The sequence below is a fragment of the Candoia aspera genome, chromosome 2 (assembly GCF_035149785.1).
Source record: "Candoia aspera isolate rCanAsp1 chromosome 2, rCanAsp1.hap2, whole genome shotgun sequence".
Lineage (NCBI taxonomy): Eukaryota > Metazoa > Chordata > Lepidosauria > Squamata > Boidae > Candoia > Candoia aspera.
In genome coordinates, this window is record NC_086154.1 from 244,930,133 (window position 1) to 245,074,311 (window position 144,179).

Consider the following 144,179-nt stretch of genomic DNA (forward strand, 5'->3'; position numbering starts at 1 on the left):
TAAGATACTTTTCTTTTTCTGTGCCAGCTTCTCAGCTGTGTTATAAGCTCTGCTCCATTTCAGTGGCTCTAGCAGGGCACTAAACTGGCTTCACTTCCAAGGCCACGTCACATTCTTTCACATCACTGCAAGTATGCAGAGTCTGACTGAAAATATCTCTTTATGCTCAACCTGCCTCATTTTTGAAATGGAGGAAACTAGGGCAGAATCTCTGATCGTGAGGAGGTATTTGAAAGAGGACAGGGGTCTCAGGCCAAGCCACATGGGGTGGGGGAAAGCAATCAGCAGGCACATTTTGAAGTTCAGAGGACGTGGGCACTATTTGTGGGCATAGCCAATCACAAAATGTCCATCTACCAGGTTATAAACTGATCCATTGCTCCCTACAGCTCCCTTTAGCACCAGCCCCCAAGACTAAGTTTGTTTATTTTGTTGTTTATTTGTTCAGTCGCTTCCGACTCTTCATGACTTCATGGACCAGCCCACGCCAGAGCTTCCTGTCGGTTGTCAACACCCCCAGCTCCCACATTGTTATCCTTCCTATACAGGTCTTCCGTATATTCTTGCCACCTTTCCTTGATCTCTTCTTCTGTTAGGTCCTTGCCATCTTTGTTTTTGATCATACCCATTTTGGCCTGGAATTTACCTCCAATGTTTCTAATTTTCTGGAAGAGGTCTCTTGTCCTTCCTATTCTATTGTCTTCTTCCACTTCCACGTATTGCTTGTTTAAAAATAATTCCTTGTCTCTTCTGGCTAACCTCTGGAATTTTGCATTTAATTGGGCATATCTCCCCCTATCACTGTTGCCTTTTGCTTTCCTTCTTTCTTGGGCTACTTCTAGTGTCTCAGCAGACAGCCATTTTGCCTTCTTGGTTTTCACTTTCTTTGGGATGTATTTTGTTGCCATCTCCTGAACAATGTTGCGAACTTCTGTCCAGAGTTCTTCTGGGACCCTATCTACTAAGTCCAGTCCCTTAAATCTATTCTTCACCTCCACTGCATATTCCTTAGGAATATTAGTGAGCTGATATCTAGCTGATCTGTGGGTCTTCCCTAATCTCTTTAGTCTGATCCTAAATTGTGCAAGAAGAAGTTCGTGATCGGAACTACAGTCAGCTCCAGGTCTTGTTTTTACCGACTGTATAGATGTCCGCCACCTTTGGCTGCAAAGGATGTAGTCAGTCTGATTTCGGTGTTGTCCATCTGGTGAAGTCCATGTATAAAGCTCTCTCTTAGGTTGTTGGAAGAGAGTGTTTGTTATGCAGAGTGAGTTGTCTTGGCAAAATTCTATCAGCCTATGTCCTGCTTCGTATTGTTCTCCCAGGCCATGCTTACCTGTAATTCCAGGTGTCATTTGACTGCCCACCTTAGCATTCCAGTCTCCTGTGATGAAAATAATGTCTCTTTTAGGCGTGTTGTCCAGCAGGTGCTGCAGATCCTCATAGAACTGCTCTACTTCAACTTCTTCAGCATCTGTGGTTGGGGTGTATATTTGGATCACTGTGATGTTAGATTTTGTTTATACCTATACCTATACCTATTTGTTATAAGAAGAAAAAAAAAGTGATGCTGTAGGGTCTGGTCCTTTTGCTTTACAGCATGCTAGCTTCCATTCTACTCCCTTTTTTAATTTAAAAGAACACAGATCAAAGTGGGGCAGGAATGCTAACCAGAATAAGTTTTTTAGGCACATACATAGCTTTCTCTTAACATGGGCATTAAAAGCTAGTATTGAATTTTGTTCCACAGTACAACGCTTTCCAGAAAGGCAAGATGTGATCCATTCAACAGGCCTGAATTCAGAAGCCTAATAGCCAGCTTTCATGCAGAGGGAGCTCTACAGCATTTATTCTAAGCTTATTAAAAATCCAACTGCACAAGAAGGGGATGCAGTCCACCCAGCCCCAGTCCTGAGCAACTTTCAAATGTTTTCTATCTGAAAAAAAAAAACATTTCAGAGAGAAGTTAGAATGAGAAAGAGAAAATTCCTTGATTTCCTAAGATTATTGTCCATTCCTAAATTATATTTGAGCGCTGAGACCCCTTTCCCCTACCAATTGAACTTAAGGGGTGACTGTACTCTGCAGAATTTATGTTTTATAATATGATGGTTGTTGGGCAAGAGATGCTGAAGGCTAGGTAGGGATAATAGGTTCTAAGATATCACAGAAAAGGGGTTCATAACAAAATAGACTCAGCTGCTGTTTTACCTTTAATGAATGTTAGAAGTGGAACAGTACAACAAAAGGATCAGGTCTGCGTAGAAGACAGAGAGATCTAATTTTCATCTTTACATGCTAAAACATTTTAAAACAAGCCTATCAAGAAATGGTGAATGAACTTTTAGAAGCCACATGTTGTACCATAAATAAGAGGAGAAAACTGTTAAGAGGTATGGGAATGCATACAATCAAACAGGTACTGTCTTAGGAGCCAATGATACTGCAGTGAATATTGACTGGAATGAAACAAGTAACACTTGTTTTATTGGCAATGCTCTCTAGAAATGCATCACTATATTCACATCAGATGCATTGTTGAACCTTCACTGGGTCCTGAACTCCTTGGACAAATCCATTCTATAAAACTTAGCATTCCTTTGAAGTTAAGCCTTCTATCAGATGGATTTCCACTAGTAATTTATAGTCCCTTCTAGAATCATCCAACCACTGTTATGCCAATAACAGGATTAATAGGACTGCCTTTATGTCATCTCTATAATGGCCAGGTGATGCTAGAAGATGCTTAAGTGACCACTAGTGGGGATTCTGTTTAGACTTAGGCTCTTTTTAAAACAAGTTGCCTTCTCAAGAGCTTATGCTGAAGAGCTTGTCCAGAAATCCAATTAGGTGACTTTAACATTTTCAAGAATTCTACATTTCTTAAGAATGGTGAAGGAGGGACAATTCTTACTAGTGGTAGGAATTGCAAGGCTGTAAAGGTTTATGGGAATTGTACTATGGCACAATAGAAGTTTGTACACTGTATTTTTGCACTGTACCCACTATTATAGTTGTGAGCAGAATAGGAAGAAGATCAGAAACCAACACAAAGAGTTGGAATTGGCCTGTCTGATATCTTCAGTTCCCTGCTGGAAGGTCTGAAGGGCCAAGAAGAAAGAAGTAAATTCAGGCCCTGTCCTGCTGCTGTGAATAACTGTTACACAGGGCTACCAAATCTAGGCATAATATTTACAGCCCAGATATTGTGAGGTCTCAAACAGGGGGCCTGACCTCAGAGAGATCCATAACAATGGCCAGAGGACAACCCTTTCTCCCACAGGGAAGCAATGATTTCTCGATCCATTTGGACACACAGATGGGAAAAAGATATAAGATTTGAACCTGGGAATGCTATCCATGTGGCTTAAATCTTATAGTTTGCAATTGCTGGTATTTTGCTCTAACTACAGCTTTACTGGTATCTATAATAAAGTAGCTTATCAAGAACTATGCCCTAGAATCTTTGTCTACAAGCTCTTTTACTCAAATATTGGCCTGGGTGAAGACTGACCATACAGTATATCCTATTATAACTGCAGCTTTCTCTAAGCCACTGGGCATACTGCCTGGAGCTGGGAAAGCAGGAACCTGTGATTTTCAGGCCAGACAGAAATGTTATGTGAACATTCAATAGGCATCTTCAGCTCTCAAAGCAGAAAAACAATGGCCAAAAGTCAGTTGACTTGAAGATGTGGGAGGAAAAGTCTTGAATTTAAACCCTGGATCATACATAGAGAGAGCGCTTTATTTCTCTATCTGCAAAAAGGACATCTTTCCTGTCAATAGTAAAGCAGCTTATTTAGCCACATCATACCTGCAAAATTCTGTTTTAAGCAAGTTCCTGAATATGGCTTTGAAAGTCTGAGGACAAGATTTACTTCTGTGCCTGGTGAGAAGTCTGTCAGCTGGTCTTTGGAAAATTTTTGCTGGCCAGCACCAAAGAAGCTCAAGGTCTGTACTGGGTGCATAAATATACATATATTTGTATATATTATTATTTCACTTGTAGCAAATGAAAATGAGGTCAAAAACTGATGGCACAAAACCAATCATTCAGCAAAACCAGGCATAAAAAGATGCAAGGAACACCACCCCTATCTAACTCACAGATGTTGGCACTCTCTGTTATGAAGTAATTGACTCTTGCGGAGTTCTTGAATTAGAGCTTTGACACTGACATTGACCTGTGGCTGATTATGATGCCTTTCCAGCCTTCAGGAAACCTGGAAGCCCTTCACAAGGTACTCAGGACAGACACTACTCTAGCAGAACTGTCACTAGGATATGAGGAGATACTTCAACTTTACAACGTCAGTAATGTTTACAGGATAACATTATCCTATAGAAGAGAATATCTGTAGCTCAGGGTTCAACTGTGGAGTCCTTAGTGCTCTCTGTGCTTGGTTGTAGGTTGATGATGTTATCTAGGTTGATGAGGTTACCTAGGCAGGTAATGAAACATCTGCAACCAGACAAGCTCAGAGAGCACCAAGGACTCCACAGATAACATTATCCTATTTGGTCCATTTTCTTGTCCTATCCAATGAATATAGAAATAGGACAACAATCATACTGTTTATTCTAAGTCTCATAATGCTGGTATTGAATTTCTTATAAGCACCATGCTGAAATCCATAATCAGAAACAGAATCTCAGTTGAACCACAGCATTCAGACCTGTATGTTGATCACAACCTGCCACCACTCACTAAATGGGATCCTAGGGCATCAGTGTGCTTGTGGATGACTGGGACCACAGAACCAAAGCAGTACCAAAGTAAAAGCAACAGAACAGATGTGGTTTAAAGCATTCTGCTCAGAGGACTGAAAGCATCAGGGCTTCTCCCACCCAGTTCCAGATGCTGTTGATCCAACCAACCATCCTGAAACAAAGGAAAACATTGATCTGTTCAATATAATATGAAAAAAGCCAAAGCACTATAATGAAAATTATTTTTTTACTTTTTTATGATGGATATGTATCTACATATAATGTTTATATACAGTTCAAACAGTTAATAAATGGTTTTGACAAGTCAAGTAGTTGGACCTAATACTATGCTATTAATATAAAGTTATAAAGATCAAAAATAAATAATCTCAATGTTCTATTTCATTTTTTTTCATACGATTCTACAATTCTTATTCAACCTCCATATACTCAGCTACGCTATTATCTAGTTCCCAATGCGTTTTTCTCCAACAAAACAAATGTGTCCAGCTGCTTGTTAGAATGGCCCCCAAGCTCTACAACGAAAGTACTGCATTCATCCAGATAACTGAATGGGTATTTGTGGCCTGGCTTGGTCTACCCACAAGAGTTTGTAGCTACTGCAGCAATCTCTACCTTAGGTGTAAATTGAGCTTTGGAACAGAGCCACTATTGTAAGAGGCCAAAGTAGACATGACTTGAAGTTTGAAATCCCTACCTAATAGGGCACTTGCTTTGAATGTAGAAAAGTCAGCTTCAGTCCCTAGCATCTCCAGGGTAAAGGAATAGGAAGCAGTTGATGGTATAAGCAGAAGACTGCTGGTAGGTCAGGAAAAGATGCTGCTAGATGGACAATGATGTATCATGGAAGACAATAACTATTTATTTCCTACTGGAAACTCTAAAAATCCCTAATGAGCTCCAGCCAGCTCTAGCCTTGCTAGGGGTGGGGCAGCAAACTTCCTTTATAGCACTGAAGGAGGTGGTAATAGTCTTGGCAATTCACTCACTATCACTTTCAACACCTCCAGTATATGGGAAGCATGAATTTTTACCTTGTCCTCATCACATTTGGGATTGTCCTAGTTCATCATATGTCTGATGGTAAGTCATTTTTAACCATAATGCAGATGTTTACATTTGTTTAATTCTTTTCAATGCTGTTTGCTCTGTTCAGAAAAATAGTTAATTCATGAAGTACAGTATGTCAACTTGGAACAAAGGATTTCATTTTTAGTTTTACTGGTAAGATCTTCTTGGATGTCCCTGTTCTATTCATAAAACCATAAACAGGACAACTACACTGAGAAACCGTTGAATCCTGACTTGGGAGAGGAGAGGTAGCAGTTTAAATAAGGAAGCAATAGCCGACAGTCATCAATCTGAGTAGTTTGTATCAATAAAAATGTGCTAAAAATAAAATAATAGTAGATATGCCTTCCTCAATGGCTCTTTCACATGCAAGATTTTGGTGAGTGGAGAAGGAAGCAGAGATCAAAGTAACTCCTCTATGTAGTAGTTTCCTTTTTAAAAAATCCCTCTAATTGTAGTAGTTTATTTTTAAAAAGACATGCTATGAGTCAATTAGATGTCTTTTTTAAAAAACAGAAGCAGTGAGAGCTGGCAAATGTTAGCAGAGAAGAGCTGGGGATGGCTATTTAATCCCTTCTTTTGGACACACTTTGTAGTCCAATCCTCCTATATTAAAATCTCAAAAGAAGTTATTTTAAACACAGTGCTTAAGAGAATATATTAGGCAAAGTGAATGGACAAAGAGTTGTCTTTGAGTTCATTCCTTCCTCCCTTCCCCTGGGAAAGGGAACATAGTCCTGGCTCGGCTGCGTTGCCACGTCAGGCAAACTCAGGTTAACTAGCACCATGGTTTGTGTACACAACACCAGGTGTGTTCCAAGAGTTTGAAACAAAGCATTTCCTCCTACTGTTTGTTGTCCATCTGTGTACGTTACGTGCCCAAATGATTAACCTGAACTAACACTGAAACAAGACCTGTGCTACCGAGCCATGTAGTTTTGGGGTGCAGCAAGTAGTTTTTGGGGTGAAGCTTTCTGGTGAGCCCATATTTCCAATTAAGCTCCTTCTTAAATGTGCAGACCAATCAATTCCATGTATTGCCTAGCCATTAATACTGTGCACGACCTTCAGTCACTTTTAGTCAAACTTCCTTTCAAATAAGGGTCATAAAATTCATTATCCTTAATTAAAGAAATGTACTATTATAGATAGATAGTGTATATAGCTTGGAGATAAACATGGCTATCTGTCATTATTGCCTTTTCCTTCAGATTTCCATAATATGCAAATCTTGTGGTTTCTTTTGCTGGCAAACCTCAATTTATCTAAGCTGGCTTAATGAAGTATGCAAGAGCCCTCTGTTGGCTGAAAGCAAATAAAGTACAGGCATACACACCTCATTTTATTGTGCTTCGCAGATATTGCGTTTTTTTACAAGAACCTCCACCAGCAAAAAGATTACGACTTGCTGAATGCTCAGATGATGATTAGCAATTTTTAGCAATAAAGTATTTTTAATTAAGGTATGTACCTCGGTTTTTTTCGACATAATGCTATTGCACACTTAATAGACTACAGTATTGTGTAAACATAACTTTTATACACACTGGGAAACCAAAAAATTCATGTGACTCGCTTCATTGCAATATTCACTTTATTGCAGTGGTCTGGAACCGAGCCTGCAATATCACTGAGGCATGCCTGTAAATCCTAAAATACTACAGTCTTCACAATCTGGTGGCTTTACTGACTTGAGATTCTGGGAGATTTGCTCCTACATCCTACATCCTACATCCATTAAGTGGGAGATAGCAAAACCAGGGAGCAATCCTTTTTGAACAGAAGCAGTACTTCTATGAAGTAAAAATGCATAGAACCAGGCTATGTGCATTTATCTTCACCCACAATACATCTGAAATATCTTTTATGATGATGGTTTTCCCACCTGATACTCACTGGTCAAGTTTCTTAATGCATTTTTTAAATGAAAAGCACAATGGGAAGACAGTTGTGTTGTTGTTTGCTAAGATTCTTCTTTTACACGTGTATCTCATAGTGGGTCTTTGACACCCCTACTCAAAATGTTTGCCTGTTTGCCTGGCATATCTATTTTCCAGAGTCCTTCCTGATGTCAACTTAATAGCAGGGCTTGTCACACCTTGACTTCATGGTATCTGAGATCACCATTCTCAACTGATAGAAAATGCATGTTTTGGAATTTCACACATTGTCTTGGAGACAACAGTGAAAAAGCTGATTTGGAAATATCAGCAATAGAATAAGAATGAAAATTTCGAGCTCATGAGAGAAGAAGCTCTAATGGGTTTAACATGATTTTACTTTTAGGGAGCTAATTTAGGGTTGCATAAACCCAACATCTCTACACCCTCCCTAACCATTTATTTACTGGCCTAGGAAGTCTGAAAAGTTAGCACAACACATAATCTAGTTTCTAACATTGTGTCTTCTGGATGTTAGCCAGCAAAACCTTTGCCAGGAGTTCAATTAAGTTTTGATTAATTATCCTGCAAATGCTCCAGCCTGAATGCATAACTAAAAACTGGGAGGCCAGTCTTTGGCTCTTATGTTCCCCTTATTCTGAACCTAAGTAACTATAACTGCTTTAACAAAATTTCTGTATATTTCTACTCTTATCTTTCTGAATGTTTGCACAAACTATCAAACAAATGTACTAATCTCACCTGCTGGTAAGACATGATCAAGATTTTGCCATGCCAACTCCAACAATACATGGAAAGAGAACTGCTGGATGTACAAGGTGGATTCAAAAGGGGTAGGAACATCTTTGATCACATTGCTAACACCCAGTGGATAATGGAAAAGACAAGGGAGTTCCAAAAAGATGCCCATTTTTGCTTTACTGGCTATACTAAGGTTTTTGACTGTGTAGACCACAATACGTTGTGGTTAGTCCTAAAAAACATGGCTGTTTTTCTAGGTCACTGCATGACCAAGAAACAACAGAAAAAAATGTGGAGCGTAGTTTGAAAAATTGTTGGGAAAGGAGTGCCTCAGGTTTATAAACTGTCACTTTAAATTATTTGCAGAATATATCATGAAATATGATGGACTAGAAGAAATTGTAGTAATTAAAATTGCTAGGAGAAACATCAACAACTTTAGATATACTGTTAATACCACTTTGATGGCTGGAAGTGAAGATTTAAGGAACAGGATGTGAAAATCAATCTGCTGTGTGTACGGTATATATACACACACACACCCCACTAAAATTATGTCAACAGCAATGCCAATCCAGTGCAAACAGGCAAAGAAGTTGAAGGGGAAACAGACTTGACATTCCTAGGCTTTTAAAAGCTCAAAGGTGTGGTGACTGTAGCCATATTTCTACCATAGCTGGGAGAAAGATTATGACAGGTTGGGACGTGGTGGCACTGCGGGTTAAACCGCTGAGCTGCCGATCGGAAGGTCGGCGGTTCGAAACCACGCGGCGGGGTGAGCTCCCGTTGCTAGTCCCAGCTCCTGCTCACCTAGCAGTTTGAAAACATGCAAATGTGAGTAGATCAATAGGTACCGCTTCGGCGGGAAGGTAACGGCGTTCCATGTCGTCATGCTGGCCACATGACCCGGAAATGTCTACGGACAACGCCGGCTCTAAGGCTTAGAAACGGAGATGAGCACCGCCCCCTAGAGTCGGACACGACTGGACTTTACGTCAAGGGAAACCTTTACCTTTACCTTTAGACAAAAGATTAAAGGACACAAACAATGAAGGTATGCCTTATCATGGCCATAGTTTTCCTATCGCCTAGAGAGCAAGAAAACAAATCCTTCAAAGTTAGATGAAGCAAATCCAAACTTCTCAGAAGACCCTGATGTTTGGAAAATCAAAGGCAGTTGAAAGAGTCCTTCAGAAAAGAAGGTGGCTAGATACCATAGGAGAGAGCCAGTTTGGTGTCATGGTTAAGGCACCAGGCTAGAAACCAGAAGACTTGTGAATTCTAGGCACAAAGCCAGCTGGCTGACCTTGGGCCAGTCTCTCTCTCTCTCTCAGCCCTAGGAAGGAAGCAATGGCAAACCACTTCCAAGCAATCTTGTCATGAAAACTGCAGAGACTAGACTAGACAATTGCCAGGAGTCAACACTGACTCAAAGCAACAACAACAACAACAAACCAGATACCATAACGCCAATTAGGGATTGGGGTTGTCATGTTCACTGTTTCAATGTAGTTTATACATCGTAATGTTTCACATGCCATGGCACATTTCTGTTTGGGAGGGAGTTGCTGTGAAACCTTGTACCAAGCTCTGTATCTGAATTCATTACAATGGAATGTGTTTGGGTTATGTTACCTGTTCAAGGCCTTTTCCCGCAGACCATCAGAAACCGTTAGGAGCACTTGGGATTGTGAACTTGAGAAGATTCTATGGGGGGAGGGATTTCATTTGCACCGAGGGTTTTTAGTTTGAATTTGGCATGCTTTTATCATTCTCAGCTTTCTCTGTGATCCTGCATACTATTCTTTAATAAATCAGGTATCTTTGAATTCCTGTTCATGATCTGACAGTGTTTTAGGATAGGCAACCATTACATAAAGCTGAGAATCCCCAAAGTTGGACCGTTAGCTCCTACCAAGATCAGTTTCTTGCGAGGGAAAATAGTTAACAATGGCTGAGTCCAAGCTCATGACCAGGAGACTTGAGGAGACGGCTAGCTTGATGCCTGAGTCGATGGTCAAGAGTGGAGAACTGAACCTCACCCCAGAACCTTCAGACTCCTGGGATGGATCGAGTTCCAATTCTGAGGTGGAGGAATCTAACGATGGGGAAGAGCCAGAGCAACCGGCCCCCAGCGAATTGCTTGCAGAGTTGATCACCTTGGATGAAGTAGGGAAACCCCAGCCAGGGATGTCGGGGGCGTCCTGGAAGTATTGGTTCCCACTAACCCCAGACAAAGAATCTATACGGTGTCAACAGAGAGAAAGGCGAACACGTGAGGGAGGGAGGACTCTCAAAGCCCTGAAAGACTAAGAGTGATGGAGGCCAAAATAGAATCGATAGAGTACATGCTAAGAAACCTGTCTCTGTCACTGGAGGGGCAGGGGAGGTGCAGAGGAGATCCCAGCTTCCCACAACCATCCCCCATCCTTCCACCCGGACCGCCAGCGGAGCAGGGCCGGAGACGGCTCCGGGATGAATCTCCACCCCTCAGGGCTTGATCACCAGTGTCCCCACCCTGAAGGGGGAGAATTACTGTAACCTGGGGCCCAACCACTCAAGTGGCTGCCAATTCCACTCCAACCGGAGTGGGGCTGAGAGATTTTTCTGTCAAGTTTGATGGGGATCCAACAAAGTTATCTTTCTTTTTAACTAATGTTAAAAGTTATATGAGGCAGTTTGGAGCATACTTCCCTTCCGAAGAGGCTAAAATAACTGCCATTGCTACCAAGTTGAAGGGTCGAGCGGCTGACTGGTATGTTCAGTTAAGTGATGCTGACTCCCCTGCACTTGATTATTTTGATGATTTCATGTGGGCATTAAAGCTGCATTTTGAGGATCCTCTGGCCAAGGCAAGAGCTAAGAAGTTGCTGAAGGATCTTACCCAGGGCCAAATGTCTGTAGCTGATTATGCCCTAGAGTTTAAGGCTCTAGCTGGGAAAATCCCTGACTGGTCTCAGTCAACCCTAATAGAACGGTTTAAAGAGGGACTCAACCAGGACATCTTATGGTGGGCATTGTGTAGAGACGACCCAGAGTCATTGTACGACTGGATCTATCTGGCAGGCAAGGCTGAGCAAGCTCAGCATACCTTCATGCAAACTAGAAAATCTGAAAAACCACCCGCCACCATGAGGGGACCCTGAAGTGCTACGACTGCTGCCCAGCAAGCTATAGAGCTTGGGATGAGGAGAGAGATCGGCGCTACGCGAGGGGTCAGTGCCTCCGATGCGGAAAGGAAGGGCACCAAGCAGCTGATTGCCCAAAAGCCAAAGCTGGAGATCGAGCGGGGAAGCTGCCAGCCAAATCGCCCCCCCCCTCGCAGCTGATGACAGCAGCCAAGGGGACAGCCGATGCTGAGGAAGTAATCTACTTCTCAGGAGAGGCTGAAGATGACTCTAAGGAGCTGGCAGGAAATGCCAGCCACCTGCCATGAAGAGCGTCTGCGGGCAGGTAGAGGAGGATGGGCTCGAAGATGCTATGGTGAGTGCTGACTGTCCCACTTTAGCAGTAAAAGTGAAATTGGGTTCCCGCACAAAAGCTACAGAGGTATGGGCTTTAGTTGACTCTGGGTGTTCCAGGTGTTTAATTCACCCTGATCTGGTTGCTGCTTTGGACCTGCTGAGCTTCCCCCTCCAGCAGTCTTTGATCTTCACACAGTTGGATGGTTCAACGGCGGCGGGGGGGGGTGGCAACTCATTTCACTGGAACTGTCGCACTGCAAATGGGCAGCCACCGTGAGACTTTGAAATTCGTTGTAGCACCTGTTGGCAATCCCTTGGTAAACCTGGGGATCCCCTGGTTGACCTATCAAAGCCCCTATATAAACTGGGAGCACAGAACTGTGACTTTTAAAGATGGATTTTACCAAGCTCCTACAGCGGAGAGTTGCACGTGCGGGGGTTGGAAGGGCAGCGATCGCCACGCCACGCCCTAACTTGCCACATTTAGAAGGCTTGCCTGATCAATACCAAGACTTTGCAGATGTATTTGGGGAGATGGAAGCAGATCAGCTACCCCCCCTCCCACCGGAAAACTGACTGTGCAATAGAGTTGGTCCCCGATGCTCAATTGCCCAAGCCTAAAATTTATCCGATGACTCAGAAGGAGCTTGAGGCATTACGGGACTTCATTGACAAAAATCTGTCAAGGGGATTTATTGAACCTGCTACTTCCCCAGTTGGGGCCCCTGTGTTATTCTGGGAAAAGAAAGATGGCACGCTTCGACTCTGTACAGACTATCGAGGGTTAAATTCCATCTCTATTGTCAACAAGTACCCTCTGCCCTTCATGAAGGACATGTTAGCTCATTTGTCAAAGGGCAAGATTTTCTCCAAGCTCGATCTTCATGAAGCCTATTTCCGCATTCGCATAAGAGCTGGGGATGAGTGGAAAACTGCTTTTAATTGCTCACTAGGATTGTTTCAGTACAAAGTCCTCCCTTTTGGGTTAGCGGAGGCGCCAGGAGTCTTCATAAAGTTGATTAATGAAGTTTTACATGATCATTTGTTTAAAGGGGTCCTGGTTTACTTAGATGATGTTCTCATTTACACTGAAACCAAGGAGGAACACGAACGCCTCCTCAAACACATGTTACACAAACTTAGAGATGCCAAACTCTATGCCAAACTTTCCAAATGTGAATTTCACAAAACCCAACTTGACTATCTGGGCTATCGGGTGTCTGACAAGGGTATTGAGATGGACCCTGCAAAAATTCAGGCACTTCTAAGTTGGGAATGTCCCCGCACCCGGAGGCAATTGCAAAGTTTCCTCAGGTTCAGTAATTATTATCGCCAGTTTATCCAGGGGTTCGCTGAGATTGCCTTGCCCCTCACTGATTTACTCTGTACCAAGGGCTTGGGGGAGACACGCAAAGTAAAACACCCTGGGGCCATGTTGAATTGGACGCCTGAATGCCAGGCAGCATTTGAAAAGTTGAAAACCCTTTTCACTGCTGAGCCTATTCTACAGCACCCAGATCCTGAATGCCCCTTTGTGGTCCAAGTTGATGCTTCTGACTCCTCAGTTGGGGCTATTTTGTTACAGAGGGATTCTGAAAATCACTTAAAACCCTGCGCTTATCTGTCCAGAAAATTTTCTGAAACCGAACGCCATTGACACGTTTGGGAAAAGGAGGTGTTTGCTGTAAAAGCCGCTTTGGAAACCTGGCGTCACCTCCTTGAAAGCGCTAAATGCCCTTTCGAGGTTTGGACCGGTCACAGGAATTTGCAAGCCCTCTGCACCCCCCAGTGTTTCAGCCCTAAACAAATTCGCTGGGCTCAGTTTTTCAGTCGCTTTAACTTCCAGTTAAAATTTATCCCTGGAAAGAAAAACTTTCTGGCTGATGCTTTGTCACGTTTACCTCAAGACCTTGACCAGGTGGCAGATGTGGTTGGGACTGTTCTCACTGAACCACAACTGGGCTTAGTTGCTGTCACTCGGAGCCAGACCCATGCACAGGCAACCCCACCCCCAGCCCAGTCTGGGAAGCGGAAAGTACAAGTTCCTTGTCAGTTACAGAAGGACTTTCTCCAGGCACTGAAATCTGACACTTGGTTGCTAGCTAATAGAGACAATGTTTCTTCTGAAAACGGTCTGGCGTGGGTGGAACACCACCTTTATGTGCCTGAAACTTTAAGAGCTGATGTTTTGCAGTGTTCCCATGATGATAAACTTGCTGGACACTTTGGTTTTGTCAAAACCTTGCATTTTGTTCGCCGTCAATTTTGGTGGCCAACCTTGAGACGTGATGTAAAAGACTATGTTGCTTCCTGTCCTGTTTGTGCCATGTCAAAACGAAAGGGGGGAAACCACAGGGGCTTCTACAGCCAGTGGCCAGCCCATCCCGTCCCTGGGATGAGATTTCTATGGATTTTATTGTGGATCTTCCTCCCAGTCAGAAGAAAACTGTCATTTGGGTTGTAAAAGATTTTTTCTCCAAGCAAGAGCACTTCATTCCATGTGCATCCATCCCATCAGCCCCACAATTGGCGCGCCTATTTCTCCTCCATATCTACTGTCTCCACGGTAGCCCCTCCCTTTGGTCAGTGACCACGGGACACAGTTTACTTCCCAGTTTTGGAAATCATTTTTAAAATTGATTGGCACCAAACAAGCACTATCCACATCTTCCCATCCTCAGACTGACGGTTCTACTGAGATTTTGAACTTCACTCTTGAACAGTTTCTTAGAGCATACATTAACTACCATCAGGATGATTGGGTGGACTTATTGCCTTTTGGTGAAGTTGCTTATAACAATGCTGTGCATCAAAGTACCGGACAAACCCCTTTTCGCATGGTTTCTGGTCACGACTTTGTTCCCATCCCTGAACTGCCACAGCCCCCTTCCCAAACATGTTCTACATCTGACTGGGCTGTTAAACTGTCTGATTCCTGGCCAGTAATTCAACAAGCTTTGGCTGACACCCAGGCTGCTTACAAGTCTCAAGCTGATAAGCATCGCTCTTTACAACACGACTTCAAAGTTGGGGATCAGGTGTATCTATCAACTAAATTTATCAAATCACCTCAACACTCTAAAAAACTTGCTCCCAAATTCATTGGTCCTTTTCCTATTGTTGGTCTTATCAATCCAGTTACTGTTAAATTGGAACTGCCTCACAATTTGAAACGCTTGCACCCTGTTTTCCATTGCAGCTTGCTTAAGCCTGTGCACCACTCACCACATTGGCACCCTCAACCTCCTCCTCCCGCTCCAATTATGATTGATGGCCAACAACACTTTGAAGTCAAGGGCATTGCTGATTCTCGCAAGCTTCGAGGCACCCTTCAGTATCTGGTTCGATGGAAACACTTTCCTCATCCTGAATGGGTGTCTACCCACCATGTTAATGCTCCTGATTTAGTTCGCTGTTTCCACCTTGCTTACCCTTTGAAGCCTGCTGCTTAATGTATTCTTTATTTTGGGGGGGCAGTATGTCATTTTCACTGTTTCAATGTAGTTTATACATCGTAACATTTCACATGCCATGGTGCTGACGCGCATTTCTGTTTGAGAGGGAGCTGCTGTGAAACCTTGTACCAAGCTCTGTATCTGTGTTCATTACAATGGAATGTGTTTGGGTTATTTTCTCTGTTCAAGGACTTTTCCCGCAGACCATCAGAAACTGTTAGGAGCACCTGGGATTGTGAACTTGAGAAGATTCTATGGGGGGAGGGATTTCATTTGCACCGAGGGTTTTTAGTTTGAATTTGGCATGCTTTCATCATTCTCAGCTTTCTCTGTGATCCTGCATAAATAAATCAGATATCTTTGAATTCCTGTTCATGAGTCTGACAGTGTTTTAGAATAGGCAACCATTACAGGGGTAGAAAAGGTAAATTATTGTATGATAGCTACATAGAGCAGTCTAAGAGTAATTATATCTTCTTGGAAGACAGTAGTATCTTACCTCAGATGTCAAAAATATAGAATTAGACTCTATCCAAAAAATTAACCCACATTATTAGAAAACAGAGACACATGAAGCAAATTAGGGGAAGTATGGTCTCCTTGTTCATCTTTTTTGTACAACCTGCTCAGGAGGACCCCCACCCAATCATCTGTCATTCTGAAAACTAGTTTTCTGAAGTACCATTATTTCATGAAATTTTCATTGTTATTCTCTTTTCACTGACTGTTATGTGATGGCTTGAATCCAACTTTTATTTGAAGAAAACTTAATAGTTAAAAAAAAGTCTTGTATGTGTTTTAGTAAGCTCATAAATCAGGTTAAGTTTCGTGTGGAGAATTGAAACAAAGACAGGCTATTTTCACCCATGCTGCTAAGCCAGTTATTAGGGTTTTTAAACAATGGCTGTTGAATAAGCCTGTGCACCTGGTTCACTGTCAGCCTCGTGAGGTAAACCAGATATGAATCACAACCAGATGAGCTAATTCTACTTCATTGTAAAGCTACATTGACAGAATTTTGCAAGTATGAAAGCATAATTCTCCCCCCTCCCCCGTCTCCTTTACAGACCAAGAAAATAGGGAGGGTCTCTTCTGAACCTCTTGTCCTGCCCATTATCTAGCTGCGGGCTATGCTGTCTCTTATCTGACTGTTCCCTTGGCAGTCTCTCTTTGCCTAGTCTCCCAAGGTCTTTCTCACATACTATTACAAACAGCATACATTTACAAACAACTAGAACCTTAGTAAATGAGCATACCAATCAGATTATGGCTTAATGCTATAAGTGGTTTTTAATATATATCTTTCTTATTAGTACCATTTCTTATTAGGTGCTCCAGCATATTTCACAAGTGTTTCTAGCCAATGTTCAAGCAAAACAAAGGGCCTTGCATGGTGTCACTCTCATTGCTGCAAATTGGGATTTGAACCATTTCTTTGGTGGTGACAGGAGGGTGGGGGAAAAGAACTCTAACACAATTTGTAATCTTTCATATACTACCAATCCATAATGTAGTGATTTTCCCTTTCAGTTCTCCTCCAACTCACTTTTTCGGATCTCAGCAATCACTCTTCTAGAAAGATTCACAAGTTTGTGTTTCTCCTCAATCTCCCAAATGATTTGCTGGGGACACCATCTATTTCAGTGTTTTTCAACCTTGGCACCTTTAAGATGCATGGACTTCAACTCCCAGAATTCCTCATCCAGGCTGTACAATTCTGGGAGTTGAAGTCCACACATCTTAAAGTTGGTCAGTTTGAATAAGGTGATAGAAACTTATGGGCAATTTATTTTCCTCTCCCCTTTCCACTTTGTTTTCATTTCCACATTTATTTATTTATTTATTTATTTAATTTTTATTAAAGATTTTTAAAAAGGAAGATAAAAACTAATACAACTAATATAAGTAAGAAAAAGAAATAATTCAAAGAGAAAGCTAAAAGTGCAAGAAAAGAAAAAAAAATTAAAGAAAAATTGAAAAGAAAGAAAAAAGATACAAAGAAGTAGCTTCTGATTTTTTTTACAGCAGTTATAACTACAGTTATAAAATTATCTCTTACTCTATGGTTACAACATAACTCTCTTTTTTCTATAATGTATCCTGTCTAATCACCAAAACCATAAATCATAAGTTCATTTTTTTTCTTGTTTCACAAAAAGTCCGTAAGGGGTTTCCAGTCAGCAATAAATGTAGGTATTGCCTTTTCTCTGATCAAAGAAGTCCATTTGGCCATCTCCGCAAGTTCCATCATCTTCACCAAACACTCCTCCATTGTGGGGAATGTCAAATCTTTCCATCTTTGTGCATACAATAATCTTGCTGTGATTATCATATACAAAAAATAGTTCCATAACTTTTTTCCAACTGTTTATCCATCAGTCCCAAGAAGAAGAGTTCTAGTCTCAATTGTATATTTGTCATGTTCTCATTCTAATGTCTGGTTAACATTGTAACGTTTCACATGTCATTCTCTGTTCCGTATCCCTTCACCCGGGGTTTTTCCATTCTGTTGCACTCCCTTGTTTTGAGGGCTTGGAATGCATGTTTGGGTTTGCGCTCCTGTTCAAGGTTACGTTCCCAGGCGCGTCTAACGGCATTCAGCACCTGGGAGGGGGAGCGTCCTGACGGGCGACGGGGCGGGACCTGCCCACAAGCAAGGCTTTTAAGTTTGTATTTGGCGCGCTTTTGCTCATTCTCAGCTTTCTCTGTATTTGCATACTATTCCTTTAATAAATCAGTTATCTTTAAGCCCGAGCTTGTGAGACTGAGTATTTGGGTTTAGGCAATCATTACATAAAGCTGAGAATCATTTCTTCCATTTTCCGCTGGCCCCATCCAATCCTGGGATAAGAGGGAACGCCAGCGATGACCGAACCTCAACTTCGCGTAAGTGAGGGAGGCGAAGAGGAGCGGGAGGTGGCCAAAAGCCGGCCAGCGCTAACCTCGAGAGCGCAAAGAGCAGCACGTCGGGAGTTGCGAGATACCCAATTGGACGAGCTGCTGACATCCATACAGGAGAGTCTCAGGAGTGAACAGAGATCTGTTATGGAAAGAACCACGGGGAGGGGGTCTCCCCAATTGTCCTGGGAGCACGAAGTCCCCTTGTCACCGAAGGTGGTGATAACCAACCAACCCCCGGAGGAGCCGGTCACTCCGGCCCGTATGAGGGCATTGGAAGATAAAATGGATTTAATAGTGACGATCCTCAAGGATCTACCCAGAGAGGATCAGCCCAGAGAGGCAGAGCCCACCCCGGAGGATTGGGAGGAAGAGCCGTCACAGTACCCCAGGCACAGCACCCTGTCGACCCGGGGGAGAAGTAAGACTCGATCAGCCCATCAAAGGGGAGAGCGAGAGGCAAGACCTCCTAGGGATCGACCACCTGTGGGGGCTCGGCGTACGCTGTCATTCGCGGCACCGCCACAGCCAGCTGAGCCGGTAAGAACCTTCCCACCATTTGGAGTGAAGTTTGATGGGGATCCCGCAACGCTCTCCTTCTTTATTACGAATGCCAAGCATTATATAGAAGATTGGGGTCGGAACTTTCAGTCTGAACATGGCAAGGTCAATTTCATTGCCAACAAGCTGAGAGGAAGGGCAGCGGATTGGTATGTGCAACTATGCCAAGCTGAGGCAACTGAGTTAGAGGACTTCGATGAATTTTTGTGGGCACTCAAGGAGCATTTCGAAGACCCCCTAGCTCAAGAAACGGCCAAAAATGACCTGCGCAAACTCTACCAAGGGTCCCTCTCAGTTGCTAAATATGCGTTGGAGTTTAAAGCTTTAGCAGGAAAAGTGGAAGACTGGTCTGAGCCAACAATCATCGAATTGTTCAAGCAGGGGCTAGAACCCGAAATCCTTCGATGGGCGCTAGGCAGAGACGATCCCAAAACGCTATATGGGTGGATTCAGTTGGCGGGAAGCGCAGAAAATGCCCTACGAACCTACGCCCATACCAAAGAGCTTAGACAAACACGTCTTGCTAGAGGAGCGCGCACATCTGGACTTGCCAGCCGCCCCAAACCGAAAACCTGGGAAGAGGAGAGGGAGCAACGGTTCTCCAAGGGTCAGTGCCTCAGATGTGGGAAAGACGGGCATCGAGCCACGTCGTGCCCGAGACGCCGTCCTGAGGACCGACAGACGAAACCCACGGTAAAGACGCCTGCTCCTGCTCCACCGCGAAAACTGAAGGCGGCCCTCGCAGAACTGGACCCCCCCGACCTACCCTTCGGAGAAGAGGAGGAAGAGTTGCAATTCGAGCAGCCGGCGGGAAAAGCCTACCACCTGCCCTGAAGGGCGCCCTAGGGCAGGTGGAAGAAACCGGGCGTAACCATGATTCGGTGAGTGGAAACTTCCCCACACTGACTGTTAAAGTTAAACTGAGCTCAAAAACCAAAACTGTGGAAGTGTGGGCCATGCTAGACTCGGGTTGCTCCCGTTCCCTAATGCACCCTGACGTGGTAGCAGCTCTCGAACTGCCCACGTTCCCTTTGGCAAGACCCATGATTTTCACCCAATTGGATGGAACTATGGCGGGAGGGAAAGCAGTCAATCTTTCCACGGAACTGGTCGCTTTGCAGATGGGCTCCCATCAAGAAAAGCTGCCATTTGTGGTAGCTCCAGTGGGGGGCCCTCTGGTAATCCTGGGAATGCCTTGGTTTGTGCAACAAAACCCTTTTATCAACTGGCTCCATAGAACTGTAACGTTTGCAGATGGATTTTACAAAGTACCCGAAAAGGACTTACTGGAGGACATGGAGGGTGGAGGGGTAGCGTATACTACTGTGCAAACGCTTCACCCTCTTGAAGGACTACCCAATCAGTATCAGGATTTTGCTGAAGTATTTGGGGAAAAAGAAGCGGATCGCTTGCCACCCCACCGAAAAACGGACTGTGCCATTGAGTTTTTACCAAATGTAAAATTGCCTCACCCAAAAATATACCCCATGTCTCCCAAAGAGCTTACCACGCTAAGGGAGTTCATTGACAAAAACCTGGCTAGGGGTTTCATTGAGCCGGCAAATTCCCCGGTAGGAGCTCCTGTCCTATTTCGCCCAAAAAAGGATGGGTCATTAAGACTCTGTACCGATTTCCGCGGGCTCAATGCGGTCTCAATATTAAATAAATATCCTTTGCCCCTGATCAAAGATATGTTATCACATCTGGCCAGAGGCAAAATCTTCTCAAAACTGGATTTGAGAGAAGCTTATTTTCGCATTCGCATAAGGAAAGGGGATGAGTGGAAAACAGCATTTAACTGTCCTCTTGGGGCTTTCCAATATAAAGTCTTACCTTTTGGTTTATCTGGGGCACCCGGGGTTTTTATGCAGTTAATCAATGAGGTCTTGCATGACCACCTATTTAAAGGGGTACTGGTATATTTGGATGATGTATTGATTTATACTGAAACCATGTCAGAACATATCCACTTGGTGCGTCAAGTATTGGCTAAATTGAAAAAAGCACAGTTGTACGCAAAACTGTCAAAATGTGCGTTTCATCAGTCGCAAATTGATTACCTAGGTTACCGAATTTCAGCTCAGGGCATTGAAATGGACCCTGCAAAAGTAGAAGCTATTGTGGCATGGGAGCCTCCTCGTACCAGGAGACAATTACAAAGTTTCCTTGGATTCTCTAATTTCTATCGGGCATTCGCCCAAAATTTTGCAGAAATCGCCCTGCCCCTTACGGAACTGTTAAAAACCAAAGGACAGGGGGATACGCGACGTTCGAAGAACCCAGGCGCGCTCCTTAAATGGACTCCAGCCTGTCAGCAAGCGTTTGAAACGCTCAAACAACTTTTTACCACAGAACCAATTTTACAGCATCCAAACCCCTCTAAACCCTTCGTGGTACAAGTCGATGCTTCTGATTTTTCCATAGGCGCAATCTTGTTACAATCTGACCAATCTGGCGATTTAAAACCCTGTGCCTACCTCTCTCGCAAATTCACTGAAACAGAGAGACGATGGCACGTTTGGGAAAAGGAGGCTTTTGCTGTAAAAACGGCTTTAGAGACATGGCGACACCTATTGGAAGGTACTTCCAACCCTTTTGAGGTCTGGACTGACCATAAAAACCTGGAAGCTCTAAGCACCAGCCGAAAACTCAGTCCGAAACAGCTGCGCTGGGCTGAGTTCTTCAGCCGCTTTGACTTCACTCTTAAATTTATACCAGGCAAGAAAAACTTTTGGAAAAACCCCGGGTGAAGGGATACGGAACAGAGAATGACATGTGAAACGTTACAATGTTAACCAGACATTAGAATGAGAACATGACATATTGCCCCCCCAAAAGAAATCAGGGAGCCGGTTTGTCAGGATAGGCAAAGTGAAATTGGGCTACGAGACGAGGAGAATGCACGTCTGGAGCAGCAACCCATTCAGGATGAGGGAAATGTTTCCAGCGGACGAGGTATTGTAGAGTAGAGCGCTGGCGTCTGGAATCGAGAATAGATGCCACCTCGAAGTGCTGCTGGTTGTCTATCATGAGGGGAGGTGGAGGAGTGGGTTGCGGATGCCAACGGTCCGATGACAGGCAGGGTTTGAGTAAGCTACAATGGAAAACAGGATGTAAACGTTTAAGGTTGTGAGGTAAATCAAGTTTAAACGTAACAGGGTTGAGCTGAGCAACAATTGGAAAAGGACCGACAAATTTAGGACCAAGTTTTTTAGAGGGTTGTGGGGACTTGATAAATTTAGTTGATAAGTAGACTTTATCCCCGACTGCAAAGGATGGTTCTGGGGAACGCTTGGCATCAGCATGGCGTTTATAGGTAGCTTGGGCATGGTGGAGAGCGAGTAGAATATTAGACCATGAGTCTTTGAGAGAGTCTGCCCAGCCAGCGAGGGTGGCTGGGAGTGGTTGAGGATGAGGAAGTTCAGGAATAGGAACAAATTCACGTCCAAAAACTGTTTTAAAGGGAACTTGACCAGTGGTTTGATGAATGGAATTGTTGTAAGCGACCTCAGCAAATGGGAGTAGATCGACCCAGTTGTCTTGTTGGTAGTTAACAAAAGCTCTGAGGTATTGTTCTAATGTAGAATTAACCGCCTCTGTAGATCCGTCCGTTTCCGGATGCCAAGCAGTAGAAAGTGATTGTTTCGTACCCAAAAGTTTTAAAAATGCCCGCCAAAATTGTGACGTAAATTGTGTGCCTCTGTCACTCACCAAACGGGCGGGGATACCGTGGAGGCGGTACACGTGGATGAGGAAGAGGCGTGCCAGCTGTTGTGCGGTGGGGATAGAAGCGCATGGGATAAAGTGGGCTTGTTTGGAGAAAAAGTCTTTGACGACCCAAATGACAGTTTTTCGTTGACTAGGGGGTAGATCAACGATAAAATCCATGGAGATATCTTGCCAAGGGACAGACGGAGTGGCCACGGGTTGAAGGAGACCCTGGGGCTTGCCCGGTTTGCGCTTTATCGCCGCACATACAGGGCACGCAGTGACATATTCCTTTAAGTCTTTGAGTAAAGTGGGCCACCAGAATTGGCGGCGAACGAGGTGCAAAGTTTTCACGTAGCCGAAATGCCCCGCTAGTTTGTCATCGTGGCAGCGCTGGAGTATGGTTTTTCGCATTGCTTCGGGTACATAGAGACGATCGTTGCGCCAGGCAAGATCATCAGTGAAAGTTAACATGTGTCTGTTGGTTTGTAACCAAGTATCTGTTTTAAGGTGGGAGAGCAACTGTTGTTGCAAATCGGAGGGAATTGACAAGGGAGGCGAGCCGCTGGAAGGCTGAGCGGCTGGAGGCGGACTCGATTGTGCTCGGGTCTGGCTGCGAGTCACCGCTGCCAGACTTAATTGTTTGTCGGTCCAGACGGTGCCTTGGACCGTTGGTCCAATTACCAAATCTTTTGGTAATTTGCCTTGAGTGATTTTAATATTTTTCTCAGAAGTGCTATCAGTTGTGGGGTGATTTATTTATTTATTTATTTAATTTAGTAAATTCCTCTGCCACCCATCTTGTGTACCATGACTCTGGGCAGCTGATCACCCCATTCCAATCCCCCATCAAATACCAATTTTCATAAGAGAAACTATTAATCCTTTTCACATTTATTTTTTGAGAATTCACTTTTGCTAGAGTAACAGTTTTCAAAGGTTGGTTGGTTGGTTGGTTGGTTGGTTGGTTGGTTGGTTGGTTGGTTGGTTGGTTCCTTCCTTCCTTCCTTCCTTCCTTCCTTCCTTCCTTCCTCTCCCAGTATAAGCAGTCAGAAATCAGATCTCTCCCTTGTATTCAGAGGGACTTACTCCCAAGTATGTGCTCCCAGGATTGAACCACAAAATGAACTTGACCACTGACTGCTGGGGTATCAAACAGTTCTTGCAAGTGGGTGTTCCACTGGAGCCTCCCATTGCATTGACCATGGTTGTCTGTTTCGGGGTGAAGAAAGTCCTTGGGTAGCTGTGCATTCCTGCAGGCATGAAGAGGCTTGTGGGGGAGAAAAGAGGTAGCCTTCAAGCTGGAATCACCAGGAGCTTTTGAGAACTTGTGTGCATGTCTTCTTTTCTGCATGATTACTTTAAAACTGCCCTACCTGCTATTTCATGACATCACTCATTTATAGATGTTAATTATTTTAATTAATTTAGGTAATGGGCAAAGATGTTTTTCTTCCCTTAGAGTTCATCAAGCAACCTCCACCCACACTGTAGATCAACTGTCTTGGTAGCAGACCTGGAGAAATAAGGTGCTGTCAGTAAACTACCCAGCTCACCGTCTCCTCAGCCTGTCCCGTCTCCTTCCTTATTCCCCCTGTTAAACATAGGTTTAGTGTTAATCCAGAATAGTGCTACTCCAGAACATTGCTCAACTCCTGCCAGCTAATAGTTGGGCTCCCTTTGAACTCAATCACATGAAACATGTGTGCAAAAGTAGAGCAAGTCTTGTCTAACCATATCTTCTTCCCAACCCCAGCACCATCCCACATGAAGAATTGCTGGATATTTCCCCACTCAGTGATATTAGCAAGGAATAGAAATGAAGCCAGGGGAATCCACTTAATTTGCCCCACTTTAAATATGTATGGACAGCACCCTTTGCTGTGATGATTGTCCAATGTCATGAAATTGGGTGCTTGTCCAATTTCATGCTGGCATAGTGTCCTGATGATTCCAAGATGGGACAACAGCACTTTTAACCTCTTAGAATCCTTTCCTTGTGATGATTCTTAGTGGGAACCAATCTTTGCTGGGCTGATAGAAAGATCTGGCTGGCAGCTGTTTTGTGGAATGGAGAAAAGCAAATTTAAGGCTGTAGTGGTTGAGGCCTGAGATGAGACCAAGTCAGACTCATCTGGACAAGGGGAAAAATCAGATTTATCTGGCCATTCCAGGATACCATAAATACCTGATAAGGAAGGGCAAAGATAACTGATGAGGATTAGAAAAAGGGTCAATGTTCACAGATAAGATGGAGACTTTTATTTCCTGTTTCTCTCCCTTTTTCCCTTGTGGAGTTTTCAGCCCTGGTATTAAGGTATGCAGGAAGGGCATTTTACTTCATCTTTACCATCTAACATCCCCTCTGGCTCTGTTTACTGCATACCTTGGGCCTATCCATCTTTTACTCTAACTTACTCTAACTCTAGCTGAAATACTTAAATTTTCTGTTTAGGACATCTGCCACCCTTTCATCAATGGGGCAGTACTTCAGTTTTTATTATTTCTTTTGCTTCTGAGTCAGTGTTGACTCCTGGTGACTGCTTGGACTAGTCACTGCAGTTCTCTTGACAAGGTTTTTCAGAAGTGGTTTGCCATTGCCTGCTTCCTAGGGCTAAGAGAGTGTGACTGGCCCAAGGTCACCCAGCTGACTTTGTGTCTAAGGCAGGACTAGAATTCAGAGTCTCCCAGTCTCTAGCCTAATGCCTTAACCACCACACCAAACTGGCTCTCATAAGGCACATCTACTCCCTTGATATTTGCATTCTGGATAGGCCATTTCAGTTTAATTGCCACATCAGTACCACCCCTACTTAAAGGCCATTGTGTTCCAAGCTCCAAACCAAAAACTTCTGATTGAATTCCCATTTGGGAGCACTGAGATTAGAAATTAGATGGCATGGGTCCAGGGTACCTGAGGGACTGTCTCATCCCCATGACATCGACCCGTCCCACCTGATCATGCAGAGAGGGCATGCTACGGACCCCGTTGGTAAGAGAATTCCATTTGGTGGGGCCCAGAAAGTGGGCCTTCTCTACAGTGGCTCCCGCCCTCTGGAACATTCTGCCCACAGAGGGGAGGCAGGCCCCTTCGCTCCTGGCCTTCCGGAGGAATCTGAAGACCTGGCTCTGCCACCTCACCTGGGGTGGGAGGGGAGTGGTTCTTCCTGGGGGTGGCTGGCGCTGTAGAGCCCACCTCACTGAATTAGAGCTTATTGCCACTTGGATTTTATACTTATTTTGATCTTCTATTTATACTTGGTAATTTCTATTTATATTTTTGTATGCTTACAGTTTTAATGTTAGTTTTATTGTAAACCGCTCAGAGTCCCTCTTCTCAGGGGAAATGGGCGGTTGTAAAAATTTGAAAAATAAAATAAAAGAAACAAAGAAACAATTTATACAGATTCTGGTGGAACCAGATTTCAGACTTCTGTAAGATGTTTCACTTAGGCAAAAGTCTATATCCTACGTCAATGACTTTCTTTGGCCTTCAAGTCCGTGTTGACTCCTGGCGCTTGCCTGGACTAGTCCCTGCAGTTTTCTTGGCAGGATTTCAGAACTGGTTTGCCATTGCCTGCTTCCTGGTGCTGAGAGAAAGGGACTGTCCCAAGGTCCCCCAGCTGGCTTTGTGCCTAAGGTGGGACTAGAACTCCCGGTCTTCCCATTTCTAGCCTGGTGCCTTAACCACAACTCCAAACTGGCTCTCGCTTCAGTTTTACCTGCCCCGTTTTTTGCCTGTCTTTCACATAGTGCAGTTTAACATCTACATGTCTCCTATTGGGTCTGGACTGCTTGGTATCTGCATTTCTGATATATCCCATCTTATACCAGGTCAGTTCTTCAATTCGAAGTCTAGCAATGGTTTGTGTAGCCACAGAAAGTCCCTGCATGTTTGTTCCACAGCTCAGGGTTCAGCCTCTCTAGATGGCAGGGTTAGTGTGCTTCATCTTTTGCTGCCACAGGTGATGGATGCACCTCCACAGAAGAAAATGTGTCCTATAATTGATGTCCTAACAGGTTGATCCCCAGCCCAATCTGAATCTGGGTATACATTTGGAATATCAGTTTTAAATTAAAGTCCATAGTTCCTTTTAAATCTCTGCCTAGTCTTTGTACTGCTGCCTCATCTTCTTGTGCTGGTTCCCTGACCTTCCTACTCAGCAGTGCAACTGCATTGGCCACATCATGTCTGCCCACAGTTGTAATGCACAGTCGCTTTCCCACAGTGGTCTTATACTGCTCTTCCTTTACTCTTCCTTTACTTAAGTATACAACTTCCATGGATACACTTGATTCCTTTGCCTCACTGAGACTTAGAAACTTTATTAAGTCTATTACTTTTGGTTTTGATTGAGCAAGCACCCTCCACTTTTTGTAATTTCAAAGATAGTGGCTAATATTCCCAAGATATTTCACTTCTTTATAGAAGTTGTTCAGTGTCTCCAAATTGTCTCTTTTTGTCCTCTGCACTTAGATTAGATGATCAGAGTTACAGAACGTGTACTGTATATGTGTCTTCCATGTCTGTAACATTTTATTTAGTTTATCAGACCATGCACTAGCTGCTTGTTTTAGCCTATAGATTGATTTTTGCAATTAACATATACCAACTTTTCTTTCTCTGGTTTTTTTTCCTTGGTGCATGTACGTTTCCTCTTTCAGATCACCATGCAGAAAGACTCTTGATAGCTCAGGGCTCCACATGCAATTTTCTAAATGCTGCTACACTTAGAAGTATTCCGATGCTTGCATGTTTAATTACAGGCACAAAACGTCATCATAATCCTGGCCGAATGTTTGTGTGTCACTTTTTGCTACTAATCTAGCTTTTATGGCATTACACTTTTTCATGAGCATCATCTGCTGTTTTGAAAACCCATTTATAAAAACACACCTTTTTGGCCCTTTGATAGCTCTGTTAGAATCCATGTTTTGTTTTAGTGCAAGGATTCAGTTTCTTCCCATCCATCCTCCCTTTGTTTTTGTGTACTTCTTTCTATGAGTTGTGATCAGGTACATCCCTTGTCCAACTGTGCAGCACATTCTCTTGGGTGTTTAGGATTCCTTTGTAAGATTTCTGAGCTCTTCATAATTCTAATTCTAGGTGTCAGCAGCCCCTTCTGAAAAATGTTACTACAGGTAGTCCTTGCCTAGTGACCACAACTGGGATCAGCAATGCTGTCACTAAGCACAGCAGCTGTTAAGCAAAATATCATATGACCACGACGGACTTACAACTATGGTCGTTAAGTGAATCACCCATGGTTGTTAAGTGAGACATAACGTGAGCTCAACTTGCGATTTTACTTCTGTATTCTCCATTACCTCTGCTTGTTGCAAGCCAATTGGGAAGCATGCAAACGGTGATCACATGATTGTGGGATGCTGTGACAGTCATAAATGCCTGCCGGTTGTGAAGTGCCCAAATGTTGATCACATGACCACGGGGATGTTGCCTGGGTCGTAAATGAAAGGATTAGTCACAAAGTTACTTTTTCAGCGCCATCGTAACTTTGAATGGTTGCTAAATGAGTCAGTTGGTAAGCAAGGTCTACATGTATTTCAAATTCCTCAAACTCATTCTCAGTAACCCCTTCTGATTCTGTATTATTATTATTATTATTATTCCCTTTGTACTTCCTGGGTAGATGCAGGGTCCTATGCATAAAACTAGGCTGGCTTGCATTAATACTTAAATATTGTAGCTCATCTGGGGTTATTCTTTCTTCTTCATTAAAATGAGCAACATTGGATGTGTTCACTTTTCCAATTTTTAAGTTCAAAACCTGTAAACCTTTGTTCCTATATGATAGCCCAGTATGATTTCTAATTGGCTTCTGTAATTTAATTTATTCCTTTTTTCTTTAGGGATATATGCATACACTTTGCAACTAAATATGATTATTAATATAATTTTTTTTCAAGCAGTAACTATGTTGACTGGAGTTCTTAAAATTGTACTCCAAAGCAATCAGAGAACTTCATGACAATTCTAGTACCACCTGACTCATGGCTGTTCAGAATATAGTCTCAGTTCAGCAGCCTTTCCTCCTAGGTACATTAGTTACTGAATTATAATCAAAAATAATATTTCCTATTTCTTCTAGCTATGTTTCCCATCTTCTATGACTGTTGCACAGAAGTAGCCCATCACATCCCCAGACGTTGGTTAAGAAGAGTGGTGAAATTTGAGATCCAAAAGAGTGGCGATTTATGCCAAATACCAGCTGTGATGTAAGTGGTGCACAACATACACACATGAACACTCAGCAACAGGATGTTGCAGAGGTGCCTCCAAATATGATTTTATTGTGCGATCACCCTGCCTCTTTCACAGAATTTTTATAAGGATCCAAGCACTGTCCTCCACCTCTGGCCTCATGTTTGTCCACTACTTCTTTCATAGATGTCCACAGGAAAAGGGAGTGGGGGAAGTGATGCAGTACGTGTTGCGACATTGCAGTGCAAACTCCGTGTATTTGACTGAAACATCATGATGCAAGTTCAAAAGGGTGAAGCTTGCGATTTTAGGTTATTGTGATTAAGAATGGACGCCTAGAGCTTCTTGTGATATTTTTTATCTCAAGAAATCTGTTATGGAGGGATTCATCTGGAAGGATCCTTCTTTATGGAGCATAATTGCCTACAATGTCCAGGCCTTTTCTCACTGGCTTTTAACTATGGGCCTGGCAACATCCTTTTTCTGTCACATCCTCATAATGTTAATTTCATCTCTTCCCCAGCTCCAGAGAGAGACTGCCTTAAGTCATCCTTAGCTGTATGAGTATTAAAGTAACATTTTCCATCTTACCCCAACCCTGCCCTAGGGCAGCCTCAAGGTGTATAATACCTGTTGGGCTTTGTTTCCCATTTCCTGGAGGGAAGTCAGGTGTCTGCAGAGACTTGAAACAGCCAACAGAGGCAGGCCAGGGAATGGGAATGGGGACAGCACATTTTATGCTGATACAGTATTCTGCCAGCACAAAGATGGGTGAAAGAAAAGGCACCCAGTTTTGTCCTACTTTATCTTATTGCTTCTCCTTTTCCTCAGCTTTCTCACACCTCTTAATACTAGCACTGATTCTTCTTTCATCCTTGTAATGTCCCCTTTCAAAGTTTCCTCACCTCATTGTGATTCCCAACCTTGTTTTGACTTCATATTTATTACTTTATGTCTAGTTGGCTATTTATTTTCCTCATGCTTTGGTATCCAAGTAGATGCTCTTGCCCTGAAAAAACACTTACTTAATGCTTCCATTGATATCAGTGACATTTTAAAAATGCTTAAATACAGCTAGATTACATTTTTTTATTTAGACATGCTGATAGCTTCAACAATAGATAATTTGATTTTAAATTAGGATTAGTTTTGCTTTAATTTTGTTCAATGTTGTGAGCCACCCAGAGCCAGTGAGAGTTAGGCAGCATACAAGTTTAATGAATTATTATTATTATGGTTGACTGCACAGTCAGCCAGATGTTTAGACTGGATTTAGCATGTTTGTCCACCTATCAAGTGCTTCCCAAGGACCTGGAATAGGCAGATGTTGTTGTTTGATGGTGTTAAAGGTATCGCTGCAGGATGTAGGCTGTTCAACGTAAAGCTGCCTTTTGCAACTGACTGATGGTGATTTTGTCAATGCCAATGGTGTTCAAGTGGTGCTCCAGATGTTTTGGGATGGCACCCAAGGCGCCTATTACTATTGGTACTATCTTTGCTTTCTTTTGCCACAGTCGTTCTACTTCTATTTGCAGGTCTTTGTATTTTGTGATTTTCTCCTGTTCTTTCTCTTCTATTCTATCCCCAGGTATTGCAATGTCCACTATCCAGACTTTTTTGTCTTTCTTATCAACAGTTTGTGTACTGGCCATGTAATACTTTGCCTTGCCACATCTCTTTTCTATTCTTCATTTGGTGTTTCTTGTAGATTGTTATGGTTGGTCGCACAGTCAGCCAGATATTTAGACTGGATTTGGATTATTATTATTTCCTTTTAAAATCTGCTTTTTTGTCTTCTTATACCCATAGCCTTCACACCAGGCGCAAAAAGCTGTGTGCAAGTTCACAGAATAAAAATGTGAAGAAGTGGATGGAGCAGATGACCAGGTGTTGCCAGAGCACCAGTCCAGAGATCCGAAGGAGAAAGGAACTCAAAAGAGGGAGGAAAACTATGAGGAAACATGACATATTTGCCAAGTGCCAGTGCTAGACCAAGAAAGATGCTACAATATGTACTATGTAATAAACATAACAAAAGTCTCAAAATAATGGGTCAATGTCCCCCAAACATTTTGACTTGTCCTCTTTCAAAATCTCCTCCTTGAAAAGTCCACCCAGTTGACTAACTGTTTGCAGGTAATGGCCAGATTCACATCATACCATTGGTTTCAATCTGCACATTCTTTGTCATAACCTGTGATTCACAAAGCAGAGTGTCCAGGTCCACATAAGCTACTAACCATCAGGCGATCATTAGCTTTGGCTTAGAGTGGGATTTATGAAGCTAGCTATTGCCTATATCTTTGCTGATAATCCTTTGGTTCATCATGACCTTTATGTTCTTTAATAAGGGGAAATGAATGGAGAAATCTCCAGAGGAATATAGCATATCCAAACCTGGTGTTGGAACTACAAATGTATTTTCCTACACAAGGCACCAGGTTGGAAATCCATCCTTGATAAGCACAAAACAAAAAACATTGTGGAATATCTGCTGTGGTCACAATTCTAAGATGGGGAAGAACTTTGTCTTCTATCTCTTCTTTGCTTCCCCCACGTTCCCCACCTGGGTTCACTCTGTAAGCCCTATGGTTGTGGGGATACCTCACTGCCAGTAGCAGGGACAGCAGGTGAGCAAAGTGGAGAAATTTGTTGCCAGCATCCCATGTTCACTTTATGTGCAAAGCAACCGGTCTTCCCCCACTCCTTCTGAGAAGCTATACTGGTCCCCATCCTCAGTGCGCCATGCCTGCTTTGCTCCTGGCAACTTGCAACTGGCATTCACTTACCTGCTGCTTCTCTCTGGATGCACCATCCCCATCCACCCAATTGTTCCCCTTAGCATAAAGAATAGAAGAGGGGTCACCTAGTGTCTGAATTTCCATCACTATTCTGCTGCTGTTATGTCCATAAAAGGGTTAAAGCTGGAGTAACCCAAGGCAACTCCCTTTGGGACCCTCTGTGCTTATTGTTTCCAGTGGCTTCGGAAAGTTCTGTCTCCTTTTGATATCTATATAATACTAAAACTGCCACGTCTGTTTGTAACCTTCAATTGGGTGAAACGGTACACCATAGGGCAACACTTTTTGAACCAAGGTACCTCAAATGGGCTAACTTACAGATTGCATCTAAAATCTGGGACCCATTACTCCCATGGGACTGAAATTGGCAAAGTTGTGGACACTTCAGTGCCACTGTGCTGTCTGACTACACTTCCCAGAAACCCACAGGTTGCATGGTGCAAGGGAAGATGGGAGGGGTGCATCCCCACTGTCTTTCCAGCCTCCCTCTGGCCCCTGTGTCCAATTGACTGGCGGCAAGACCTGACAGGTGAGTGGAAATCGGCTGCTTTGGAACTGAGGCCAAAGTCTGAAATCTCTTAACAGCGGTCAGTGGTGAGGGAAGGATGAGGGAGTGACTTGGATGCCTGCTGGAAAGATAGGGTTGGCGGGAGGGCGCCAGCAGTTAACAGGTGAGCCCTCTTCCTCCCTGGAGGGAGGGCACCCTTGGGGACACACTGGGATGGGGGTGGGGGTGCAATTTTCCTTGCAGTCCGCAACTCCCTTTGTTCCCCATCCCCCCAGCAAAGTGGCAGGCAGTTCCATGGGTCAGCCAAGGAGGAGGAGAAGTAATTTCCGATGTTCCCTGCCAGCTTCCTACAAGCAAAGTCAGTGGGGAAGCCAGCAGGAAGTTGCTCCTGCTCCACTGCTTTTTTGCCCACCCGTGGTCATTCTGTTTCTCTGTTTAGGTAAGGAAATATCTCTGAAAGGATGACCCAACAGATCACACAGGTTGTCTAATAGATAATATAAATTATTGCCTATTCATGTGTCTCTATCTCCCTGCTTTTGCCTGCCTTTTAAAACATTTTACCAGTTAACTGATATTTTAGGTTTGCAAACAAGTAAACATAAAGCTATTATTTTTCACTAGCTATATTGAATGGTGTGTGTGCTTGCTGTGATCTGTATACAGACTGGGAGCATGTTGGGTGTAAACTATACAGGAAATTACACACAATAACTCAGAGCAATCATACAATAAAGTTAGTCTGCACTCCTGCATAAATAAAGTTATCCAGGCTGTGCTGAGTCTCTCAGTAGCAAATGGCAAAGGCTTTTAGCCCCAGAGCAAAAAGAGTACTCCGTTAACAATGAACCTCAATCTGAGCATGTACACCATGCACTGCAGCCCAAGATGGAGCCTTCTACCTAGTCCATTCTAATGCAATTTATTAGTAGAAGTCTTGGAAAATACCCTGTGCCACCTCTTCCATGTTACCTTTACTCATTTAACAAAAGCAGAACTGCAGCACACAAGCTAAACCAGTTGCATTTTACAATGGCATTATAATACCATGACTGTCATAATCTTCCTTTTTGATCATATATCTCATTCCCAGCACAGGCTGAACAGCCTTCTGGAATTTCATATGCCACAATAAAGGTATTATTTTCTTCCCAAATCCAACATTTTCTCACCACCACTTCAAATCTATAATGCTTTGCCACTATTTTTGAGGTGTGGTCAGATGATTTGTTTTGGGTGTGATCCAAGATGGGTTTGGGCATTTGGGGAGATTGAGACATGCTCCCTCCCCTCTGGTCATTAGCCAGTTCCACTACAGCCATTTCCCTCCCAGCATTGGCCCCTCCATTAATGCTTTGTTTCCTGAATTCCTCTCATACCAGTCATCTCCTCCCCTGGCTATTTCTTGAAATCAATTTCTTCAAGCCAGGTAAGACAGACTTCCACTGTTTTATTTGGTGGAGAATAGGGGTGTATTTTCTTAAGTCTGTATTTGCAAAACTGTAAAATGGTGACAGTGGAAAGTTTTGACCTTTTGCTGCAGTAGCAACACAGCTTTTCCTTACTGCAGTGGCCTGAAAGTAATGACAGATGTCAAACTGGGGGGCTGTTGATTATTTGTCAGTTTATACCCACTTCCCTGCCCAGGTTTAGTCCCTGAAGTTGCCCAGTGGCTAGAATTTTGGCTGTGCCACTATACAGACCTAGCTGATACACAACCATGACAAGGTCTGTCTCCCTTCTCCCTGGAGCTGATTCTGCCCCGATGTCTCTCTCCGTCTCTCTCTACCAGTGTTTTCCAACCATGCTGGCTGGGGAATTCTGGGAGTTGAAGTCCACACATCTTAAAGTTGCCAAGGTTGGGAAACACTGCTCTAGACTGTCCGCATTAAAATCGTTTAAACATCATTTAATTAATTCTGAAAAGTTTCGTAGGGACAGATTTATGATTGGAAACCATCTTCCCATATGTTTATTTTCCATTATTTTGAACTTGTGAGATGACCAGATGGGATGAGAGAAGTGGGGCAAGGGGGAAAAAAAGATTTGAGAAGTCCAGGAAGAGTTCCCAAACTGTGCAAGTCTACAATAATGCCAGACCCATCCCATTCATGCTGCAGGGCTCCTCCTTCCTAATGGGTCTCCACTGACTTGGGACATGCTAAAGAGGGACAGTAGCAAAGCCCAAATAGAGAACTAATAACCTTGCTTATAACAAAGGGCATACCCACCAATCAGGACAGCACAATCTGGTAGGGAACTTCATCAGAGGCTAAGTAATAACTGGAGATGCAGACAGCCAGTTTTATTAATGGTGTTGTTTGGGGCAGAAAGAGAAGGATAGGACTTGAACTCAGTAAGAGGGAAACTTTCACATTCTTTGACAAGTTCTCAGTTTGCATTAAAAACATTCTTAACTCTCTTCTGTATAAAATTCTGGGTAGAAGCAAAAGAATTCTATACTAACTGCAATATTAACTAGGGTTGTTGTTGTTGTTGTTGTTATTGCCTTCCAGTCAGTTTTTGACTCCTGGTGAATGCCTGGACAAGTCTCTGCAGTTTTCTTTCAAGATTTCAGAAGTGGTTTGCCATTGTCTGCTTCCTAGGGCTGAGAGAGAATGACTGGCCCAAGGTCACTCAGCTGGCTTCGTACCCAAAGCAGGACTAGAACTCATAGTCTCCTGGTTTCTAGCCTGGTACCTTAACCACTGCACCAAACTGGCTATTTCATTATTCCAATGTGTTGCAGTCAGGCCAAACAAAGAGGCAGAAATAAAATAAAAACTGAAATTGTAATCTGGGGATTTGTAAAATTTAAATTATGTCTTGATAACTACACATCTTGTCAATGAACCTGTGTAATGCTTGCAATCTGTTTAGATGTTAGGTTGGCTAGCTCTGTAGCAGCTTTTCTGCTATAATAAGAGATTTAGTGAGAAAAATGGAGGTGGATGGCACTGTAGTTCTATGGAAGAATTAGTTAAGATGATATGGTGAGCAATTAAGATAATTTTTTTATCAAGGTTGGAATTAGCTACAAAAATATAATGCAAATGTCCAGTACACCTCAAATCTAAGACAAGATGCAAACACTGAATTAAGGTAACAGATATAAAACTAAAATCTAAATCTATACAACTAATTGTTGTACACTGTTCTAGGAACTGCATGAAATTTGGCCACTGTCAGCACCTGCTCATTCAAGCATTCACACACACACAGTCAAGAAACTGGATTTCTTTGAACTGTTTTAATGAAGTGTAATGAATGGTACAGAAGGCAAGCTGTGAATAAAGAATTCCCACCAAAACCTAATTTAAACTACATTCCCTTAGCTAGTCCCCTTTCCCACGAAGCATGTCACTCCCCCTCCCATCCAGATGGTATTCCTGTCATATCTCAACCTCATGTCCTTGATGTGCTCCATAGCCAAAACAACCCCTTTACACTCCAACTTCACACACCCCTCCCATCCAGCAACCTTAGAGAATGACATGATGGGAGATGCCCTGATAAGGGTTTCTGTGAAACCTTTGATCAGGGAATCTTACAGCCACTTTCTTAAAATTGCAATGGGACAGAAGAAAAGCTAAATAAAATCCAACTATTCTACCAAGCATTTCAGATATGCTATGCATTATATATGTGGTGGAGGAAATCTTTTCCATAAGGACAATACAAATACACATGCCATACCCCCCAACTCTATTTCACCCATTTCACTTGGACAAACATGCTCACAGAGGGTGATGTTATAGAATCTTCCTTCCAACAAAGGCAAAAGTAATTGAAACTGTTCTTTGTTTATTCATTGACATAAACTCATAGAGATAAGAGGCATTCTTATCTCAAGCATCTGCCCCATCCTAAGGCATGGGTGTCAACTAGTTGTTTCAGTCTAGTTTATAGGAACTGGTTGTTAAACTGACTATCTGAAGTGAAGCTGGCTGACCGCTCTGGAGAAATGGGCACTTGCCTGCCTCCCCTGACAAAGTACACAGGGTGAACCCTGGTGCCAGTTTACCGCAGGTGGCATCAGCATTTGTACCATGCTTGCTCCTCTGGGCCTTCCAGCACTGGCCTCTCTGGAGCAGCCATGCTCTGGGGGAGGAAGAGCCCAGCCTATTGTTCGGTTGGCTTTGTGCCTTGAACAAGCTGCAGGCAGAGCAGCAGTGGCTGGAAGTGGGAGCTGAGCGTGCAGTGGCCCTGTGCGGCCTGCAGGGGCGCAGTAAGCCAGTCTGGGCCCTATGTCTTCTCCCAGAGATACCAAGAAGAGGTTGCAAAACCAGAATGCTTCAGTTTTTGGTCAGCACACTTTTCCAAGGCAGAATAAAAGCTATCCTATACAACAAAAGGCTCAAACTATAACAGATGGATTCAGGCTTATTTTGTTAGATACTATCTTTTAAAACGTATACCTGGGTTTTATGTACACTGGGAGACTGATAAGACGGCTTGTAAGAACTTCAGCTGAACCATCTTGGGCAGTCCACAATCTTTCTAAGTGCATGCCTGAGTCGTGCATAATAATTGAACCACAATTTGGTTTCATATACTTTAACTGAAGATTGGATATGACTGTAGGAATATCTGATAAAGAATTACAAAACAGCTCTGGATTTCTCAGGATTTTCAGGAAGGTGGAATCTGTGATGGATCAGAACATTCACATTCCAAACCTCTTTTTATTAAGATGAGCCATTCAGGCTGAGGAGAGAAGCATAAATGTTTCAAATAAACAAATATACGCATAGTAGATATAACAACAGTATCGTGTGCATCTACATGACACACAAACAAGCATACAATAATGAGAGGACTCTATACAGTCTATCAATCCCACCAACGTACCAGCAATGTGGGGTGAGGCAAAGCAGCAGGAGCATTCCTGCATCTCACCTGTGTTGTCAGCAACCCACATTTATCTCATGCAAAAGACATGCAGCTCCAAGAATAAAAAAAGATCTTCACAGGCAATTGTACTGTGTATAACACAAAAGAATGGGAAACAATCAGACTAGACCACCATTATTTAAGTACAGGAGCCCTATCAAGTTTTGCCAGTCTACTCCCATTGCACATACAGTCCTGTTTTGAGGCACACGGTGCACCAGGCAGGTTGTGTGGGTCTGTGGATTTCCCAATGTGTGATTAATCCTCAGTTGACTAATTAACATAACAAGATGTTGTTTGTTGTTTATTCGTTTAGTCGCTTCCAACTCTTCGTGACTTCATGGACCAGCCCATGCCAGAGCTTCCTGTCGGTCGTCAACACCCCCAGCTCCCCCAGGGACGAGTCCGTCACCTCTAGAATATCATCCATCCATCTTGCCCTTGGTCGGCCCCTCTTCCTTTTGCCTTCCACTCTCCCTAGCATCAGCATCTTCTCCAGGGTGTCCTGTCTTCTCATTATGTGGCCAAAGTATTTCAGTTTTGCCTTTAATATCGTTCCCTCAAGTGAGCAGTCTGGCTTTATTTCCTGGAGGATGGACTGGTTTGATCTTCTTGCAGTCCAAGGCACTCTCAGAATTTTCCTCCAACACCACAGTTCAAAGGCATCGATCTTCCAAGATAGTCTCTTTAAATTGCAGTAAAGGCACACAAAACATCTATAGCAAAAATAGAGGAGCTCTTTCTGAAACAAATAATCCACTTAACTGAGAGCAAGTGTAAACCGCCCAGAGTCCCTCTGATGGGAGGAGATGGGTGGTGACAAATTTGATAAACAAACAAACAAACAAATAAATAAAAGTGCTACCTCAGTGAACTTTCAACTAGAGTGAGGTGGGGAGACAATTTAAGGATGTCTCACTGAAAAGAGTACACTGCAACTAGAATAGAAAACCATGAAAATTTACAGTGCCATTTTATACATCTGCCTTTCTCAACTTTCCCAATTTTGATCTGGAATTAGTTGAATTGCAATTGAATCCATTTGGAGGCTGCCACATTGGGGAAGGCAGCTATTCATTTTTTTTTAAAGAAGGGTAAAAGTAAAGTCTTCTTCAGATCAAAACTGACTCTTGGTCACTTTATGGAGTTGTCCAGGTGGTTTTCATGGCAAGAAGGTGGAAATAGTTTGTCCTTGCCTTCTTGGATGTTTCTTCAACTTCCCAGGCTAGTCCATAGCCCTGGAATTTCCTCTAGTCTGTTACCCGAGTACTAATCAAGTCCAACCCTGCTACGTTTTTGGCAATCAGCCAACTGTATTTACTGAGGAATACCTAGTACAGTATTCAGAATACTCACACCCAAATGAGTGTGGGGTTGCAATCTTATCATCTATCCCTATGCCACGCTGTTGTTATACCTGCATTGTTTCATCTCTCCTACTTTAGTCATCTGGTACACAGAAAACAAATCCTGTAAAAATATTTTACTTAAAATAAAATAAGATAGAAAATTCTAGTTATTCTGCCAGCCAGGATGTCTATACATTCACTCCAGCTACTGGAACACATGATAAGATACTGTTGTGCTCCTGTCTTGCTTAGGCGTATCCAACACCCATCTAGGTTGCTACTGTGAGAAAAGAATGATTTGGCTGTTGGCCTAAGCCAGCATTGACATCAACACCTTTCCTGGGAATAATCCAAGTATACTACGTATACATTCAGGAGAGAACTGGGTTGCTTTCTAAATTTGGAGCCCTAAATCTAAGAGAGCTGTTTTGTTAACAGTGTATGAATAGGTTTGAACAAATATTTATTGGAATGCAGATAGTAAAGTAGAATTGATTTAAGGGTACCTGATGGCAAATCTAGCTTTGCTTACATTATAGATTAACCTTCTCCAAACTGGTACCCTCTGGGTATATTGGGTAGGAATAAGAAAAGCTTATTTAACTGGGGAGAAGCCACCCAACTAAATTTAAGCAATAGCCACCAATCCCTTTGTAGGAAAAACAGGCCAGAAGTCCACCAATGTAATAACTACTGCCTGGCTTACTGTGGCCCTCAGCTATATACATATATACATGCATACATACATACATTAAAAGTGTGACTGATGGCTGCCAAAATGTGGCCCACCTGTCCTAATACATTCTATAGAACATTAGCTCAGCAGAACGCAGATAAACCTAATCAGAGGGCATTTGGTTACTGATTGAACTCAGTGAAGTTTATCCTGGAATCAGTGTATTTAGGATAAAAGCCAAACATATTCAAATTATAGCTGCAATCTCCCTGGCTTCACTGTCTAAGAACTCTTTCCCTGTGGAATTTTAGTTCACATAGAATTGGATTTCATCATAACATTTTCAAATAAATTGCATGCACCTTTTGACGCAAGTACTCTCCTAGAAAAAAAACAACTCTTCTGTAATGAATTGAGTCAGCCTTGAGCAAGTCAGGTTAGGTAAACATTTATCAGTTTTTTTTAAAGTAAATGCCCATATTTTTTTCCCTTTCTTGAGCATGCCAAATATATTCAGAGCTAATCTTAAGAAGCTTATCAATTTTTTGCCTTGAAGACCTTTTGGACTACAACATAAACTAAAGGAATAAATCAACATTTGCCTGTCTGCCTACATAGCAATATCCTGCTAATGAGATTACACCAGGTGTTTTGTTGTTTATTCATTCAGTCGCTTGTGACTCTTTGTGACTTCATAGACCAGCCCACGCCAGAGCTTCCTGTCAGTTGTTGCCACCACCAGCTCCCCCAAGATCGAGTCCATCACCTCTAGAATATCATCCATCCATCTTGCCCTTGGTCGGCCCCTCTTCCTTTTGCCTTCCACTTTCCCCAGCATCAGCATCTTCTCCAGGGTGTCCTGTCTTCTCATTATGTGGCCAGAGTACTTCAGTTTTGCCTTTAATATCATTTCCTCAAGTGAGCAGTCTGGCTTTATTTCCTGGAGTATGGACTGGTTTGATCTTCTGGCAGTCCAAGGCACTCTCAGAATTTACACCAAGGTACTAAATATTTATTATTAGGAACTCCTTGACTAAGCTCCATGTCATCCCATAGAATTATAGTTCCCAAGGACCCTGGAAGAAGGAATAACTGCTTGCTTTATTGATTAGATTTACAGTATAGTCTGCCTTTTCTCCAAGAGCTTAAGGTGGCTTATCCAGAAAACTCCCTTCATTGTATCCACCCAGTAATCCTGTGATGTAAGTTGAACTAAGAAAAAACAACTGACTCAAAGTCACCCAGTGACTTTCCATGGCTGAACAGAGACTTGAATCTGGGTCTCCCAGTTCTAATCCAACCCCTTGACTGCTACATCTCACTGACTCTTAAAATCCTTTAAGTCTATAGCATGTCTATGCTAGCTGTAGATTCTGGTGCTATGTCTCCCCTGGGAAAAGAAAAAGGTAATTTCTGTTAGGGAGAGATGTTGAGGATGCTTTAATCAAATATTTAATGTGCCCTACATGCAACTGAGTTCTTCAGCCCTCATCTCCAGAATGCCTCTTATAAAGCTTTTATTGTGCACTTGCCCTGCTCATTTGCAGAATTTTACAGGAGATCCAGATATTATTTCATTTCTTATCCTTTCATTGTTTACCACAGCATCTTCCTTGTAGTTTTGAATTTTTCAAGAATTCTGTCAGAAAGAAGAGTGCAAGGATTGGTAGCTGAAGGACTCACCAACCCAACTGCAGGGATCTATCTGACATCGATCTATATCTATCTATCTCAGTTGGCTCCAGCTTTCCATACAGAGATCAGCACAAGGTAATATTGCCCCAACTCTTCCCTTCACTAATAGCAGGAGTGTGCACAGGTTATGGTCAAAAAAATCAAGATAGCAGCTATGACAGTGCAACTGAAGCACATAAAAACAAGTGGAGCTTCAATCACACTGTTGCAGCCGCCATCTGGTCTTTTGGACCATATCCTGTGGACACCCTTGACACGTAACTTAGTAGTAAGTTTGGAATGTGACTAACTTTGTCTTGGCTCCAAAACCATGTATTTTGGCCAGAAGAAGCAGCATTCCAGAAGAAGGCAATGAGAAGCCACTTCAGTTCTGCTGCTAGGAAAATTACATACTTGCATCTATGTAATCCATTAGGAGGTGATTTGAAAACATTTTTATGTTTTTTTCCCAAGTGCCTAGAAATCTAATATCTGAAAAGTGGGTGAATTATCATATATTCTGTCACACAGAGACCGAAATGCCAGTACAGTATGTGCAATACTTTCCGCTATCCTTCCCCCACAACTGTGGACAGCAAAACTTGCGTCGCAACAGTTCTTTAATAACTTTATATTGATTGTAGCACCATCCTTCTCTCACAGCTGTAGACAGCAAATGTTGCAAAGTGTGTTAGAGTAACAGTTATTTGATACCAATTACTGTACAGTGATAAAAGTAGTGATGAAGGATTCAGTCTAAGGCCTTTCTAAAACAACACTGTTGTGCCCAGGCACTTACTAACATATCCAGCTAGACTGGGGAGAAAGCTTAACCAAAGTGAAGAAGGACTTGCTTAGCTGAAGGGCAAGGTTACTGAAAAAGATAAAATTTGCTTTTACTTGAGCTTGATTTCTGCCAGCCATCTGGACACATCCATATAGTTTTCTCAGCAATAATACAGAAACAATTTGCCATTCCTTTGCAGCAGAAAAATGATGACAGAAAAAGGAGATAATAGTGTGAGTGAGAATATTTATAAATGTAGCTTTTCCTGTTTTCATTGTAATATTTAAAGGGCTCCTTGCAAATTAAATTAGTTTTCCTGTATTTTTTCTATAATTGAGAAAGCCAAAAAATACCAAAAAAGTCACTAGGTGCTTCACTGATTATAGAAAGGCCTTTATCGTGTTGAACATGTCAAGCTGTGGAATCAGGTCAAGCTGTGCTCAGAAAAATGGGAATCCCAAACATATCATTGTTTTCAGGAGAAACTTACAGACAGGCTGGGAAGCCACAGTACGGAGAGAACATGGTGAAACAGACCGGCTCCAGGTTGGCAAAGGAGTGCAACAAGGCTGTATACTCTGCCCTTATTTATTCAACCTACGGTATTTGCTGAATACGTATTAAGGGAAGCTGGATTGGAAGAAGATGAGCGTGGTTTTAAAACTGGAGGAAGAAATATCAATAACCTGTGCTATGCTGATGACACTACTCTGACAGCTGAAAATGCAAAGGATCTGCAAGTCCTAGTACTAAAAGTCAAAATGAAAAATGGGGCTAACATTAAATATAAAAAAGACCAATCTAATGACAACAGGGAGAACAACCAGCCTTAGCATTGGCAATGAAGATATCAAAGTGGTGGATAGTTTCTGCCTTTTAGGATCAACCATCAACTGTAAAGGAATGAGCAGTCAAGAAATACATGACAGACTAGCACTTGGTAGAGCGGCCATGAAGGCCTTGAAAAAGTTATTCAAATGCCATGATGTGTCTACACCGACAAAATTCAGAATCATGCAAGCCATGGTATGCTCTGTGACACTCTATGGAAGCAAAAGTTGGACTTTGAAGAAATAGGATAGGAAGAGTACTGAAGCCTTTGAACTTTGGTCTTGGAGAAGACTCCTGAGAATACTATGGGCAGCCAAGGAAATAAACCAAAGGATCATTGAACAAATCAACCCAGAGTTTTCTCTTGAGGCACAAATGATCAGGTTCAAATTATCCTACTTCAGACATATCATGCAAAGACCTATCTCTCTGGAAAAGGCTTTAATGCTGGGAAAGGTGGAAGAAAAGAGAAGAGGACAACCAGCTGCAAGGTAGATGGACTCAGTTACAGTGGTGATAGGTGCACCACTGGAAGACCTGAAATACCAAGTTAGGAATAGATTGTTGTGGAGAAAATCTATCTGTATTATAGCACAATTCTAACCTGTTGTAGGTGGCTGTCAGAGATATGGAGGAAGAAGAACACCATTGGAAGAGGATAATTCCATGGCAGAGAAGATTTGGGCAGGGGGGTTGTAGTAGAAAAATCCATGGCCCATAGCAGCCACACAATGGGAAGGAGAATTCCAGGCCTTCCTTCCAGACTCCTGAAAGCCAGTAAGCCCTTTCTTATATGAGCCTGATACAACCATTTTTCCTCCTACTGAAACCAATGGATTGCTAAGAGAGCAATTATGCAATAAAAAACTACTAGATTAAAAAAAAATAGGGAGGATAAGCAGGTCTTTGGAAACTATAGACAATTTGCCACTTCCCTCCTCCATTTCTGAATTTCTGCTTGGTCTAATAAAACACATCCCACTGTTCTGTGGAGTTGAAGTGGTGCTGGCAGAACTCTTGAGAGAATAATGCTAGATGGCAGATACTATTTTGCAAGGGTTTTTGAATAAGCCCCAGAAAAAGATATTGAAAAAGAAATTTTCATTTTCTGAAAAAGAGTTCTATATGTCCTAAAGTTCAGAATGCCACTAGGAAGGGACTGGCAATGGCAAACAATTTCTTGTATTGTTGCCAAGAAAACAACACATGTTACCTCAGCTTGACTTCAGAGAGAGACTTAACAGTTTTTGTATCTATATTGTTTTAATTGAGGAGCAAACAACCAGCAGAGATCTATAGCATTACCTCTAAAATAAACCATATCCCACCCGCACCTTCCTCTGAACCAGTTCTTCATGGTTTGCAGCAGGTTAAAAGAACAAAATAGGCCCTTGACACAATTGTTTGGCCCAAACCGACCTAAATCCTAAAAACATTCAAGAAAGGTCCAGAAGGGTTTACCCCTGCCAATATAAGTGATGTCACAATATCACTGGTCTCATGCCTGACAGCCAGGGATAGGGAAGAAAGACACTGTGCAGCTCATGTGTTGCAGCTGCAACTACAAGAATTTCCAGCTTACAGCCTGAAATGTTGAAGGGTCTCTGGCTGAAAAGGGGTGTTTTACATTAGCCATGTAAGAAGCTTACAAAAGTCTGACTACAGATGTTGTAAGTAAACATACCATCACCCTCTGTTTTTGCCCAAGCAGGAACCATTGCACAATTCTTAGTGAAATGATCAGGCTAATAATATAGAACAAACCCTATTATTAGATTTCAACCTTTCATTACTGAGTTACTTTAAACCTTTCATTAATGAGGCCCAGAGTTACCTTGCCTTATCTATACTGAGTCTTGTCTTTTATACTCCTGTTTGAGGGAAGCAATTCAATTTACATGTTTATAATGTTCTTTATACTTTTTCTGGCAGGAAAAAAAGGTGAGGATCCTCACCTTTTTTAGATGTGATAGCCTATATCTTTATTGTTCACCAAAGATTACATAGAAATAAAAGGTTGCTCTACAGCCAACCAGGATTCCATGCTTTTGCCCCTGATTTCTCCAAACTGACCAGCTAATTTCATAGGGAGCAAGTGAACAACTGTTTTATTTTACATTGAGAATCTCGCTTTCAAGGACAGTCTAAAGAACAGGAAACTAATAGGAACAGATCAAGTAAAGTGGCTGGGTGGTTGTCTGTTTTGGAGAAAGAACTATCTTGGGACCCATGCTATTAGATTTCTTCATAAATTATCTTGATTTAGAATAAGTAGTGAAGGGGCTAACTTTACAGATAGCATGAAACTATTCAGGATGATGGCGATGGCATCCACAGCAAGCCACAATAATGTAATCACAAAAATGCCATTACATACTTGCTTTCCAATATCTGACACAAGTACATTAGTTGTAGCATTTGCATGATGACATAAACATAAATGTCATTTGGCATCCCTCCTTGGACACCCACTGATGTGGAATACTCAAGTGGTCTATGGAGAATTGCCCCAAATCTTTCTCAACTGGGTGAATAGGCTAAAAAAAAAGCGGGGGGTGGGGGAGAGATGTTGTAGCCCCAAGCATCTGGAAAATGGCAGGTTCAGAGAGGCTAAGATACAACACCTGGTGTTTGGGAGTAAATTACAGCTGTGTTTACTTGCCTCCCTGGAAATTTAAGTAAACCTGAAACAATGCCATTGTACCAAACCAATTTAGTTTAAATAAAGTAGAAGCAAACTGTATCTAATTTCTGCACATTCTTTTTTCTACATATACTTGTAATTTGTTTATATCGTTATTGTAACTGTATGATAAAGCCAGTTTTGAGATTTAAATTTAAAAACTGAGCAGAAAAGAACTTACTTCAGGATAAATTTAGCTTTATAAATAGGTTTACAATTTGTGCTACCCCAGTTGATTGGCACACAAAATAAGTATTCTCCACTTACAAATACATTTTTGTGTCATTTCTTAGATGCAGTTCTTGCTCATCCCAGGCAGGCACACAAATAATTATTACTGAATATAAAGTTAGTAATATTATTCTACTTTATGGATTATTGTAATAATTTCCAAGAATATACAGTACATTACTTTGAATACTTATATAAGCTGAAAGACAGGATATAAAGGTAAAAATAAAGTTTTGTCTAGTGGTTAAGGCAACAGGGCTAGAAACCCGGGGACTGTGAGTTCTAGTCCCGCCTTAGGCCTGAAAGCCAGCTGGGTGACCTTGGGCCAGTCACTCTCTCTTAGCCCAACTCACCCCACAGAATTGTTGTTGTGGGGAAAAGAGGAGGAGGAAGGAGTATTAGGTATGTTCCCCGCCTTGAGTTATTTATAAAAATAATAAAGGCGGGATAGAAAACAAACAAACACACAAACAATATATATATATATATGAATATATATGAATAAGCTAAAACAATTGAATAAATAATGGAAATTATCATTACTTTCCACCAGTCTAAGATGCTGGACCTTATATTCAAAACATGTTCAATCATTTCATGATATATTCTTCTCAACAAACTGCTTCCAACAGCAGACAACCTGCTGCAGGTAAGTCTACAAAGAGGACTGCAAGTCAATAGACTCTTTTTATTAATATTCAACAGCAATTGGGAGTAATTAAGATGCATCTTGTCATTAAATCTGGAGTTTCCATATAGTCACAATAATCTAATTCTGTGTAACACCAATTGTCCAGTGCATCCAGAACCTTTTGAATCCCACGAGTTATTTTTATCAGAACTCTCCCCAATATGGCATCCTCCAGAGACACTAATAGCAACAGCATCATTCCCAGGCAGTATGTTTGCTCTTTCTTTTTGTCAGGTTTAACAGCTGCTGCTAATGTCCAAATAAAGGAAGCTAACTTTTTAAATAATAATCATCAGAACTTTTACTTTTTCTCATACTGATTCTCCCTCCCAGTGAAAGCTTCATCGCCTCGGATGAGTAACATGCTTCTCGGCTCAGATGAGATGAGCGCCTACCTCCCGTTGCTAAGCAACCGTCTCCTCTTTCTCACCAGAGGACCTACAGCCACACTACCCTCACCCTGCAGTCAGCAGTGGCCTCCTATTGGGCACCGGGTTCTGACGTCACGGATTCCTTTACCGGCCTGGGCCTCAGCGAAGCGCTCATTGGCCGTCCTTCCTCTGGCCACGAAACGTCATTTTCTCACACCACCCCCTCCTTCTTTTCTTTTCGCTTCGCTCATTGGCGGGAAAAGGAAAGAAGGAGAGGCTTCGGAGCACCGGCCTCTGATTGGGCAAAGGGAGCTGCCACTCGCCGGTTTCGAGTGGCAGCCGAAGCGGCGGGGCTGGTTTAAAGGCGCATCTGCCGAATTGTTGCCTTTCAGAGCGAGCGGTTCGGCGACTGAGGTTGAAAACGAGCTATCGCTGCACACAGGTGGGTTGGACCTGGAGGGAGCGGTGGCATTGTTATTATCCTTGTGGTTGTGGATTGCGCTACTCGTAGAAGTGGGATGCCCTTTCCAAGACTTATGGTCCAACAAAACAAAGCAATCCTCCCTACCTCTCTTTATAAATTCCCAATGGGATTCGCTTTCAGAAAACCTTGCATAGAAAAATGAAAAGCAGAAAATGAGTTGAATATCTAGGTGTGAGATTGTGCTTTAAGAGAGGATTCGTCTGAGATCATTGTGGGGGGAGGTTGTAGAATTAGATGGTCTGCTCATCTAAACCTTTGATTGTTTGCTAAGATTGGTTTTTTTTGTTGCTGGTTTCTTTCTTTCTGTTAAAAGAAAATGTAAAAATGGTTGAGTGCATGAATTTATTTTAAAAGACTGTCGAAGACCCCAGGTATGATCAGGCCCAGTGCCAGAAAAGGGGTTTGCTATTCGCAAGGCTAGTTTGAGGCTAAGGGGAGCCTTTTGCAATAGTTCTCCGGGGAGTACTCACCCCCCTGGGAATCCTATCCCCCTGATCGTGAGCATGGCCACGGGGGATAGAGCAAGTGCTGGGTGTGAAAGATCAGCTATAATGGACTCTAATAGTGTATAACTGAGGTTTTAATTATACATATACAAAGGCATTGGGTTGGGGATGGTGGGGCAGAGCGTGTTCCCAGAAAGTGAGATTACTTCCTCAGTCACTTGCATTGTACCCCAGTAGTGGTAGATTTTGCTGCAGAGCTCAATCATTCACTCCATTCAGGGAAGAGGTGTGGGTTGTCTGAGAGAGTTGCCTGCAACACTTGCATAAATTCTCCTCCTAGGCAGTGTAGCAACAAATATTGGTTTGTCTTAAGTGGGCAGAGGCTGACTCTTGCATTAGGTCTATTTCTTCCTACAGAGACTGAGGAAAGACAAATAGGTCATGCGAGTGGGCATTGTTCTGTCACTGGCTTGCCTACATTCTCTCTAGGTGCCCTGCCCAAAGAAAATCCAGAGACAGCACCTCCTTGACAATACTAGGCACTTGCCCATTTGTGCAAACAAATAAATTGTGCTTTCCCTCTCCCATCCTCTCAGATAACAGATGAAGAAGATCATGGTTACTACAGTGTTTTTCAACCTTGGCAACTTTAAGAGGTGTAGACTGACTCCCAGAATTCCCCAGCCAGCATTTGGATTGTACTCTTTCAAATTCAAAATCCATGGATTTTTTTTTCCTTTGACAATGAAGGTTTTAGTTAGTTTTTTTTTGGGGGGGGGGTTGTTTAATGTGCTGATGGAGATTTCTGAGGAAAGAATGTGAGGAACTTGCCAATTATCAGATCTGGCTGATGCTATTAGCCATTTTCCCCTGGATTATCCTAATTGATTCAGAGTGATTCAAAGACAATGAGGAAAGAACTAAAGCAGACTTGAGCCAACCCCGCCCCCCCATCATGACACTGTAGTTTAATAGTGAAAAAAGAAACAGAAAGGAAAAAGAATACATTAAAGATGTTCAAGATATAACAGTTAACATTAAAAAAAATACAAAATATTAACAGAAAAAAATCCTTACAAGTCATATTGGATTGGAACAAATACAAGGATAATCATATGACAGTTTGGCAGTTTAAATAATAATATCAGATCAGATCAGAGGTTGGCTAAAACAGCCAAAGTAATAAGATTTGACAGCTAAATAATAAGAGATAAGACTTTCTAACTAATTTGAAACAATCCATCCTTTTGCCTGTGCATTCGTAGTATGAAGAAGCTTAGATATGGCATCCTAGCTTGACCCACTTTTCTATTGTTTTCTCCTCTTTAGTCTGGGAGCCTGCAATATGTTATCCACTCACAGATAGGTTCTACTTTGGCAGCCCAACTTTCATTGACTGGGTTCACATAACACATTAAACCTTGTATGCTTGTATGGGGCTTAATATATTATGTGAACCCAGCCAAACCTGCTTAAATGGGTTGGCATTTGGAACAACTGTCTTAGTTGAAGGGTAAAATTATGGACAGATGGTTAGACCAAGAGTGTGAAGGTTAGCCTCCCCACTATACCTGTGCAACTAGTGAATGTTCTATATTTTTCATCAAACTTATAATGCGACAATAGTCAAACCACCAAACTTTAGGTTGGCACTAATTGAAACATTCCCCACCAGTTCTACTCAGGGCACATAGCCTTTCACCATGTGCTGAAAATTACACTGGGAACTCAGATTTCTAATAAGATGCCTGGTGAATACAACTTGCCGTTTTCTTGACAGCTTTATATAAATGGTTGAGGGTTGCCTTCTACTAGGATATTTGTTTGTTTTTTCTTCACACTGTGTGATGGGGATACAATTCAATGCATTTTTATTAGATGGATTAAGTGGTTCAGAAGGCTACTGGGCATATGTGGTTTCTTTTGTGTACAGTAACAGGAAGCTGTTTGGACAAGGGCATTATGATCCTGGAGTGAATGTACAACTTCTGCCTGATTTCAAGGAAGCTGCATAGAACATTATGTTTGGGATTGCTTTGGTTGGGTAACTAGGCCACCAAATCAACCACACTCCCTTATTGCATAAGGAAACACATCGTACCAAAAACAACACTAAATCCCTGCAGGATGAATATGCAAGCTGGGCAGTTTTATTATGATTATTTTGGTAGAAGTGCCTGCTTGTTCTCCTTTTGAAAAAAAGCATATTCATCCCCACATACAGGTCTGAAATCAGTTTGGCCATAATTCTGCTGCTTCATCCGTTTGCAAGGAATAGGCTAGCAAAAGTGAGCTGCCTATATGATCAAGCAGTGCTGAGATCAATGAGGCAAATTAACTATACATCCAGTACTTTCTAAGAAATTCAATATTATTATTAGCTGTTGGGATTTCCTTGTAAATAAATACACTACAGTTGAACTGTTGCAATTCTTGCAATCTATCTCCTTGATCTTGGCAGAGTTTGGTAACACAAACACTGTCTCCAAAAATGTCCCAGTATATCACTGTATGGTCCACTGTTAAATTTCTAAGATTATTAAATGGTTGAATTTTAAGAAGTATCCCTTTTTGGCTAACGTTTTTGGAAAATTTCAAAGTTAACCAGGCAGAATTACATCATAAGTTGTCTAGTCTCTATTACAAATAAATGGGTACTTTCCAGTTACACCTAAGTTCTTCTAAATTGCATTGATGGCAGTGGGAGAGTTTTGCATATGTTTAAATCTCTCCTACTGAAAACAGACTTAGAAGAAGCTACTGTAGCTTCACTGTGCATTTCTGTCTTCTTTCTTCTAGTATACTGATCCTTCCTTGCTTGGTAGCCAAATGGTTAAATGAACAACATAAATGATGTCATTCCCATTCCTATGATGGATTCACTTAGTGAATTTTCTATTCCCTTCCATCTTCTATTCCCTTCCAGTGCTCTTTTTGTTCCCTACAATGTGTAGTGTATTCTTACAAAAACAACAAAGGGAGTCATTTTAAATATAGGAAAAACTCTACAATCTACATCAAGGCAATAATTTGATTCAAGGTCACAAAAAAGTGTGCAGCCTCTTAAGAAGCAGCCTTTATTAGCCAAAATAGTAAAGATGCTCATTATAAAAGGTATTGGGTGGGAGAATGAGAAAAAATGCATTCGTGTTTCTATATTTTAAAAATAATTTGGTTTGGAAGAGAGACATCCATTTGTAACTTGTTTGGGGACAGCAGAACTTTTCCAGAGGAGATAATTATAAGAATGCATGATAAGAAGAAAAACTAGAATTTTGTGGGTTCCTAACAATTAATAAATTATTGTGACATATGCTTTTGCTACCCCAGAGAATATTAGATCAGGCCCCTGCAAAATTGTACTTTTGAGAATGACATCTCGGGTTTCTTACATAATGACTGCTTTCAGCCAGATGTCATGCTTGCATACCTGATAGTTTGAGGGAAAAGCACTTTTTTTCTTGTCTCAAAACTGGTTAATCTTTTAATCTCACTGACTTGATTCACGCTTCACACTATTATGCAACTTCTTTAGTTCAGGGACGCGGTGGCGCTGTGGGTTAAACCGCTGAGCTGTCGATCGGAAGGTCGGCGGTTCGAAACCGCGCGGCGGGGTGAGCTCCCGTTGTTAATCCCAGCTCCTGCTCACCTAGCAGTTCGAAAACATGCAAATGTGAGTAGATCAATAGGTACCGCTTCGGCGGGAAGGTAACGGCGTTCCGAGTCGTCATGCTGGCCACATGACCCGGAAGTGTCTATGACAACGCCGGCTCCAAGGCTTAGAAACGGAGATGAGCACCGCCCCCTAGAGTCGGATTCGACTGGACTTTACGTCAAGGGAAACCTTTACCTTTACCTTAGTTCAGGTATGGCATGTTTTATGAAAGAGTTGCACAGCTCGGCTTCCAAAAACCATGGTTAAACAAGCACAGTCAAAAAGCAGAAGTCTAATTCTACTTTCCTTTTCCTGAAAAGGAAAGGAGATGCTACATAGCATTGACTTATCCAGTAGCTTAAGAGAGAAATGTTGGTTTTACATGGGGATGCAAAAAATAGGTCCTCTTGGCAGATATGAGACAGCGACACCTTGTGGTTTCCTCTAGTAATAAATTTAAGATTTCTTAATACAAATATTTTCCCTCCTTTTTGAATGTCAGTTACTTAAGTGGTAAAGAATAGAACTAAGTTAATTCATGGTGATTAATTGTAATTCAGAATGAGAGTACTTTACTTCTTTTTTGTCAAACGTGAGTGAGTGAAAGAATATGTATATCTGGAGATCCCCCAGCCTGGCTTCTCAGCAATCCACTGCCCAGGTTTTTCTCTGCAACATCAGTTGTCATGTGAATATGTTGTGTGTATCAGTTCCAAACTGGTGAGTACCCAGTTTTGTACCTTGCAGCCATGCACAAAATTAGATTTGGGTTCATAACCACAATCATCTACATTTTTCACCACATCCTTTATTTTTTATTGGCAACTGACCTGACACCCACTGCACTACTGCATTTGTGGGGCATGCAAAAAAAAAAAGGACAAATCCTGAGCAAGACAATGGAGGGTTATGACAGTCTGGGAGCAAATTTGTGTTCGTTTTCCCATATGCCTACCCATACACAAACTGGAAGACTTGGCTCTTTGCCCAGGCTTTTGGCGAGCATGATTGAAGTCCTCTTTTCTTCTTTTTGTCCCATCTGGGTTTGTTATCTCTGCTATCTTTTTTCTTTTTGTTTTGTGTTGTTTTCTTGTTTTAATATTTTTAACAATTGTAAACCTCTCAGAGTCGCAGGGAGCCAGGCAGCGTATAAATGTAATAAATTATAATAAAAGAATGCCGTAATAAGTATAGCTATTAGGATAATGGCTGTGTAAAATAGGGGAAGAAGTAATTTTAGAGTGGAAGATTAATACTTTTAAAGCCAACAAGCAAAATGGGCTCCCAAAGCAGACTGGAAGTTTCTCATCCTACCTTATTAAAGGTAGGGCCACGTTCCATTGGAAGTTAGATCTAAAAGACCATCTTTCTGCTACTATCCCCAGATGCTCCACTCCATTCTGTGCCTCTGTCAGTTTTACAAGTTGTGCTGAGTTAGGGTTTGCTGACTTGTGGCAAAGAATGCCATAATTATAGCTGTTAGGATAATGGCTGTGTAAAACTACAGTGACTAGTCACCAGAACTACCCAGTTTTCATGATGGGAGGGAAGCAGGAGCCAGAGAACAGTGTTTTTCCATCATGGCTCCAATACTCTGGAACAGCCTTCCTCCAGAAGCTAGGCTGGGCCCTTTGGTGATGGCTTTCTGGAAGGCAGTGAAGACCATATCCTTCTAGAGGGCTTTGGGGATTGATTGAGCACCAGAAGTATTGTGCTTCACTTATGGCAGTTTATTTTGATTGGCTGATACTGTGGTGGTTTTATTTGTTGTATGCTGTTGTCATAAGCTGCTGTGAGTCTATTACAATTCAGCAGCATGTAAGTTCAATAAACAAATAAAGCAATGACAAGATTCATACAGCACACTAAGCCACAATATGATTTGTATGGTTTGGGCTTAGTTCAGAAGTTCACAGCGCCCTTAGCAGCTCCCATACTGTGTGCCGCGGTGCCCCAGGGACAGTTAGGACACTTCTATTTATTAAATAGTAAAATATCCTGTGGGGCCCCAGGGCACGGGTTTCCACACACGGTTTGGAAACCACTTAGCTTGTTCAGTCAACTCAGCCTGTGTACAGATGCTACATGCACACCTTTATTTTTTTTTACCATGATGGAGTTCTAAGTAGCTAGAGGTTGCATTTAGATTGCCATGGGGAGCAATTAAAAATCTTGTAAAGTCAAGCTCAACTCTTAATGACTTTATGAACACATCCTTTTAGGAGTTTTGCAACAGTACTGAAGTGGTTTGCAATATTTTCTTCCAGGATGGTTTTCTTTCTTTTTTAATAACTTCCCTGTCTGGTCTACAGCCTTGGGCCTGCCGGCCTGCTGGTCTCCTGTCCAGAATCTAACAAGGCCCATCATGCTTCACTTTTTGACATCAAGCAAGTTCAGCTTAGGAGAGGAATTCAACCTCCAGTGCCTCTGCTCTGGTTAAAATTCAGGTCCTCCCAAACAACCAAATGGAGCTCTAACTATATTTTCTATGTTGCATAAAACATTTAACAATGAGGCCTTGTCTTGAAAAGGAGCAAGTTTTAGTGCTGCAGAATAAAAAGTTTGCAAATTCCAGTGACAAGGTTAGTAGTCCTATGTTTCCCCAGCAACAAAACCAGAGAATTTACATAAATCTATAAAAAACTCAGACAGCAAATGTGTGTGAATCATGTTTTCCCACCCTCTGCTTTTACACAATACTGTGCTTTGAAAATATAACTAGTGCATATATTGCCGTTATGGTTTAGCATTGTATGTAAATCTAGTTTTAAGTTAAGTTTACATATCACAGTGCAGGTAAGCCATGATGTGATTGGCTTTTGCTTATCATGGTGAAGAAGGGGAATATTTGGGGAAGAAGGGGTGCTTTGATTCAGTGGTACAAAATTGGGGTTGTAGGTTGACCACTACTGGTTCATGGTTTACTATTAGGAGGTGGCAGCACCTGGATGACTGTTTGAGCTTAGAAATTCAACAAGATCACACCTTGTTAGTACAGTTCTTGGATAGGAGATTACCAAGTAATCCCAGAGCTAGGCTATACTGGCACATCAGAGAAGTACCACATATTTCAAGAAATACCAAGAAAACTGTACAGATCTGTCCAAAAAGCCACCAAGAGTCAAGTTCGATCCAAAGGGATTGTATTTGCTGTGAAACAAACTGGATTTAGAAATGGCTGGTCAACACTTGATGAGTGCATATTTTTACAGCTTCTGGCTGTTGAGAAATGCTCTGATCATGCATGAAGTGTTCTTGATGTTGTCTTCACTGATTTGAAGGTAGCATTTGATTCAGTATTGAGGAAACTATGGGCTAAGTAAGAATCTTCTACACTAGACCATAAATTATTATGCCGTATTATTGTGCTACATGAAACTACCGTCTGACTCTCTACCTGCCCAACAAGAGTCAAACATGAACATATACTTGCTCACCTGTTATTTCTATATTAATTCTTTCACATACGTTTCCTTTTCTATGCTGATAATGCTATTATTTCATCCCTTATCCCAGGCCTAAGGCAGAGTCTGCAAGCATTAGAAACATATGCAGCCATGAAGCAGACATTAATTATGCAAAACATAAATTGTAGTTTTTACCAACACGTGTGCTTAACTGACAGATAAATAGCATAACCATTGTGCAATTGGAAGAACCAAATAAAAGACATTAGCATGTGTGCACAAAACACCTCCAAAACAATAGTTTGATTTGCCAGCTGCAAAGGTAATAATTTTGTCCCCATAGCATGCAGAGAGAGCTTTACACTGTAGTGTTATCTGTGTAAAGACTGTATTAGAAGAAATCCAGATTAAATTTGTCAGAGTGTAATGCCTTATATCCCTTGTGTTTTTCTCTCGTATTTAGAAACATGTCCCCCTTCTATAGAGGTATACTGTATGTGATACCATGCTGGCCCAAAGTAAATTGTATGGAAGATTCTTTACATACCTAATTCTTATAGACAAGTTCACTTCCTCTTGGGGGGAAAAAACATAGATACAAATTTAAATTATTGTGAGTTTTCAGATCATTGAAGTTTGCTTCATTGAGGATACACAAAGGGTCACTGGAGATAAAACAGCATGCATTTGATTCCAATAATATGTATATCAAGCATGGTCTCTGCGAAAGGCCATTTATTTATTAGCCATTTGCTTTGCTAATATTTTGTCTGCTCCAATCTGAATAGCCTTTTCACAGGCCAGAGTTAATGCTATGTCATCTGAATCTGGAAGACAAATAAAATAACATTCTTCTGCAAGATAATTTCTGCCCTATAGAGGCAGTTTCCCATGTCTTGTTGCATGGTCCTACAGATTGGTCTTGATGTCCTACACTAAAACAGCCTGTTAGCTGGCCGGAGAAGAATGTTAGCAAATATTTAAGAAGGTTCTTAAATTTTGCTCAGTGGCAATTGCTGCAAGGATGACTTAGGTCTAATACTGGAACTGTTAACCCAATTTTACTGTACTTTATAGAGGTATTTTATTAACTGGTTTATTTTTATCTAACAGATTGTTATTCTCTGTTTATTTGTATCGTATAATGGTTTTGATCTTTGGCCATAAATAAATCAACTAATTATTTGCTTCCCAATTCCACTCCAAGAAATAAAGCTGTGAGCTAACTCAGTCATGTGGTGAATGAACAAGCAGCTTTCCTCCCTGATAGATATTTAAAAATGAATCTATTAACATTCGAATCCTGTACCTTTGGCCTCAAATTCCTAGGGCAGCAAAAGATAGTAAAATCCACAAATTGATGATGATGATGCTATCCGTTCAATCGAGTCCGATTCTTGACGATTCTATGGGCCAGCTTTCTTCATTTTCCAATCTTGTATGGCTTCTTTTAGTTGTTTTATGCTCTGGCTGGTGTCAGCTTTGATAGTATCTAGTCACCCTGTTTTTTGACAGCCTCGTTTCCTTTTACTTCTGACCATTCCAAGCATTACTACCTCTTCCAGTGAGTTTGATCACATGACATGAGCAAAAGAAGCGAGGCAGAGTTAAAAAATCTTTAGCAGGAGTTATAAATAATAACCGAGAGCAAAGCACAATGTATATGACAGGCTTTCTGTGCAGCTGTCTGGTTCTTCTTGGACTATAAATTGTGCTAAAGGTTCTCAGTCACTGGAGGTTGACCCAGTAGAAAAAGGTTAATTCCATTTCTTCTAGCCAGAAGGTAGGGCTTTGCATATAGGCAAGCTGATCAGAGCACTAGTAAAAAGCAGCAGCCAGAGGCCCTTGTGGTGCCCTCCTGATTACTTTTTCCCTTTTGAATCTGGATTGTTGCACAGCCATACAATTTACTACAATTTTTAAAGCTCTGATCTCTTCCTAGAGCAAATTATTCAGAGTGCATATTTTTTCCTGGCTGGCAAATATATATGTTGGCTTCAACAGCATCTTCTCCAGTTAGCGTGACTGCTGACTGGTGGAGCTATAGGAAACAGCTTTTGAGGCACCACCAACGTATGACACATTCAGACCTCTTCCATCCCCCAATGGCCACTTTCCTATCTTCATTTCACTTCCTATGTTTCTTTCTAAATGGTGAAATTCTACCACAGCGGTGTTTCTCAAGCGTGGCAACGTGAAGATGTGCGGACTTCAACTCTCAGAATTCCCCAGCCAGGCAGCTGGGGAATCTGGAAGTTGAAGTCCATACATCTTCACGTTGCCACGCTTGAGCAACACTGTACAGTACTACACTCTTCTGATACTCAGCAACAAAAGCTTAAGAGCTTTCTAATGTTGTGGGAAGGGAGCATTGGGAGGAGCACTCTTCTGAGCTCAGGACAAAATACTGTTTTTCTGACATCCACTTTGTGGCAAACTAGGTCTGCTGTGTACCTGTCTTAATCTGCTTTCAAGGCCACCCTGTGCACTAGGCTGTGTTTTTACTTGAAATTCCAAATACAAAGCATGCCCTAGAACATTTAGTACATTCACCAAATTGCATGTAGCCAGACTATGACACCCCCCTCCCCCCATTTAATGATTTCCAGGAAACAGCATACAGTACAACTGCTTGGACATCTGTTTTGATTCTCAGGCAAGTGATGCAAGACTTTGCTGTTCCACAGTAAGGATTATTTTTACAAAATCCTCCAGTCTTACTGTAACATCAGCACATTTTGCAGTACCAAAGGTTAAGTTGAGTAAAGGTGAACAGGCACCAAATGTGACTGTACAAATTCTACAGTCTAATTTACAACAATGTTGATGAAGCATTGTTGTAAATTAGAAAGAAAATATCATTTTCTTAATGTGACTATCAAGAGCTATGCATTCAATCCCATCTTTAATAATTTAAATAATTATGTACTGGTCTAGGAGAGTTGAAAAAGCTTGCACTTGATTTTGTAAATATCCCAGTGGCCTAATAAAAAGGGGGGGGGGGTTTCCTTTTGTGGTACAAAGAAACATAGCTTAATAAAGATAGGCCTTTCTTTAGAAAGTTCAAAGATAAAATAACAAGCCCCACACAGGTTGGAGGGCTCTGAACAGGGCAAATGCAGTTTCACTGAGGAGTTTGAGTGTACAGTAATTTAAGAGTTTTGTGTAAAGTACTGACAGCTTGGAGTAATCCAGCATTAAGCAGAGAAACCACTCTTCACAAATTATATTTGCAGATGCATGTCGGGGCCATCCTTCCCAGCCTAGGTGGGTTGAATTACGACTCCCAACATTTTAGACCGGTGATTCTCAACCTTGGCAACTTTAAGATGTCTGGAATTCTGGGAGTTGAAGTCCAGACAACTAGAGGTTGAGAAAGGCTGCCTGAAACAGTATAATGGAGCTTGTATAACTGGAGGGCAACCGGCTGGGAAAAAGCTAATATAACTCAAGTACGCACACCACCACAAAAAGTCGACGTACATTATCAGAATAAGTGGGCAGCAGCCACGTGCTGGGGACGCGCTGTCCCTTTCCAAGGCAGACAGTGGAAAATGGGAGAATCTGAAACTCTCCCCGACTTCTCGGCCTTGGAGTTTGCTCATTCCCACTGAAAGCAAAGTGAATCCGTAGTTCCCGGCTTGAGACTGGCTCGCGTTCCGTTTTCCCTCTCCGCAGCAGCCCAGCCGCCGGGATCCCACGGGGCTGGCGGAGACGCGTGCCTGCGCACGCGCGGGACGGCTCGCCTCAGCGCAAAGGGAAGGGCGACTGCGCGAGCGGTGGGGCACCATCAGTTTCGCAGGTAGCAGCCGAGGACGCCTGATTTCTGTGGGAGGGACGTGTCGCTCAGAAGCTGAGCGGGCGCGTCAGAATGAAGCAGGGGGCGTGGCTTCGCGGAGGGGAAAAGGGGAGGCGCGCTCGCTCGCTCGCAAGGTGACAGCGCCGGTCTGCATGGGGGGGGGGGGAAGGCATGACATGCACGCATGCGCGCTCAGGGGCTCCTGGTGTCTGCCGGAGCCGGTGATGGGATTCCACTGCGGGTGAGTGGCCGGGCGGGAGGCCTTCTCGGGCGGGATTCGAGGGCCGTGGCGGGGCCACGGGAGAGGTGGAAGGCTGGAAGCCCCGCCTTGGCGGCTTTCCTGCTCCGGAGGGGAGAAAAGGAAGCAGGACGGGCATCGCCTTTCTCCCCTCCGGACCCCTGAGTGCCCCCACGGGGGCGGCTGAGGCCAAGGGCATCACGCGGTTAGTGGCGGAGAGCGCGCTCGCTCGCTCGCTCTTCCCTTTCCACGCCGACTGCCTTTGCGGGAACGCACGAGTATGCCCAGGCCGACTCGTAAGACGTCAGCCTCCCCCCCCCCCCGCGCTCAGATGTGCCGGACTCCGACTCCCATGGGTCCCTGTGGTGGGCTTGGAGTTGTGGGAGTCGAAGTCCGGCACATCTGGCCTGCCTTGGGCTCTTGGGGGAAGCGGGCAACCGCTGGCCAGTGTGTTCGGGCAGATTTCGACCCCTCAGTTCATGGAGAAGGGTCAGCGTCTGCCTTTGTGGTAGAAACAAACCTGTCTCTGGATGTTGGACTCCGCTATCACGTCTAAATTCCGTTTTTATGATGTCTGTGTTTGTGTGTGTAGCAGATGCCTGGTAATGTAAACAGTTTGTAATTTATGCAGTCTTTCATTTAGGGTTGGCTTACATGTGTATTAGGTGGAATAGTTATGCTAAAGTATTAGTGAGTGAAAAAGCTGTAAGAAAATAAGTAGGGTGATTTTAATTTTTTTGTTATATCTATCTGAAGATACCTTCTCCTTGCAAAACATATGCCTTGCTAAGAGAGCTGCAGCCACCCACCCCACCCCTGCCCAAGAGGTCCTCAGTCCTAGGCATATTTTCTTAGAAGCTGCTCCTGGGTTAAACTGGGACTAATTTCTGGACCTGTGTGCCTGGTGGTCACAGAGTCTGTCATGATTCTGCCTTTTTGTGAATCAGTGTTTGGTTTTTGAAAATTTCACCAAATGATTTTTCAGTCTTTCTGCTTAAGAAGACAGGTGTCCTTCAAGTAACACCCTTTGTTGCTTTATTTTTATAACAACTTGCCAATTTTATTTTTGTATTTTTAAAAATTATGCTTTATATTATGAGTCAAAGAATCAGCTTATCATGTAAACATATCATGTAAGCATTTCAGTCTGGTTCAGTTTCTCTGGAGGGGGAAAAAACAAATGCTGCAAAATTCTTGTGTACAGTATGTGTGTGTGTGGAGAAGTATGTATGTGTAAGAATAAATGACTATATGGGGATATGATTCCTTGACATAGAAATATTTTATTATATAATTGTTTATTGATTATTTTGCTGTTTTAATCTTATTTACATATAGTGGGAATATAAGCTACTCAGAGTCAATTGATGATTGGAGTGGTGCATAAGCCTGGTAAAATAACTAAAAATAAATCAATCACTGTCTTTGGAAGGAAAAATGATACCTACTTTTCCTGGGGAAACCACTAAGATAAAACCTGTGAGTTAAGTACAACTCAGACATTTATGTTATCTTCTGACCATGAGCATACTATGTTAACTTCTGCACTGTAACTTTTGGTAGCTGTCCATTGTTGCCTCTTATCTTAGTAACTTTTAAGCTGTGTTGTTGTGTGTCATCCCTTAATTAGCAGTTCATTGAAATGTGAACATTTTTTCAAGAATAAGCAGGGCAAAGGGCAATGGTTTGTCTGACTCAGTGGTTTGAAAGCAAAGTAGTGCAAAAAGGAAGAGGAGTGGTGGAAAGAGTGCAAGCTGATACGGGACGAAGAAAAGTAAGCAAAAAGTATAAGAGGTTAGTCTGCTGAATTTTGACCCAGTTGAGGCAATTTGAGGAATTTGAAAAAGTTGATAACCTTCTTGGAATTGCTTCTTCAATGAGACTGTTGTTCAGTGGTGTGATGTAGCAAAGAGCTGTTCAGGAGCACTGTGAGTAAGGAGAGAGTCACTGAACAGAGAGTTGAAACTTGTGTATGTGTTCGTTTTATTTATTTATTTCAGGGCATTACTAAATTATTAAGCTTAAAGTGTAGCAATTACAAAATGCATGAGTCACTACAGGAGTATGTCCTTAACTATTTTGAAAAGTTTCATCCCAGCTATGTGGAAATAGAAAGTAGAAGTTTTTCTTTTGTTAACAGGCATACGATTTCCATGTCAAGATACTATACTGTATATTTCTGAAGTTCTTTAATATTCTTGACATTTCTTCCCTGCATGTTTCTTTCTCCCCATTCTATTTCATAATTGTTTTTTTTAAAACGATCCTACTGCAGATAAAGTGATACGTTCAAATGCTGTTCAACCGTATTTATATGTCACCTGGTATCTTTATGAGCAGGAACAGCATCAGTTTCATATTGTTACTGTGGTTTATGTTTTTTCTCTTTACTGTTTAGGGGATGAGTGCAAAACTGTATTTTCAATTTCATTCTGACAGAATATTGCTGCTCTTTTTTTCCCATATTGGACACAATTATTAATAGATGGGGAAGCAAACACAAGTTAGACCAAAGGTAGAGTTTCATCTGTAGAGAAGGGAGAACGCATCCTTCTTCAGTGCAAAAAATCTGGTGGTATACCATTTTAAAAGATAAAACAAAATATGCTTTTTTTTAAACTAGTCTCTTACTAAAAGAGTGGAATTCCACACAGTTGTGTTTACTTCTTGGATGAGTACCTCATAGACTAAAATTAGGATGTGGCTAACAGCATCAGTTGAAGCAGAAGAGTATGCTTCTATATGAAGAATTCTTTCAGCACAAATGTAGGCAGACTTGTAATAGGAGTTAAAATACTCTATAGCAGTGTTTCTCGACCTTAGTCACTGTAAGATAGGTGGACTTCAACTCCCAGAATTCCCCAGCCAGCCATTGAGAAACACTGCTCTAAAGTGTACTGGTTAGGCATTGGACCAATTAGAAAAATTCTAATTGCAATTAGAGAAAACTGTAAGTCCAGTTCAAACATGGGCATGTGTTGTAGATGGTCCATCATGGTTTATATCTCACCTTTCTGCTCACAGTTCTGTTTTCAAGGCAGTCAGTACAAATGGTGCTTCTTCAACAACTGTAGCCTTGGATGTTTTAAAAATACGGAGCCCTATAATATTAATCAGAGTAGACAAAATTGCAGCCATTTAATCTGTTGCAATTGCCAGTGTCTTTTCTGCATCTTCTTTTCCCAGCTCTTTACTCACACTTGTTTCTGGAACAGCCTAAAATTGTTTAACAGCTAATGTTCATTCTTGACAATTTTGTTGTTTATTCGTTCAGTCGCTTCTGACTCTTCATGACTTCATGGACCAGCCCACACCAGAGCTTCCTGTCGGTCAACACCCCCAGCTCTCCCAACAATGAGTCCGTCACCTCTAGAATATCATCCATCCATCTTGCCCTTGGTTGGCCCCTCTTCCTTTTGCCTTCCACTCTCCCTAGCATCAGCATCTTCTCCAGGGTGTCCTGTCTTCTCATGATGTGACCAAAGTACTTCAGTTTTGCCTTTAATATCATTCCCTCAAGTGAGCAGTCTGGCTTTATTTCCTGGAGTATGGACTGGTTTGATCTTCTTGCAGTCCAAGGCACTCTCAGAATTTTCCTCCAGCACCACAGTTCAAAAGCATCTATCTTCCTTCGCTCAGCCTTCCTTATGGTCCAGCTCTCGCAGCCATATGTTACTACAGGGAATACTATTGCTTTCTTTATTAAACTATCTTTAATCTTGACATCGATCCATTTAGTTTTCATGGCAAGAATACTGGGGTGGGTTGCCATTACCTTCCCCAGGGATTGTTTTTAGTCTGACCTCTCTGTCTTGGGTGGCCCTTCACGGTTTAGCTCATGGCATCATTGAGGTGCTCAAGCTCCAGCACCACAACAAGGTAACGATCCTTTGCTGAAGTCTTGACAATTACTGTGTCAAATATTGGATTATTAATGAGTAGATATTTTTAAAAATTAAATTTCAGTATTATACATTGGTGTAAAACCATGCACTTTTGTTTTTTTTAGGTACACCAATATGCCTGGATCTCTTCCTGTGAATGCTGAAGCCTGTTGGCCAAAAGATGTGGGGATTGTTGCTTTGGAGATCTATTTTCCTTCCCAGTATGTTGACCAGGCAGAGTTAGAGAAATTTGATGGAGTGGATGCTGGAAAATATACAATTGGCTTGGGACAATCCAAGATGGGCTTCTGCTCTGATAGAGAGGATATCAATTCACTCTGCCTCACCGCAGTCCAGAAGCTTATGGAACGGAACAGTCTGTCGTACAATTGCATTGGAAGACTTGAAGTTGGAACGGAGACGATCATCGACAAATCCAAATCTGTAAAGACAGTCCTGATGCAGCTGTTTGAAGAATCTGGTAACACAGATGTGGAAGGCATTGACACAACAAACGCATGCTATGGAGGCACAGCCGCCCTCTTCAATGCAATTAACTGGGTGGAATCTAGTTCCTGGGATGGTAAGTTTGATCATCTCGGGCAACCAGAGTCCTTGAAAAATTTGAAAAAGAAGTCAGCAAGGATGCAGTTTCCAAGGCCTCCATAAAAGCACCTTGGTATTATCACCTATTCAAATCAAGACACTGACAGAGTTTTCCTGATATGTTCTCAGCTATTGCATCTTATGCATAACTTGTTGGGAAAGGAATGCTATAAGAATGTTATGAAGCCTTACCAAGTCCTCTGATGTTGTTTACACTGCAGAGGACTGTTAAAAGAAATGGTTGCCTAGGCTTGAATTATTGTCAGTATGAATCTGTGGGAGGAGCTAGTGGTGATGGCCCTTCAGCTTCTAGTCAGGTTTAAGTTGTGTATTTAAAATAGTTGCTGATTACAGCACTATACTAAGTAGGATGAGAAAATGTTGATACTCTGAGATATCAGAAATGATCTTGGTGAGGACAGAGATTTGTATCCTGATGTGCGGTATGAAAAATGTTATAATCAGGTAAAAGATAATAATTTTGTTAGTCATGGTTCCATTTGTAAAATAAGATAAATTCTGATTGTCAAATCACATTGACTTCAGCAGGTTTTACAGCAGCCAATTCTTGTTGCACTTTGTTCAATATGCATGGTAGATTTTTCAAGAGAAAACCCTTAGTAAGTGTCACTGAGTGTACCTTAGCAGCTACTTAACAGGTCTATAATGGCATAGGCCAGCTTTCTTAAGATGTAAGGTAAGATTTTTCAGGAATACCACTCTCTATGAAACTGATGTCCAAACTAAACTTCCTAGTTATATATTAGTGCTAAATTTACATATAGCTCTCATTAACTGTAGTGACTAAGAAAATAAAAATAGATGTGCCTTCTAAGAATTCATCTGAATTTTGGTTGTAGAGCTGGGTTTAAACCTTTGTGAGTTCATCAGGTTCCCATAAGAAATCCAGCATCTCCTTAAGCTATTTCCCTATGAACATTTTCCGTTCATCCTGCAAGGTCTGTGGCAACTGATCTAGTCATACCTTCCTCTGTGCTACTTCCTCACTATTCACACAAATGCCACTTAGAAATGCTTTTACTTGTGGTCCCCATTGACGGAATGCCAGTTTATATGACAAGATATGTGTCAACACAAACAACATAATCTGAAGTTCTTAATAGGATTTTAAATGTTAAATGTACTGGTGACAGCCAATTAAAATGATGAATAAGCAGATAGTTGAAGCTTGAAAGTAACTCTGATGGGGTTGTTTCTGTTTGTATAAGGGTTGCCACAGCTGACATTTCTTGTAGTCTTGATGCAGTCCATTCACCGCCTGTATTTGTATTGTTTCAGGGCGCTACGCACTTGTTGTTGCTGGAGACATAGCTGTGTATGCCACTGGAAATGCCAGACCAACTGGAGGAGCTGGTGCTGTTGCTATGCTTGTGGGTCCAAATGCACCCCTCATTTTTGAACGAGGTTAGTGTTCTGTTACCATTTACTGTAAAAGAAGTACTGTTTATAGAGCTAGTTTTCACATTAATGGCCAAGTTCACACAACACACTTAGCCAAGTCAGTTACAGCGCTAGTGCCTGCACTCATGCATGTGGTTAGTCTAACTTTCAACAGGCAAGAATATCTGTAGCTCAAGGTTGAGCTGTGGAGTCCTTGGTGCTCTCTGAGCTTGGTTGTTTGCTTGCAGAGATTTCATTACCCAACTAGGTAACATCATCAGTGCCAGAAATCTCTGCAAGCAAACAACCAAGCTCAGAGAGCACCAAGGACTCCATAGTTTAACTTTGATCGGGTTTTATTGGATAGTTTGGCCTGATGTGCAAATCCAGGGCATTTGTTTGGGGCTCTCTCTCATGGCTGAGTTAAAGCGTCTAAAGTGTTTTAGGCAGTATAGCTTATGCCAGCATTTGTTGACCCATGGTAACCCTTACTTTGACACATGCACAACATCAGCAAATGGTACTTTGTAGCAGTTCGAAAACATGCAAATGTGAGTAGATCAATAGGTACCGCTTCGGTGGGAAGGTAACGGCGTTCCGAGTTGTCATGCTGGCCACATGACCCGGAAGTGTCTATGACAACGCCGGCTCCAAGGCTTAGAAACGGAGATGAGCACCGCCCCCTAGAGTCGGATTCGACTGGACTTTACGTCAAGGGAAACCTTTACCTTTACTAGGGCATTCTAAGGACAGGGATTGGTGGATTCATCAAGATTTATTCTCCTCCCCTCCCACCAAATATCTGATGATAGGAAAATATCCACTGGCCATTCTGTTTCTCTGGAGTACTGCTGCAATTAAAGAATCGGGCAGTTTTGAGAAATGGCTAGACCAGCAGGTTTAGCCATCTATCAAAACTTGCTCAGACTTAGTAAAAAATATTTTGCCCAGGTATGTTCAAAGGAAACTTGACCATCAGCTAATTGCTAGTCACTCTTTGGAGTGGGCTTATGGCTACTCTGGAATTTCCAATAAAAGCCTAAGAGCACTTCTCAAAACACTTCTGCTAAACCAGAACTGATCATCAGGTTATTCCAGAAGAGCAGTAAATGCATCTTTAAAACAGCTCTTAACACTGCCATCACCGTTCAGCCATTATTCAGGCTGATCCAAGCCTTCAAGGCAGGATTTAACTTGGAAACTTAGCATGCATGGGGGAAAGACAAGTTTGGAAGCTCTGGTCTTCCCCAGTGCAGAATGGCTTTAGAAAACAGTGTCCAGGGGCCAGAAGGGAGTTGACATGTGTGCTCCAGCCTAAACTACCTGAGGGATGCTGGGCTGATCCCACCTCTAAGGGTCGCATGATTAGCCAACTGACTGAATGGTTGCTGAAGAATATCAGAGTGTACCCACAGGAGAACTACCATAGTTTGTTTTCTGCTAAAGGGAGAAACATTGTTTTAAACACTGGAACAACTAAGGCCAACTTTAAACAGTCTCAGGAATAGATTAGGATGGAATAAAGCCAGTGCTCTCAGAACATAAGTTAAATTAGTTACCACATCAAGTGAATTATGTAAACAGTGTCCATTGAGAGTTTACCTACTCTGTTTACTTTGGCTTTTTGCACTTTTAAAACATCAAACTAACAAATCTGGCGTAATTGCATTTTTTCTACCTGTTAGGAGTACAGTCATAAGCAGTTTTCTTGTTCTGAGAATGGTAGCCAGGATTTTAAACATATTCATTATTCCACTGATCATGCAAATGGATAGTTTGTGTGAGCATCTATACAAGTGAACTGGCTCAAAGATCAACAGAACTGAATATAATAATTCTATAAAACCTCTCTCTTTCGGTGTTAAATACTGCAGTTTTTATTTTCTCAGAGAAATGAAAAATTGAAAGGACTTTCTCACTTCTTCAACACTTCCCATGTTCTATGGATTAATTCTAGTCCTGCATAGTGTATCTCAATATTGGAAAAGCAGCTTATTAATAGATACCAATTCAAGAATTCTTTCAAATGTGATTTCTTTCCATAGGATTGCGTGGGACCCACATGCAGCATGCATATGACTTTTATAAACCTGATATGGTATCTGAGTATCCTGTGGTAGATGGCAAACTGTCCATACAATGCTACCTCAGTGCATTGGATCACTGTTACACTGTCTATCGCAAGAAAATCCGTGCTCAGTGGCAGAAAGGTATGTCTTGCTGGAAAATGTAGTTTCAGAATCAGACTTCCTTATTTTTCTTTGGGATACTGTTCTTTTCTACAACATTTTGAAAGCTACTACAGACCTAAAATATTTCCCATCCACACCTGAAGATGGCACAAAAATCTTTTACTGGTTTAGGAACACAAAAGATCTTGAAACTAAATGTTTACTGCAAGGACACTGTAGCAATTTATTAATACTATTTTGACTCGGGGGGGCTTTGTTTTAAGTAACAGATTTTCAGGGATGTGTTTTAATAATGCACAAGACTTGTGAGTTTTTAAGAGGAAGCCCAACTGATAATTTTCAGAAAGTGGGGAAAGACTGGATGGGGAAAAGGAGATATTTGATAAAGGGGAATGCTATTCCAGTCATGAAATAGTAAGTATGTAAGAAGCAGGTAAAGTACATTGTAAATAAGTGACCTGTGCTAAATTGAAAGAATGGTAAGGAAGGTATGGGTATGCAAGAGTAAGGTGTAGTTAGAGCACAGCATTAAATATATGTTTATCCTGACACGTTGATTCTAAATATTGACTGTAATATAAAATGACCTATGCAGAATTTAAATATACAGGAATGTTAGTGTTGTGCTTTTTTTTCATTGTGGAATCTTCCAAATTTAGAGATGCAGTTGAGCAAAGCATCATGAATATAAATATTACTAGTAAATATTCTTGACAGGATGATGTATGCATGACAATTATATGACTCAAAAAAAATGTCTTAAGTATTTACCAGTCATTAAATGTAGCAGCTATTCTGCTTCTGGAGAAAACCTAATCCTGTTAGAATAACATTCTTTATGCTCACTGTAATGATTGCCAGTAAGAGTATGGGCCCAATTCAGAGTGCTAATTATAATCCATTCAAGCCACATATAATGCAGCGTTGGGTATATAAGGGATCGATTGATCCAATATCATTCTGCCTACCGCCCTGACATTAGGGAGGGCCTGCTGAAATTCCATTCCCATAAGAGATAAGAGGTATGTGGACCATGACACAGGCATTCTTTCTAGTAGCCTACTTTGGGCAGCCATCGTGCTTTATTAAATTACTCATCAAGTCAGTTTTAATTAATGTGTATTGAGGCTTTAATTAAACCAAGATGGTCTGTGTTTGTTGCCACCCTGAATCTTGTGAAAGAGATTTATTTATTATTTAACAAATTTGTTAAATAATAAATAAATGAAAGATTTATAAATTGAAAACTTAAACATTGTTTTCAAGAGTCTTAATTTTAGAATAACTGACATATTTACATTCCAGTCCTATGTATACTTAATTGGAAATAAGCTTCGTTTTTTCAATGGCATATGTGGGATTTGCAGTTTTAGGCAGAAAATTTCCAATGTGACATTGTTTTGTTTTGTTTTTTAATTATTTCAGAGGGAATTGACAAAGACTTCACCCTGAATGATTTTGGCTTCATAATCTTCCATTCCCCATATTGCAAACTTGTTCAGAAATCTGTAGCTCGTCTGCTTCTGAATGACTTTCTTAATGACCCAACGCCCACAAAAGAAAATGACATTTACAATGGCCTGGAAGCATTTAGGTAAAATATCTCAATACAAGAGACACCTCAAAAGCAAACACTATTAATGCTGTACTTAATGGCAGTATATAATTGAGTCCTGCTGAGTTATGTATCCTGATTTTTTTTTATAGTTCTTCATTGGTTAAAGACAAATTGTACTAAGCCTCCTGACAGATAGCTGAAACAATGGGTTGTGTCCAACAGTGTTTATCTACTAGAGGAAGAGCATGTGCTGAACAGTTGATGTTTTATGGATTGGCTTATAGATAAGGGATGGGATGTGGGATGAAGAGATACCTGTTTAACCTTATGGGGGGGAAGAGTTATTAAATTAGTTTATACTTGTTGTGAAGGTTGGAAGTCACTTCTTTATATATTTCTTTTTCTTTATTATATTTCTTTTTTCCTGCACTTTTTCTTCTTTTTTTCCATTCTCTTATCTTTCTCTAAGTTTAGTTCGTATTAGTTTTTACTGTTGTAATTAAAATTCTTAATACAATTATATTTAAAAATATAAAGGAAGAGCATATGCCAGGGGAAAGGATTCTCTTTCCTTTATAAGCCATCCCAGCACATGCCCTCGATCTGCTGTGGAGTATCCAGGGATCCTTGGTAACAGACTAGGGACATATAAAGAGAACGCAGAAAAGAATGTGGGAGAAAGCTTCTTTGCACAATTCACGATGGATAACTGAATTGTAACATAATCCTAAATGTAGTTTCTCAGAAGTACGTTCCAAAGAATTCAGTGGAATTTATATTCTAGTAAACAAGTTTAGGATGCGAAGCTTTAGGATTGTTCCTCATATATCAGCATAATCCAAGCATGTAAATCTTTTGCCTCTAGATAAGACGTCTCCCAAGCCATCACTAATCCCAAATCACCCAGTCATACATCAAATTGGAGAAGGCCTCTGTATGTAATTTCTTCTACATATTTATCTTGTTTTCAGAGATATAAAACTGGAAGACACCTACTTTGACCGAGATGTGGAAAAAGCTTTTATGAAGGCTAGTGCTGAAGTCTTCAGCCAAAAAACAAAGGCCTCTTTGCTCGTTTCCAATCAGAACGGAAATATGTACACACCCTCCGTCTATGGCTGCCTTGCTTCTCTCTTAGCCCAGTACGTATGGTGGGAATATGGGAATATGTTGGAGATGTATTGAAATGATTTGACTGATTCAGGGAGCATATTCTTAAAGCCCAGTTTTAATCTGACAAGAAACAGAGACAAATCCTCAAGTTGATAATGGTGTTTTTATTGTAAACTCCCCAAATATTTCTTTTTCCAGAGACAATATAGGTGTTTCTGAAGCTGTAAATGTTGGTCATTTACACAGCATTAATGTACTGTTTCAAAAATCCAACCATTCCTGAGAAATAATTGTTTTCTGATACAATTATTTGTATCTGATACATTTTGTGGAGTTTTGTAAAGGATAAACATGGGCAGGAAAATCACTGTGAGCTCCTTGAGGAGAATCAGGACAAAAGAAAAATGTGAAGAAAAATGCATGTGCCTTTAAACAGCAAGGCTGCCTGTTTTCTTTTTACCTGGATGTAACCATTTGCCTTGACAGTGACAGCCAGTAACTCTGTCCCTATAAATGTGTGTAAGAGAGGAGGAGGAAAGTGACAGGGATCAGTGTGAGAGAAGATACTAATAATTACAGCTCAAGAAGGAACAAATATATTTCTGTTTTAAAAAGTGCATTCTGGACATGAAATAGAATAAAAGACAAAGAATATGGGATGGACTTAGCTTTTTTCCCAAGAGCAATTGGGAAAATGAGGAAAAACGGAAAATACTAAGTTTCCTAAATTTCATTTATTTAATAGAAAATATTGCCTGGAACAAGCCAATTACATTTTCTCAATAAATAACCAGGAAATAAGATATTTTGCTTCATCTTCTTTAGGCTTTTTTGTAACTACTTGACTTCCTATAACATGCAGGTACTCTCCACAGCAACTGGCAGGACAAAGGATTGGGGTTTTCTCATATGGTTCTGGTTTTGCTGCTACCCTCTACTCCATCAAGGTTAGCCAAGATGCAACCCCAGGTGAGGAAAGCAATCAAGTGTGTGTGTATACACACACACAAAATAGGATATGGCCAATTTTGAATTCCTATTGGGTGTAAATACTAGTAGTTGTTTGTAATATTTTGACTCTGTGCAAGCACACAATTCACATTGAGAATCTTGGATTTAAAAATTTAAAAAGTGTATAGCTCATGTGGTTATTGAGATATGAATGTATATGTATGCTGATGCTTCCTGAGGGACTTTGGAAGTCAAAAGTTGCTGATCATAAATAGAGAGGTGACCCAAGTTAGGGAAATGCCAATCTTTGGCAGCTATTAATTACTGGATACATTTTGGATCCAAGTGTTGTCGTTAGGTCACATTCTTGACTCTGAATCCACTACTTATCCCCAAGTCTTCTCTACAACAATCTTTTCCTCCACTTTGTGTTCTTCAGGTATTTTCAACTCACATCATTCTCAATATGGTCGGCATTCAACAATCCGGAGGGCAATAGATTAGGAAGATACTCCCATGTATAATGAAAACCTCTTTTTGTACAATATATTAAAACTAAAGGAAATCACTTCTGTGGTCTACTATAACTCTCTCTGAAGCAAGTTGCATAGTAGGGCTGTGTGGTGTTTCAGGTTAGATTCCAAAGGGATGCTTTGGCTCACATAAGGGTGCAAGTGCAGCATAACTTGTGGCTCCTTAAAACAACTATATTGATGCAGTCGCTTTAAAGAGTTGCTGACAGATCTTGCATTCCTGGCCCCACATGCTCTGAAACACATTTTGTATTCACATCTGTATCATTGTCCAGCCCTATTGCATAGATTTAAAATTTATGTATCAGAATTTATGGTGAATCCTGTTGTAAAGTGAGGTATAATTGTTTATGCTGGCAAGAATGTCAGGAAACCTTAAGATGTGAGCCATTCTGCTTTACTAGTCTCTTTGAGTTAATGCCATTATAAAGGGTCACAAGAATTTCTATTCTGGGATATTTATAGGAAATATAAATATAAAAAGTGTTGTTTTTCCTAGCTTTATTCTTGCACGTCCAAGTATATAACTGTTTGTGTATAATAATCATGTTTTCAAGAAAGCTTAACTTCTTTATACCGCAGGCTCTTCTCTGGATAAAATAATAGCAAGCCTGACTGATTTGAAAGCAAGACTTGATTCAAGGAAATGTATCTCACCAGAAGTATTTGCAAAAAACATGATGCTAAGGGAAGAGACTCACCACTTAGGTGAGTGGTAGAGGATCTATAATGTATTTGTCATAGTTGCAGTATACCCATGGAAATCAATAGGACCTATATTTGTAATAAGTTCTGTCCATTTTAGCGAGTTCATTGTTTTGTAACTAATCCATTGTCTTTTCTGGGATGACATTAAGGACGCTGTACATTACAACTGCAGAGATAGCAATAATAAAACAATTTTAAAAAATAAAATGAATTTATAACTTTTCCAATTATCAGGGAACTTGCCATCCAACTTAAATTAGAGGTATGTGGATAACCTGGGCAATATCCAGGAAATAACAACTTCCCATTTGTGATCAATAAGGATTTACACTTTAAGCCCTGGTTCCATCTCCTTTTAATTTCTGAGCTGAATAATCTGAGTATCATATTTTGTTCTATAAGCCTTGAAGCATGAGATATATAACAGCTCCTACTGAAAGAGGAATCATTGAGTTGATAATTGGGGAGGTTACTGATAGATTAGGTTCATGAGCCTTAAAAAAATTGTATCAGTTGTGCTAACATAGCATGTAGCACTACTGCATTTCTAGGCATCGTAACACTTGTACCAAGGCTTGATAGTACCATGTCATCTCCAAAAATATACACATTTGAAGAAAACAAAAATGGCTGATAACTTGTGGGATTTCTTTGTTCAGGTATAAGATTGTGTTAGATTTTAGATATTTTTATTTTGTTAAGGAACATAATTTTAAGAAAAGAATACACTTGTCAAACTTTAATTCACTTTTTACTTTTATTTTTGGCACTCTTAATATTATTCAGAGCTATGAGCATCTGAAAAAGTGATGACCACTACAATATGCTAATACCTGGAATAAACTGCCTATTCAGAAATTCTGCCTCTCCCCCCTCCCCCTCTTTTTTACAGCAAACTATATTCCCCAGTGTTCAGTGGATGATCTTTTTGAGGGAACATGGTACTTAGTACGAGTCGATGAAAAGCACAGAAGGATGTATGCTCATCGGCCCATGCTGGGTGACAGACCTCTGGAAGCAGGAGTGGAAGTTCATCTGGGCCTCGCTGGCGAGGTATCTATACAGTCATGCAATCCCCCTTCCTAGTACTCAAGGGCAGGTGCACTTATTGAGTGGGTTGAACTCTTAACTATGGTTAAGACTGCATAATTGCAGATTCACTCTCCCCTTCTTTTTAAACTATGACTTTGCTGAAGTTGGAGGCTTAGCCAACTAGAAATCCTGGTTAAGTGGAAACTTGTGAGCCATAAATACTAACTAACATTAACTATGGTTTAAGACTGCATACTTGCAGATTCACTCTCCTCTTCTCTTTTAATTATGACTTTGCTGAAGTTGGAGGCTTAGCCAACTAGAAATCCTGGTTAAGTGGAAACTTGTGAGCCATAAATACTAACTAACATTAACTATGGTTTAAGACTGCATACTTGCAGATTCACTCTCCTCTTCTCTTTTAATTATGACTTTGCTGAAGTTGGAGGCTTAGCCAGCTAGAAATCCTGGTTAAGTGGAAACTTGTGAGCCATAAATACTATCAACGTTAGCGCTGATCAGTTCGTGTGAGTCAAGAGGAGGTATTCTTTCGGAGGAAGTGCAGAAATTTGCTTGCTTTCTCCCAACCATAGTTCCCTGCTACCTTATATGTTGACCAGCCCACAAGAAGGTTGAATGTTAACTTTCCCTTTTGCATTTCTCTTTCCAGCAAAATACTGTAAATAGCAGAGCATTAAATGCATGTAAGCAAAGTACATCTGTATTTGCTATTCCGGCAAATCACAGTCTTATATCCTATTAAATCATGTATATCCTCACTTTCTTGAGCTAATGTAAAAGAACCTTCTCTCACATATCCATAGTTCTCTGTGCCTGGCATGCAGATTTTTTTTTTAATTCACAAAATGATTGCAAAAAGTTTCTCCCTTAAAATAACATCTTTGTATCAGTCCCTGCAAGAAAAGTTTGAAATAGTCCCATCCCAATATTTAGAAGGCATCCCAAGATGCAAAAATTAGCCCAGGGCAAGCCACACTTAATCAGAAGCATTTCTCCTATGCACTGCATTTAGTTGTTGTGGCTCTATGTATCATCCATAATTATAAATTGGGCTTCCGTTAAATTTGGAATATACGATAGCAAAAATTATTTGTCTCCATTCTCCAAATTTTAAAGTATGCCCAGTTACTTCATGCTGTTGCTATTCAAACTTATTTAATTATTATTTATTGTCACCAATGGGCTTTAAATCTGGGGCATGATTTTCTTTGGGATTTCTTCTCTCAGTAATTTCTTATTTCAGATACTTGTCCATGCTGTTACCATCACAAATCCAGTACAAAATGGCTTATTTGGAAATCATGAAGGACATGATGTCAGGAAGCTGACATACTTTGTTCAGTTACTCAGATGAGAACATATCCCCACCCCCAATATATGGCTGGCCCTGACCTGTTCTCTCCCCAGGCACTTCAGTCAGGAGAAGTGAAGTTCCCAATTGGTGATATATAGTATACTTTAGTCTTGATCACCATTTAATGGTTTTAGTTTAGTGGTATAAACTATTTTTCTTTTGCATTTTTGTTTAATGATTCTGTATACTGCCCAGAATCACACTGTTTGAGTTGGGCAGCCATACAAATGTTTTATATAAATAAAATAAACATGGTAATTCTCAACCAAATAATCTGTTACACCCAAGTGTGAACATTTCCTAGAGATGTTCACAGTTGAATCCTTTATTATGCACTATAGAGAATTGTCTAGACCAGAACTGTTCAACTTTGGCAACTTAAAGATGCGTGGACTTCAACTCCCAGAATTCCCTAGACAGCATGACCAAGTATTTAGTACTATGTAGACCAAGTATTTACTTAATACTTAGACCAAGTATTTAGTATTTGTTACTGTTTCCTTGTGTGTAATTAGGTTTTCTCAATTCATTTTGAAACACAACTTTAAAATAACTGTCAGTTTTGCTTTTTGATGGGGTCTAATCTGTGGCTTCTTTCCCTTTTCCTAGCACATTCCCAGCCCTGCCAAGAAAGTACCACGAATTCCTGCAAAAATGGACACTGAAGCAGTTGCTGTTACCCTTTCTAATGGGGAGCATTAAGACACCTCTGTGAGGTGGAAGCTGAATGGATGTGGGGAACATGAAGGATATACGTGGGATTAACCTGTTATAACCACATTCTGCTGTACAGTACTGCTTAACTGGGGCATGAAAAATGTTAAGCTTAAGGCTCTGTGGTCTGATGCAGTTTGTTGATGTATGTAGTTTGATAACACTAAAGTTCTTGTGCTTCTTGGAACTGAAATTACCAAGGGCTCTTTGTGAAAACATAATTAGTTTTTGTTAAAAATAGTCATGGTTCAGGACTAGGTTATGTAACTTAGGCTCAGGAAAACTTCAGTTGTCCTTGTCCTCCCACCATTTTTTGACTAAGATCTGTAACATTTTGTAAAACTAGTTTCCAGAGAGGAAGCCAGGTTTCTTATAAAAGCCATTATTGAGATCAGTTAATGTGACTTAAAGCCTTTCATATCTCTATTTGATCTTTAGTGTTAGGGTCCTATGTGCCTTAACAATAAAAATGCCCTAAATCTTAAACATAACTCTGATTCCGCTTTTCAGAATTCCCCACATATTTCAGATGGGTGCAACTTACTTGTTTTTCAAGGTGCTAATAATTGGATTCAGTTTTTTTTTCACTTCTTGTTATTTCAACCCTATCCAGAAAGCTGCAGGCTTGTGACTATTGATAATCTGGTTTCCATTTGTGTATGTTTACACTTTTGTAAACTTCTTTCCTTCCCTTCTCCCAAATATAACTTTTCTGTTCTAGTAAAACTAAAACATGCTGGGAGACAGCAGACTTTCTTCATTAAAGGTACTGGCCAAATAGTGGCCATTTAGTTCAGAAATGGTTGGAAAATGAATTTCTTAGAATCTCTCTCTTGTAATCATTTATAAAGGTTACTTGAGAGTAGGGTTTCTATAATTGGCTTCCAAACAATAAAGACCTTATCTGATGTTCAACCCAAGAATAATGCTCTTGAACATCTTGCCCTGTTTTAGGTAGGTGTTGAGAGTTGTTCTGCAAGGATATCTGTGGCTTTGCACTCATGTATGTTCTTTCATATTTCAAGTTTACTAACATTCAGTTTTCACCTCTGAAGGCACACTCAAGGACTGTGTTCTCTAAGCACTTAAAGTAGAGCAGATATTGCACAGTTTGAAGACAACTCGCCAGATCTGCATGGCAGCTTGTTAGATTTGGCTCCTATATTGATTGCCAGTCTGAGACAGCAGAAAACCAGGGGCTGTAGTCGAGGGCAATACCTTACTTGTAGGCTGCCTTTGGCCTGTGGGTTCAGCTTAAGCAGCGTCCCTTGATTTTTGTAGACCTACATCAGACTAAGTGTTTGAACCTTTGCAAATATAGGCTCTGCTGAGGGAATCCATTTGCCTTTTGGGTAGACTGGGGTGAACTGGAACTTAAGAGAAAAATGCTTCCTGTCTTGTAAAATACAATGCATTTACATTGAAGTTTCTGTCTGTTCTGGTTTCCTTTTCCTTTAAAATAGCTCAAAAAGCTTCGTCTAATAAAACCTGCAGAACTAGTGGAGATTGTGCAACTGTCACAAGGTGCATGGTTTGGGTGATACATAGCTTTCCTCTTTTTTAAAGTCACAAAGGTTTGGCAATCTCTACATCTGCACATCCTTTGACTTAACATGAACAGATTAAACCGGTGGCCTAAGTGCTGTGGGATTCATTTATATGTCAGAAATGTATCCAGTCCATTGCAGGCGATGGATGGGCTGAGAACTGTAGCACAAATTTAACCTTTATAAACCTCACAAACCAATGAGGCAAATACCTTGTAAAAATAAATGTTAAACTCTTTGAACCTTTTGTGTCAGTGAAGTTATGCTTTGTATCATATGAGCCTGACAAGGCACTTCAAAAGGCAGATCTAATTAAGCAGTTGAATCACCATCATCCATGTTTGCACTGAATGCTACGATACTTTAAAGACTAGCACAGTTCTATGTATATGCTTTCTTGGATCATAGTCCATGTATCAGATGCATGGAATACATGAATCATGAAAATAAAATTATCTTTGAGGTGCTGCAAGTTCTGGGTTCTGCTGCAAAAGACTAACATGGCTACTCTCTTCGGGCTGCTGCTGTACATTCAGATTATATATGCTTTAGAACCAGAGCAAGTCTTGACATGTCCTCTTCTGCATCATCATTTTAGAGAGATCTAATTCAACAAATGGATTTGGAAATTGAGTTGAGAGGCTAAATCAGATCTCTGAAGCTTTGCTCACCTCTATGATGGCATATCAAGATAACCTGAAGTTGGCCTTTGATCTTCATCTAAGGATAAGAAAGGATGCACAGATATGAATGGGCATTCTCATAACAGGCAGCAACAACTTTCTGTCCCTCAACTAAAGATGTGAAGGCCTAGAAAAAAATGGGGAAATTAGAACTCTCTCTCTCCTATTTTTCTCCCTTGGGGGAAAAATACATGTTGCTTCTGATTTTTTCAAAGTTTTTCCCCTGAATTATTTTTCCTTTCCTTCCTTCCTGTTTCTACTGTTTGTTCATTCCACTTGGACAGAAAAGGTGTGCTGTAATATAGTTCCACGCCTGCAGACTGACAAGAGAAAATTGGTAACATCAGGAAGTTGCCTTTTGAAGAACATGCTCCTCTTGATCAGAAACATTCTGAATATTTATAGCCTTTTCTCATACCTAATGTGAAGAGAGTCAGCGCAATAGTGTGGTGAGAATGAATGGATCAGAGACACAGAACTGGAAAAGACCGCAAGGATCATCTAGTTCTACCCTCTGCAATGTGCAAGAAGCCAGTTGAACTAACCATGAGAAGTGGCTGTCCAGTCTCTTCTTAAAATCTCCAGAGAGAAAAGCCTACAACCGCCATCAGATCATGTATCGTGCTAGGCCATAATGTAGTTAGTGTGCTTTTTTGTGGCTTTGCATTGGTATGAACTCAGTATTGTGGTATGCAATTTGTTTATGGTTTAATGTGTTGTGTGAATTCAGCTAACTCTGGCTTATTCAACAAACTATGGCTTAGTGTGATTTGTGAACCCCATCAATCGGCATGTGAGAAATCAGAGGAATTTCTTATGGGAAAGGCAAAATTAATTCATGTATGATCTAGATTTAACAGTAAAGTTGGGTGTTGATGTAACTACTTTGTGGATTCCACTGCAACTGGAGTTGGGAGCTCATACCTGTAAGCACCAAGTATTCACAGCAATCCAAATGGCATCTGCAGAACCCCCAAATTACATATTTTAAAATTTTGGCTAATATTCTATGACAGCATCACATCCTGGCATTAATGAACACTTGTTAATTCTGGGTGAAGAACTGGTCCATCTCTCTGGGCGTGTTGGATGACACAATGAGGTGGAGTTGCCCCTGATTTAAAAGCCCTACTCTTGGCATCATTTAGTTTTCCTGCTGGGCTATTCCAAGTAGCCAGGAAGCCCCCTCTCAAACTGGCTTTGGCTAAGCCATACCTTTCTCCACTGGAGAAAGCATCAAGCAGTTAGAGTGTCTGCAACTCTGGCTATCTCTTGAAGGGAGCTTGCCAGATGTTCTCCACCTCTAGAGAACTAGCCACCTAAGTCAATGGGCTTTAAAGAAGGTGTTCTACCATTGCTATTTGATGATTGAATCAGATTAAACAATCTTATATGCAAAATAAATGCTTTGTTTTCACAGGAATTATGGTGCAAAGGTTTATTTTAAGAACCAAATGGTGTGGCGTTTGTTTCAGAGTTTGTGCTAAAGGGCAGATACATTAAACATAGTTTTTTGATGTAGGGTTTCCCATCCAGAAAAACGAAATTAATTACTTTAAAAAAAAAAAAGGTGGGGGATGTCTAAGAAAACATCAGACTGTGACCTGGCTCAAGACTACAGCAAGTAGCAAAATATTTTACTCCTACTTAGCTTCATTCATGTCAGGCTCCCTAGGTAGACTGACTAGAAAATGTTATGTCCGGATTTGTAACTTCACAAATACCTGCAGCCAACTTTTTGATGGTGGATGCCAGCATGCTCATCTTCCCTATATTCCCTATCAGGTTAAGAGAAAGATACTCCTCCCAAGTGACATTGTATGCTCTTTCTCAACTGCCTCCCCCTACACGTAGTGGACCTTTATCCTTTAATGTGCTACTGCTCCCTCTCCTGGATATGTGCATGCTGTAGAATAGGGTTGTTATGCTGCTAGCACCCCAGCTTGCTCCGTTGCACCCTCTCGTGGCCTAGGACAGTGTTTCTCAACCTTAGCAGCTTTAAGATGTGTGGACTTCAACTCCCAGAATTCCCCAGCCAGCCAGAAGTCCACACATCTTAAAGTTGCTAAGCTTGAGAAACACTGGTCTAGCAGGCCACTCTTTTCAACCCACTGTCCACTTGTCCTTATTTGTAGTCTCTAGGCCTATAAACATGCCAAACTGTCTCCTGAATGATGGCAACCAAGTGGCTATTTCACAAGTGCACATCCCGTTAGAAACAGCAATGTTTCTAATTTCTCTCTTTGTTGGAAGTGTTAAAGATATGAACCAGGCCACGCGGGTTGGACACTGCATGCCACTGTGCCTACTTCAACAACAACAGCAGTGTCTAGTTGCCCTTTGTGCCTGTTTCTGGAGCTTTGCGGTGTGTGGCACTTAAAAATTTTTTTGCTCTTCATTAAAATACAAGTCTTCCGTCTAATTGCAGCCATTTCTCCATTTTCCTATATAGGATACAGTCATAATGATTAGTTCTTGTCCTCCAAGCAGTTTTATCAATTGCAATTTTACAGGAAAAAAAATTGCATGGCAGAGAACTGATAAGACACTCTGTTTTACCCACAAAACACACACACACAGAAACACACATTATTTCTCAAATGAATGCATAGATAATGATGTATTTAAAAATATTGCAACTCCCTAAAATGGTCCTAAAGCAGCATTTCTCAACCAGTAGTACAGTGACTCTCTGAAATCCAGAAAGCGCTCAGGAGAAAGGCAAGCCAAAAGCAAAGCCATCAGTCTCCCACCGTGTCAAGGCAAAGGAACTGAGCATCATGGTGGAACCTTTGCTGCAGTTAGGGCCCAAAGCAATCTTCAACAGATTTCAGCTTAGAAGACCCTCCCTGCAAAGACTTTGAGCTACTCAGCTTTGTCTCACTATTTGGGTGTAACGTTTTTGTTAGGGCTTATGGAAAATACCGCTTCAACTTTTGTTCTCATTCATTACCTGGGCATGGGCAAACAGTGGCCTCTCCCACAGTGGCAAACAGGGTTTCAGCCCCAATTAGCTCTCATTCATTTTACAGTTATAGCAGTTGGTCAACATTTTTTGTTTTTGTTTGTTTCCTAGCATTTTCCTTACAGGTGCAGGGTCCACTTTTTTTTTGGATCAACTGAATGTTGATTTGTTGGTTGCGATAGGAATTGTTGCCCAAGCGTGACATCATGGGCTGAGAGTGACTAGCCCAAAGTCATCCAGCTGGATTTCATGCCTAGGCAAGACTAGAACTCACAGTCTCCTGTTTTCTAGCCTGGAGCCTTCACTGCTAGACCAAACCAGCTCTCAGCAGTTGGTCAACAATGATACTAATAAAGGAATGCTTGTAAACATGGGCATGTCCTCAGAAAAAGTGACTTTTTAAAATTTCTGGTTTGTTTCTTTGGCAGAGTGATAAGGCATGAAAAGTTGAGAACCACTGACTTAAATTAATAAATGTGGGAGGAGAGCAAATGTTGTGTTTATTTGTGACATTACCCAATTGATGCCTGCATCTATCACAACAGAGTAAACACACTTCTATGCAGTATTGTTTCTCCAAAAACCAAGTTTCATCTTCTCCCCAGGTACATTTTGAAGTCTGAAAAAAACCCCTACAAAAGCAATTAAATCATAGAACACGTAGGATTTGGCCTTAAGTTTTGTGAGTAGGAACCATGCACCAGAAGCTTTAAGGCATCCTTTTTATTTTTTCAAAATTACAAAAATGCCAGTGGCGAGGGCTACCTGGTACCAGACAAAAGGGCTCCAAAATGTTGCAGCAGACTAAGCCAGGGAGGTGCTTCACAAAATCAAGCAGAGCTTTGATGAATATTTGTGGCCCCGATAGGGACACGGATTTTTCTTTGACCTTTGTTTCTTGGGTTCAGGTTGGCTGATGATAGGAACAATCTCCATGGCCCGTTTCTTCTGCACTCTGTGAAGAACAATTCTGTAAGTCCCAGTTATTGAGCTGTGGGAATCTCTCCCGTGGTTATTCTGAATGTGCTCTTTTGTGATTCCCAAATGGTTCAAAATGGTTTTCACCTCAGCCTCTTCCTTTCGGAGGGTTCTGCCCTCTGACAAAAATTTGGGATCCAGTTTAAAGGGTTCAAAGGGCTTTGGGTATTGTACACCAGTCATCCATTCACTGTTCATAATGTAATCAACGGAGCAGCGTTCTGATGGAACTGGCTGCAGGACCGCCCAGATCAGTTTCTGGCAAGATCCAGACAGGAATGGCGGCAAGCTATATATTCCACCAAGAACGCATTTTTTCAGCTTGGCCACCGTGTCTGCCTGAAACGGCATAAGCCCCGTAGTCATGAAATACAGAAGGATTCCTAGGGCCCAGATATCCACATAAATCCCAATGTAGCTTTCATCTCTGAAAAGTTCTGGAGCAGCATAAGGAGGAGAACCACAGAACGTGTTCAAGGCTTCCTCTTTCTGACTTACTGTGCTGAATCCAAAATCTCCCACCTTCACACATGTGTTACTGGAGTAGAAGATGTTTTCAGCTTTCAGGTCCCGGTGAATTATGTTGTTGTCATGCTGCAGAATAGAATTTAAAAGTATATAGATACAAGCAAAAAGCCAAGGCAGACAGTCTAATATAGGAAACCAGCTGATTATTTGTTTTAGGTTTTCCAACTCTTATCTGGGCTACAAATGCACATTGAGACATTTTAATAAAAGCATTAAAACAGAGCAGTGAGGAATAGTAAAGTATGTTAACGATTCTTCTGTGCAAAAATTATCAACAGGGGTTCCATGTGACAGGAAAAGCCAAGACTCCGTAAGGATACTGCAGTCTCTTCCTTGCATTTTCACCTTCTCCCACTCCCACCCTCAAATCCTCGCACTTTTCTAGTCCTTTGACTTGTAGGAATATAAAGAAAAGCTTGTGGGCTACCTTACATTCAGCTGCACTATAAGATATCCTATGGTTGGGGTTCTATTTTATACACCTTCCCCTTCCAGACAAAAACCCACTAAGTGTCTTTGGACTACAATACCCAGAATTCCCAGCTGGCATGATGAACTGCCTTCTCCAGTTGCTACTGCTGATTCTCACAGAGCAGGGGGAGTGTTTTCCCTCCAGGGAGAGGCTATCCAAACCAAGAGCCCTGTGAGGAAGACCAGCTGGCCTGCCCCCTCTAGGGAGAGGTCATCTGGGTCCCCAGAGCAGCCCATTTCCATCACAGCTGGCCATTGTGAGAGCCATGAAGAACTAAGCAACAACAAGAAATCATGGCTGAGGTCTCTTCATGTCCTTTCCCCTCCCCATCCCCAGTCTCAGCCTTGTTATCCACAAACCCCAAAATTTGGTTCCACCCGAAACATTCTCTACCATCATGTTCCACACACCCTGGGTGTTGAACCACCCCCACAAACAGACATTTAAAATTGGGGTTTATAATGATGTAAAACTAAAGGGCTTTACTCCATTTTGTTCTGCCCTTGGTCTGGGACCCTGTGTCGAACGGGATGATCTTCCTCATCTTCAGTCGCAAACCATGGGATGGTCTCATTGCCACTTGGTATAAAGATGCCAACCTTGGTGGTCACATTCTTGGCAGGAATAGGCAAAATATTCCAAGAACAAGTTAGCCATATTCTCCTTGTCCTTGGCAAAATCACATGAGATGAGGCCTCTGAAAACAGGAATTATTAATTGCACTTTGGAAACTATATAAGATAGTCAGAAGCCCCCATAAGCTGGAACTTCGATGCAGACTTAAGCAGGGGGGTGCTGCATATTTGGTGGCTGTGAAGAGGTCTGCTTGCTGTTATTTCTTTGCAGACCCTGGACTGGCAGAAGAAGTGTAAAATCCATCTTTCTTTTTCTTACTGTCTTCTTATATTCTTATATACATATTTTATTGCTGTCTTGTGTTATGTTATTATGTAATCATTGCCTTGGAATAAAGCCTTAAGTACTCATACTGGTGTGGTCACTGTTTCCAAATCCAGAACAACTTGTGACCCAACCCTGCTGGCCTGGGGACAGAGCAATATGGGGTTCCCAAGGAATATCTGAAAAACCAGTGTTGATACATTCACTCCAAAGCTATGACAGTATTTTGTACAACCTCCATATTGTTTTGCCCATCAAGTCTGAGTTTGATGCTACCCCAGTAGCAATATAGTTGTGCCTCTTTTAAACTGAGGCTAAAGTTTCGTACCAGTTTTGTATCAGAAGTGGCTAGAACTGCACACACGAGGCAGCAATTTCTCTTGATTGCATTATTCTATTATACCTTTTTATCACACCTTAAGCCAGGGATCAGCCACTTCAATTAGTCCAAAGGCTGCATTAGCCTTGGTGCAGTATGTCAAAAGGAGCTAAGGCCACTTTTTAATGATTTAATCATTTCAGTTATTTATTTATTTATACTTTTATCCCGTCATTATTTTTTTTATAAATAACTCAAGGCAGCGAACATACCTAATACTCCTTCCTCCTCCTATTTTCCCCACAACAACAACCCTGTGAGGTGAGTTGGGCTGAGAGAGAGGGACTGGCCCAAGGTCCCCCAGCCGGCTTTGTGCCTAAGGCGGGACTAGAACTCACAGACTCCTGGTTTCTAGCCCAGCACCTTAACCACTAGACCAAACTGGCTCTAATACTTTATTAATTATTTATACTGTTATATTATACAACTTTCAAAATGAATGTAATATCTTGTTAATTTTTAACAAATGAAATTCAAGAAAAGGCTGCAGCTTTTCTCTGTTCCACAGATGATGATGTTCCACTCCACTGATCTCTGTTCTCTGCTGATGAAAAGAAAAACCACAGCTTTGGGGGTGGGGAGACTAGACGAGGGGCGGGGGGGACTCTAGGTGTGTCAAGTGGCTGAACTGAATAGGCAACCAGACTGGGAAAGAGCACTGGGAAAAAATATTGGGCGCCGCCTAAGACACCCCATTGCCTTCAGGCGTTCCCAGCCATCTCTGACTACCTGTACCAATTCCCTGCGTTGCCTGACACTGCTTCCCCTTCCTGATGTTTCCCAACCACCTGCTGCTCCACCTGAACAACTGGAAATCATTTAGAGAAGAGCGACAAGGATGGTGAGGGGCTGGGAGGCTAAATCCTGTGAAGAAGAACTGTGTAGGTTCAGCCGAACAAGGGGAAGGCCAAGGGAAGACACAATAGCAGCCTTCTAGAATTTGAAGGGCTGTCCCAGGCAAGAGGTTGTGGATTTATTCTCCATAACACCCGAGGATAGGGCAAGAGCCAATGGAGGAAGCTTAACAGAGGGAGATCCAAATTCAAAATAAGGAGGAATTTGCTGACCTTGAGAGCTATTAAGTAGTGGGACATCCTACCGCCTGGCTTGAGTTTTTCAAGATTGAACAGCCATTTTTCTGGAATGGTCTGAGAATTTCAGCTTTGGGTGGGGGTTCAACTAGAAGATCTCCAAAGTCCCTTCCAACCTTATGAGTTTATGGTTCTATAAGCAATATAGGAAGACTGGGGGACAGGCTGGAAAGCACTGAGGAATGCAGTCAGTGTCGACTGGAAGCAGGCAGGTTGCGATTACTTCAGACCATGTGAAGAGGCTGAGGAAGCAACAGATGAAGAAAGCAGGTGGAACTGGCAGGCAGAGCAACAGGAGCTGTGAAGAACTAAGGAGGCAAAATGATGTTGGGTACTGCAGGATTGGATGCAAGCAAGTGGAGATGTTCAAAGGGATGTGAAAAGGGACAGATGAGGAATCAGCTGGGAAACAGTATGGAGGGAAGCAACATCAGGCAGGTGGGCAGAGACGGTGTGGAGGATGTGAGGAAAGTAACTGGGTGCCTTAGACCACACCCAACAGGCTCCTGGCTGGCTGCCTTAATCATAACATGGCTTGGCAGTGAATGCATGCTGCTGTGACATGTACCACTCACGCCCCTGCCTTCTTCCTTGGATTTGGAAACCATGCCCTGTTTTGAAGCTCCTTCTTTAATTAGGAGACACTTGCAAGAGAAGCCAGTGGAGTGGAGCAGAATGTAAGGAAAATGTGTTTGCCCCGTCTCATGGCAGTAGGTTGTATATGTGGGTCTGTCTCTTGCTCTGAGAACTTTCAATCTGAAGAACAGGCTGTAAAGGCTTGAAGTTAATAAACAGAGGGAAGATGATAGTGGGCATTCCAAGAAAGACTTACAACATGTTTATTTATTTATTTATATTTCAAATTTCCATCACCGCCCATCTCCCCTGAAAAGGGGACTTTGTTGCTGAAGCTATATGAAACAAAAGATTCCATCTAACTATAATGATAGAATAAGCTGTAGGTATTTATCTTGTGATATGTACAGCAGAGAGCCCCCAAGGAAAGAAATACAGTTCTGAAACACGATGGGACGAAGAGACATGAAATAAATTGTGGTACGTTGTGTACCTCCCTCCCACGCACAGCTTTGATATACAGAGGAGATTTACCAGGGACTCTCTTCTCCTCAAATACCCGATTGAAAGGCAGAGAAATACAGTGTCTTGCCTTCAGTTGCAAAGTTAACACAGTCTTGATCATGGAAAGAATTGTTAATCAACACATCACTGCTGTAGGGAAAGCTTGTCTTGCATTCTCTGCTTTCAATGAAAAACACACCCCAAGAACTGTGAAGGCACTGGTAAAACCAAATGCCCCTGGAAGTCCTCCAGAGGTACTGAGCTACCACAGTCAACAACCCCAGCCAGCATGGGCATCTGGAAAGGACTCACCATATGTTTAATGGCAGACACAATCTGGGAAAAAGTGTGCTTGCTCTCTTCTTCCGATAACTTCCCTTCTGTCGTGATTTTAGCAAAAAGCTCCCCTCCACTAGCATACTCCATGACCAGGTATAGTTTGGAGAAGGTCTCCATGACTTCATAAAGCCTGATAATGTTTGGGTGGTGCAGCTTCTCCATGCTAGAAATTTCACAAGAGAGGAGTCTCTGGGTCTTGTGGTCTAATTTACTTTTATCCAGGATCTTGATGGCTACTTTTTCTGAAAAATACCATTTTTATGTTCACATTGTTAGGAAACATGACTAATCTCTTGCTTAGGAAAGAAAGAAAAACAATACAAAACATTATTCAAGAAAAATATTTTGAGAAGAATTCTTCTGCTGAGACTATCAAGGGTCAGTTCAAAGCTTCTTACCACAATTTCACTTAAATCAGCCCCACATGCATCTGAACACACCATGGAAAGTAGGTCTTGCCACTTAAAAAGGAAAAATTTAGAAAAATTGAATTGGATGCAGGCAGGTTGAAATGAGGTAACCTGAGTAGTTCCTTAGATCATGGCCAATCTCTGCACAGTCCTCAAACCACTGATGTTTACAACTAAGGTTGACATGTGACTGGTATCTCCCATGATCAGTTAGGTATACTTAGCTATCTTGGGCTTATAATATGATTATCATATCTAAAGATTAGTAGTGGAGATTACAAAGACTTTTGAACCTAATTTAGTCCTCCAGCATGGACATCCAGCCTGCTTATGTAACAGGAAAATCCATCACAGGCAGCCTGTATGCTTCAATTTTCCTGCATCAGACATGGGACAAAAGAAAAAAGACCCCAACAATTTGAGCTGCACTTACAAGTTATTCCCATGTTTCAGTTTAGTTCAGTTGGAGTTATTGATTCTCCTGTAATGCTCAACAGCCAGCAAAAGCCTAGATCTGAATAGAGGCAAGTTGATTTATGTGAAAATTGCTGTTTAAGCTGCTGGTTGATAAAGACTTTGCTGACCTATGAATTAAAAGAACGTTCACAGTCTCTTTGCCTTACATGAAACTCCATGATCCAGCACAAGAGCTTCATGGAGATGATCCCAGGTTATTTTACACAAAATAATGTTCATAGTCTAAATCAGTGTTTCTCAACCTTGGCAACTTTAAGATGGGTGGACTGGGGAATTCTGGGAGTTGAAGTCCACCCATCTTAAAATTGCCAAGGTTGAAAAACACTGCTCTAATGACTACCCACTTTTTTGGCTCTCTTAATTAACTGCGCTGATCAGACAAATAACATGCAACTGGAAAACTAAGAGAGAATAAACTATCTTAGCAGAGGTCTATTTCAGGAGGGTATATAAAGTATGTTAAAAGAACAGTCAATGCATATTTTAATCTTTCAGATTTGGCATTAACTGGGATGATTCAGTCTCAGTTATTGCTTCCAGGACATACCTTTTCAATACACATATGGGAGACACAGAAGACACAGAACTTCTACACCCAACCTAACATTTGTCTGTGCCTTCTCTTTGGCCTACATAAACCCTCCATAAACTCAAGATCCACCCAATGCATTGTTCTTACCTTTGGTCAGAGAGTGTACTCCAAGTTTCACTTGGGAGAAGTTCCCACTTCCAATTTTACCTCTGATGCTGTAAAACCCAACCCTCTTCCCCAGAGTTAATTCTTTTACCACTTTTTCATCCTGGGACATATCCAGAATGAGTTTCTCAAAAGGCCTTAGGTGGTGTTGGTAGCCTGGCTCATCTTCTGTGTACACATCTTTCTTAGTATGGTTCTCTCCGCTATCTTCCTGACTCCATCTCGCATACTGGTGGCTCCCTGGTCCTCCATTGCAATAAACTGTGGTCATAGTCCAGGGAAAGTCACATATTCATGAGATATAATAAACTGATCCCAGGGAAATCTTAAGAAAGAATCTGCAACAGCAGGAGCAAGCATGAGTTCAAGATCAGTTCAGCACTGAGTTTATGTGAAAAATTATTTTTTGTGCTAGCAACATATTGCAAGTTTCTTCCGATTAAAGTTGATGGATGAGATAGACCCATTTGCATCCAATGTTAACTAGCCAATTTTAACTGCTGAGGAAGGTATTGGTGGTTGTGACATGCAGGCTTAATGAGAGATTTGCAATCGAATCTACAAAGTCATCATCACCAAAGCAGGGAATGGTGGTGCACCCAATTTCATACTTCTGCAACACACAGGTTTCAAGACACAAATCATCCATAAAAATTAAGTGCTGCTGATTCTGAATACATTCTGATCCCTTAGAACAGCTGATCACATCAAAGAGGGGTGATGGGTAGAAGTTCTTCTTCTCTTGATTCAGATCTCAGCCCAAGAACTGAAAGCTGGAATATTCATTCTTAGACCCTTTGGTCAGCAATGTTTATGCTCTTATTTGGAAATGCTTGGGCACTCTTACAAAACTCTGCTGTCAAAATCTCACCTGTGTTCCTTTTCGTTGCCACTGCGAGGGGGGAAAAGGCTGACACTAGAGGATGCTAGGAAGAATGTAAGTTGCTCACTGGCCCAAAAGGCTGATGGAAAGAAAATAATGTCCTGTACTACTGAAGTCACATGGAAGGACAGTGAATGATCAAATAAGGGCTGTCATTGCAACCCTCCTCAGTTTAGAAGATGGCTTGCTTTCATATTTCCAGTCTTCTCCAAATGTTGCCAGTTGCATGTCTTCCTAAAAGGAAAAAGATGCAGAGACAGGTGGTCAAGCTTTGCATATCTCTGTCAATGGGTGCTTTACACATTAGTGACCTTCAAGGCACCCATGTCTTCTTGATAATATCTATAGAATAAACCACAATGAATTGTACTTGAATAACCCACAAAAACATGGTTTACTAACTACAGAGGCTCATTCCAGATGATATGTTAAATGAAATAAATCATATTCTGGCTGAGCAAAATGCAGGACTCAACCTGAGAATGGAACATTTGAGAATTTTAAAATTTCATTCAGTCGCAAAACATATCACCTCTTCCAAATCATCAGTCTGACGGCATCACACGAGACTATTTGATATAGACATTCAATTTGAAGAATCAGTTAAATCTGGCACTGTGATATGTAAGCACTATTTATAGCTTAGCATGTTGTGGGAATCCAGGCAATTGTAGCTTATCAACAAACAATGACTTAATGCAATGTACAGACCCGATCAGTGTTGGAATTTTAGCCAAAGGAATCGTGAATTTAAATTTTTACTCAACTATTAGATCTTTGGATGATCTCGGCCTGCTCATTCTCTACCAAATAAATTGTATAACAAATTGCTGTAGGGAAAAACAACAACAACAACAACAACAACAACGGTGAACATGGAAGTTTATTACATGCAGTCATACTGAGGTTCTTGAAGGAAAGGGTAAACGAAAAATGAAATCAATCTATGGTATGACCTACAGGTTAAAAGAATAATGAGTAATGCAATGATATGTAAAGACATGTACCTTAAGGATCCACCATAATTGGGATTGGTGATATAGCACTCATTAACTATTTACAACATACCATAATGGCATCTGAAGAACTCCCCAGTAAAATAAATAAATACATTGTTGCTTTTTAAATTATATATCTGAAATCTCATAAAATCAACACAACTTGTGGGATTTTAACATTCTCCTGAAATTAAGGAGATTAAGATTACAGGATTTGTCCATCTATTTTCTATATTTTTTTCTCCCTACCGTTATATGAGACTGTGCGATAATGCTTGGGACCTGAATAGACTGCTGCGTTCTGTAGTACGAAGGCAATCCTAGCATTTCTTGCCCAGTTATTGTTGCAGGCCATTGGGTGTGTGTGTGTGTGTGTGTGTGTGTGTGTGTGTGTGAGTGCATGCCTTCAAGTCAGTCTTGACTCCTGGCAACTGCCTGGACAAATCCCTGCAGTTTTCTTGGCAAGATTTCAGAAGTGGTTTGCCATTGCCTCCTTCCTAGGGCTGAGAGAGAGGGACTAGCCCAAGGTCACCCAGCTGGCTTCATGCCTAAGGAGGAACTAGAACTCCCGGTCTCCCGGTTTATAGGCTGGTGCCTGAAACACTACACCCAGTGGGCTCTCTTGCAGGCCTGTCGGACTCCTATTCCCACTCTTCTAGTTATGCCCAAGTGTTGCCTTTAAAGCTTCCTACAAAAGAGCTTAAACAGTGCCAATAGAAAAACCAACTCTAGTGGTGACTTGTGCAGAGAGACATGCGGCCAAGATGAGATTGTACTATTAGGCTCATTGCTCCTTATTGACCCAACCTTCAGCCATACACCCCATCTGATTTAGATGGCAGGCAATGATCGCTGTTTTGTTTTTCATGAAAAAAAAAAGCTGCTTCACTGCAAAGGTCTTAAGTCTCAGGACTCTTGGATTTCTGACAAAGCAAAACTAGAAACTTAGCATTGTCTTTCTATGCACAGTTTGCAGATAAAGAGAATAGAAATAGCATCGCAATCTAAGAGCAGGGCTGCTTAGAACAGCAGCTGCAGACAGTTACAGCAGCTATTTTTACAGTTCTATTTCACTGCTCTTAATCTTAGCACACATGCCAAATTCAATTTTAATAAATGTGCCTCATGGGTATCAGAACACACATACTATTACATAATCAGGACACAAGCTTAGGCTTTGAACAAAAGATTGTGGGTCAATTTATGACTACAGCACTACAAAGCACCAGAACATTTATCTGACCTTTTAGATGAAGCTCCCTACTTACTATTCTGCTTCATGTATTCTTTATTTGTGCCATGTTTGCTCCGGTGAATTAGGAGAGTTGAGAACAATTGGAGAACAAATGGAGTTGGACTCCAACTGAGCAGGTCCAGTTGAGATGCCTGGGGCCTGGTTTTCTTGTGTTACCTGGGATGGGTGTAAGTCAGTGACTCTCAATGAAGTGGACAGGATCCTCCAAACTGTGAGTTTGGTCACCTGTTTATTGGGCCCAAGTCCCTCCTGAATTGTCAAAGCCACCCAGAAGATGACCTACTGTTGGGTCCATCTGTGTGTGTGTGCGCACGCGTGCACCTTCATGTCCCTCTTGACTCCTGGTGACTGCCTGGACAAGGCTCTGCAGATTTATTGGCAAGATTTCAGAAGTGGTTTGCCATTGCCTGCTTCCTAGGGCTGAGAGAGAGAGACTGGCCCAAGGACACCCAGCTGTCTTTGTGCCTAAGGTGGGAGTAGAACTCGCATTCTCCAGGTTTCTAGCCTGATGCTTTAACCACTAAATAGCAGTAGTATTAGTAATAATATAAACTGACAAGTTGACTAGTTAAATCTTTTATTGTTTTGGACATTTTATTTATTTTCTTTCCTGCTCCCTTCTAACGCCTACGTTTCACGCAAGGAGGTTTGCAATTTTTAAAATCAATATAATGTTTAAAATCAGATCGTGGGAAACAGGGTAACATCGAACTCCAGGTGTAGAGTTCAGTCAATAGCTGATTTTAAGTTAGGTTTCAAAACAGCTATCACTTTGTTTTCAGGACATACAAAAACATGAAAGAGCACAGCCTCTTTTTATTTAAATACGACTTATTAAGTATTGTGCTCCCTTCTTAAAAGCTGCAGCTACTTTATAGTACATGAAAAGGCATCCAGCTGCAGCCTCCTTCTCATCTGATCCTCTCCTGTTTGTATTTTTTTTCCTTTGATCACACTCACCAACCTTTCTCCCACTTCTTTGAAATACAAAGTACACAGCTACAAATATGTGGGGGTATAATATATAGACAATATTTTAAATTAACTCCTTCTTTGGCCCACCCTTCCCCCCGTTCTTTGAAGAATCTTTGTCACTACACTACCAAAGGTGAAATGGAAGAGAGGGGATCTCTTATAACAGCCATTTTCACTTCTTTCAATATTCTCTTCCTACTCCTTTCTCATAATAAACTACCTTTCTACCAGCGTTTGCATATCTTAAAATTTCCCCCTTTTTAATAAACTTTCTACCAAGCTACAGAATTTACCCACTTGCCTTAGGGTTTTTTTTTTGCCATTTATAACTAACTTGCAATTGTTCACTCCATTTCCTTTTCAAACACAAGTACCTTGGTCTTTAACACATTAGTTTTCAGATCCATACAGCAGGCTTCATCATACAATCTGTGAAACATTTGCTGCAAATTATGTGGGTTCTCAACCACCAGTACAGCAACATCTGCATACCAAAGTACACAAACATTCATATCCTCAACTAACAGAGCTCTAATGTCACCAGAACCATTCCTTATACTTTTACCCATAAATACATTAAACAACCAGGGGACATCCAATATCTTGTCCTAGTCTATGCCTAACATTTCTATTAGCTAAGCATTCCATTTATTCTTACCTATGCTTACTGCAATCAAGTACCAATCTCATCATGCTCATCAAACAACCTCCAATTTCTATTTTATAATATTTTGGCCCAAAGGAAAGAAGAACCAAAAGGATATAACCAAAGAGAAAAAGACTATGTTTTTTAAAAGTAGGTTGTGGTTCAAATAAAATTAGGCAGCAGCAAAAGGGACAGTGTAATTATTAGGCTTGCAAAAAACTAGGGGTGGCCCTGCCTATAATAGCCAAAAATGAAAGCCAAGAATTGCACATGCTCTCTGGTTTAAACCTGGGTATTTCTTGGAAAAAGAGTTTGCTTTTGGGTATCCATAAACTTAGTTCTCTGAAATGCAAGACTACTGTATTATGAAGAGAGACACACTCAAGCTTTTAAGTGAATAGCCATGCATGGAAAAAAGAAAATCCCCACTATTTTTGCTAAAAACATTCCCAGTGAATACATTGAAATATACCTATGCTCTGCCTAACCCATGCCAGTTAAATTTGTACCAGTTTACTTAGCTCATTTACACAAGGCCCAACTTTTCAACAGTGCAGATCCAGCATCCTACCTGCACAGAAACCTTTGCAAAGAAAAGCAATCTCCTCTACCTCCAGAATACCAAGGAAATGTTGCATATTGAGAATCCAGATGACAGTGGAAATTCTGAGATTTCTACCTGGTCTTTAAAGCGCAAGAGAGTCTGCAATCCAATACTGTACATCGCAAGATTCAAAAGAGCTAAAGCTATTTTTATATCCATGGTCATACACTCCTCGTGGCATTTCATTCACTTACTAATCCATCCTGGATTTGTTTAACCTTTTGCTCCATACCAGCCTGCCACAAATCACGGCAGCTACTTTAAATTTATTTGTTTATATTAATTTCTGCAGTCTAGAGGCTGTCCAACTTCTTAAGACTCTGGCCTGCTTACAGCATTAAGAACTGTAAACAATAGCAGTAGAAACTTAGACTGCCTACTTCTGGAAATACAAACACTTAATCTAATAAAGTTCATGGCAATTTGAGTTTGAGACCATGCCTTAAGTCGTCAGTGCAAATTTTCCCAAAGATCTATGAGTGACCAACAGATCTGAAGGTCACAGAGTTTTTCAGTGCATACAATTAGTTGACTCCTTTGTTGCTTTGGCACTATATTTGTAGGAAAAAGAGACTGATGAACAGAAAGCTGATTTTCCCTGCTATGATAAAGACTAAGATGGCAAGAGAAGGTTTCAAGGAATCCTACTGCAGATTTAATATTTTTCTGAATTACTTACTGAGCCATTTGGAAGATCACACCAAATCTTAGTTCACTGTGACATGAATAAGGTGTTGTTGTTTATTCGTTTAGTCGCTTCCGACTCTTCGTGACTTCATGGACCAGCCCACGCCAGAGCTTCCTGTCGGTCGTCAACACCCCCAGCTCCCCCAGGGACGAGTCCGTCACCTCTAGAATATCATCCATCCACCTTGCCCTTGGTCGGCCCCTCTTCCTTTTGCCTTCCACTCTCCCTAGCATCAGCATCTTCTCCAGGGTGTCCTGTCTTCTCATTATGTGGCCAAAGTATTTCAGTTTGGCCTTTAATATCATTCCCTCAAGTGAGCAGTCTGGCTTTATTTCCTGGAGGATGGACTGGTTTGATCTTCTTGCAGTCCAAGGCACTCTCAGAATTTTCCTCCAACACCACAGTTCAAAAGCATCGATCTTCCTTCTCTCAGCCTTCCTTATGGTCCAGCTCTCGCAGCCATATGTTACTACGGAGAACACCATTGCTTTAACAAACCTTTGTTGTTAGTGTGATGTCTCTGGTCTTAACTATTTCATCGAGATTTGTCATTGCTCTTCTCCCAAGGACTAAGCATCTTCTGATTTCCTGACTGCAGTCAGCATCTGCAGTAATCTTCGCACCTAGAAATACAAAGTCTTTCACTGCTTCTACATTTTCTCCCTCTATTTGCCAGTTATCAATCAAGCTGGTTGCCATAATCTTGTTTTTTTTGAGGTTTAGCTGCAAGCCAGCTTTTGCACTTTCTTCTTTCACCTTCATCATAAGGCTCCTCAGTTCCTCTTCGCTTTCAGCCATCAAAGTGGTATCATCTGCATATCTGAGATTGTTAATGTTTCTTCCAGAGATTTTAACTCCAGCCTTGGATTCCTCAAGCCCAGCTTGTCGCATGATGTGTTCTGCATACAAGTTGAATAGGTAGGGTGAGAGTATACAGCCCTGCCGTACTCCTTTCCCAATCTTAAACCAGTCTGTTGTTCCGTGGTCTGTTCTTACTGTTGCTACTTGGTCGTTATACAGATTCTTCAGGAGGCAGACAAAATGACTTGGTATCCCCATACCACTAAGAACTTGCCACAATTTGTTATGGTCCACACAGTCAAAGGCTTTAGAATAGTCAATAAAACAGAAATAGATGTTTTTCTGAAACTCCCTGGCTTTTTCCATTATCCATCGGATATTGGCAATTTGGTCCCTACTTCCTCTGCCTTTTCTAAACCCAGCTTGTACATCTGGCAATTCTCGCTCCATGAATTGCTGAAGTCTACCTTACAGGATCTTGAGCATTACCTTACTGGCATGTGAAATGAGTGCCACTGTTCGATAGTTTGAACGTTCTTTAGTGTTTTCCTTTTTTGGTATGGGGATATAAGTTGATTTTTTCCAGTCTGATGGCCATTCTTGTGTTTTCCAAATTTGCTGGCATATAGCATGCATTACCCTGACAGCATCATCTTGCAAGATTTTGAACAGTTCAGCTGGGATGCCGTCGTCTCCTGCTGCCTTGTTATTAGCCATGCTTCTTAAGGCCCATTCAACCTCACTCTTCAGGATGTCTGGCTCTAGCTCCCTGACCACACCGTCAAAGCTATCCCCGATATTGTTATCCTTCCTATACAGGTCTTCTGTATATTCTTGCCACCTTTTCTTGATCTCTTCTTCTGTTAGGTCCTTGCCATCTTTGTTTTTGATCATACCCATTTTGGCCTGGAATTTACCCCCGATGTTTCTAATTTTCTGGAAGAGGTCTCTTGTCCTTCCTATTCTATTGTCTTCTTCCACTTCCACGCATTGCTTGTTTAAAAATAATTCCTTATCTCTTCTGGCTAACCTCTGGAATTGCCGCCTCCTGAACAATGTTGCAAACTTCTGTCCAGAGTTCTTCCGGGACCCTATCTACTAAGTCCAGTCCCTTAAATCTATTCTTCACCTCCACTACATATTCCTTAGGAATATTAGTGAGCTCATATCTAGCTGATCTGTGGGTCTTCCCTAATCTCTTTAGTCTGATCCTAAATTGTGCAAGAAGAAGTTCGTGATCTGAACTACAGTCAGCTCCAGGTCTTGTTTTTACTGACTGTATAGGTGTCCGCCACCTTTGGCTGCAAAGGATGTAGTCAATCTGATTTCGGTGTTGTCCATCTGGTGAAGTCCGTGTATAAAGCCATCTCTTAGGTTGTTGGAAGAGAGTGTTTGTTATGCAGAGTGAGTTGTCTTGGCAAAATTCTATCAGCCTATGTCCTGCTTCATTTTGTTCTCCCAGGCCGGGTGTCATTTGACTGCCTACCTTAGCATTCCAGTCTCCCGTGATGAAAATAACGTCTCTTTTAGGCATGTTGTCCAGTAAGTGCTGCAGATCCTCATAGAACCGCTCTACTTCAGCTTCTTCAGCATCTGTGTTGGGGTGTATATTTGGATCACTGTGATGTTAGATGGCTTGCCCTGGATTCGAATTGAGATCATTCTATCGTTTTTTGGATTGTATGCAAGCACTGCTTTAGCCACTTTACTATTAATTATGAAGGCTACTCCATTTCTTCTGTGGTCCTCTTGTCCACAGTAGTAGATCTGGTGGTCATTTGATGTGAAGTGGCCCATTCCAGTCCATTTCAGTTCACTGATGCCCAAAATGTCTATCTTTAATCTTGACATCTCACCAATAACCACATCCAATTTGCCCTGGCTCATAGATCTTACATTCCAGGTTCCAATGGTGTGTTGATCCTTAGAACATCAGATTCACCGTTCACCACCAGAATAAGGTACAGCAAGCCAAAATCTAGGTTCATAGGCATCCTTTTCTCACAACACCAGAGTAACACTAATTCTACCCTCTTGATGGATCTTAGGAACGCTTAAACCCAGTAACTTTTGCACAGTCCTTCAAGAAAAAGAGATGGAGATTCTAACTCTTTGCTGCCTGTTAGTGACTGACTGGATTTTTGCAGCCCTGACCTGGTAGCATCAAAGAAATATTCCATCTTTTACTCCCCAGCAGGTGATTGGTCTCAAATGAGGCGGCAATGTAAGGACCCACATGGTCTGCACCATCTTTTAAAAAAGATACATAGTTTTCTGACTCTCTTTGTGCCATCTAATGGTCACCCAGATTTTTGCAGCTCAGATTTGGTAGCCCTGTTAGACAGGAGATAGGAAACTTGGATTTTCCATACTAACTCTAACCCTTCCTTGAGAACTACCATTTCCAGCATCTTCTACTAAGAACTGAATGTGACCTCAGAATGCATCCAGTGCCCCAGCAATCTGGAAATGGGTTCTTTTTAGTTAATCTCATGCCACTGATCCCAGATATTATTTCCTACACTTAGTCCTCACTTAGCAACTACCTCATTTAGCAATGGTTCATAGTTACGATGGTGATGAAAAAGTAACTTTACGGGTTATCCTCACATTTGTGACCTTCACAGGTCTGCACAGCAAAGGAAAGTTGGAGTAAAATCATAAGCACAGTTGCAGTTTCACTTAGCGACCACTTTGCTTAACGACTGAGTTGCCAGTCCCAATTGTGGTCACTAAATGAGGACTATCTGTACTTCTCTATACTGATGAGCTAATCCTGATATTAGATCAACCTGTATGAATTAACAAACATCTCAGTTGAGTCACAGTTGTCAGGACAACAAACAGAAAATGTATTCTTATTAATCCTCTTGGAACAAATCTACTTTCACTAGCCAATTGTATGTTATCAGCAAAGCCTAACAAATACCTTTTATTTTACATGTAGTTTTTTTAATCTCAGGAAGCTGAACAACAAAAGATACCCAAGTTCTTTAGGAGGTGGGCTAACTCCGGTCGGCTAAGCCAGCGTTTCTCAACCTCAGCAACTTTAAGATGTGTGGACTTCAACTTCTAAAATCCACCAGCCAACATGGGGAATTCTGGCTGGGGGATTCTGGGAGATGAGTTCACACATCTTAAAGTTGCTGAGGTTGAGAAACACCGTGCTAAGCAACATGGCAATAAAGTATAAAGGGATTCAGATAGTCTGGATGGATTCAGGTTGTCTACACCTGATTTGAGCTGTGGTGCCCAACAAAGACAGGCTGAATGACTGTGAGTGTATTTGGGGCATGCATGAGACAGCCCTTTCACAGAGAAATGAGTCCCAAACCCTTCCATTCATGCAGAATTCTTGAAGGAGAGCCCTTTCCCTTATAGAGAACACGACACTGCTTTTCCAAACCTTCTCAATTTGAAGAGCTGTTTGCTATACAACATGAAGCGTACTTCTAGAACCATCATAAGCCCAACTACTTCTTGGGGCATGCAATGCATTGTCCAGTTCCTTGGATTCTAGCCTCTCAGCCAAAAAGTGACAAATTCAAATGAGACAAATCTATCCAATACCCAGGAGATACTTTAACCTGACATTATCAGGGTAGTGATAGGATCTGATTATGACAGCAGTCAATGCACCACTGAGAGACCTAAAAGGCCATAATGAAGACAGATCATTCTGGAGAGAATGTGATTACTAAGAATCAACATTGACTTGATAACTCTTAACTATCAATCAGTCAGTCAGTCAGTCAGTCAGTCAATCAATCACCTAGGACAGCCTTCTCCAACATGGTGTCTTCTAAATGGCTAGATCAAACCTGGCTGGACATTATGGGAGCTGAAGGTCAATCTAGCGGATTCCAATTGCTGAACAGAACTCCTGCCTTCATGCCCCTACAGAATGGACATGTCCTTAAGTAATGCCAGCAAAAACCACAAAATGCACACTAAGTAAGCAACAGAGCTATGCTTCTCAGTCACAGAGAAGGAAGAGGAAGAAAACAGGGAGAACAACTTTCTTGAGAAGTTTGATAATGCTCCCAGCCAACAACACCCTAAGCTAGATGATTAGTAGCATGAAACAAATTCACCAATGGGACATAAGAATAGTAAGATCATTTCATTTAGTCCCAATCAAGGGTATTTATCAGTACCACAGTCTACTGTGCACAACTTTCTCTGCTTTACAGTTAGTAGTGTTGATAGTGCTGGTCATTCTTCAAGGGAGTGCATATCTTTCCAGTAGTTTACACATAGTGCAGTATCATTGTAGATACTTCCTTTCCCCCCTCTTTCCCCTGTCAAGGAAGTATTCCTTTCCCTGCAGTACTGTTTTGCAATAATTATCAACCTATTTTAAAGCATCATCTGTGAAGTTCAGAGAACTTGGTTTTCATACATGAATTCCTCTTGGGTGCTTATAGAGGTTATTACATTGAATATTCAGGGGAACTTTACATACACAAAGAAACTTTACAGTACAGGAACTTTATGTCATATAACAAAACTAATATTACAAATGAAAACTAACATTACTAATTATATCACCAGCCTGGGTTCAAAATGAATTGTAATAATACAATGGAAAATCAACTTTACAATATAGAACTTCAGACCTACCTAAGATAAGCACACTGCTAAAAACTTGACCAAACATGTTAAAATAAAATTCATGCATCCGAAAGAAACCTGCATTCTCAGGCAGCTTCTTATGTTTCTTGTAGGTGCACCAGTTAACTGCAAGGATGACACAGACATGCATGTATATATGTACATATTAGGAAAATACAGCTCTGCAAATTGAAAAATCAATCAATCAATCAATCAATCCCAGAACAAGGATGACAAGCCACTGCTATGTTATTGCCAAGAAAGCAAACTGACCTATCTGGACTTGAGGCAACTTTACGTGATGTGCCAACAGCAAGTCTGCAGAGCCACAAGCTCTCAGGCCCTTAAGCCCCGCAAGCTGAGAGATGGAATAGTCCGAATTTCCGTGGAATCCTTCCTTTGGCAAAGGTAAAGTATTGCCCTTAGTTGCCCAAAACAAACAAGGAGGTTGCCACCTGAGCCTTCATTCCAAAGAAGAGTTTCTTAGTTATTTCTGGTTGATAGACCAGAGGCATCATAAACCAAATCAGCAGCTTTGGTTTAAGATATGAGACGGGAGGCAGGCGGCGTTGGGAAGGTTCACTTCCCCATCCTCAAGGGCCGGTTCCTTACTCATAGGGACGAAGAGAAGGTGGGGAGGGGACGCCGAGGCCACCTCCGGACCCTTCAGTCCCTCCACGCGCCCAGGTGGCTCGCGGGCGCCCGGCTGGACTCCAACTTTCTTCCCCACCGCCGCAGAGCCGCACGGTCCCCTCTCGCCCTGCCGACCGGCGAATGAAGCCGCCCGGAGGAAGGAGGAGACAAGCGCAGACTCCGCCTCGCCGCCGCCAGCTGTTCAGGGCGGCCGCCTCAGGGCTGGGCGGCCGGCCGACCGCCAAGGAGGCGCCCCCGCCTCGCGCGTAGCTGCCGGGACCGGCAGCGCCGGGGGTCCAGCCGTGCCCGGGGTGCGTCTGGCCACGTGGGGCCGCGGCGAGTGAGCGGGTGGCCGGCTGAGGAGGGGGAGGCTCGCCCTGTTGCAGTTCTGCCTGCTTTATTACGCGGAGGCTATCAACAGGGAAGCTAATTCGTAGCCCACTCCGTTTCCTAAATCAATCAATCAATCGATCTCTCTCTCTCTCTTTTTCTCCAATCATCCATCCATCCATCCATCTCACTTTGGCTCCGTAGGAAGAAGACAGGTCTCAAATACACCCCCCCCCCCCCCAGTGTGTCCGATGTTGTCGGATGAGATCGCTCTCATGGACACAGTATAGTCAAGGATGATGCGACCTGTAATCCGAACCTCAGAGGAGCCGTCCAGCATCCCGGCCAAGGCTGGTGGGGCCCATTAGGCTGTTCCCACCCGAGCCAACTATCCGATCCCTGCGGAAAACCACTAGCAGAGATGAGCGTAAGGGCGCCTTCTTCCCTCTGATGCTCTCAACGTGTGCTCAGAGTCCCGTACCTAACACGAAGGTGCCGCAACAAGATAGCTTCGTCCTCCTCAAATTTTCCTGGTCCCTTTTAAAGCCGTCCAGATTGGCAGCTGTTACACTTCCGGAATTCTATAGCTGGTGTGTGCTGGGTGAAAAAGTGCTTCTCTCCGTCTGCCCTGTCTTTGCTTGCCTGAGCCACCCTTTCAGGTATGGCTATGGGGGCGAGGGCTGGCAAAAAGATAACATACGTGTCTCAAGCCCGACATTCGCTACTGCTGGTTTGAACTTCAGCTGCCTTTGGTCCTAGGATCTCACTCACGACAACGAGAGGGCTGGAGTCAAAACCACTGAGTTTAAAAGACTTTACTCCATGTCCAAGTCTCACCCTGAACCCTGGACAATTCCTTTTACATTGTACTTTTTAAAAAATCCATAAATTGTATAGAAGATCAGATGGTAGCATTACATCAGCCTTCCCAAACTGTCACCTTCTAAGAGTGCTAGGTCATAACTTCCATCATCCACAGCCAGTGGCTGATGGAAGTTGTTGTCTAGCTCTCCTAAAGAGCACTTGCTTGGTGAAGGCTCTTTCAAATGAACAAAGACCTTAAAGTTATTCACACAAGGAGGCTGGAGACCATGTTAAGTGGCATTTTAAGAGTGGAAAGGGGTTCGAGTGAGAGATCACTACAAATGGTATGTGCATTTGGCTTCTGCTAAGCAAATGTTTGCATTGTTTCCAAGCCAACAATAGAATAAAATAATTGTGGATATGCTAAAGTACATAACAAATGACATCTTTCTCAGGCCAATACATTAAAAACATTTTGATTTGAAAATCATGGTTTATAGCTTAGCATGTTGTGTGAATCCAGCTAATTGTGTTTTATTCAACAAACCTAGATTAAGTGATATGTGGCTTAGCATGATGTGAGAACCAAGTAGCTCTCTGTGAATAGGACTGAATTTACATGGAATGGGTCTTTCATGCTCCTCCTGTTCTCTGCAGTCCTTGACCTACCACCATCTAATTCTGTAAGTTGCACACTCCCATGAGAATGATCTAGGATAATGATAATTAGATTTTTATCCCTTTTTTTAAAAAAAAAGACATGTATTTGGTCAACTCAAGGCAGCTAACATACCTATTACTCTTGCCTCCTATTTTCCCCACAACAACCTTGTGAGGTGGGTTGGGCTGAGAGTGTGACTGGCCCAGTCACCCAGCTGGCTTCATGCCTTAGGAAGCCCAGAACGCAGACTCTCCTGGTTTCTAGGCCAGCACCTTTGCCACTACACCACATTGGCTCCTAAATGGAGTGGGATTTCGCAGAAACTGCACCTTTGTATCTGAACAGCTCAGATCTGAGCCAAATGTTTGTTTCAGAGATTCCTATTTTTCCAACTAGAATGAAGTGCACAAGGCAACTCATAATCTAGTGAAAACAGAATCACTAAATATATGAGAAGTGAAAGCCTTTCACTCATGCTTAAGAAAAGGCAAAGACCACAGCTGGGATCTTACATTTAACTGGCTGATTGCAAACATGGAGCCAGGCAGAGGAGATAAATGAAGGCAGACTGGTGGTTATAGTGACCATACATCCTTTATTATAGACAGTCCTTTATTTCAGAAAGCTGTCCTTTATTTTGGTTGTGCTCTTGAATTTTCCTTTGTAAAGCAAAGTTATCAATTATTATTATTATCATCATCATCATCATCCTTATGAACCTCTTTCAGATTTGCCCTTTTCAAGTTTGTCCTTTATTTTTCCCAAGAAAATATAGTCACTGCCCTGGTAGCATACGTTTTTCTAAAGCAGGGACAGTCTTCCAGACGTTGAACTTCAAAGCGCCATCAAACCTAGGGATTACGGGAGTTCCAAGGCTTAACTTGCCTGGGAACTCTGGGTCTCCCATCAGTTTTTAACATGGAAGTCCTGGTCAAAGATGGAGGGCATCACTTCAGATAGCAAAAAATCTTTGGTTGGCACTAATGAGCTGAAAGATACATATAATAAGTCGGTATGGTTGTCAAGGAGCCAGGACTGACTGCAATTTCTTCGAGAGAAGCATTCCCCAACCTCCAAATGTGTAGATGCCACCTTCCACAATTCTCAGGACTGGCCAAAGTGAAGTCCATGTAACGGGAGGCTGGCCGGCTTGGAAAAAAGTAGCTGTGGAATTTACAGTACTGAAAAATTCAGCCCTGTTGCAACCCCCCCACCAAAAAAACTGTATCCATCCCTGAAGAAAATAATACTGCATTGACTGAAAGCTTATGGTAGGTACTGTTTTATTGTCCAATAATACTGATTAAAATATTTACACTCCTACTTTTGTAAATCCACAGTTAAACACTCATACTTATGGCTTTGGATTTTTTTCAAACCTTTTAAGCACAAGATCTTTCAGCAAAGGGTCATAAAGTTTAAATAATAAAACAGTAGCCTGATGCATTGCGTAGACACATTTACTTTGTATTTTTAATGTTTTTTCCTTTAAATATAAAATGTACCTTTTTTCTAAAAAATAAAAATCTGGTGATAAGATGCCAGTGCAACCTATTAGCCAACTCATATCTTGTTACAGATGCAGCTGCATTTTCCTATTATAATTGGCCCTTAAAAAACATTGCCAGTGTTCAATCCATTTTCCCCCATCCAAGTTTATTTTAATGCAGAAAAAAACCCTGATAGCGAACAATTGTAAGCAAGATTACAAAGCACTATACAGGAGTATGTACACTGCCTTTTGTATTAGCTTTGTAAGAATCGTAAAAGCTTTGTGGAAGTTTAATTACTTTGTTGTGTGAAGGCACGAAGGTTTTTTGTTTTTTTCACAAAACCTAAGCACACTCTACCTCCATCCCAATAATCTTCTAGACCTTGAAATAGTGCTTAAAATTAGGAACATCAGCAAATAATGCAACTATTGCAAAATATTAAATGGGAAAGAAGGAAAAAAATATTTTTAAAGCAGATTATCCAGTAGATAATCCATATTAACATTGCTGTTTTAACACTAAACTCATATTCTGAAAGGAAAATAGAACTTGCTTCAGAAATTTCTCACAATGACAAAACAGTATAATCTAATTGTACAATCTAGCAAAACTCTACAATTAAACTTCACACAAAGCTGTTCATCTCCAGAAGAGCCTTTGTTCCATGGTATTTTATTAAAAAACACACACACACAAAAGGGTTTTTTCCTTCCTAGAAATAAAGAAGGGGAGTTTAATCAAATATTCTAACTTTGGTCCTCCTGTCCACTTCCCTAAGGGCACTGATACAAGAGAGCTGTCCCATGGGTAGGGCAAAAGTCAAACAAGAAAATTAACAAAAATAATTTGGTATTAACTTTTTTTTTCAAATCACAGATTATGCAGTCAAAACTGTTTAGCTCTCCACCTTTTCCTCTTGCATATCCACTATTGGCTGAGTTTTTAAATCATCAGATTCTTCATGATCTGCTCCATGTGCTTCCACTTCATCCACCTGAATAGATGTGCTTGCTGTCAGTTCTTGATCCATGGGCCCTGACTCTACCTGTTCTAGATCATTTTCCTCCATAAGCTGAGCCTGAACCTCTTCCATTTGTAACTGGTTCACATGTTCCACATCCAGCTCTTCCATATGTACTTCAGTGCCTTGTTCAGTCTGAATATGCTCAACTTCTAAATAGCTTATTTCAACCTGCTCTTGTAGCTCTGCTATTTGTTCATGTTTTTCTTGATTATTCTGTATCAAATCTGGATGCACCTGTTCTACAGTCACTTGGGCTGGATCCACCTGGACCTGAATCACGGGCAAAACATGAACTTGTTCCACCTGCTCTATAATTGTCATGGATGCCACTGGATCACTGTCCACTGGAAGGATGTCCTCAGATACTATTCTCTCTGAAATGTTGTGCATTTCTTGCAGATGCCTCCGGAGTTCACTGCCTTGCATGAACCACACATCACATAAGGTACAATGGTTGGGTTTGTCACCTGTATGTATTACCAAATGGTCCTTGAACTGATCCCAGCTGTTAAATACACTGTTGCAGACCTGAAAGAACAAGGCATAGTGATTTTAGTTAAATTTAGTCAAATATTTTAGTTAAACATTTAGTATATGGCTGATGATTGGGGATGTGCAAATTCATTATTCTAGGAACAGAGTCTTCTCAAGAACTCTGCCATATTCTGTTTCCCTTGAATCATGCCGAACCTTCTCCAGACCATACCATTCCAATGAGCCAGTTCAGCAGTTTTCAGAAGTAAATTCTATGAACTGAAATAGTTCAAGAATGAAACAAGCCTATTTCAGGACTGGACTACCTCCAGAAATATCTTTCTCTCTCTCTCCCAGACAAGCCTTTTTTATTTGGTGAGTTAAGCCATTATGCCTCTTGGCACAACTGAACAGTGGATCCTTCCATGAAAAAACAGGATCATGGTTTAAGTGTACCCAAAGAGATCCTGCCTCATGGTGCACTGTCAACAGAGAATACTGTTACCCTGATAGACCATGGGCAACAAGCTTTTGTTCTCAGCAGGTGGCAGCATTTAGTTGGCCTTGTCCAAGCCTGGAAGCTAAGCAGGGTTAGGTCCTGTTAGAGGGGAGATTTCAAGGAAATGCCAGTGCTGTGAATTAGACTGGGAAATTGAAAAGAAGGCGGCAATGGCAAACCACTTCCATAATGTAATATGAGCTGCCAGGAATCCACTGAATTAGGAAGAGTAAAATACAAGCAATGTAACGAACAAGCCAACCAATAAATATGCTGGGAAAAAAGGGACGTGTCCATGACATCACCAAAAATCAAACTTGTCTGAAGGAGACTTAGTAAGTTTCTGAGGTATGTTAACTCAGAGTAACAGCAAGGAAGTTGAAGAAAAATTCTGTAGATTTGTTATACAAAACTCATGAGAGGGTGGGACAAAAACTGGGAGATATTTTTTCCTCTAGAGTTTGGGGAATTTTAAGCCTTGCAAGTGTTACATCAGTTTTATTCTTTCAAAACTCCTGGCTCCCCCTGAAAAAAACAGGCCTTGGCCTTATCCAGTTTTGAAGTGCAGCTCTTGTCATGCCACCCAGAGTTAGCCATATCCCTCAAGGCAACAAGGGTTGTGCTATTCTAGAATAGAGGGCAAAGTAGTGGATTTTTTCATTTCTTCCACCTCTTCTGACCATTAGGAAGGAGAGCAGCATCACGGGGATACCTGACAGCCATTCAGGTAGTTCAGCGGCTTCTTTCATGGTTTCCAACCTGAAGATGATCTGGAAAGCATGAAAGACTGCTGTTCCCTCTCACCTATCTATTCTTTGTGTCTTCCTTATACAAAAATAGTTTTAAAATAAGGTATTGGGATAAACAGAGGATCGTATTGTTCCTCTATCAAATTCCTCCTTAATCTTGCTTATGTGACTAAGAAACTCAAACCCAATTCTTTTCTTTGTTACAAACCTGGCACTCATAAAGCTTCTTCCGTCCCTTTTTAGCACCAGCACCAGACTGGCATGCTGTCAGGTGACATTTGAGCGTGCTGTTCCGAGCAAAACGTTCATGGCAATTTGGACATTCAAATGGTTTTTCACCTATCAAGGTAAATAGAAACAGTACAAAATTCAGAAATTCATTTAAGGACTAGCATACAGGGTCAGTTGTTTATCAGCATTCTATCCATAATGTTAGCAACCTAGATTGCTGCATTCAAAATTAAGATACTACTTCCAATTGTAAGTTCATTCCTGAAAATGTAAAGTATTTCATGGCCCAATCTTACAAAACTTTAGTCAGAAAGATGAGAGAAAACAAAACTGCATAGGAAAAGCCCCACTGAGCCTAATATGGCCATTTACAGGTAAAGCTACTTAGATACTTCTGTCCAAAGCCTTTCCAAATGCCATTGCTGGGCAAAGCCATAATTCCGTTTAGAAGCTGTATCACAAGACTTTTGCAGGATTCACTTGATCTGTTTTATGGACTGGAGAAAGCAGGGAGAGGCTAAATCATTGCAAAAAACTCCTAAGCCAGTATCAGGCTGTAATGGGCAAATCACTGACATACCAGTATGAAAGTAGGATAACTCTTACTTTTGGATGATGGGGGAAAACAACTGCTGGTGCTTGCTGTTCCCATGACTTAGTTGTGAAGTTTCTAAAATCACTGCCAGCCCACAGTCAGAACAAACTACTGGATTATGGTAACTTAGTATCATCTAGCCAGAAAATGGCTTTGAAATAAAGGTGGAAAACTCATGGCCCTCAGATGTTAATTTACATCTCCCAGCATGCTTCAATTGTGGCCACAGTGACAAAGTTGCTAGGAGTTCAAGTTTTAGCAACATCTAGAAACCCAGAAATATCTCTTCCTGTTCTGTAATGATGATTTGGACATGGTGAAGGTATGAAGCTTCCCCATCCCATCAGTCCCCAAGAGCTATACCATAAATGATAGAATGTTGACTATGCTTACTATATCCTAGTCTAATTTTGGTTTTGTAAGAAAGAAACCAAAAACAGCTACTGTATTCTTTTCAGAAGTTGTATTTATTTCTACACATTTTGGACAAACCCTTTCTCAGGCAAAACTAAAACAGACAGACAGGAAAATAACAAAGCTTTAGAATTTATTCTTTATCTTGTATGGCTGTCCAACTCATAATAACTCTCCTACACTAATCATCAAGTAAAGTTACAAGTATAATACAACATATAATATGAACTACATTTCTATTCAGTACAATTCATAAATTTATATATTAATAACACCACATGAGAACATGTATCAAATTATTGTGAAGTCTACTTTTATTGTTAATACAGCTGAAACAGTGGTTCCTCAAACATGTGACATAAAAACCTTACTTCATCTTACAGTACTCATTAAGTAAAGCTGAAACAAGCAGCTCTCTCATCAGCATAAAATGCTATTTCACTCATCTAGCTGTTACATTTAACCTAATCATTCAGGTTTCTTCAAACTCAGAAAAAATAAGAATCCAGCAATTGCCATTCAATCTGTGAAAGCCTTTGACCATGAGAATACTTCTGGAATGTATGTTATATCCCTCCATAGAGTTTCGCTTGCAAACTCAACATCCACCCAGCCTCTTTCCTCTCTTTTAATAAAACCACAACTCACAAAAAAACATAGATTATGCTCACCCAATTTGTTAATAACTCCAGGAGTAACAAATGTCCTGGCTTGTCTTTGTAAGCGAACAACACCACGCTGCCACTTCAAACAGCAAAGTAAACTATAGATAACCAAGAACAAAGGCAAAAGTTTTCCAGTTTCTCTTGCAAGCCTTGGACTTGAAACCTTGGCTGTCTGTGGCTTATTCTTGCCTTTTCCCTGGATCAAGTGGCTATAATGGGTGCACAATTGTGGGAAAAGATGTGCTTGGCTTAATGAGAATTATCTACATTCACATCCTCACACATTCCGAAGCACCTTTTTGCCTTTGAATCTAAAGCACTGCACAGCCTTAATGTGTATTGTATTGAATTAAGAGTTTAGCATCTCTGAACAGAATTATAGAAAGAGATTTAGCTAGCACACAACTAGAATTGCAGATACCTGTATGTTTCCGAAGATGTTCTTTAAAATGTCCAAAGTGGTCAAACTGCTTATCACAGTATTGGCAAACATGTATTTTTTTGCCAGGTCTTTGTTTTTTGTTTGTCCCACCTTCATCAAGGTGGTAACAAGTAAGGTGCTGCTTCAACGCACTCTCACGCAAGTATCTTTTGTTGCATAGGTCACACTTGTAATTTTCAGTGGAGTGTGTTTTCATATGTTCCTTAAAGTGGTAAAGGAATTTAAATGTGCGATTGCATTTTTCACAATGGAAAAGGTTGTTGACGTGCGACAGCTGAAGTTCCATGATCTCAATGCTTTCCATGTGTTTGCCCACTGGATCAGGCAGGTTCTCGCATTCCTCCTGAATTTCACTTTTCCTCTCTCCATGGCGGAACTTGCTGGTGATATCTGCCAGAAGAGCCAAAGCTGAGTCATCCGAAGTACCTGTGGTCTGTATGTACTTTATTGGCTGTTCAGCAGAAGCCACCTCCTCAAGCGCTTCAATGTTATTCTCCTCCACATCGATAGCCCCTTCAGTAATCTCCACCTCAATTTCAACAGGCTCAGATTCTGCACAAGGCAATGTTTCGGTAATAACATTGGAGGTCTCTGCTATCTTCCTCTTTTTGGCTTTATTTTTATCTTGAACTTGATTTGATTCAAGCGATGATGTATTTTCTTTGTTCCTAGAAAAGGTCATGAAGAACACAGTAAAGCATGAAAAATGAAAAAGAGTCAAAGTAAGCTTGGCTACTGATAGTGGGTTGAATAAGAAGCAGGATTAAACTAAGTGCTAAAGAAGTAATAGTTTGCTGTACTTAAGACTTGTGGCAGGAACATATGCTCCTTAAAGGGACGGGCTGGAAGAACAACATCTGCTCCCAAGCAATTCCTAATACTTAAACATGATTAAATCAGAAGAAAAATTATGTCCACACCAGTCCAAGGACTACAATATATGCAACTTCTACTGACACATCAACATTATGTAAGTTTCCTTAGATTTCAGTCCTATTCCTTGATGATTTGTTTAATACTAGATTGTAACAGAAGGTGCTTTCAAGAGCTTGTCTGAAAATTGATACGTTAGGAACAGACTCATAGAATTTTGGATAAGGCGCCTGATACAGAATGTAAAACTGTTATTTCTTCATTTGCATATTTGGGAAGAGGTAGCCAATCGGAATCACAAATACTCATGCTGAATAGCGCCTCAATACTTCCAACAAGAAGGCTCTGTAATAATACTGCTGTATCAGATCTAAAATCTCCTGCACTTTATTGGTTAAAAAGGAAGGATCTTTTCTCTTCTGCTGGCTGTGTCTCACATTCTCCTCTTTTCTAAAATTCCAGCACTAATGGCTGAGCATTCCACCTGGTTTAAGCATAAGCTTTCTCTGCTTATTTTGGTAACCCTAGTGTTTTGGAGGCAAGGTTTGTACTTCTTTCCTAGTTAACATGTAGTAATATTCTCTGATGTCCCATTAGTATCCACCAGCCCCTAGTGGGCAGTCACAGAGACTTTGTGATTGTCTAGACGCTCCTTGACAGATCAGTAATACAAGTTACTCTTCCAGCAGCCAGGGGTTGTAGTGACCCAAGTACTTGGGGATTTCTCCGCCCAGCCCTTGCTCCCATCCTCCCACCCAGTGCCGTGCTAATGGCCGATACTCCTTGCTCACTACCGATTTTCTCTTCGCAATCTTTGTTCAAACGTTCTGTGGTTGTTTTCCCTGCATGAATCTTCTTACTGGGGGAGGAGGAGGATTCTAGTGGCAAGGTAGGGCTCCCCCCAATAGTTGACAGCACACCTACAAGCCACCTGGCCTTAACAGGCACTTGCAGAAACGCTGTATTTAACACTGGTGGTGTTCATACCAGCATAAAGTTAAAACAATCTCTATATTTCAATCTTTTATTTTTATATCACTTCTACAATATCAGCCTTGCAAATTCTGCCAGAACTGTCTGCATCTGTTTATCTGCTGACTCCTATCAACTGTTATTTCTAATCTCTCTCTCACATTCTCTCCACTGTATCTGAGTGCATCTATCTTTGTTTCAGTCATGATTTTATGCTTTTTTCCCCCTGTAGCTTCTCCATACAGAGAATGGTCTCCCTTTTTTCAATCTTATCCATAGACTAGTTTTCTGAAAGCTCTTAAAAAAACCCCCAGCTCTCTTCTGAATTTATTTAGCTCTGATTATGCTTTCCCATCTCACTGGGTTGCAAGTTCGAATTCAGATTCGATCCCCAGAATGACATACCCCAGCTATTTCTTTACAAAGCCTGGTCCTCTCTGATCAAATACGTTCTGCCCAGCTCATTTAGGCTGCAAGCTCTCTGAAGGGAGACCATGTCTCTTCTGCATTCTGCAAAACATTAAATAGTAGTGCTTGGCTTTCAACAGAATTTTATTCTACACACATTAAAACTGTACACAGATGCTTATCCACTATCACAGAGGCGGAATCCTCTTGCCATCTTCGCCCTCAGTCCCAGTCACCATGGCCAAGTGTCAGAAGCTAAGGGAGATGAAGGCCAACCACACCATGAGTGCCACTAGTTCCACATCTCAGCTGATTGCACAGAGCACTAGATTCTAGAATCTTAATGCACATTGTTTCATCTTACATACATTCAGCATCATAAAGTCCATTTTATTACACAGCCTAAATGCCTTCAAGCTATTGAAGAATCATGGTTGGATTCTGTTCTTTTTTTATGGCCCAATTATACATTGTAGTTTGTTCAGGTCCACATATTTCAGATTGGAAACATGTGCTTGAAAAAGAATATGCAGACAAATGAATGAACCTCACAGATTTTCCTGGGAGCAAGAATTGGGTGTGCGTCCCTGTCAAGTTGCATTTTCAGCAGCAGACACAGGTTACCCACTGCAAGGTGCATATATAAAAAGCCCTCAGCAGCACTGTCTTATTTCAGAGGCATGTCAAAAGTGAATGAAGTCTTAATGTTCCTGGGAAGGCAGCAAAAGGACAATTATCTGACTGGAATTTGACCACACTCACCTGATTTCAAGTGCTTTAATGGCTTCCAGCATCTGAAGATACTCAGCTGCTTTCCAGACATCATTTGCTTCCTCTTCTCCTTGGACCATTAGTTTTGCCGTATATGTGAACTCAATTAAATGACGAAAGGCCATGTTACTTACACCTGATGGTGGGCAAAAGACAAAATATAGAACTAGCTCATACATTTTGCACAGATTTGTTGCTGGAAAATATCTAAATATTTCATAAGAACTAACTTCCAGGAACATTAGATCCAGCATTTTGCTGCAATTTTGTGGTCATTTCCTATATTTGAAAATTAAAAGGTATAACATCCCTAAATAGGAAAAAAAATCATTATAGATTTGTGGCATCAGAACAGAATGAGAACATTTACCCCCATATTGATATCCAAAGCAAGGATGGGCTGACTTCAGTTATTTTTGGGGTCTTTTATATAAATATTCAGTATATAATCTATCAGAGAGCCAGTGTCATATAGTGGTTAAGATGCTACACTAGGAACAGGGAGACCAAGGTCCTAGTCTTCCTTAGGCATGGAAGCCGGCTGGGTGACTTTGGGCCAGTTACCTTCTCTCATCCTCAGAGAGGTTAAAAGCAATCCATCAGCTTGCACTGGGACCAGTGTAATAGATTATGATTATGCAGTGGCTTCAATGAAATGGCATTCATCCTGCAGTGAACTGATTTGGGTTGATAATAATAAATGAGAGCCAGTATGGCCTAATGGTTAAGGCCCTGGACTAAGAACAGGGAGACCTGAGTTGTAATCTTTCCTTGGGCATGGAAGCCAGATGGGTGACTTTGGGCCAGTCACTCTCTCTCAGCCATGGGAAGAGGGCAAGGGCAAAACACTTCCAAAAATGTTGTCTAGAAAACTGCATGTCCATGTAGTTATCTGGAGTTAAGACTGATGTGAAGATGACAAGAACAACAGCAAGGATAATATAATTGATCTATAGAATTAATTTGTTTAAATCTATTAAGAATTCTAAGGCAGGAACTAACAGTTATGTTAAAATTAATTTTGATAAAGTTGTGATTATGTACTCTTGCTCAAGAACATAAGAACTGTTGCGGGATCAAATATTTACATTATATGGCATCTGTAAGAATCCCAACAAGTAGCGGGTACCGATGTACTAGAAACTGGTTACTGTTCCACCACTGGACCGGGGCCTTCTTTCTTCCTCTTGAACGACAAATTAGGGTTTTCAAAAATATCTAGTGATCTAATAGTCCACAACGGAATGAAAACAAAAATCCAAACTTTGCAAGACAATAAATGAAGGCAACTTCATATAATCACAGATCTGAAAAGGACCATTTAGACCCACTCCAGAATGCATGTCTAATGCAGAATACAAAGATTTGAAGACAAATACCCACAACAGTCAACTATCCAGCCTCTGCCTAACACCTCCACTGAAAGTAGCCCACTACCTCTCTAGTTAATTGTGAAAGGGTTCTTACTATTAAAAAAACTTGCCCTAGCAATGAATTGGAATCTGCCTCCTTGTAATTTAAACCCATTATTCCATGTCCTGCATTCTGGAATGTAGGAAAATAAGCTTTGGTTTGACATTATGTCCACCAGAGTGCATGGTCTTTGAAGCATCCACGAGCCCTTTCATACCCTAGTACTTCTGTATATAACTGAATCCGTAAATTACCTTCAATTTCTACTAGAGGCTCCTGAGTGAAGTCTTGGAAGAATTTGTAGAAAAACTGACTGCAGGCAGCAAGAACAGCTTTATGAGCTTTAAAATGATGACCTGGAAATGAAAAACAACAAGACCCTATATGAAACCCCGTGCTGGATATTACTGGATGTAAGAAAAAAAATGTAATATAAAATTTATGTTAATTGATAACACAAGGAATAATCTAATGCCTACTGTTGACCAAGTCAATTGTAGTTGCCAAAAAATCTCTCAGACAAGAATCTTTTTCCTTACACTTACAAATACTTAACAAGTTTTGCTGTTCTTTTGACTATGTAATAGAAGATACTGCAAATATAAACTCTCAGGTGATTTGCTGAGGAATCCTAAATTCCAGCTGTTAAGTTTATATTTTGCTTCAGCCTCTCCTAAACATAATATCTGGAACTTGTTTTAAGGAGCTAGTAGTCTGTAGCACAAGTTTTGTCTCTTACAAGATTTGTTAATCCTGATTCTTTGTATATTCACTTTGGTCCTCCCAAACTCCATGGTTATATATACCTCCTAGATAGGTATATGTAACTGACTTAAAAACATTAATCTTTAGGTTAAATGAGCCAGGCTCCTCCTACTTCATGTAACAGAGAAATCTTACAGGCATTTTTCAGAGAAGGGTGATATGAGATTTGGAGCAGAACTACTGCCAATTTTTAAAGTCTGCTGGCTTGATCTGAGCAGAATAGGTAAGAGAGCTCCCTGTTCTTCTGCTTGCAGTAGGAAGAAATACACCATGCAGGTTCTGAGGACAGTAAGAGTAAGAAGAAAAACTAACAAGACTGGCAAGGAAACCACAGTAAGAAAAAGGGTTGCTGCCCTCCAAGGAGACTTTTAGAAACGGCTCTCTCTCTTCTCAAGGAAAAGAAATTCCACTGATTTCAACAGCTCTTCAACCAGTTTTGCAGGTGAGAAAGAATTGCTCCTTAACTGATTTCAATTTTAATTAATTTATAACCAGATACTTATTAACTTTTCTACGGAGTGGACCCTGACTGAACAGTGCGTACACTGACCCTGTCTGCATCATTACATACCATCCACAATCAAAGTGATGTCTGTAAATTGATCCTGCTCCCGCTGTTCATTTAATCTGTCCAAAATTACTTTATAATGTTCTGGAAATTCCTGAATGCAATCCATCGTCTCTTCAGCTTCCATGGCTAAAAGATTTGTCTAGGAAAAAAATCAGCAAAAGGCAGACATGAATATTTTCCAGAGATGAAAAATCCAAATCGGAAACACAAACTATTAATAATAGTAAAAATAGGGTCGCCATGAGTCGTAAACCACTTGACAGCAACTAACAACAACATTAAACCCAGCATCTTTGGTAAAGGATAGTTTCTGTCATGAGCACTGATGGTGAGCAGGAGGAGGCCCCTATCCAGGGGAGAAAACACATGCGTAGTTTAGAGACTTTGAGCTGTCATTCAAAGAAACCCAGAACAGACCTGCCTTGAGTTTTGGGGTTTATCTGTCTGGGTTTTCCCACACTTCTTCAGTTTGGTAGGATTTTCTGTCTACAATAGCAGTTAATAAAACACTAGAGACTTTCTCCTCGTCTCGGCGTGGTCTTTGCTTAGTCAGGACAATTTCCCTCTTCTGAAGCCATGTTCAAAGGAAAACTCCCAGTTCAGAAATGCAGCTCAGAAGCAGCTGGAGACAACTGGAATCTCCCAACATGGATATTTAAAGGGGAAGAGAAAGCCAGCCATTTGGAAACGAAGCTTGACCATAATTAACAACATCTTTTGGATGTTGAATCTAGGAGGAAGGACTCTCACATATAGTGACTGAATGTACACAATTCTGAAATTTTGGGTTGAAAAAGCATAAAAAGATAAAAATGCTTTAATGAAATAAAGTAGTTAGCTATTGGAAGGGAAAAGATTTCAGGGTGGTGGTAGCTTAGGAATCTGAAGCACACCTCTCACAGCATCTCCATTTCAGCTATTCTGACATGCAACAGAATGGGCTAGGTTGCCATCTCCTGTCTTTAATTACAACTAATTAAGTAAAGTAGAGAAAACTAAAGCAAACCCACCCATTAAATATCTGTACTATATTCAATATACTCTCATGTTGCCTTCTACTGGAACAAGGGAGCAGAGGAAAAGAAAGAAGGGCCAAATTAGGCATTTATGGGTCATGTCCCTGCAGTGGCTCAGAAAAAACTGAATAAATATTGGATTGCAAGTTATATAGATGAACAGTAATAAAAAGTAAAGTTAGCCCCATTGCTCCCCCTCCTGATGTGATGGTGTTGCTCAGTGGCCATGCATGCAACTGTGCACATATATTTACTATATATACTATATATCACCATCATTCTCTAACGTGAAATTCAAAACAGTGTCTGTAAAATTCCCAGATAACTTCCCATCCAAACACTGATCAAACAGTGGATGTTAACAGTTCCCTTATGCTAAGGGTGATTAACTGGTAGCTCCAAGGCTACAGGTGATATTCAAGACCCTTTTTGCAGCCCTCAGAACCTCCCTGGATATGGTGGCTGAAAAACAATGGCACATTTTCTGAGCAGATGAGAACGCCAGTGGATGCTCTAAAATAGATGTACCACAGTATAAAGAAATCACCCCAAACTGATTCTCACCCAGTGTTTTTGTGGCCTTCCACCACAAATACCAACATATTTTTATTTATTTATTTTAACTTCCAAATTTAAAGGTCACCTGACCCTTTGACAACTCTGGGTGGCTTACAAATAAAAAAGAAAAACAGCATACGGAGATACAAAAAGAAAAGCCTGGCTGACTGGAAAAACAATGCACCAGGCCATTCAGCAGACATAACAAACAAAAAAAGGTGGGGGTGGGGAGGCTTTCCCCAAACCTGGGAGAACCAAGTCTTCAGGGCCTTACAGAACACCAACAGGGCAGGAACCACATGGATTTCAGGGGAGGAATCTCCTTCCAGAGGTCAAGCACCATGACAGAGAAGGCATGCTTTCTGGGTCCCACAAGATGACCTTGTTTAATTGATGGGACCCGGAGCACACCCACTCTGCTGGATCACACTGGCTGGGCAGAAACAACTGGAGACAGGCGGTCCCTCAGACAGCCAGGCCCCAAAATATTGCCCACCTTGGCTTTACTCTATGCCTTAGCAGCACCTAAATATTGCAATAAATGGGAAGGGCTTAAGACATTACTTTAGATTACAATATTTTTCTCTGTTTTTCCACGTGTGTCTGTAGGGACAAGTGCAGCCAAAAGCGAGACCTTCCCGTATCACTTCCTGCCATCTAGGGGTTTTGCAACCAGCTATGTCACCCCCACCCCACCCCCCGCTTTGTGCCCATAAGGCCTCCGTGTCACAGCTCTAACGGACGCGGGGCTTTGCTCTGGCACCGTTTTGTAGTTTTGGACTCCAGAAAAGAGGACTTGGCTGCTGTCCTCCTCTCTTGCGGACCACGGGAGGCTATAGCTGAGACGTCGGCGGCCTGCTGACCCCAGACACACACCTGGCCGTAACTACAGCACTCCACGTATGTTAGCCGGCAATTCCCGGAGCCAGCCATCGCGGCCGCTGGCTCGGGATGGCGCAAGCCGCGGCCCGGCGAGGGGAGCTGCCTTTGGGGAGCCACACTGCGGATGACCCTATTGGGGCTGCCCGTCAATCATCTCCACAGCAACCAATCGGATCCCAGAAAGGAAGAGAGCGGAGCCAATGAGCGCTCAGAGCGGGCTAAACGGAAGGCCTAACCGCTGGGGGGCGCCGAGGAGTGAAAGGGTCTCTTAAAGAGAATAAAGGGCGGCGCGGGAGAGGCTAGAGCGGGACGGAGTGAAGGGAAAGAGGCCACAGGAGCCGGCACATGGACCACCGCAACTCCAGCAGCGGCTCCGTCTCCAGAGCCGTTATTACGTCATCAAATCGCGCATTAAATCGATCCCTTTTCGACGCCCGCCTCGTCCGGGAGAGAGCGCCGACCCCGACAAAGTCGGACCGTTCCGCATAACACTCACCGGGAAAAATCTCTTGCCCCACCAAGCCGCCTCAGCCGCCGCTTTTCCTTCCTGCCCACCTATCTCGGCGAAAAGCGGGGCAAGCACCGGCCAATAGTGCTACTCGCATTCCCGTCCTGCATTGCGCACCGGAAATGGCGAACTCAGTGACCTCCTTTACCTGTCAGGGCGCTCTCGGGAAACTGGTGGGGACAAGTGCATGCTGGGAGAGACTAACTTTTTGTTGCCCTCTCAACCGCGCGATGCATTTTGGGAGGAGCCCAACTGTATTTTGCTGCCGTCCTCGTAGGCGCACGTTGTCTTTTGCTAAGTAGAGAAGGCGGAGGATGTGGTATTTGGCAGCCTATATATTTACTCGTGAGCGCATATTAAGTTATACTAATGCACACACAGTGGCTCCCAAGGTTCTTCAATGTTGTTTTACACAAATATGCAGTGAAATAAGATTGGATGGATACCATTAAACACCAGGAAGGAAAAGGAAAGTGAGATTACAGTCTGTATGTATAAAAGACCTCCCTACAGCAGATGGCAGCACCTAACTTGGCAGACCTCAACATTTTAAATGATCAAATCAATTAGCCAGTGGACAGGAGACCACTAGGAAATCTCTGGATTATGGGCAAAACTAGGAAATTAAAAAGGAAATCTGGCAGAAATTAATGTATTGTTCCCCCCCCCCCCAAAATGATGCATGCCTGTGAATCATCAGGAGACAATATCAAGGATGTCTTTAGCTTGTGTGAAATGTACATTAAACTGTTGTCTAATTTATTATGAAAATGTTTTCTCTGTATCAGCAAAAAAAGAAAAATGTTCTGCTTTGTTAATGTGGCCAACACATTTGAAAATTTAATTTTATGGTAATTGTTGCTCCTGTCTTTTTATTTTTGCATTAGGTAGATGTTTGATATATTTATATGCATGTGTAACAACTGATCAAATATCATTAAAAGATTTCTTTTTAAATAAGAGAACAAATTCCATATCCCAGTTCAGCATTTTGAATGGAAGAGCATTATAGATGGTACCATCTGGGGACAGTTCCTCAACTCCTACTTTGCTTTCAGCAAAATCTCCCATGAGATTCATAATAGAGGCAAAATGTGGGTTGCACTATGCTATTAGATTGATGCAGAACCAGCTAAATGACCATAGCAGGTTTGTTGATGTCAGTGGCTCCAGGTCAAACTGAAGGTGGTGGTGGATGGTATATTCTGGGAGGTGAAGACAACACATCTTAAGGTTGCCAAGGTTGAGAAATGCTGCTCTAATGGCTCAGCCACACAACCACTGAGGAAATCAGTGGCATAAATCGCATTGTCCCCTTAGCATGCTCTCCATGCACACCTGGAATAAACCATGCTGGGCTGTTCTCCATATAGCTCCTCCATGCAACACTGCAAGGATGGTGATTGGCAGTTTCCCCTGGTGAAATTCAAATGTCACAACTGTAGGAAAAGCATGAATGCATGCTGTGGTGGGGCTCATAAGATCCAATCATATTTTCCCCCTAAGGACTGTCCACTTATTGACCTCATGACCACTAGATGGCAGGAAAGTGTTCATCACTCTTCACTGCAATGCAGTTGTTGACTGCATTTTTACAGCCCAGATGCAGCTGTTGCATAAATGTCTTTTGAGCTGCGTCAGTATTCAAGAAAGGGGCATGACACAGATTCAGTCACGTATGTTTTTGACCTGTTAACTGGTTGATCTATCAACTCCTGGTGACAGTAAAGAGAACTTCTCTCTCTTGGCTACCGTCTAGTGACTGCCCAGATTTGTACAGCCGCCAGATAGTGTTGAAGAACCAGAGTTTTAGAAATCATGTTATCAATTAGTGTAAAATCTCAGGATACACAAAAAGGCCAGGAAAGTGGGGGGAAAGCTGTATGCTGAAGCCATTGTCTACCAGACTATGGAAGCTCCACAGCAGATACTTTTCAATCACACTTTCAATGATACAGGTTAAGCATGGGACAGACTACACAACTTCAGAGCTTGGCTCTCTGTAGGTGAACCATTCCAAGACGTGAAAAAAGGGAAGTGGTTCCAGTCTCCTTCACAGCCAAAATGGTGCTACAGAACAAGTGCCAAGCCCAGGAACTGGACTGAATGGGCAAGTTCCTGCCAGGCCAATGGTAGCTAAGTCCATGTCCCCTCAAGCCTCCTCTTCCATGCACTGTGGACTGTCTGGATGGGAGGTCGTCTTCTGCTTTTCCAGGGAAAATGTTATTTTCATGCTGGAACGTCTTGGACTGGCTTCAGCCTATTTCAGTAGTGGGCTGCCTACGAGATGTAGGTGCCCTTGTGAGGACATTTTCTCAGCAAACGGTAAGTGGGGCACACCACAGTAAGCAGGCTGTGTGGATAAGCATTAAGTAAGAGATCAGCGAGACTATGTTTCTTTCCTAATGTGTATGTCTTTGTGTGTCCAATTCTCCAGGAAAGATCAGGCCCTGAAACAGAGAATTCCAAGCTATTACTCTGGCTCTCATGATGATCCTTTGGATATTTGGCAGAGCCACATCAGTGTAGGACCTACTAAACCATATAGTTCTGTTTAATTATAACTAGTACACGTTATTATAACTATTACACATGTAATTATTAAATATGCCATAAATGTAATAAAGCTATTTATTTATTATTCAAATTTTGTTACCACCCATCTCCCCCAAAAGAGGGACTCTGGGCGGTTATACTCCAAAGTCTCCATTGCAAATAATAATTCCTGATGAAGGTGACCAGTATGTAGTGTAGACAATTTATACAATAAACAAACCTCATTGTTATAATATAGACTGTCCCAAGGATGTGATGAAGGGACGCGGTGGCGCTGCGGGTTAAACCGCTGAGCTGCCGATCGGAAGGTCGGCGGTTCGAAACCGCGCAGCGGGGTGAGCTCCCGTTGCTAGTCCCAGCTCCTGCTCACCTAGCAGTTCGAAAACATGCAAATGTGAGTAGATCAATAGGTACCGCTTCGGCAGGAAGGTAACGGCGTTCCGTGACGTCATGCCGGCCACATGACCACGGACGGGTCCTTACGGACAACGCCGGCTCCAAGGCTTAGAAACGGAGATGAGCACCGCCCCCTAGAGTCGGACACGACTGGACTTTACGTCAAGGGAAAGCTTTACCTTTACCTAAGGATGTGATGAAGTCTTTCCTCTACATTGTAAATATTATGAAGTCCTGATACAACTCTGACAGAACTCCAGCCTGCTTTATCCAACCCTGTTAACAATTAGTCTTCTGAGAGTTTGCACAGGAACTGGAAACTCCACCGCTTGCTGGCTGTTGAGCTGGTCTAGTTTAGATAAGTGTTTATATGAATTTCCTCCTCCTCCTGACCAGATTCACACACACCTCCTCCAGCCTGATGGAATTGCTATCTTATTTTTGGGAGTAACAAGACAGAGTGATCTAAAGAGTTGTTACAGCTCCAGCAATGGCTGCGGAGCATTCTAGTTTAGTACGTGAATTCAGAGTTTGTCAGGGTCCTTGTCCCCCCATCTTTCCTTTGGGAAGACTCTGGTTGCCAAGTCTGAGAAGGGCTGACCTCACTTTTGCCAAGGTGGCACTAACAAAGATATTCACAGCAAAGCCCATGTAGCTAGTTGACATTTCAGGTACCAAATTTGAAAATGGTGCTATTCATAGAATTTCTCTCCAGCATAGACAGATGGAAAACCGTCTCAGGGGGCACTTTTACAGCCAGAAACTCTCCATAGTTTGAGGCCAACCTCCATCATGCCCAGTCCATGCAGCTCAAGTATGAGAACTGAAATCAACAATTCTGGAGGCTAACAAGTTGGAGCATTATATTGTCTGATGTGTGCAGATGAAAAGAAAGCATTTGTTTTCTGCTTGTGAATACAGGAAAGGGGCCAAGTGATCGCAAAAATGCTTACCAGAGCAAGGTTCTTCCTCCCACTCACAGACAGGAAAATACTTTCTATCTCCCTCCTGGAAACATTTGCTGACAATCACATGTTTGCCCTCTCTATACATTTTAATCTGTTTCCAGCCCTGGATCAGCTTCCCCTTTCTAAGTCAAAGTCCTCTGGTGCTTAGCAACATACAGTGATAAATTAAGTGTTTCTTAACTGGTTTTTCTAGTTTAGATTAAATTCCAAATTCAGCAAATTGAATGCCTGAAATATCTGCTTGACTTCCCTTTTGAAGAAAAGTAGTTATTCATCAAAAAGCTTGCTAGGGCATAGTTCCCAGAGGTAAAAAAGTAAGGAAAAACATAGTTGCAAATACTTAGAGAAACTCTATCCCTAGATTTCTTTCTTTTCTTTTTAACAAATTGCATCCTCTTCTGGGCATTCAGCCCTAGTCACCCCAGGAACCCAGAAAAGGAAATTGCTGCTGATTTATTTATCTAAGTGTCTTTCAGAAATATGTAAAAAAAAAATTCTGGAATCTGCCTGGGTAAAAGTAGATCCAAAAGTAAATGAATACTGAATCCTGTCTTCTTGAGAAAAGAGTCAAAATGCTAATTGACTTCCAGTTCCTCTTGCGTGCATTTTTCCTGCAGCAACATCAGGGGGCAGCACCCGGTGGTCCTTCTTTGGGCTCAGAAACTAAGCAGGGTCAGGCTGATCAGCATTTGGGTGGGAAACCCTCAGGGAATACAGGGGCTGCAGGCTGCAATGGAAAGTTGAAAAAGTATCCTGGAAGGAGGTTGTAGCAGAGCACTTCCATGTTACTGCAAAGAAAACAATATTAATGTATCCATGTAGTCACCAATCATGAAGGGAAAGTTTACCTTTTGGGGTTCTGGTGATCCTTGAGTCCCGATGGGAGAATAACAACTTTGGCTGTTGGAGGTATATGTCTACCTGTGTCCTTGAAATAAGACTAATCAAATTCCAGAGGCATCTACAAAGGAAAACTAAACCTGGTTAAGGTCTGCAGCCATGGAAATTCTCACCATTTGAGAGGAGAGGAGTAAGCATAACAAAACCATCTGCAAATCCAATCTTGCTGATTTTATGGGACTCTAGAGCTATATGGAACTCAGCCAGGAAAAAGAACAAGACCAAACATGTGGGGTATGGATGAAACATTTTTTCGTAGCATGGTAGATGCGTCTGTGCTTGTGGGCCATCAGAAATGCTCCCTGGCTTATCCCAGCCATAAAAGTAGTAGTGCAGTTTCAATTTCAAAATGTTGCAGGCTTGAAATGGGTTTGTTTCAGGTTGGATCTTATACAGAGCTTAACTCTTCTGGAGTGGTGGGTTAGCTTGTGTCAGTCTTGAGCCAACTCTTTCAAATCTGAAATGAGACATTTTGAGCTTAAAAGGAGGCACGTTCAAAACATTTTGCATACCTCTCTTGCAAAGTGCACTTTTATCAGTAGGAGAAAAGAGAAATAAATGCATGGGATCTCTGCTCTTTCCCCCCTCTTTATATGCAATAATTATCTATAGGGAAAAAGAAAGATATACCTAATGCAAAGAATAAGGAAAAAAACCAAACAACCATAATTGTAATATAGAAGAAATACATATAGGTGGATCCTATCCTGAATGTCATGATTCCCAAAATGAATCAATAACGAACATGTGGAGGATGGGTCTAACAAAGGTTGTTCATCTTGAAACTCTGTGTGGCCTCTGGGTAGGAGCACTCATGCCTCCAAAAACCAGTTCTGGGGAACCACAGCAGGGTCTCTGTCTTCTGCTTTGTGAGCACTCCACAAGTATCTTACTGAGCACCCTAAGAAACAGAATTTTGGACTCAGGTCCCCCCAGCTGTTCTAATTCTGAAGCATGCAGCTGACCTCTACAGTTCTTACTCTCCAGTGCCTGGAGCCCCAGTGCAGGTTAGGACCACAAACAAAGGTCTCCCCACTGCTGCATTTCTCAAATCCATCCCACCCCACCCAACACATCAGGTTGAAAAAAAGAAGGCTGAAATCCCTCATTCATTTTTATCCAGTTGTAGATAATGGCTTTTTCCTCTTACAAGGCAACTTTTTGTGTAAAGTTTAAATGTAACTGTTGAGTGCCTTGGAAACACAGCCCACGAAGACTTCTGGCTCCAGTTGTTCCCTGTTTTTCCAAGAGTCAGATCGAACAGATACATTTTGCTTCCTTCTGACATGTACTCACAGGAAGCTTGGCAAAGGCCTGAGTTGCAGAGTCAGCAGAAACCACCTCCTGTTTCTCCCCTGCTTTTCTCTAGTCAGCCTTCAGAAGAGCAGAGCTATCAGCAGATTCAAAAGCTTGGTTATGGCCTTGGGATGCCCCATTCAGAAGCCAGAATCACTGTGCAGTAAGACAACCATGATTATTGGTTCCCCCTTTCCAAAGATGTGCAGTCAGATTAATCTAGTGTTTCATCATGTTGATCTGGTAGCACTACAAAGAAAAGGTTAGAAGCAATGGACTTAAGCCCATGAAACATTTCCTGTAGAGGCCCATGACACTTTGTTGCCCAGCAAAGGCAAAAGTTGGTAACTCTATTTTCCTTCCCACTCTTCCAAAAGCTAATCGGGATATCTGTTGAATCTGATATCAGCATGGGTAAAATACAGTTCTTTCCAACAAGAGAGGAGCAGATATTCTCAGGAGGGGAAAGACAGGACAGAACAGCCTTCTCCCCCTATTGCTATCTCCTGTTGTGCTGGTACTGGTCTTTACAATGCTCAAAGGCGGGGTCTGCACACTATGCTCATCGAGGCTAAAATGAGATTGGGTCATTTGTGCTGGGATCTACCCATTGTTTCAGCATGTTTCGTGAATTGGGTTATTATATAAGATGTCCTATTTATTTGGACATTGCATGTTACGTCAACTAGTAATTTGCCACACAGGATTTCGTGTCTTGTATGAACTCAGCCATTAAGCTGTTGCAAGCTAGCAGATGTGCTGCCATCATGCCTCTCTTGAGCAAAGGAATTATATATGTAGGTTATACGTGGCATGGGTACTCGCTCAGGAGCTTTTCCCAATGGCCCCTTTTGTGTGGCATAGGGACAGCTGAGGCAGCCAGTACAAAGTGGATGGCATGATATTCTTAGCTGCTCCACCAGAAATAGACGTATGTTGTGTAATGTGGTTTAGGAAGCAAATGGAAGGGTTTGCAACACGCTGTGCATTGGTACTATGACCCATAATCTTGTCCATTCCCCGCTACCCATGACAAAATAAAAGAGGCTGGGTGGTTTTTGAAGGTATACAGACTAGAGAGGGATAGATTACCTTCCATTGGATGCTACTTACTTACACTACAACTAATCTGGAAGATTGGCTTGGACTTCATCTCCCATTGTGTTCAGTAGGATGAACTTTTACGACACAGTGAGCTGAATCTTTCAGCTGGCTCTCAAGCAACTGGAAGTTGGTGGGAGCATTTTCTTGGAGCATCAGAGTCTAGTGGTCATAATCGTTCCCACTACAAATACTCATTTTGCATATATGATACTGTGTATCTTACAGGCAAGCAAGGTCCTGTCTATCCAATTAACAAGTACTGAGCCAGTCAGTTACAGCTGCCTGATTAATGCATTATTTACAACAGGGTAAATAAAACAAGAAGTCTCTTTTTATATCAGTCAGTTGGCTTATCTGTCTTAGTTATGGTCTGTGTTGCTATCCTTGGAGGTAGAGAGCACGAACCTAAGAGCTTTGGGCATGCAAATCCTCTGCTGTCCTCCCCCCCCCCCGCCATGTGACCTTTGTTCTCCTTTGCTAACTTCAGTCCTGTACAATCAGCTGGAAAGGGAAGAAGTAGAATGTAAGCCTGCTGACATTTGGCTGACACTCAAGGCCAGAGTCTCTACTTCATAAGCAAATAATTAACAAAGGCATGTTTATAGGGAATCACTGGCAAATGCTTTGTAGGTTACCTGGAACAAACTGGAGCTGCTTTACCACTCAAATCCCAACTGGTTTGATGGTCATACTCCTTGAAAGGGAACAGTTACCTTTTACCACAGCAGATGAGCTCTGGCTGGTGGCACAGAGATTCTTCACTGCCTTTCTTGTGGCCTGACAAATTGAAGTCTTCTGGAGTGGTTGGGCAGCACACCATGAGATTTTGGAGTGGCACTGGATCTAAACTATGAAGTCCTTGGTGCTCTCTGAGCTCTGTTGTTTGCTTTTTACCTAGTTGGGTAATGAAATGTCTGTAAGCAAACAATCAAGCTCAGAGAGTACCAAGGACTCCACAGCTCAACCCTGAGCTACAGATATTCTCTTCTATTGGATCTAAACCAGCCTAGTCTGGTGGACCAAAACTTCCAACATCCCTAGATAGCAGACCATTAACTTGGTTGATAGAGGAAGACAGGAGTGATGAACTAAAGCAGTGTTTTTCAAAATTGCCAGCTTTGAGATGCATGAACTTCAACTCCCAGAATTCCCCAGCCAGCATCTTTATCATCAGGTTATGTTGATACATTAATTGCAACTGTCCACGGGTGACCACTAAGTTGCTCACACCTTCATCACATTCAGACTAGACTGTTGTAACGTGACCACCAAGATGCTGCCTATGAAGACTGGAAGCTTCAGCTATGCCGAATGCAAGTGCCTGTATGCTTGGGATTGCATGAGATGTTTGCGAAGCAGATAGTTCCAACAGCACTGGCCGCTTACTGGATTCTGAGCCCAATTCAAAGTGGTCCCTTTGTTTTTGTTTTAAACTTAAACCAATCTGCCTGGTCCGGCACCCTCTAGACCAGTGTTTCTCCACCTTAGTGACTTTAAGATGCATGGACATCAACTCCCAGCATGGCTGGCTGGGGAATTCCGGGCGTTGAAGTCCACACATCTTAAAGCTGCTGGGATTGAGAAACACTGCTGGGGTCTACATCATGTCTACTAGTGAGCAGCAAGGCCATCCTGCCCTGATTTTTCAAATATCTAAAGAGGGCTTGTTTGTGAACTGGCCAGTAGGTCCAATCAGATCAGCATGCATACAGTATGAAAGTCTTTGAATGGATGGGGATCCTGGATGGGGATGATGGGAGCTTTAGTCCAGCACATCTAATGGTTCCCAGAGAGGGGAAACCATAGAGTAAAAATTATAGTCTAATAGACATCCTTTTATTTTTGCAGTTTTTAGTGAAGAGAATTAAAATGAATTGACTGAGCCCTTGTTAACTTATTTGTTAGATTCACCTTGGGAAGTCAGCTCCAAACCCCATTATTAGAGATCAGGATTTCATTATAGAACTTTTGGAAGAAATTAAGATCCATTCCCTGCCCTCCATGTTGTCCTCCCCCAGAATATTGTCTCCCTGCAATACTGCCTTCTCCTTGAGCAAGATAAACGTTAAAGGTTACAACATAGAATGAGTTTGATGCAAAAAGGAGATGCCAGAGATTAATGGATAAAAGGAAACCCAACTGTTTAAACCAAGGATTCCCTTCCGATTTAATCAGAGACCTTGGAACACAAAAGGCCGCTCATTCACAGACTTTAGCAGAGCCCATCCAAGTAAACTTCCTCCCCAGCCAAACAGATCTCCATAATCCAATCACAAAAGATCCCTTCCAAGGTGAACATTCCAAGCTAGTAGACAAAGCCACAGCCCTGCAGGGAACCCAGAGGACCAGGTCAGCAGGGGGCCAAACCACAGAGCACCCCCTCTCTGAATTCGGGTAAACTACACTTTTCTCAAATTCCTAGGAGGTGGGAACACAGCATAGCAATAGCCTATCTCTCCTATATAAAGAGCTTGTGGGGGAAATACAGATGTGGCCACCTTCCAACCAGCATACTTTGTACTCTGTACATGCTCTTGGGAAAATAAACCTTCAAGCTCTGTTCGAGCAACTGCCTGTGTCTTTTCATTCCCAGCTCGGGATGAACACTGGTAAGAATTCCTTCTAACAGAACCATCAGAATGACAAGAAATCGAGATGTGTTCCTGTCCTGATGAGCTGTCTGAACATTGCCCTGTTATATGCTTCAAAACCGGCCTTATCCGATGGCCGTACTTGATAACCTGCCCTTATCTAGATCATTTTGCTTGAGGCTTATCTAGGGAGATAGGATTTTCTGCAATTTTAATAAAAGCCAGCTGCTCAATTTCCTGAGTGCAGAATTATTTTTAAGATTTTCAAAAACTCTGCATTAAAAAAAGAAAAACTCCTGAGATTTCTCTTGTGGTATTTGAGCTACGCATAGTTGTGCTGGGATAAAATATGGAAGGATGGCTTCCGATCCAGAACTAGCAGGGGTGTCTGCTAGGGAGGCGTGCACACACACACACAAACACACAGTCAAAACGACGGCTGTGACTATGCAATCCAAGCCCTGCCCTTTTTTCACAAGTCCCTGGGAACTGACTCTTCCTCTTGACAATCAAGGGGAAAACAACTAGTCATTCGAGTCATTCTACCTCCCTGAACACCTTTGGAAAATATTAGGAATGTTATCAGTTTCCACCGAACTTAAGTGATAGTTGCCTCAGAGTATGAGCAATACTCTTCTGGCAGTTGAAAGGGACCCAGCAAGATCATCTTAACCAACCCACAGACCCATAGTTGGCTGGTCATGTTTTGCTTTATAGCTGATAGGCTATTCCTGGGTTATCATGCTGGGTTTCCCTAACATGTGAACTTTGGCAGAAGGTATTACTGTTATCATCAGTGGCCTACTATGCTGTGCAAACCCAGCCTTGGGATTTAGTTGATGCTTCATTGTCCTAAGAATTCCCCCAGCTGGACTAACTGAATAAACCATGCTTAGCTTAACCACAGGTAAGTTGGTCAAATGATGCCCAGTAGAAAGACTGGGCTTTTTTTTTCCAGTGCTGATGGGATCTGTATTATCATTTATCCCTAAAAGTTGGACATAACCTGATACAAGCTATATTCATAACAACATGCTGACTGTGTTCCCACAATGCTCTTAACTGGGTCAGGTAAAAACCTAGAAAATGCATTCATACATTCCAAGCTTGGTTAGTGTAAACCTTGCTTATTTATCTGTATTTGTTGCTCAGCATGTTGTACAAATCCAGCCTGTTCAGTTAGTTTATTGTTACTATTATTATGCAAACTCAGAAAATAGGCTAATTCAGTCAGCAGGTGGTATGTGTTGTGAAAGTGGCAGCTACTTTTTTTAAAAATTAAAATTTTAAGATAAAAAGATAAAAGCTAACAAGAAATGAACACAAGTGAGGTAAGAGAGCAAATTAGAAAAAAAGAACAAAGTCGAAAGTGCAGAAAAAGAAAAGGAAAAGAAAGAAAATACAGAAAAGGTATGACTTCCGACTTCCTTTGCAACAGATGAAAATATACATTTACTCAAATCCAGATATCATGAGCTCATTTTTTTCTGTTTCACGCAAAAAATCAAAAAGGGGGTTCCAGGTAACATTAAAATAGTCAGTGTCTTTTCTCTAATCAAAGCTGTCAATCTCGCCATCTCAGCCAACTCCATCAACATCACCATCCATTATTTCATTGTAGGTAATGATGAATCTCTCCACCTTTGGGCATATACGGTAACAGCAGCGAGGCTGTCACCCCTACAAAAAACAAAGGGGAATATGGCAGCTACTGAATCACCAATGTGCCAACCATATTCAGGCCGCGTGTGTTGTGCAGTCCCTGGAAAGTATACTGAATATATCACGGTGTAGTCAACCATGATATCTACACTGTGCAATCCCTGCCGTTTTTCAATGTGCATCATAACTGTTACTTACCGCTTTGTGTGTTTCCATAGCCCAGAACTGTCAATCAGCCTGTTAATATTTAATCATGCTAACTGAGTTGTTCTTATGGTCAGCACATTTGCTGCAATTACATTATGGAAGCATTTAAGGAAGAAAAGAACATTTAAAATACAAGAGTTATTTATTAATTTTTTAAAAAACAATTAGAGTTAGGAACAGCCAGCAGTCATTTTGCTTGGAAGGTTAATATTACAGTATAATATCAGAATTTTCAACTGGGCCTTGATTTCATTCTAAAAGCAGCCCTATCGCTACTTTATAACAACGTTTTTGAAACTGCACTGCATTTCAAAACATGTTTTGGAATGTAGAGATGTGTTATCCAAAAAAGGACACAGTGGGGCATGGACAAGCCTTTAGAGCATATTTAAGTTACAGCCAGAAATTTAAGTCCGAGCAGAAATTTTGAAAACAGGAGGCTGAAAAGCACTAAGCAGCTAGAACAGGCTTGTGCAGTTAAACAGTCTACTCATTCAGCTAAGCCTCTGTTCCCTAAACAAGCCTACACTGGGGAGGAGCTGCAAGTTATAGCCAATTTTATCAGTATTGCAGCTTGCAGTTTTCCCAAGGCTGTGAAACCTTCATGCGAGGCACAGAATAATCATAAAATTAAAGAGCTGAAAAGCACCATTTGGAGCACTGAATCCAATTCCCTGCTTGGCACAGCAATTTAAATTAAAACGTTCATAACAGATGGCTGTGGTTATCCAGCCTATTCTTGAATTTAGCTAATTAAGTAAGCTCAGCACCTCCCTTGATTACTGAATCTATTGTGGAACAGCTCCAACTGCTTTCCTAACATTCAGCTGGAATCTGCCTGGAACCCCATCTATTATTTTGCCTCCTGGGAGGATATGCAACAGGTTATTGCCTTTTTTTTCCTGTTATACCCTTCCAGGTACCCATAAGGTACAATCACGTCCCCTTAAATCTTCTCAAGACTAAATCTTTGCAGAACTTTCAACATGATTTCTTTACCTTGATCCTCCTTGTGGTCCTTCTTGGAATATATCTAGTGGAGTATCACACACAGAGCAAGATCCATATCTCAAGAAGGGGCCTGGACAATGAAGCATAAAATAGAATAATTACTTCCTGACATTCAGAAATTATACTTTTGTTGATACACCTTAAAACTGCATTTGTCTTATTTTTTTTCACCATTGCATCCCATTGCCAATTCATATTTGCTAGTTACCAGCATACATTGCAACACAAGCTTCCCCACCTGGTGCCCTCCAAATATGCTGGATTACAGTACTGTTCCCACAGGGGCACAGTTGTTGAGAGTTATGGGAACTGTGGTGCAGCAATAGTGAGTTACGACATTTGGAAAAGAGCAAAAACACAGTATTAGCAACAGGAGCTCATGCCCAGAAGCAACTCACTGCTCACTTTCTATTGCCATCACCATATACACCATTGGCAGTAATGCTAGAAAGCCAATTTGGTCTAGTGCTTAAGGCTCCAGGCTAGAAACCAGGAGACTGTGCGTTCTAGTCCCGCCTGAGGCCTGAAAGGCGGCTGGGTGACCTTGGGCCAGTCCCTCTCCCTCAACCCATGACCTCAGGCTTGGGTCACAAGCTGCTCGTTAATTCCTGTTGCAACCAATGGATCAACCAAATGTTGATCCAAAAAAAAGTGGACCCTGCACTTGTGGGAAAAACACTAGGAAGAAAAAAAAGCTGTTGGCAATAATGCTAATAACATATGATTTACACATCATGCTATCCCATTATTCGTTTTAAGTATATAGTAGTTCTTTGGATTAATTAGTTACCTGGAGTTCATACAACATCCACCATTAAACCAAACCAGGCCCTTTATGGCTGAGCATAACATATGAACCCAGCTCCCCTTTTGGATCAGGGGGGCACATTTGCAATTTTAGAACATAGTGTGGGCACTAATGCAAAAATGAGTTTTTTTTTTGGGGGGGGTCCTTTCCATTCACGAAATGGCTGCCAGGATGTTTGATCCCTTACAAGGCACCCACTTACCCAAACTGCTGTCCTATAGGGGTTGAGAGGCATTCTTGGAAATAAAGGCAATGACCGAGCTGGAGCTTTGTTTCACACTTTTAAAATAAATCATTTTTAAATGTAGTAAGTCAAGAGAGGCAGGGAGCTGTCTGGATAACAAAGGAGCGTCTGCACGGGCTCTGGCGCTTGTGGGCGCCACGTTGGGGACTAGGGAGATGCCTACAGCCTCGCGCCTGCCAGTCCTGGGACTCCATTTCCCCGTTGGCTTTTTGCTTTGGGATCCATTCGTCGCCTTCAGCGCAGGCTGCTGCAACGGAATATCGGCTTTTGGATACCGAAATAAGCTTTGGCGTCCCACTGAAGGGGAGCCGCGCAGCTGAGGCCCAGGGAAGGCAAAGGATAACCCCCCTTCTCGCTCCGGCCAAGCACACCCCGAAGTGAAGCCCCTCGGCTCTGACCCTGCCCCTGCGCGGAGCAGGAGAGGCGCCAGCCTTGGCTTCGCGTCGGCGAGTCGCTGTTCTCCTTGCGGACGGAAACGAGCCCGGGGTGCTCGGCCCTTGGCTCGCTCCGGGCTCTGGGCGTCCTCGGAGAGACGTCACGAGAGTCGCCGAACTTTGGACTGAAACCAAACAGGGAGACAAACAAGCCGAGAGGTATAAATACCGGGGCGCGGGGCGGGCGAGCTAGAGAGAGCGGGTGGGCAGGGCGCCTGCCGAGCGGCGAAGCGGCCCGGTGAGTTCCTTGTCCGCCGCTCGAAGTGTTCGCTGCAGTTGCGGGACGGGACTTTGGAGCTCCGTTAGGAGCCGAGCGGGGGAAAGGGCGTTGAGTGCTTTAAAAAACCGTTTTCCCTCTTCATGTGGAGCGTCTCTAAAGACGCTGAGATCCATGCGCGCGTGGAAAGCGCGCTACGGCTTGGGTCCGTGAAAGTGCGCGGCTGTGTTTACACAGCATCGCTGCACTAACATAGCCTAGGAAGCTTAGTTTGTTCTATCGATTAAAGTGGGGCGTGTTTTGTTTTTTTTGGTGTGTGTGTGGGGGTCGTTTAGCATGCGGTAGGAATCCAGGTGGTACAAACTTTGCGCTTTTGGGTGCGAGGCTGCTAATCTCAATTTCGCTCAGAAGTAAACCCGTTGGGTTCAGCGTGGCTTGGTCCCTCGTTCGCGTGCAGAGGATTGTAGCCTTTTTTGTATGAAGTAGGATTCCGACTGTGCATTTGTACAAGCGCCGATGACACATTTGTGTGATACTGTCGTGGTCCGTTGTCAGATGTCTATTCACTGCTTAGGTTTGAGACCTGCAAGAGAATACTTGCTTTATACACAAAAGCAACTTTTCATGAAGTGATCTGATTAGAATTGTCAAAGAAAACAGAAAGGGAGAGAGGCAACTAATTTAATGTGTATAGATGTGCAGGATTGCACTGTCACTCACAGTACAATGTGATCAATGTCAGTCTATGGGAGCCCAAAATCAGAAGGAGTCTTATAGCACCTTTTCAGACAAGACTTGTTAGTCTGAATAGATGCTACTTAGACACCGCCTGACTTCTGGATAGCTTTGTAGAAGATCACCACTTTAGAATAATGGGACCCATTACATTCCCTTTCAGGGCAACTCTGCAGTGATTTCTGAGTAAACAGATTCAAAAATCCCATTTTCATGGTGTGCAAGGCTCTTTCTCTCTTATGTTTTCAGCTGTCATTTACTTCAAACAACTTGTCACTTTCCATGGGCTTAGTAAACAAGACGTGAAATTTTACAATTTATGTATGAATAGATTGAGGGGAAAAAAACTGCTTTTCATAGGTAAAAACATTCTTCTGCAAATGGCAGACATATTTCAGTGGAAAAAATGGTAATTATTTACAAGTAGGAAATGCTTGGAATTCTTGTGTGGTCTTACATTTAATGCAAATTAATTGGTTATTTGGTGTACCTTTAATTTGTACCAAACAGTTTTAGAGAAGAGATGCCCCACGTTTTCAGAATTGGTTGGTGCTGCTATTCTGAAGGAGTTGGGGCATAGGGCGGTTTGTGTGATACCTTATAGTCTCTAACTTTCTTCCTTAACTTGTTTCTCTGCTTTGCAGGCTACCTCCAGCCATGTGGGCTGGGCTAGGGCTAGCCCTGACCCTCTGTCTCCTCCCAGGAGGAGGAACAGAGCATCTGGGTCATTGTAAAGGACCTCCAGAATGGAGTATTGGGGAGGAAAATCCCATGCTGAACTCAAGAGGGTTGGTGACAGTGGTTGCTCTACTCCAGGCCAGCTGATACACCTGCCTTTTGCAGGCTTCTAGGTAAGGACCATCCAAATATGCAATTGCACATGAATGGATATCATGTTGGGATCTGTTTCTTAAAGCAAGAGGAATGTTTGTTCAGCTTAGGCTGGGGAGAAAAAAAAAAGTCAAGATTTCTGGCACAATAGCTTTTGCTTGATTCCCACAAATACTGCATTACTGTTGTTTTTGGCCTGCAACTGGCATCTCTGGCTTTGTTAAACAAGCTCTATGTGGCAATTTGTAAGAACAAAACACTTTCTCCAATATTGTTGGCTCTTCATTTTTAAATTTAATCCAGAAGTTGATTTCTAAAAGTGTCAGTGTCCACCCTATTGCATGTGACAAGTTTCTTAGGACTTGCTCCCAGACTAGCAGATTGGTTTGTTTTGTTTTTAGTCCAGGTTTATTAAGGCTGCTGTGACTTTTCAAATCCATTTGTACTCCTAGACTGTATATTAGGGACTCCCAATTCTGCAGTATCAACTTAGACAATTGTAGATGTCAAATAGAACTTAGGAAATGTGTGTTATGAGTAGAGATTTCCAAGAAATTACAAAAGCCAATTCTCAAAGCTGTGTTAAGGGCAGGACAACTTGAGGCAGCTATTCAACATGATATATTACAATGGTAGTTGGAAGCCATGCCGCGGTGTACAAACTATTCACAAAAGGGTGAGAGATATTAGCTCCTGTTGTTCATTAAAGCCCAGTCATTGAGAAGGGACTGGTTGTGCTTGCGAAGAATTGGAGCTATTTTCTTTTGCGGTTGTATGCCAGGAACATACACTTAAGGCTTGGACTACAGATGCAAGAAGAACAGGAAGTGGTTGCTAGCTGTATGTATGTACAAGTAGTCCTCGCTTAACGACCACTCGTTCAGTGACCAGTCGAAGTTGCAATGGTGCTGAACGAGTGGTACTTACGAAGTTCCAGCCACCCCAGCACCCCATCATGTGATTGCGATCTGGGCGCTTGGCAACTGGCTCACACTTAAACCATTGCAGTGCCCTGTGGTCATGTGATCACCATTTGTGACCTTCCCTACTTACTTCCCACAAGCAATGTCAATAGGGAAGCTGGCAGGGAAGGTTGTAAGTTCCTCCAGTAAGTCTCTCCCACCTGGTAGCAGCCACCCCCAGGCCCGAAATCACTTGCATGCGCACCACTGTAGCCACCATGCACGCTCTGCCACCTGGCAGTAGCTACTTGCCTGCCTGCCGGCCTGCTTGTGAACCTCCTGGGACTTGCAACTTCCTGCCAGCTTCCCCACTGACTTTTGTTGTTGGAAGCCGGCAGGAAGTTGTGAGGAGGTCCTGGCTTAACAACCCGTGATCCTCGCTGAATGGCGGCAACTAGGACTGCTGGGATTGCTGTCACTAAGTAGGCGATCATGTGACATTGCACTTTACAACCGCATTGCTTAGCAATGGAGATTCCTGTCTCAAGTGTGTCGTTAAGCGAGGACTATCTGTACATATGTGTGTGTGTGTGCCTATTTATTATCTATCTATCTATCTGATCAGCCTTTGACTGTTTTGTAAATGAACCCAATATACTGAACTTCTGAATTAAGACAGTGCTGCTTAGGGGGGCCATGTACCACCCATGAATGGCCTATTCCTGAATTATACAGAATTTAAGTAGGAGGGTTGGTAAAAGTGTATTGCCACTAATATGCAGTAGTAACATGACTTGCCAAACATATGCTTTAAAAAAATCCTTAAATTCTTTTGTTGGTGAAAGAGGACTAGTTTTTTCTGCCCTGCAGGCACTGAAATCCCCAGAGGCAATGTGATTGCATGCATGCATGTGTATCAGTGGGCAGGGCACCTGTCTGCAAAGTTTTTGTGGGTTTTTGTGATGCTGCAGGGAAAACTTTGAAAGAGAATACACCCACATTTGATCACAAAAAATAATGATAGGTAACAGATCCTGAGACTTACTATATTACTTCCAGAACATGCCCACCCCAAGCCAATTGTGCTTTTCTAAAGGGAAGAAAATGAATGCATAAAATGTCATTTATTTATTAGACTTGAAGACCTGCAGCTGAAGCTGGCAAGTGATGGACTGATCAACGTCTCCTTCATTGTGGTCAATCACCAAGAACACCATTCCCGGCTGAAGTATCAACATCTAAGAGAAAAGGTTTCGGAAGACATTCCAGTATACCAACAGGATCCAATGCAACCTGATGTCTGGACCATTTTAAAAGGCAAAAAAGATGACTTCCTGATTTATGACAGGTCTGTTTATAAAACAAATCAAAAGGATCAGAACTACTTAGGTATTTCATATTTTGAAGACATGTGAGGCTTATTTGGATCAGATGGCACCCTGTGGTTTTGCATAAGAGCTCTCTGTGCCTCTGTTTGCACAACACATTCACCTACAGTGTACTTAAAAGCATTTACTCAGCTCAGTTTACACCCTGAACTCTAAAGTGGCTCAGTGGGCTGGGCTGGGCTGGGTGGGTTCACATAAGATGTGAGTGTAGTTGGCTAGTTTTGTAGTTAAGTGTGTTATGTAATAAAGCCTGCCTGGTGTAGTGGTTAAGGGACCAGGCTACAAACCGGGAGACCCTGAGTTTGAGTCCTGCCTTGGGCATGAAGCCATTTGGGTGACCTTGGGCCAGTCACTTTCTCTCAGCCCTAGGAAGGAGGCAATGGCAAACTACCTCCAAAATCTTGCCAAGAAAACTGCAGGGACTAGTCCAGGCAGTCACCAGGAGTCAACATTGACTTGAAGGCACAAAAAACCGAAACCCACAAATAGTTTATTTTGCCCAGAAGTGGTTTATCTGGATCAATTTATGCTACTAAATGAATGAGCTTCTGTACAAAGTGTTTGTGGCCCTTAGGTAAGAGTTCTCCCTTTGCATTCCCCATCCCCTGGTTTTGCTGCTTTTCCACCTCATGGGACTTTGTGGGGAGATGCATTCCTTCCTGTTAATGGGATTTATCACCTCCATCTTAATGAGGTTGATCACTATTCTGCTTTCAGAAAGGGGGGAAGCTTCAGAAAGACAAAGAACTACCTGCATTCAAAATAGGAGAGCAGAAGAGAAAGGATTAGGATTACTGTAATAGTGCTACTACAGTAGTGCCCCAATCCACAACTTTCTTGTGATAGGCGTATAGTAGATTTTGGGGACCACAACAGAACACAAGACACTTAAGATGTAAAAAAACAGCTTTTTGTTTTGAAGTTTTGTAAAGCTGTCCTTCATAAATATAGTGATGCACTGATGTTGCTTTCTTCCTAGGTGCGGTCATCTTGTTTATCACCTTGGATTACCTTACACTTTTCTGAGTTTTCCATATGTGGAGAAAGCCATTCAAGTCGCCTATTGTGAAACCACTTGTGGAAATTGCTCATACACGGTGTGTATTCACTTTTTCCTTTAAACTGTTGTGCAGAAGTAAGAAGCTAGAAAGAAGAAAAGCCAATTAAATGAAAATTTTAAAAGTATACAGCGCTTATAACCACTGGATATTTTTTTTTTTGTAATTTCTAAGGATTGTATAACTTTTTAGCAAATAATTTACATACTTTTTCCAAAACAAAATAGGTTGCTAGCTTTCTTCAAGAAAAATATTGAGAAAGCTGCAGATACATATTTTTAATGCTAAAGCATTTTTTTTGAGGGCATTGCAGGCTAAGTATATAGTTACATTGAATGATTCCCAAAACACCAATGGATCTGGTTTGCACATTGCCCTAACCCACAGTTTCTTTAATAATGATTTATTAAGTCACAGTGCTTGAGTCCACACAACATGCTAAGCCTAAATCCAGCTGTGATTTAGCATAATGTGTGAATAATGTATGAACTAAAGGCAAAACTGAAATACTTTGGTCACAAAATGTGAAGACAGGACACAGCTGATGCTGTGGAAAGTGGAAGGCAAAAGGAAGAGGGGCCGACCAAGGGCATGATGGATGGATGATATTCTAGAAGTGACGGACTCATCCATGGGGGAGCTGGGGGTGGCGATGACTGACAGGAAGCTCTGGCGTGGGCTGGTCCATGAAGTCACAAAGAGTCGGAAGCGACTGAACAAATCAACAGCAACAAAATGAACTCAGATAAGGCAAATGTGTACAGATTTCATTCTACCTCTGGTACGCTGCACCTTGGAGCATTTACTCTCTAGGTGCTTAATTTAGGAAAAACATTCCCATAACTGCAGGCCCATGAGCTGCGTTCACTTGCCTAGCTTCCCCAACTGCAAAATGATTGGGTTGCCACTCAACAACCAAGTTGCCATTAAACTCAGTGCTGTTCACATATAAGATCCAGATCTTTGGAACTAAGTAGTGTTCTATACATGGCCTTGAGCTCCTTGAGAAGGATGCAAGATAATGAAGTAAATAACCAAAATGAAATGCAGATAGAGCTCCCATATCTTTCATAGCTTTTGTATGGTCAGAGAATTGTAACAAGCTGGATATTTTCTAAAGAGTCCCATGCTGATCTAAGCATAATGCGCTTTAGAAATTACTTGGAAAAGAATAGTTGTGTGTGATGACATTTTTCAGGGAAGCTGAATACCTTGGAATGTTTGAGATTTAAAGCAGCATCTCTTCTCTTAGAGAAAGATTAGGCTTATCTATATTATTTTGTTTAAACTGAATTCTGCTTGTATTTAGTGTTGACACACTGAGCATCTTGTATAAGAACCAGTTGTAATTCTGACCATGTTGTCTGAACCTTTTTCTTTTCAGACACCTGAAATTGAAGAAATATGTAGAAGAATCTCAGAGAATCCAGAAGAAAAGCAAACTGAGGCAGCTTCTCCTGCCTCACAGTTGTCTCTCAGTGAGCACCATCGTCATCGTCATCATCAGAGACATCATCACAAAAAAGGGGGTCATCAACATGGATCAGCACAGAACAGTCAGCGTAACAGCAGAGTCTTGGAGAAGGTCCGGCTGGATAGCCATGATCCTGTAGAAGCTGCCCCTCTGCCAGCAGCTGTACAGGCTCATTTGCAAAGGGACAGGCTCTGACAAAACAGGAATGGCATCTGCAAGCGACTGTTGAGCTGAAACTTGCAGCACTTGGCAGGGCCCATCTCCAGTAGCTGATGCTGACACTGACGACACTTGTTGTTTGAAGATCATCATAGCACAGCTTCCTGACACTGTCGCGGAGAGCTCCCATCCTCCTGCAGGTGACAAGGGCAGCTGTTGGCAGACAGCGTGGCTGAGTCTTGACAGTGACGTCTGCCAACAGCTGCTTGACCAGTACCAGCAGCAAGAAGGGGTGAAACCTGACAGTGATCAGGACTGGACAACTGAGCCTGAGGAACAGTCTAAACATCTGGGGAGGACAGCTGAGTTTGGAATGCATTCCATAATAATTTGAGATTGGTACTGTTATTTCTGCCAAAGTGTGTGGAAACCCTTGCTGTAGGTGGCAAAAGGGCACTAAAGCAGAGGAATGTATTTCAACAGTTGATCTTCCTGGCACATACCATTATGTGAATTATTGGGGAGGAAAGAAAAACAAACTTTGCGTCTCGGGCCTTAAGCCAGTAAAGTTCTTGCATTCCAGCTGTATTTGTTCAGCTGTAGTCATGTACTCTGGTTTCACTGACACAGTATAGTCCTTGTCATCTGACTTTGCTCTAAATAATAAGAACAAAACCTTCTCATAATGGTATGGAATTGTTTCTCAGTGCCAGTTCCAAAGTGTTTGTGGTTAGCCTATCTTTCTGGTTTCCTCTTCTACCATTCTGTTTGCATTCATGAAAACAGGAGCAAAAACTATGACCTAGGGGCTTCTGTTTGATACAGAGCAAATAAGAACAGGAGAGGATAAGAAAAGATATGTTAACCAGGTTTTAAAATTATATGTTAAGATCAAGTGAAAAGTGTTTTTCTCCCAAAACTCTAGAGCCATTTAAGGTAACTGAATAGGATTTTGTGCATGATATTCCAAGAAGTATTTTCATCAAGAAGTCTGCCAGAACTCCCAACTCTGAACATCAGATTTTCGAGGTCAGTAAAATGAGCACCCAGCTTCCTGGGGAAGGTGATGACTGGGGAAGGCAATGGCAAGCCACCCCGCTATCGTCTGCCAAGAAAACGTCGTGAAAGCGGCATCCCCCCAAAGTCAGATGTGACTCGGTGCTTGCGCAGGGGACCTTTCACCTTTCATCACACTTAATGTGGAGTCCTGTAACAATATCTTTTAAAATCAACTTTTGTGTTTCTGAAACTATTCACTCTCAAAGTTCCTTTGAAGTTTGGGATAACAGTCTTCAGGAACATGAGGTAAGAGTGATGGGATGGGATGGAACAAGTACTAACTAATTCCATTAAAGGATAAGAACAAAATATCTGGTGATAAAATTTAGAATCTGCACTTAGCCATAATTTTTGCCGACCAATGGTTTGGATAATCTTTTGTAAGTGATTAAACATGTTTGTATAATGTCTATCTTTATGTAGTAAAATAGTATAATTCGTTGTTATATTTCAAATTTCTGAAATTAACTGAATTTTTGCATGTTCTGTTTGGAGAATTTAGAGAGGAAAGAAAATGTTCAACAGAGAGAAACTGTTTAGATTGTGTTTGCCATAGTTCATGATGGTTTAAGAGGGAAACCAATACACCTATAAAACCTGAATTCTTTTATGGTGAATGCTTACAAGGGGAAAAGAAGGTCAGAATATGCAACTGGAGAGCTTGCATGTGAACAAACAATATGATTATAATAAATGAGAATATCTGTGAATTCAATACGTGTGGCCCTTTCAGTTCTGTCTCCTCAGTAAAAACGTGTGGTCTTGTGTCATCCTCAAAATTTCTGCAGTTTAAAATAACAGTCTTTACTTTTGTTGAGCTTTTGTTCTAAGTCTTTGATAGTATTTTGGAGAAACTCAATTTCTTTATTCTTTTCTTCTTGAAGATGCTGAAGCTTCTACAAAAACAGACAAAAAAGATTTTTATACCCTGTTAAACTCACACATGAAATACTGTGTATGTGTGTCCATATGTCCAGAAATGAATACACATACACAAATTGAGATGCTACTTTGTTCAGAGAAACTGGTGTGTTTCATGACTTACTTGTCTAATTGCTTAAGGCAACTCAGTGGCCCTGCCAGACAAGAGGAAATTAAGGGCATTTCTCCTTAGCCCCTGGCATTCAAACACTCTCCAGCTACTGCATGAGGGACACCTACTAAACCTTCCCACAACTGAGTCTGCTCCCTTCCAGATGGCCAATGAGCAGGCACAAAAAGAGCCAGGCCATCAGTCAGTGCTCCGTCTCCATTTCTGCATATTTGCTTTCTGTGGCAAGAGAAAAGGGACAAAACCCAACCAGCCACTGGGTCCCTCAGAGGAACTGGGAATGCGAGGGAGATGGTGACAGAGCACCTTGATGAAGCCTTGGCTATAGGATGCCATGGGGGGTGGGGGGAAGGAGGCAAGCAGGCTAAGGCTGGTGTTCACATCAATGGGAAGTTGTCCACTTGTAGCTGTAATGCTGCATGACTGCTTGATGGCATCCTAACAGGGCCAATCTTGATCTCTGTGTGGAAAGGGCCTAAAACTATAGGGTAGAACTGTTCTGAAGAAATGCAAGACTCTTAATGGCAGTAGCTACTACAGGTTTTCCATAATACTGGGTATTTTCCTTCCAAAGACTGATCTCCCTTTGCTCTCCAAGTAATGGTAACTCATTTATAATGACCAAGTTTGTGAGAAATTGTACTGCTTTTTACTTGAGGGAAAAGTCTGTGCATAGATGACAGAACTATCAATACTGAAAAATGTAAAACTACAGAAGAGCCCTGCACATCTTTCAGGGCTATGAAATAAATGGATGACTTGCAGGCAACATCTTTCTGCAACAGAGCTCTCAGGTGAGAGAAGCATTTGCAGCACATCTCCTTCTCTTGAACTAGCTCTTTGGGATGTTCCTCTGATCAGCATCCTTCCCTCGCCTTCGTCCCAGCATAAGTCACTGGTTAAAGCAGAATTTTTACTTTATTTTATTTGGTAAATTTATATAGCTGCCCATCTTGCATACGTGACTCTATGTGAATAGCCAGAGAGAGGCAAAATATCTGCAGTCAAATCATCTTAGCCCTTAAAACAATTTCACATTTAGGAAAACAGTAAAACACGTACCCTTCTATAGATATTTTGAGGGAGAGTTGTGGGGTTTGCCTGTACTTTGAGTGCTTTGGTCTGCAGCCTTGCCAGTTTAGTACTGAACTGAAATTAAAAACAAAACAAAACAGTGTAGTGATAGAAATGTAAAGGAAAGGAAAAGCCACTCTGCAATTAATGTTACTTTAGTAATGTACAAGGAACTCTTCGTTAAGGATATTTACATTAGCACGAGGAAAACTGAGGTTCCCATTTGGCCATGAAGTGCAAATGGATGAAACTGGCTCATTATCATCATATGGCATTACCTGTTCTACAGAGTTGTTACAAAGATATGTAAAAACAGAATTTCCCCAGAGTTTAATGCAGAAAAGCAAAATATAAATGCAATACGTATAAAATCTGTGTGATTAAAGGTAGTTGAATTGACTGGATCATGTACTTGTTTACTGCTCAGAATTGAAGACTATTATTCATGTAGCATATCTCTTGTTATGCTTGCATACTCTCAGTGTGCTATAGGTAGGTTTTTAGGGCATACCTCTATTTGTAATTTGATTATCTCATTCTGCTTTTCCTTTTCTTGAGCTTTAAGTTGTTTAGTTAGTTTCAAAATCTCTAGGTCTTTCTTCTCTATTAGTTGCTTATGCTCTTCCACCTTGATTTCAACTAATACAATTAAATTCATATATATAAAATTAAAAATAATGAAACAAAATCATTGCAGCAGTCAAATAGAATTCTTTAATTTATGTTATTATTATTATTATTTTTAATGTCACCATCATTATTAACAACAATCATTTACCAAGAGGCCCTTCAAAAGTTTCAGTCTTCATTAACTTCTAAATGGCCTTCACCCAGGGGGCCAGCCTGGCTTGTAGAAGGAGGCTGTTTCACAGCATTGGTACCATGACTGAAAAAGTGCACTTTCTGGCCTCAACCCCCGTCATTTCATGAAATTGGAGTACCACAAGCAGTTTCCCTAGTGAGATTTCCTTGGACAGATCAGTTCTGGTTATAGAAGTGGGTCCTAGAAGTACTTGGGTGTCAAGCCATAGAGGAATTTGAAAGTGAAAACTAGCACTTTGAATTGCACCTGGAAACTTATTGGGGATTGATGCAAGGTCCTGCAAGATAAGTGTAACTGTGATTAACAGCAGTCAACAAGTGCGCCACTGCCTTTTGGCCCACCTATAGTTTCTGAGTGGTCTTCAAAGGCAGCCCCATGTACAATGCATTATAGAAGTCTACTTTCATGGTATCCAGGTCCTCTTGCTCCAGAAAGGGCTGCAACTGGTATACTAGAAGAAGCTGGGCAAAGCTTCTCCTAGCCATAGCCTCCACCTGCTCATTCAGCAGTAACCAAAAGCCCAGGAGGATCTGCAAATTGTGACCTATTTCCTCAAGGGTGGTGCCACCCCTCAGGAAACAACACTGGCATTGACAGAAAACTACAAAGGACAATCAGTAACTCCATCTTGCTAAGGTTCAACTTTAGCATGTTTCATCCCATCCAGACTGCAGCAACATCCCGACATTGGGATAAGACTTAGGTGGCATCTCCAACTGGGCTGGGGGTGGCAATATAAAGCTGAGTATCATCAGCATATTGATAGTATCACTTCTGGAATCACTGGATTTGCTCTCCTAAATTCATATATATGTTAAATAGCAAGGGGGAAAGGACTGTCCCCTGTGGCATCCGACAGGGGAATGGCTACCAGCTGAACTCTCCTCTCCTCCCAGAACAGAGCCTCCAGTTCCCTACCCATATAGGTGGTCCTGGAAGATACCAAGGTCAGTGGTATCAAAAGCCACCAAGGGTCTAAAATGATCAAGAGGGGTGCACTACCCCCATCAAGATCCCATGAAAGATCATCCAGAACAGCAACCAATACCATCCTGTTCCATGCCCAGGCCTGAATCCTGATTGAAAAGATAATCCGTTTCCTCTGAAGAGTTCTGCTGATGAATACCCACCATGTACTGAAGAACCTCCCCCAGAGTTTGGAGACTGAGCAATATTTGTCAAGCACCACTAAATCCAGGAATATCTTCTTAAGGAGGGGGTACATAACAGCTTCCTTTCAGGCTACTATCATCACCTCCTCCCAAAGAGAGGTAACCTCCTAGATCTGGATTATTATGCCACCCCAGTCCCACAAGGTAGCCAGGAGGGGCATGAATCAAACCTTCCAATGGCAGGGGTCATGTCCAATTCTTTGGAATCAATAGACCAAAAGAAATCTCAGATAACAGAACTAAATGATGCCACAGTCACCAAATCAGACTCTGTCCAGGAGGAGTCAAGACTCTGATGAATCTGAGTGACTTAATCAGCAAAATGTTGAGTGAAATGATCACAGTGGTCAGTGGGAATTCTTCCACTCATCCCTCTTAAACAGGGAATTTATTATGTTAAACAAGGCTGATGGCCAACAGTCTACTGATCCAATAAGGGGGGAGAAGTTAAACACTTTGCCATCCTTTCCAGCATATTGTACTGTAAACTCAAACTTGAGCTTGTAATCTGTTCAGTCAAATTTACTTTTGATCTTTCTCCACCAATGCACTAGGTGTCATTTCTGATGCTTCATCTTCATCTCTGAAGCATACTTCTTACTGTACTAAAACTAGATTACATATCTTGAAAACAATGTGCATTCACTCTGCAAAAAAATCCTTCTGAAGGCATGGGGCAAGCCCAAATGTTTCTGCATTCTTCACGTCTCCCTATCATATAGAACTTTTAGCTGCCATTAGCAGTTGCTCAGGAACTGGAGAACTAAGCAGCAGCACATTCAGTCCTCATCCATCTGCTGAGTGGGCCAAGGGCCACTGGGGGACTGTTAACCCTGCTTTCCAGAAAGAACATACTGGCAAGAAGAAGTCAATCTGGCTCCTTGCACTGGTTAAAGAAGAAACAGCTGTTGCTGCAAGCTTGCTTGCCTTCTTCCTGCCAAACAGAAGAGTCGGTTCCTATTTTTACAGTTGCTCTGGGGTCAAGAGTAGAAAAGCACTGAATTCTTGCTATTCATGAAGGGCCACCAACTGCTGCTCACAGACTACCTTAGCCTGGACTGAGTGCAAATACTGCTTTGGATTCATGATTTTTTTGTGAACTTGAAGAAGTTCACATTGTTTTTTACTTATGCTCTGTTTTTATTCAATTTGTTGTTCGCTGCCCAGAGTCACCTCGTGTGAGATGGGGGGCCATATAAATGTGAACAATGAATGAATGAATGAATAAGTCCATTCCTTCCTCTCTCCTTTCTCTTGTATATCTTTCCTTTACTGTTTTTAAGCGAGATGGCAGAGCTAGTCTGCTTTTTAACTGATGCAAGATACTTTGCGAGACAATTCGTATCTGAAAGGCAGGATAAACAAATTGAAAGGCAGGATAAACTCATCTGAAACTGCCTAATTTGCTAAAATGAAAAATAAGTCATTAAAGATGTGCAGAGCGTACATGTAGAGCTTCATACTTAATTCTCTTTTTGAGTCGGGAAGAGGTTTTTTCAAAAGACGAGGTAATTCTCAGACTTTTATTAGTGAAAAATAATATAGTTCATTAGCACACCCAGTGCAGGCTATGCCTTACACTCTATCTCTCAAATACTGTGTATACAGTAACTATTATGCTTACACTGCTTGTTCATGTCACTGTGAAGTTTGTTCTTTTCAAGGTGGTGTTCCTTCTCCTTGTTCTTTATTTCCATTATGAGTTTATCAACCACATTCTTATGTTCCTAGGGATTTATTGAAATAATGTTTTGTATAAGTTTTAGCAATTCATTTATCTTTCTAGACAGTCTTCACTCAATGTATTCCTGCAAATTGCTTTTTTTTTTACTGAAACTTTAAATCGGATTTAAATAAAATTCATATCTAATGCACCTCTTTCCCCCATTGCATTGTCATTGCTTTTATTTTAAAATAGTGAAATATCAACACAACACAATACACACACAGA

The 144,179-nt window shown here is 41.7% G+C and overlaps 6 protein-coding genes across 8 annotated transcripts in view; 3 read left to right on the plus strand and 3 right to left on the minus strand.

Moving 5' to 3' along the window:
• Positions 1 to 5,704: 5,704 nt before the first annotated feature.
• Positions 5,705 to 30,824, plus strand: CCL28 (C-C motif chemokine ligand 28). Its single transcript, XM_063291124.1, has 3 exons — positions 5,705 to 5,817; positions 28,644 to 28,770; positions 30,566 to 30,824. Exons 1-3 carry the CDS (start codon positions 5,748 to 5,750, stop codon positions 30,744 to 30,746), a joined length of 378 nt encoding a protein of 125 aa, XP_063147194.1. The 5' UTR covers positions 5,705 to 5,747; the 3' UTR covers positions 30,747 to 30,824.
• A 15,752-nt stretch (positions 30,825 to 46,576) lies between these two features.
• HMGCS1 (3-hydroxy-3-methylglutaryl-CoA synthase 1) lies at positions 46,577 to 76,136 on the plus strand. Of its 3 annotated transcripts, none has more exons than XM_063295691.1 (10): positions 46,577 to 46,693; positions 62,290 to 62,747; positions 64,070 to 64,195; positions 66,217 to 66,381; positions 67,789 to 67,957; positions 68,893 to 69,063; positions 69,897 to 70,003; positions 71,101 to 71,226; positions 72,119 to 72,279; positions 74,243 to 76,136. In XM_063295691.1, the coding sequence occupies exons 2-10, from the start codon at positions 62,300 to 62,302 to the stop codon at positions 74,333 to 74,335; spliced, it is 1,566 nt and encodes a 521-aa protein (XP_063151761.1). In that variant the 5' UTR covers positions 46,577 to 46,693; positions 62,290 to 62,299; the 3' UTR covers positions 74,336 to 76,136. The 3 variants fall into 3 exon arrangements, with proteins under 3 accessions (XP_063151761.1, XP_063151760.1, XP_063151762.1); XM_063295690.1 differs by lacking the exon at positions 46,577 to 46,693 and adding an exon at positions 58,137 to 58,283; XM_063295692.1 differs by lacking the exon at positions 46,577 to 46,693 and adding an exon at positions 60,120 to 60,212.
• Positions 76,137 to 80,345: 4,209 nt separating this feature from the next.
• NIM1K (NIM1 serine/threonine protein kinase) lies at positions 80,346 to 87,168 on the minus strand. Its single transcript, XM_063291125.1, has 3 exons — positions 86,876 to 87,168; positions 85,283 to 85,551; positions 80,346 to 81,114 (listed from the first exon to the last, which is right to left on the minus strand). Exons 1-3 carry the CDS (start codon positions 87,162 to 87,164, stop codon positions 80,365 to 80,367), a joined length of 1,308 nt encoding a protein of 435 aa, XP_063147195.1. The 5' UTR covers positions 87,165 to 87,168; the 3' UTR covers positions 80,346 to 80,364.
• A 14,883-nt stretch (positions 87,169 to 102,051) lies between these two features.
• Positions 102,052 to 116,213, minus strand: ZNF131 (zinc finger protein 131). Its single transcript, XM_063295693.1, has 7 exons — positions 116,097 to 116,213; positions 113,145 to 113,283; positions 112,063 to 112,164; positions 110,387 to 110,531; positions 107,351 to 108,039; positions 105,233 to 105,363; positions 102,052 to 103,830 (listed from the first exon to the last, which is right to left on the minus strand). Exons 2-7 carry the CDS (start codon positions 113,266 to 113,268, stop codon positions 103,174 to 103,176), a joined length of 1,848 nt encoding a protein of 615 aa, XP_063151763.1. The 5' UTR covers positions 113,269 to 113,283; positions 116,097 to 116,213; the 3' UTR covers positions 102,052 to 103,173.
• A 14,230-nt stretch (positions 116,214 to 130,443) lies between these two features.
• Positions 130,444 to 138,823, plus strand: SELENOP (selenoprotein P). The gene is made up of 5 exons (XM_063295695.1): positions 130,444 to 130,523; positions 131,882 to 132,088; positions 134,106 to 134,318; positions 135,338 to 135,455; positions 136,801 to 138,823. The coding sequence occupies exons 2-5, from the start codon at positions 131,895 to 131,897 to the stop codon at positions 137,083 to 137,085; spliced, it is 810 nt and encodes a 269-aa protein (XP_063151765.1). The 5' UTR covers positions 130,444 to 130,523; positions 131,882 to 131,894; the 3' UTR covers positions 137,086 to 138,823.
• Positions 138,590 to 144,179, minus strand: part of CCDC152 (coiled-coil domain containing 152) — a 13,293-nt gene continuing 7,703 nt past the window's right edge. Inside the window, exons 5-8 of the mRNA XM_063295694.1 lie at positions 143,853 to 143,955; positions 140,745 to 140,872; positions 140,222 to 140,308; positions 138,590 to 139,004 (exon numbers count right to left, since the gene is read on the minus strand). Of these exons, the coding sequence (XP_063151764.1) occupies positions 138,882 to 139,004; positions 140,222 to 140,308; positions 140,745 to 140,872; positions 143,853 to 143,955 (441 nt within the window). The 3' untranslated portion in view covers positions 138,590 to 138,881. The remainder of the gene's footprint in view (positions 139,005 to 140,221; positions 140,309 to 140,744; positions 140,873 to 143,852; positions 143,956 to 144,179) is intronic.

Coding starts and splice junctions, on each gene's coding strand:
- CCL28 (XM_063291124.1), top strand. CDS start 5,748: ATGGGAAGCATGAATTTTTACCTTGTCCTCATCACATTTGGGATTGTC. Junction 5,818..28,643: donor AGTTCATCATATGTCTGATG/GTAAGTCATTTT, acceptor TATTTCTTCTAG/CTATGTTTCCCATCTTCTAT. Junction 28,771..30,565: donor TGCCAAATACCAGCTGTGAT/GTAAGTGGTGCA, acceptor TTATACCCATAG/CCTTCACACCAGGCGCAAAA.
- HMGCS1 (XM_063295690.1), top strand. CDS start 58,195: ATGGGGGGGGGGGGAAGGCATGACATGCACGCATGCGCGCTCAGGGGC. Junction 64,196..66,216: donor ACCCCTCATTTTTGAACGAG/GTTAGTGTTCTG, acceptor TTCTTTCCATAG/GATTGCGTGGGACCCACATG. Junction 71,227..72,118: donor GGAAGAGACTCACCACTTAG/GTGAGTGGTAGA, acceptor TCTTTTTTACAG/CAAACTATATTCCCCAGTGT.
- NIM1K (XM_063291125.1), bottom strand. CDS start 87,164: ATGACCACAGTTTATTGCAATGGAGGACCAGGGAGCCACCAGTATGCG. Junction 85,552..86,875: donor AGTACACTCTCTGACCAAAG/GTAAGAACAATG, acceptor GGTATTTTTCAG/AAAAAGTAGCCATCAAGATC. Junction 81,115..85,282: donor TGTCTGCCATTAAACATATG/GTGAGTCCTTTC, acceptor TCTATTCTGCAG/CATGACAACAACATAATTCA.
- ZNF131 (XM_063295693.1), bottom strand. CDS start 113,268: ATGGAAGCTGAAGAGACGATGGATTGCATTCAGGAATTTCCAGAACAT. Junction 108,040..110,386: donor ATTAAAGCACTTGAAATCAG/GTGAGTGTGGTC, acceptor GACCTTTTCTAG/GAACAAAGAAAATACATCAT. Junction 105,364..107,350: donor ACATCTTCGGAAACATACAG/GTATCTGCAATT, acceptor TTACCTTGATAG/GTGAAAAACCATTTGAATGT.